Source organism: Nelumbo lutea, chromosome 4, assembly GCF_056320005.1.
Source record: "Nelumbo lutea isolate HS-2025 chromosome 4, American lotus-T2T, whole genome shotgun sequence".
Lineage (NCBI taxonomy): Eukaryota > Viridiplantae > Streptophyta > Magnoliopsida > Proteales > Nelumbonaceae > Nelumbo > Nelumbo lutea.
The window spans coordinates 92227986-92349881 of record NC_142687.1 but is presented as its reverse complement, the minus strand read 5'-3'; the positions used below and the strand labels follow the sequence as shown (position 1 = coordinate 92349881).

Genomic DNA, 121896 nt, shown 5'->3' with positions numbered 1-121896 from the left:
GTTTGATGAAGGAAGATTTGGCCCGACCTCACAGTTACGCAACACGTGGCAAAGGCAACAGTTCGGCACAAAAGCACGCCTAAGGTGCGAGCACCAAGGGGAGAAACCAGCGGACCGAACTCCCCTACCAGCGGTTCGAACTCCCTACTAGGAGCCCGAACTCTCCCTTCGGCCCTAAGCTAGACAATAACCCGAATTGGCCTATGTAACAGTTCGGGACACACCTCGCCGAACTGGCCTGCCTTATAGCAGTTCGGGATACACCTCGCCGAACTGGCCTGCCCTATAGCAATAAAGGACATACCTCCGAACTCAAGACTTCGCCTCACTCACCACTCCACCACATCGCCCCCAAGACGCCAAAACCAAACAAACCGTACTATGCCTGACACCGAGGAAGTCCGTACCCAAGGGCGGTGCACCTGACTGACTTGGGATTTGACGCTTGACGGCCGCCCTCCAAACGGTCACTTGCCACCGCCTCCTGACATCGCCATCTCCAGTTACAGAGACGGTTCTGACAAAGAGCAGTGGCGGTTCTGTCCCAGTAGAAAGGACAACACCCGAACTGACAAAAGCAATGGTAATCATACCCGAGCTGACAAGGGCTTCGGAGTGAGTGCACGAAGTGGTTATAAAAGACCCCCCCACCCCCAGCAACAAGGCATGTGAACTTTGCGCCATTTGGTCTTTACTTTGCCTTTGAGAGAATACTAACTTGAGCTTCGGAGTTATCTCACCAGGTTTTCCCCGAAGTTCCCTCATCTTCTCCGTTTCAGGCTCCCCATCGCTCTAGTCAGAGGCGAAATCGTTGACAGCTAAGACCGGCCGGATTGCGCTCCATCATATGGCGCCGTCTGTGGGAATGCTTCTAAAAGCCTCCCTCTAAATCTCTTTAAACCCCTTGATACCTGAATCACAAGTTAAGAACATGAAAGTTTCTTGGGACACTATCAAACTAAATACCCTTTTCCAATAACCAGTGATCTCTCAAATTTTATCAATTATCTCTGATACAAGCCAACAAGCAGAAAAAGTGATTTAGAAGAAGAACAGGTCGGGTACATATTCGGTTAAGTCTGCCTATCAATACATCTCCGCACTATAACTGGAAGCTCAAAATCCCATATAGATTCCAGGTTTTCTTATGGAAACTTGTTTGGGATGGTGTGCCCACCAAATGAAAGTGATCATCATGGCTGGAAGGAGAAGACTGAATATGTTGCTTCTGCAAAGTCAGAGAGGAGACAACCTTCCACCTCTTCTTCCAATGTGTCTTCACAAGAGCAGTCTGGTGTGAAGCTCAAATCGGGCTGAACCTAGACACAATATCAGAGAATCAGCCCCATACCATTATCACTGAATGGTTCACAAGAATAAAATCATCAATACGTGAACAACAAGCACTATTGTATCTTAGCAGATTTAGTATCATATGTTATTTCATCTGGAAAGCAAGGAACGATAATGTTTTCAAAAATAGGCGACCAGATCCACGTCAGGTCATCCAGATGGCATCCCAATATCCCATAACACACATCATTGAGCATAGGCTAAGTCCCCACACCCTCTCACCATCACAGGTCATCCCAACCTTACATGTTGATGGTTCATTTGATCCTACTAAAGGTCATGCAGGACAAGAGTTCGTCATCCAACACGCGCAACGTCAACTCTACATTGCAGAAGGGAAGCCTTGCTGGGCCATCAACAGGTATGATGCCAAAACAAGAGCTCTCTTAGAAGGATTGCAAGCAGCACAGTTTCGTGGCATTACTGGTCTTTTGGTCTTTTCTGATAGTACAGCCTTAATAGAGTTCGCAACTGCAGATAAGCCGAACCAATGGTCTCACCATTTCCATCGAAGCTATCTGCAAAGACTGATCTCCTCTTTTGAATATATTAAGTTTGTACATATAAGTAGGAACAACAACCAAGTGTAACTAACTCTCTAGTCTCTACATGTATCACTCAATTAATTAATACAAAGCTGCTTTTTTTTTTGCAAAAAATAAAAAACACAATAAATCAAACCCCAAATCTTAGGTCCTGTTTGTTTTATTTTTTTTTTGAGATATTTGAGAGGGGGAAAATTGGTCAATAGGATTTTGGTTTCTATTGACCAAGATATACATGTTCTTTTGTCAGATTTATGATTCATGAAAAATTTATAGTCTCTAAGTATCACTTACTTAATGGATAAATAACTTTTTTAAATGAAGAAAAGTTGTCAATACTTGAATGGAAGAAAATTATCCCTTTCAATAATGGGTTTTTATGGCTACGACACTCATTGTCATATTTACTTAAAAAATAAAAGAAAACATATAGAAGGTTTGTAAAGATATCCCTACATTTCTCTTCCTTTCCCTTCCTTTTCCATCAAACTAAACATAGCGTTTATACTTAAAACAGAGAGGGATTCGAAGATTAATGGTTGCGGTTGTGTGCATCACATTATTTACTATTGTAAATTTTCTTTTCATTTTGTTTTATTTTTGCAATTCTTCAATACATTCATGACTAAAGATAGTGGATAGGAGCGGAATCCTTTGGTGGTATCCTCTTTTGCTTCACTTATGATTTAAACAGGTCAGCCGAACTCTGACCTCTTAGCTAATGGTTTTAAGTTCGCCTAATATTTGATTTTTTCTTTCTTTTCTTCATTTTTTTTTTTGTTTTTGGCTTTATGGGCGACACTTATCTTCATTGCAGTATAGATTCAACGATTCAACTGCCGTATCGTGAGAAAGAGAGAGGTAAAAATTTGTACAAATCAACTCAAATAAGGGTAATTTAGGGTTTTCCAAAAGATTAGGGGTGTTCATTAATGGGCCTAAAAAAGCGTTGTACTTTCCAGGCCACTGGGCATATCATGGTCACTTTGAAATATGTGGCGGTTTGGAATTCACCACGTCACACAAAACATTCTGTGTTGTGGTTATCTCGAATGTATTTCAAAGTTTTTTTTTTTTTTTTTTTATATTTATTTGGAGTATATCTGTATATATTTTGTATTGTGGTTATTTGATGTGCTCCAAAAACTTTGAGATTGATTTGGAGTACACACTTTATTATTAAAATATTTTAAATTATTGTTTGATGAATGTTTAAGGTGTGGTGGGTTATGTTATGTAATATAAGATTTTTATGTGATTTAAAATGTTGGGATATATTCAGTTTCTGAACCCACCATCTTAATTCAGTTTAGAACATGCCACGACATAAAAGAATGTCTTTCTCCGTGGAATCAAACGAAATGAGTCACAGTCATAAAGGTTATATAATATCTCATAATTAGTGAAAATTTTTACAACTTGACACAAGTTTTATACTTATATAAAAGTTTACATTAAACCATTTTTGTCTCTTTGTCCGGGTCAAGCAAGTTATATATATGTATTATATCAATAAAATAATATAAAATTATATTCTATATGTAATAAATGTGTGCATATATAAATATTATTTCATGTGTAATTTATATTTTTATTTATACAAAATGTTAAAAAAATGAGGTTTGAAGCCAAAAAGGATTTTTTTTTTTTTTTTGCAAAAGAATGGAAGAGAAAGGTATTAAGATGCATATATAGATCTCATAAAGTTACTAAATTGATATTAAAATGATCCCAATTAAATTAATTGTTCGTAGAAAATGCTATGACAGAAAAATAGCTAAATAGTGTTATTGAATCTTTGAATGAGTATTTTATCAAAGCAAAGATGAACCATTTTCAGTTTGATTTCCAGCAATAGGGTCTGGAATTGGATTATTTCAATTTCTATTAGCGAAATCAGAATCCTAGACTCAATTTGGAAGCAGTTCTACAAATGCAAATATGTAGAGTGCAAAACTATGTATTTTACATTAATATTTATATTTTATATATTTGTATTTATATTCCTTCCAAACGGAGCCTTACGAATGGCATTCCCCATTTGGGGAAATTCTAATTCCAGCTTATTTCAATTACCGTTGATATAAAAATATACCATTTTGATTATGATGGATTTTGATTCCGATATTCCGATTATAAAACAAACGGACCCTAATTTTTTAAAAACTAATTAACTAATTAATATACGAAAAAATCGGGAACTAATTCATAGGCAAAGCTACAACAGTCGACAATGGCTAAATCTTACTAAAATACACAAAAACAACTTGAAACTAATCTGGGGTTACTGTGACCAGATTAAACGGTGCTGTCCAAGAGGCTCCCTTGATTCGATCGGCCATTGATTTTTAAGCCACCTCTGGTGCAGGGTCTCTGGTCTTGAGGCCTACAACATTCCGTTTTCTCGTTCAATGACGCATCCATCGCATGCGACTCAAATGACACGTAGGTCCATGCGCCATGCATTCGACATGTGGATCGAGATGTGTCATGCACACTGTTAATTATATAAGAAATCAAACTGTCAGCCCTGCCTGAGAACTGTAATCTAATCTTTTGTTTCTGTGACTTTTCTTCTTCATCCATCCAGAGTGTCTTTAGCCAGTTTGGTTGGTCGGAAATCGAAAAACCGATTTTCCGGCGTTGGGTATATCATTTCCGGTATCTCAACGAGCCACCAAAGCCTTCGGTAAAATGGCGTCCGGCGGCCAGCAATTCCCACCCCAGAGGCAAGAGATACAGCCAGGGAAAGAGCACATCATGAACCCTACCCCCCATGCCGCAAGCTGTGAATACAAGCCCGCCAACAAGCTCCATGTATTAATATTCTCTCTCTCTCTCTCTAGATCTCTAGATCTCTAGATCTCTTACTGATAATGTGGAATTTGACAGGGGAAGGTGGCGCTGGTGACGGGTGGAGACTCGGGCATAGGGAGGGCGGTCTGCTACTGCTTCGCGAGGGAGGGTGCGACGGTGGCCTTCACCTACGTGAAGGGGCAAGAGGACAAGGACGCTCAGGACACCCTACAGATGATAACAAAGGCCAAGACCGGAGAGGCGAAGGACCCCATCGCCATAGCCGCAGACCTCGGCTTCGACGAGAACTGCAAGCGAGTCGTAGACAGGGTGGTGAACGCCTTCGGGAGGATCGACATACTGGTCAACAATGCCGCCGAGCAGTACGAGGCGGGATCCGTCGAGGAGATCGATGAGCAGCGCCTCGAGAGGGTGTTTAGGACCAACCTCTTCTCTTACTTCTTTATGACCAGGTAATTAATTAAAGGTTAGAAAAAATATCCATTAACACTAACTACTACAGAACCTGAAACTCGCTCCATTAATTATTGCCTGCGTATCCGGCCGGCCATGTTCCGGTCTGGACCTTGAAATGACGATCAATGGATGATGGTAGGCATTGCCTGAAACACATGAAGGAAGGAAGCAGCATCATCAACACCACGTCGGTGAATGCGTACAAAGGTCACGCTAAGCTGCTGGACTACACAGCGACCAAGGGAGCAATCGTGGCTTTCACCAGGGGTCTGGCGTTGCAGCTGGTGCAGAAGGGGATCCGTGTGAATGGGGTTGCACCGGGCCCAGTTTGGACTCCGCTGATACCGGCGTCGTTCACGGAGGAGGAGTGCTCCAAGTTTGGGTCGGAGGTGCCCATGGGTAGGGCTGGTCAGCCTCATGAAATTGCACCGGCTTATGTGTTCCTCGCCTCTCCGACCTGTTCTTCTTACATCACCGGCCAGGTTCTCCACCCCAATGGTGAGTTCTTATAACTGTTAACTAATTAATTTGTTGGGGGTCTGAATTGATTTGTTGCAGAGATCGATCCAGATCACCCCTGATGCTTTCTGTTTAATTGTTTTGTAGGTGGAACGGTGGTGAATGGTTGATCGATGCATGGTAGCCAGCAGTTTGTATATGGACATGGTCTGGTTTTAGAGATGAATGCTCTCAAGCAAGTTGGTATAATATAATAAAGCTAAGAGAGCATGTATGTTGTGTAGTGATCAATGGAGGGTCGATCCCTGTGAATAAAATAATATCGTTTCATACTCTCTCAAATTGAGTTGATTAGCCTTAAAAAAAATTGAGTTGATTAAGCTAGAATTTGTTATTTTCTGCGTTTGAATCCGGTGATTAATTGAAGCAGTTTTCATGTCATACGTACGTAGAAATCCTCTTGATGTAAGGGAACAGATGTAAGATGTTGAAAGTTTTAAGTAGAACCAACATAAATTTGTTTTAGTCTCCAAGAGGTGAGACTACTTGAGAAAATAGAAAGTGTTCAGCGTGTAAGAATATAGGCTCGAATTGGGGTTTCAAACAAATAGTAAACATATATGATTGGATACCCCTGTTCTGAAGTTGTTGTTTTTCGTGAGATGTAAGACCATTAATATATAGTGTGATCAAGAGATGGAGATAGAAAGAGACCTAGACTCCAGGTTCTCATTGTGTGTTCATAGAATTTGATTGTCTAATAGAATCAAACAGGTTTATAGAATTCGGTTCTAATTCCTGAGGGTGGGGAAATGCAGAAATTTGGCCTCTGATAAATCAGAAAGAATAGATAAAAGGTTGTTCTTGAGATACACTTACTATCTGCAGATTAGTAAGACTGCATTGCGTTTGGTTGTGATGCAAATGCAAAAATGTATTATGTTTGTTACATGGGTGTTTTGAGACGGTAGGAGAGAATTTGATTATCAGAAGAGCTTGCTGAGTTGGTTTTACTTTACTAAATTCGACCATGGTTTCAGAAATCAGGTGTTATATTTCACAGTAGGAAAGAGTAGGTTCAAACTTACCTTGTGAGTTGTGACAAAGGATGTCACTCTGTCCAAATGTAGGAGAGAATGAAATCTCCATGTTTAGAGTTACCTTATGACGCCTCTGTAAACTGATGTCTTCTGTCCAAATGTATCTTCAGAGAATGAAATCTCAAATCTCCATGTTTAGACTTACCTTATGACTCCTCTAAACTCCTGACCTCTGTCCAAATGTATAAATCTCCAGACTTATCTCCAGACTTACCTTATGACTCCTCTGTAAACTCCTGTCCTCTGTCCAAATGTATCCTCATGGTAAGAGAATAAAATCTCAAATCTCCACGTTTAGACTTACCTTATGATTCGTCGGTAAATTGATTTTCTCTATTCAAATGTAACTAAATCTCATTTATTCAAGTGGAACCTGATGGAGTCAACGATTTCGCCTCTAAATGGAGCGACGGGGAGCCTGAAAATGGAGAAAATGAGGGAACAACCCGGTGAGGTATTCTCTCAAAGGCAAAGTAAAGACCAGATGGCGCAAAGTTCACATACCTTGTTGTTGGGGGTAGGGGGTCTTTTATAACCACTTCGCGCATTCACTCCGAAGCCCCGCGCATTCACTCCGAAGCCCCTGTTAGGTCGGATAAGATTACCCTTGCTTCTATCAGTTCGGGTGTCGTCCTTTTTGTTGGGGTAGAACCGCCACTGCTCTTTGTCGGAGCCGTCTCTATAACTGGAGATGGTGGTGTCAGGAGGTAGTGGCAGGTGGCCGTTTGGAGCATGGCCGTCAAGCGTCAGATCCCAAGTCAGTTAGGTGCACCGCCCTTCGGTACGGTCTGTTTGGTTTTGGCGTCCTGAGGGCGAAGCGGTGGTGGTGAGCGAGGCGAAGTCTTGAGTTCGGAGGTATGTCCTGTATTGCTGTAGGGCAGGCAGTTCGATGAGGTGTGTCCCGGACTGCTATAAGGCAGGCCAGTTCGGCGAGGTGCATCCCGAAATGCTATAAGGCAGGCCAGTTTGGCGAGGTGTGCCCCAAACTGCTATAAGGCATGCCAGTTCGGCAAGGTGTGCCTCAAACTGCTTCATGCAGGCCAGTTCGGGTTACTGTCTGGCTTGGGGCCAAAGGGAGAGTTCGGGCTCCTAGTAGGGAGTTCGGTCCGCTGGTTTCTCCCCTTGGCGCTTGCGCCTTAGGCATGCTTTTGTGCCGAGCTGTTGCCTTTGCCACGTGTTGCGTAACTGTGAGGTCGGGCCAAATCTTCCTTCATCAATTGCCCCCCACTCCTCGCGCCAAGGGTCTTGCCCTGACGCGGGGAGTTTGCGAGGTGGTAGGTGGATTTGTCCCATTCTTCGAATCTTGATAGTGCGAGGTGCTTTGCCAGTGTTCTTCGGTTTTTTGGAGCGTCCGTAAAGGCAGGAGACGTGCTTACTGCTTATAAATGTTGACGGACGTGGCAGCGTGCGTTTATTTTAAATTTCAAAAAATCACATCGCTGGGATGTGACAGCGGGTCTTTTAATTTTGAAAAAAGCGCGCCACTGCCGTTTTTGAGGAGACATGCGCTGGAAGTTTTGTCAGTTGTAGAGAGGTGTGCGGCATGTTGTCAATTTCTGAAAGACGTGCGCTGATGCATTGTCGGTTTCAAAAAGATGTGCGTTGATGTTTCGCTCTTTTCGGAAAGACGTGCGCCAATCACGTCTCGATCTCAGGGGACGTGCGGTCGACACGAATGCGGGTCGTCGGATTTGGCTTTGATTTGCACTGTTGGTTCTTGGTTACTATAGCTATAAATAGTAGGTGACCCCAGTTGATTTGTCTCTTCTGTAGTTTGCTTCTTGAGCTCGCGTCCAATTTTTTAGCTCGCGTCCAGGCCTTTCAGTTCGCGTCTAGGCTTGTTACTTCGCCTTCAAGGTTTTTGGCTTGTTCCAGTCTCTGCAGTCTTCAAAACTTTCTTCCGGTGAGTACCTTCATGAATCCACCTCTTCTCCTCGATGTCTAGCTTTGATAGCTCAGACGAATCTTCAAGTAGGACTGATGTAGGTTCTACGAACCGAGTCGTATCCCCCGACTGCTTTAGTGATTCTGAGGTGGAACTTGAGGATGACATCGAACCCATAGGCCGAGCCGCTTTGGGCAGTTTGGCGTCTACCTCTCGTCGAGGTTGGATGTTAGACAGGTTTGGTCCTTCGACCATGACGCCCGAGGGGCTCCAATCTCTACTTATTTCTTACAATCTGCCTGGGGGGTACACCTATTTCATTCCTTCGGGTAGCTTTCTTTGGGAACACGGTCCTGATGAGATCATAATTTTTCGAGAGTAGCTCGCTGCGGGGCTGCGTCTGCCTTTCCACCCCCTTCTCATCGAGGTCATAAACCACTTCGATGTTACCATTGGCCAGCTTCATTCGAACTCTATTCGGAACCCGGTGGAGACAATCTCCCTTTTTTGCGAACATAACTTCCCTTTAGACTTGGAGATATTCTCCTCTTCTTAATGCTCAAGAAACAAGCGGGTTCTCTTCCTGGGGGAAGACGGGCGTATTACCTGTCTCCTCGCCTGGGCTTTAAGCTTCTGCATGAACTTCCTAACAAGGTCCCGGCCTAGAAGCGAGACTACTTCGGGGTGCGAAGTGAACAAGGGTGGCCTTTTCAGACCGGGTGGGGTGATGCCGCTCTTGATTCTAGTGTCACTCTCGATAAAGAGACGGTGAAGGGTCTCCAAAATTGGGCACGACAAGGTTTAAAGTGCCATCAGTACTTAACGGAGGCCAAGCTTATTGTGGCTGGCCTGAGTTCGGGTAAGTTTCTAGCTCATAGGTTTCTTGTTTGCTTTGTTCCTTCATTTTTTCTGATGCCGAACTCTTTTCTGCAAGTGTGATGGACGCAGAGAGGACGCGTGGGGGGAGCCTGTTCCAAGGCATGAAGAGGAGGAAGCGGGTCGCCAAGCGAACTTGTACCGAGCTGCCCCAGGATGAGGAGCCTCAAGTTCCAGGCCACACGTCGGAGGATCTGACCAAGGAGCCCGAGGTGGCTCCTCCGATGCATGAAGCGGCCGAGGCGCCTTACGTTGAGACCACTCACACGGGTGCTCCCGCCTACTCCAGTGCTCCTGCTCACTCTGGGTCTGCTCATACGCAGGCTAGGCCCTCGGGTTTGGGAGCTCAAGGGGAGTTCAGGAGCATGTTGTCGCTGAACTACGCTCTTTAGAAGAGTAGGGAGGCTACTTTTCCTGAGGAGATCACGGCGTGGACCGTTCTTCCCTTGAATCAGGTCGCCTGCCGTGCCGTAACTCATTCCATGGTGGTAAGTCAGATTTCGTCTGCATTCTTCATTTTCTATCCTTTTTGCTGTTGTCACTCATTTGTTTCTTTTGGTAGGTGAACTCTTCTATTCACGCCTTAGCGGCTCAGGTGGAGAGGAGCTCGCGACAGGCGCGAGCTGCTGAGGCGGCCGCTCATGCTGCCGAAGAGGCTTTTCGTGCCGCAGAGGCGAATACCCGAGCTGCTGAGGTGGCCGCTTATGCTTCCGAAGAGGCTGCTCGCGTTGCTATGGTCAGGCAGGCGATGTCTCAGCGGGATGCCGAGGCCATGGGGGTAGTCGTGAAGCACATGGCGGACTTGAGGTTCGACCTGCAGCATCAGGTCGAATATCTTTAGGAGGACATTAGGGAGAAAATGCAGATATTTTCCCAAGGTATTGAAGATGCCAAGAAGAAGGTCATTGAAGACTACATTGCCTCACCGCGTTTTGACGACCTGATGGTGGATTCTTACAGAAGGGGATTCAAACTGAGCTGGTGGATGATCCAGAACACGTATCCCGACCTCGACGTTAGCGCCATATCCACTTCGCGTATAACTCAGGAGATGGCCAATGCTGCCGATGGCGAGCCGGATTCTGAGGGCGAGGCAGGGCCTTCGGGTGTCGTTGAAGTGCCTTCTGATGGGGAAGAAGTAGCTCCGGGCTTGTATTTTTTTTGTACTATTCCTTTTCTTACAATGAAAAAGACAATCTTTTTGGTTAAGTGTTCTTTTTACCGAACTGATAACTTGCCGAACTGATAATATGCCAATCTGTTTCTTGCCTGGGTTATTGTACTCGCGCGACCTATTTCGGTGTTTAATACTTGGTCTCTGCTCCACTTTATTCTTGACTGATATTTTGCCAAGCTGATAACATGCCTGACTTTTCTTTGCTTGCTTATGCTGAGGTTCCTCTTGTTGGTTCTGCATCTTGGCCCTAAGGCTCTTTGTAGCGACTTCGTCCACTTCGCTTGGCGGTTTATAGGTAGTATCGCCTTAAGTTAACAATGTTCCACGCTCGGGGTACTTGTTTGCCTTCTAAGGTTTCGAGCTCGTATGCCCCCCCCCGAGCGCTTTCTTTACTTTATAGGGCCCTTCCCAATTTGGTCCAAGTTTGCCCACACCAGGTTCGGGCACCATAATCTTACGAAGGACCAGGTCACCGACTTGGAAGCTTCGCTGCTTTACTCTGGCGTTGTAGTACCGAGCTACCTGCTGCTGGTAGGCCGTTGTCCGGATGTGTGCGAGGTCCCTTACCTCGTCCAGTAGGTCAAGGTTGGTACGTAACTCATTTCCATTCGTCTGATCGTCATATGTTTCTAGTCGCAATGTTGGTACTTCGATTTCCGCCGGAATTACTGTTTTAGTGCCGTAGGTGAAGTTGAAGGGGGTTTCTCCCGTGGCTGTTTTTTCTGTAGTTCGGTGAGCCCATAAAACACTTGGTAGCTCTTCCGCCCGCAACCCCTTAGCTCAATCTAGACGTGCTTTCAGTCCGCGCAGGATGGCTCTATTCATTACTTCTGTCTGTCCGTTTGCCTGCGGGTGCGCGACCGATGTGAAGTTCTACCGAATCCCCATATTCTGGCACCACTCTTGGAACTTGATATCCTCGAACTGCTTGCCGTTGTTGGAGATCAGTACTTGAGGTAACCCGAAGCGACATACTATGTTCTTCCAAAAGAAGTTCTTTCTGTTTCGGGCCGTAACTGTTGCCAGAGGTTTGGCTTCTATCCACTTTGTGAAGTAATCTACTACCACCACTAGGAATTTTCTCCCACCTGTTGCTGGGGGGAATGGCCCCAGGAGGTCGATGCCCCATTGTGCAAAGGGCCACGGGCTGGCGAGGTATTTGAAGTCGGAAGTAGGCTGACGGTGGATATTGGCGTGCTTCTGACACTTGTCACATTTTCTGACGAGCTCGACGGCTTCTGCCTTCATCGTTGGCCAGTAGTATCATTATCGAAGTGCTTTTTGGGCAAGTGCTCTGCCCCCCAGGTGTCCGCCGCACAGACCTTCATGAATGTCGTGGAGTACGAGCTCAGCTTCGGCAGGTCGCAGGCAACGCAAGTAGGGGAGCGTGTAGGACCGTCGGTACAACCGTTCGTCAATTATGACGTATTTGGCTGCCTGGCGCTGCACCCTCTTGGCCGCATTGCGGTCTGCAGAGAGGGTTCCATATAGCAAGAAGCTCGCGAGTGGGTCGATCCATCTCAGATCTGCTTCGAGGACGGGAGCGACCTCCTCTGCCCCACTGAGAATACTAGGCCGAGGAAAGTCCTCTATGTACACGGTCCTCATGTTGTTGTGACTTGTGCAGGCTAACCAGGACAGAGCGTCGGCCTCAGTGTTCTCTTACCTCGGGATTTTCCTGATGAAGTGTGACTGGAAGTTGAGCAGAGTCTCTTTTACTTTCGCCAAGTATGCGATCATGGAGAGCTCGCGTGTTTCATACTCGCCCGTAACCTGGTTGACCACGAGCTGGGAATTGCTGTAGATGACTACGTGCTTTGCTCTTACCTTTTGCGCTAGGTTCAGCCCGGTTATCAGTGCTTCGTATTCTGCCTCGTTGTTAGATGCCGCGAACTCAAAGCATAGTGCGTATTCCAATTTTGTGCCACCCGGGCCGCATAAGACTATTCCAGCCCCGCTGCCTTGCTGGTTCGAGGAACCATCTACGTGAAGGATCCATGGCTCCTCATCCCAGTTCGCGCTTGGCCTGACCAGGAGAGATGCCACACTGGCTGCTACTTCATGGGGTTCAGACTCTATTGGCTTGGGAGCTCCGGGTTCGCCCGAACTAGGGACCTCGGGCTCAACCTGTTGAGGGGCTTCGAGGCTGAAAGTGCACTCGACGATAAAATCTGCTAAGGCTTGAGCCTTAATTGCGGTTCGTGGCTTGTTCTTGAGATCGTACTTGCTAAGTTCGATGGCCCACTTCGTCAGCCGACCGAAGACCTCGGGCTTCAGCAAGATTTGTCTTAGGGGTTTGTCGGTTAAGACGACGACGGTGTGAGCTTGGAAGTACGGGCGGAGTTTTCGAGCTGAAATCACCAGTGCGTACGCTATTTTTTCTATCTGCGGGTATCTCGTCTCTACTCCCTGCAAAATTTTACTAACGTAATAGACGGGCCGCTGGACCCGATCTACTTCCTTTATTAGTACCGAACTGACCACCTCTTCGTTCGCCGAGAGGTATAGTTCTAAGACCTCGCCCTCCTCGGGTTTGGCTAAGGTTGGCACAGTGGCGAGGTAGGTTTTAGCTCGTCGAACGCGAGCTGGCAATCTTGTGTCCATTCGAACCCTTTGCCTTTGATTGCCTTAAAGAAAGGCTGGCAGCGGTCTACCGATTTGGACATGAAGCGGCTCAGAGCGGCTATGCGGCCGTTTAGCCTTTGAACTTATTTTACTTTCCTGGGAGGTCTCATATCAAGGATGGCCTTTATTTTGTTTGGGTTGGCCTCAATGCCATGCCGGTTGACAATGTACCCTAGAAATTTACCCGAGGTGACACTGAAGACACACTTGTTTGGGTTTAGTCTCATTCTATATTGACGCAGAATTTGGAAGACAGAATCCAAGTCTTTTATTAATTCCTGCGAGAATTGTGTTTTGACGACCATGTCGTCTACATAACATTCTATTTTCGTGCCTATTAAGGGCTGAAAAAGCTTATTTACAAGTCTTTGGAAGGTCGCCCCAGCATTCTTTAGCCCGAAGGGCATGACCTTGTAACAGTATAGGCCAAACTCAGTTATGAAGCTGGTTTTTTCCTCGTCGGACTGGTCCATCTTGATCTGGTTGTAGACTGAATAGGCGTCTAGGAAGCTTAGTAGTTCATGTCCCGATGTCGCGTCCACTAGGCGGTCAATTCGGGGCAGGGGGAAGTAGTCTTTTGGGCAAGCTCGGTTCAGGTCGGTGTAGTCGATGCACATGCGCCACTTGCCGTTAGCTTTTTTCACCAGCATTGGGTTGGTTAATGAAGCCTGCTGTGAGGAGCTTTTCGACTTCTTCGTCGACCGCCCTCCAGTGCTCCGGGGCTAAGTTGCGTTTCTTTAGTCTAATGGGTCTAACTACAGGGTCAGTGTTAAGTTTGTGAGTTATAAGGCCAGGGTCAATACCAGGCATATCCGCCGCGGACCATGCAAAAATATCTAAATTTTGAAGTAAGAAACTCACTAGTTCAGCTCGCAGAGGCTCCTTGATGGAAGCACTGATCTGTAGTGTTTGCGCCGGATCTGTAGCCGAGGTCGGGACTACGACCGTTTCCTCAGTGGGCGAAGCTCATTCCTCGCCTTGCTCCGTAGGCCGCTCCAGTTCGTGGTTGTCGGCTGCCTTGGTTTTTCCCTTTAGGGCGACAACATAGCATTTGCGGGACGATAGATGAGTCCCTCTATCTCGTCACGGAGATTATTACATTGCTCGGTACTATGACCGTGATCTTTATGAAAACTACAGTATAGATTTTTGTTCCTTTCGTTTGGGTTGCTCTTTAGGCGAGGTGGCCACTTTATGTAGGGGGCGTCCTTGATCGTCATCAAGATCTCGGTCCGCCTTGTGTTCAACGGCGTGTAATCCGTCCAAACTGCTAAGGGAGCTCGGGACAGCTGGCTTGGCTTCGCCTCTCGGGTCTGGCTTCTTTTGTCGCCTGGGTTGAAGGGCTTGCCTTCTCTTTTTCTTTTTTCAACCCCGCCTTCGGTTCTTTGGTTGATTTCTTCCTCTATTCTCATGAATTTGTCTGCAAGCTTGAGGAAGTCGGCCACGGTCGCTGGCTGGCTGGCTACCATGTGCCATTTGAATTCTTTGTGCGTTATCCCTCTTTTGGCCGTTGCGAGCTATACCGCGGGGTCTAACCGTGGGATCTGCAAGCATGCTTCATTGAACCGTTTGGTGTAGCTCCGGATGGGTTCTCCTTCTCTTTGGATTACCTCGAAGATACTTTTCTCAGTTCTGGGGCACCGCTTGCTGGTAACAAAGTGTGCGGTGAAGATCTGCACGAACTGGGCCTAGATTTTTATTGACCCGTAAGCTAGGTTCCGGTACCAGGTGTGGACCACCCCCTGAAGGTGGTGGTGAAGGCCACACACATGCATGACTCGCTGGCCCTAGCGAGGTGCATTTGTGACTGGAATGCGTCAACGTGGTCGTTGGGGTCAAAGGACCCATCATACTTGTCCAGAGATGGAAGTTTGAAGTCTCTAGGCAAGGGGATTGCCAGAAGTTCCAATGAAAGGGGGGAAGGAACTGAGAGAATTGGGACAATTTTTACCTCGTCTGAGCTCGTCTCTTCCTTGCCTCTGAGCTCGGGTAGGACATGGGTAGCAGTTCGGCGACTTCGCCAGTGCCTTCTTTGAGTGGGCCTGGTGCTGGCGCTGCTGGCCTCCGTGTTGCCGAGCTCGATCGGCCCGGAATGCTGGCCTGCTGCTAGGGCGCTGAACCGGTTCTCCGTGAGTGGGAACTCGGGCTTGGAGCGCCGAGGTGACTTTGTGGGCGAGGTTCCTGACCCACCTGCGAGCTGCGAGGCGGGAATGATTTTTCTTTGCTTTCGGCCTGGGGATGAGGCCTGGCTATTAGGGGTTTTCTGGGGTTGGGAAGCTTCTCCTCGGTGAGGTTGTCCACCTTGAGGGGAGGCCTTAACCGGCTTCGAAACAGGGTGCCGGAGGGGGGGAGAAGTGATTGGTTTAGGTGTAGCTGAGGGAACTGCTGCTGGTAATGGTGTTGAGAGAGGTGGTGTAGTACCTGGTATTGCTGGAGTTGGTGTTGGTAGAATTGTTGCATTTGGGCTTGCATTGCCCACATGCATTGCATTAGATCGTCCAGCTGGTTCTGGCGGGTTGCTAGTGGGACAACATTTGGTTCAGCGAAGTTCGTTTCAATAGGGAGTGGAAGAGGGGTGTTCAACGAAGGAGGGTTCAGGGGTGCCACCGCTTGTGGCACATTCAAACTGGAGATCCCATCCACTGAAAGAGGGATGGTGAACTACCCAATGCACACCACGGGAACATGGAGTTGCTCTCCGATGGTGGCCATTTCTATTCCACATCCGGCACTGTTGGAGGAGGCCATGGGTGTTGGAGTTTTTGAAAGAAGGGTAGGTAAGGGAGATTTAGAGGGAGGCTTTTAGAAGCGTTCCCACAAACGGCGCCAATTGATGGAGCGCAATCCGGTCGGTCTTAGCTGTCAACGATTTCGCCTATGACTGGAGCGATAGGGAGCTTGAAAATGGAGAAGATGAGGGAACTCCGAGGGGAACCCGGTGAGATAGCTCCGAAGCTCAAGTTAGTATTCTCTCAAAGGCAAAGTAAAGACCAGATGGCGCAAAGTTCACATACCTTGTTGTTGGGGGTAGGGGGCCTTTTATTACCACTTCGCGCACTCACTCTGAAGCCCTTGTCAGGTCGGGTATGATTACCCTTGCTTCTGTCAGTTCGGGTGTCATCCCTTTTGCTGGGACAGAATTGCCACTGCTCTTTGTCGAAGCCGTCTCTGTAACTGGAGATGGCGGTGTCAGGAGGCGGTGGCAGGTGGCCGTTTGGAGCGCGACTGTCAAGCGTCAGATCCCAAGTCAGTCAGGTGCACCGCCCTTGGGTACAGTCTGTTTGGTTTTGGCATCCTGAGGGCGATGCGGTGGTGGTGAGCGAGGCAAAGTCTTGAGTTCGGAGGTATGTCCTGTATTGCTGTAGGGCAGGCAGTTCGGCAAGGTGTGTCCCGGACTGCCATAAGGCAGGCCAGTTCGGCGAGGTGTGTCCCAAACTGCTATAAGGCAGGCTAGTTCGGCGAGGTGCGTCCCGAACTGCTATAAGGCAGGCCAGTTTGGCGAGGTGTGTCCCGAACTGCTATAAGGCAGGCCAGTTCGGCGAGGTGTGTCCCGAACTACTTCATGCAGGCCATTTAGGGTTACTGTTTGGCTTGGGGTCGAAGGGAGAGTTTGGGCTCCTAGTAGGGAGTTCAGACCGCTAGTTTCTCCCCTTGGCGCTCGTGCCTTAGACGTGCTTTTGTGCCGAGCTGTTGCCTTTTCCACGTGTTGCGTAACTGTGAGGTCGGGCCAAATCTTCCTTCATTAGAACCCTTCATCTCTAAACCAGAATGAGCCGAAAAAAGAGTGTTGGAACCCTACTGTTGCAGTCATGGCTGTTCTAATAGATGCGGGATATCACTTGTTGGAATTAGGGGAATAGCAATTGGTGCCTGAAAAATGATCTATAGGCAAGACATTGCTCGGTTTAATCAGTATTTCTCCATATTTTCATCCATTTATAATACATATTTTCATCTCAAACAAACGGTTGCAAAGTTGAACCGGGATGCATTTTTACCCTGGTTCAGCGTTTATATTGCAAACAAGCACAACCTAAGGCTTAGTTACAAATATGTAAAACCTAAGGCTTAGTTACAAATATGTATAGTGCAAATGCATACAAAATAGGGTCTGCAGGTCAAATGCGAATTGTGAGGTGGAGTACAGTCCAAAAATCTTTATATAATAATATAAAATACAAGATTTTGCACTCTATATATTTGTATATGCAAATATATTCGGTTTAAGAATGCAAAGTAGGTATAGAGTTTAAGATAGTGTAACTCAGTTTTGTACTCTTCTTGTTTGTTTAAAATCAGTGTAAAGTTTAGGAGTAAACATTAAACGCTCTTCAAAATACAAATATGTAAAAAAAAAACATTTTTGAACTCTTAATCATTGCATTTTTGTATAGCAAATAAATGCTTACAAATCCAAACCAGAATACATATAGATACCCTGGTTCGATATTTGTATCACAAACAAATGCAACCTAAGGGGTAAACAGACTTTTTGAATAGAAAATCTTAGGGCCCCATTTGATGTGTCTTTCGTGTAGTCTTTTGACTGTTTACAAGCTGGTAAGATTGAAAATCAGTTTATTTTCATTTGGCACGTAAAAGATTTAGCCGCCAAAAGATGGAATGCTGAAAAAACGCGAGAAGCCTATTTTAGGCTGATTTTAGAAAGCTCCAAATAAAGCTTTTCGCGTCTTTCATGTTTTAATCTCATGCGGAAAGACTTAAAACGACACATGAAAAGATGTGCGCCTGCCAAATGGTCTTCGGGCTGTCTAGATCTTATGTCAAAAGCTCAATACGTCCTTTGACTATCAGAGCTACAAGAATATATTCTTAAAAAAACTTACCAAATAGGCCCTTAACGAGAAAAATTACGGGTAAGGGACTGATGGTCCAGAAGCTGAAAAACAACCGACTTTTTCCTATGCAGATCTCACATAAGTTGCGACAGAGCCTCACCTAAATCAAAATTAATGTTCTCTCCATCCATGGAAGACGTAGAAGCTTATGGTATACAAGATGGGGGTGGTCATTCTAAGCCTGTTCCAGCCCAGCTTACAGTTTTCCGGGCCTGGGCCCAAGTTTTGTAAACAAGCCCAACCAGGGCTAAGGGTACGCATTATATGAATTATATATTGTATATCAATATCATAGATAATATGATGTGATGTTTTAATTGAAGAAACTAAAGGAATTAAATGTAAAATTGGATTTATGGTGAAGATGTTTTAAAATAAGTAGGAGTGAACAGAATATGTGAAATGTATATTTAATAGTAGTAATAATAGGAGTGAAAACTAGGGGGAAATACTTCAATGTGACATCTTTTGTCCACGACAAGAAAGAGATTGAGGATGATGTTGCACGTAGAGTTAATTAGAATAGGATTGGTCAAAATGGAGGGGTACATCCTGAGTCCTATGTGAGGGGAGAATACAATTTGGATTGAAGGGAAAATTTTATATAACTGTTACAAGGACAGCAATGTTGTATAGAACTTTGATTGTTGGGTAGTCAAGAAAATACATTTTAGCAAACATGTGAAAAATGTGAATGTTGAGATGAATGAATGGAAAAATTAGAAAGATTTTTTGTAAGAAATGAACTTATTTTAAGCAATGCTTTCAATCTGTTGTTGATTTGGTCAGTTGAACTGTTCAAATTGTCACCTAGTCAGGATTTCAGGTTCGGTTCAGTCAAGACCCATCAGATGGCAAAAAACTGTTGACTTGGTCGAGAACTATTTGACCGGGCTAGTTTGACTGTTGACCTATTTAACTCAGTGATCGGGTCATGGGTTTCATATTGAATCAATGTTTTTGAATCGTTGTTAACCCGGACGGTCAGACTGTTCGACCTGGAAATTGTCCAAGCGATCGGTTCCGTTTCACCCCTAACCCATTCCTGGGCCAAAAACCGTTGACCAGGGCAGTTGAACTGTTGACTCGTTTGACCTGGACAATGGTTCGCAATCTAAAGTTGCAGGAGAAAAACACACGAACTTAAATCTGAGTTTGTGTCTCAGATCTGAGGAAGAAGAAGAAGAAGATCACAAATGTTACAGAGAATCTCAGATATGAGATCTGAGAACCTAGATCTGTGTCTATTGTCGCCGCCTCGCCGTCGCCGGTGAGCATTGAACCATCCTCATCCTCTTCCTTCTTCTTCCCTCCTTCCCTGCTCCTTCTTCTCTCATTCATTTTCTCTCTTCTTTTTTTTTTTTCCTTTTTTTCTTCTTTTCTTTCTTTCTTTCTTTCTTTTTTTTTTCTTTCTCAACCGATAACATCTCTTCTCTAGTTCTCATTGATCAAATCTCATATAAAATATTTTCCCTAATATGCAAACCATCCAAACTGTTTGACCCAGACAGTTAAACCGCTGACCCGGAAATCGATAGCTGGAATAGTTCCGTTTCTAGGTCGGTTTTTAAAACTTTGTATTGAATACATGCAAACTTTTGGAAGCCATAACTTTGCACTCCAATGTCAGATAGGGGTGACTTTTTTTGGGTAACTTTTCAAGATCTATGCGTCCCAAGGGTCCATAGGCGCCTTGTCCTGCTATTTTCACAAAAAAAAAAACCCTTTTTTGACCTCAAATTACAAATTTTAATATTTTTCTAAAAACAAATATTAAAAGCTGAATTAAAAAAAACATAAAATAATATATAACATAAATAAAACATATTTATACACTATTTATTGCTAAAATATATATTTACACACATATATACATACACATACACACAGATATATATATATATATATATACACACACACACTTAATACATATATATGTTGACATGGTATGGTCTGAACTGTTTGACCCGGTCGATCAAACCAACGACCCACGGCCTGGAGGCACAAACTGTTCAGCCTCTGGATTGGTTTTTAAAACGTTGATTTCCAACAATTGCCTAAAACCTTCTTTAACGTTCTACCATAAATTATTTACATGTGACATCATGACTTATATTTTTCAAAAACCCCTAATTTACCTTTTTATGGTTCAAAATGCCCTACTTTTATCATTTTTTAGGTTTGGACCCAAGTACATGATAATAATAATATAATATTCAATTTGAGTGCTCAATTCTTTTAATAGTCGACTGTTGGACAATAGGGACGATGAATGTTACTTTTTATTGATTTCTTTTAATCGATTTGAATGTGAAAGAAAAGGAAGGAAAACAAAAGGAAAAGATTGTACTTGGAATTTTATCTAAAAAAAATTGAATTTTTTTGCTCTTTCCCTCAGTCCGTGTTCTGTGCACCCATGGATGCACTGCACGAATGAACCCACCAATGAGAGACGACCATATCATTTGGGTGAAAATAGGCTAACGTTAACGGGCCTTTGGCCGTTAAATGGAGTGTGTGGTTGAACCGGACACAAAACGACAAAAAGCTTATTAAAACTCCTCCCAGTTCGAACCCTCCCATTTTCTCTTTTTTCCTCCACTGAACCCCTACCCCACACACCGGTCATTTTCTTTTATTAAAACTCCTCGCAGTTGGCTCTGTACGATCGGGGCAAGGTAACCCCTATGGTAGCGGATCTCGTTCCCTCATCTGGCACTCTGGGGCTGGGCCTCCCAGCCTCAAATGGGCTGGGTTGGGTCACCCCACATCACTTGCCCCCACTCCTGAGGCCAAAGAGGAACATTCGGCTTCGGCTGATGGGAGTAATAATGGTGAGTGCCAGAGGGCCCAACAGCCGAGGTGTACCCTGTGGTGGCGTCCTCTTTCATGTCTCTGTCTGGTTTGTCCTTATGAGTTGGGCCGAGGTTGCGAGTGGTTTGCGGCATTGTTGCTTCAGACAGGTGACTCAGGAGGCGCGCTCAGTGCAGATGTTTTGGTGCTGTCAAAACATGGGGGGCTGAAGGCTATTTAGGCCGAAGACCAATGAAGCCCAATGACCTGTGCACGGGATGACTTTTCAGTTTGACCGGTGCGCGCATCCGTGTGGCCAGGTCACGTAAGTCGGTGGTCCACCGTGGGCGGACACATCGGTTCACTCGGAGCATCATTTCGCCTTCCGAGGGTGAGCGTCGTTTCGCCTTCAGAGGGTGTGCGTTTAGGGATGCAGCGCAGCTGGATCGCAAGTGCGGAGGCATTTCGTGTCCATTGGATCAGGGACAATTTGAGTCATCGCTAGCGCATCGTTTTTCCTTCTGAGGTTGAGCGTCACGTGGTGTGCCATGATTGGGTAGTGGAGGCGGTGGCTTCTTAGCCGTTGGATCTTAAAAAAATTGGGCCGTTCGTTCCTCTTTAAACAGGGCCTTTAGGGTTAGCATTCTCGTCATTTTCCTCTAAGTGCCTTTGCCTTCGAGTGAACTCAGTTTCCAGATTCTCCAACCTTCAACACTCTACTCTCACTTTTTCTTCATCCACATTTCTTAGGTAACTTTAAACAATGTCTTTCTCAGATTCTGGACCTTAGTCCTATGAACTTCCGCATGAGTCGAAAGGGAGCTCTTCCCGTACCCCTTCTCCCCTTTCCCCCTTGAGTCCTTTTACCCTTTCCCCCCCTCTGGCTGGAGGTCATGGTGCTTCAGGAAAGGGTAGCCCCTGAGGGTGTCGAAAGTAGCCATTGAGGCGAGGACCCTCCCTGTGAGAGTGCCTCTTCTGCGACACCGAGGGAGGCCGAAGGGGCTTGCCCAGCCGAGGAGGACGGAACCCTAGACCATGTTCTCGGGACGAGGGCTGCCTAGGTAGTAGCTGAGATTGGTGTCCTTTGCCTGGGTTTCGAGAACTCTCTAGATAGGGAACATGTCAAAGCTCTGGCAAGGCAGTGCTTCATTCCCTCGTCCTATGGTATGACGGTGCCTAAAGTAGGCAAGCGGTCATGGACTCCTAAGGAGGGGGAGATCTGCGTCTACTAACATTTCCTCTAGTTTGGTCTCCGATTTCCCCTTCATCCGCTGATTCCCGAACTATTGAGGGCATATGGGATTACTCTCAGCCAGCTGGTACCCTACGCCGTTAGTACCATAGTGGCCATGCTAGCGGTGGCTTGGTTCCAAGGGGTGGAGCTGACGCTAAGGCTCTTCTGAGCGTTGTTTGTGCCAATGAAGCATTCCTTCGAGGATGGCATGTACTACCTCCAACCTCGTAAGACCAAGCTGATAGACAACCCTTCCTCCGTGCATAATTGGAAGGGAAAATTCTTCTTTCTATCATGCTTTGAGAGTTGGTCCTTCAAGTCGGGGTGGGGAGAAGTTAGCCAAGCTGCGGAGAAGAGTGTCCCCGTGCTCACGAGTGAGGAGAATGATGACCTCGCACAGTTGCTCGACTTGGGGATAGTCCAAGCCTAGCCCTTGGTGGAGGAGGAGGTCCCACTAGTTTTTGCGGGGCTTACCCCTGCTCCCCTCGGTAGGAGAGATCCTACAATCTTTTAACATGCCCTTTGTCCTATTGGTGACCTCAACTAGGCCATTGGTTTGGGGATAGCTTACCGAGTGTACTATTGCTTGATGCCAAGGGAGGCACACCACCCTCGGAACTTAGTGTCATCAAATTGTTTCCTGTTGTCGGTGACCAGCATATAGGGTAGGCCGAAGCGGCAGATGATGTTTTTTCAAAAGAAGTTTTGGATGGCTCGCGCCGTAATGGTGGCCAAAGGCTCAGGTTCTTCCCACTTGGCGAAGTAGTCTACTGCGACAACAAAGTACTTCCTGCCCCCCGTGGTCAGAGGGAAGGGTCCAAGGAGGTCCATGCTCCATTTGGGCTAGGGCATAAGTTGGCGTGTCTTTGACATGGTTCAAATCTTTGCACCAATCTAATTGCGTCCTTGTGGATGGTAGGTCAGAAGTAGCCCTACCTTAGAGCTTTTTGGGCTAGGGCTCTCCCACCGAGGTGGTTACCGTAGATGCCTTCATGAATTTCTTGTAACACATAATTGCCCTCCTCCAGACGGAGGCATCGGAGGTAAGGCAAGGTGAAGGATCTTCGGTACAACTTTCCTTCTAGTAGGGTATAATGGGTTGCTTGTTGTATGAGTTGTTTTGCCTCATTTCTGTCTTCGGGCAGCCGTCCTGTTGACAGGAAGTTGACGATGGGTTCCATCCATGAAGGTTCGACCTCTATGGGGAGCACTTGGATTTCTTCGATGGAGGGCCGAAGTAGCTTCTTGACGTGCATGGTCCGACCGAGGGATTCACTCGAGGTACCCACCAACTTGGAGAGAGCATCAACTCGTGCATTCTTGGCTCGTGGGACCCGTTGTAGGGAGAAGCGTTGAAAGTGGTAGGCTAGATCATGGACTTTGGAGAGGTACTTGGGCATGCTTTGTTCTCTGGCCTCGAACTTGTCGTTCACTTGATTTACCACCAGCTGAGAGTCGCTGAAGACTTTGACATGTGAGGAGTTGAGGTCCCTAGCAAACTGGAGACCAGTGAGGAGGGCCTCGTACTCAACCTCATTGTTCGACGCTTGGAAGTCAAACCTTAGCGCATACTCCAGGGCAATATCATTAGTGTGAGGAGGATAAGGCCTGCTCCACTTCTTTTAGCATTGGAGGAACCATCGACAAAGAGCTTCCACCGAGGTTGAGCCTCATCGTCTACATGATCCCCCTCAACATTTTCTGGGGGTTGGCGAAGGGCTCGACTGAAAGTGCACTCCACTATAAAGTCTGCCAAAGCTTGTGCTTTGATCGCGGGCCTCAACTAGGTGGATGTAAAATTCTAACAGCTTGATGGCCCACTTCATCAGGTGTCCCAAGGTCTCAGGTTTGGCAAGGACAACCTTGAGAGGCTGGTTCGTCAGGACCACTACAGTGTGGGCCTGGAAATATGGCCGGAGTTTCCACGCCGAAATCACGAGGGCAAAACCTAACTTTTCTATCTCAGGGTACCTGGTCTCGGCGTCGCAGAGGACCTTGCTGGCATAATAAATTGGCTTCTGCACGCAGTCTTCCTTGATGAGGACTGAATTGATTGCCTCATCCTCGGCCAAGAGGTATCGGTACAAGGTTTCCCCCTCGGCCAACCGGGCGAGAAGGGGAGGCAAAGTAAGGTACGCTTTGAGGTTTTCAAAGGCACTTTGGCACTCCTCCATCCACTGGAACTCTTTCAGCTTCTTGATGGCACGAAAGAAGGGTAGGCAGCGGTCGGCTGACTTTGACATGAAGCGATTGAGGGCTGCTATTCAGCCAGTTAGTTTTGGGGTCTCCTTCACTATCTGCGGGGGTGTCATATCTAGTATAGCATGTATCTTCTCAGAATTAGCCTTAGTGCATCTCTGAGTGACGACGAAACCTAGGAATTTGCCTGATGTAACACCGAAGGCAAACTTACTGGAGTTAAGCTTCATGTCATACTTCCAAAAGGTGTCAAAGGTCTTGAATAGGTCTGAGACGTGGGTCTCAGACCTCAGGTTCTTTACTACCATGTCATCCTCATAGGCTTCAACGTTCCTTCCCATCTACTCTTTGAACAATTTGTTGACAAGGCGCTAGTAGGTGGCCCCAACATCCTTGAGGCCGAAGGGTATCACATGGTAGCAATATATGTCGTGCTCGGTGGTAAATGAGGTTTTTTCATCATCTAGGTGCATCGTTATCTGATTGTATCCGGAGAAGGCATCCATGAAGCTTAGTAGCTCGTACCTTGCAGTGGCGTCAACAAGGTGGTCTATCCTCGACAAAGGAAAACTGTCATTGGGGCAAGCTCAGTTAAGGTCTATGAAATCATTATAGATTCACCATTTCCCGTTGGCTTTCTTTACCATAACCATGTTTGACAACCAGTTAAGATAGTGTACCTCTCGGATGAAGCCGACGTCGAGTAGCTTTTCAACTTCCTCCTCTATGGCCTTTCAACGTTCTGGTGCAAATTTCCTCTTCTTTTGCCGAACTGGCCTAGAGCTTGGGTCCACGCTTGGCCTGTATGTAATGATCGAAGGGTCATTTCCAGGATATGTTAGTGGCGGACCAAGCAAAGACGTCGACATTGAGTCTAAGGAAACTTACCGGTTCGGATAGGCTCTACGGGGGAAGGTTGGATTCGACGCGGACTGTTTTGTCGGGTTCATCCTTGTCTAAGGGGATTGAGACGAGGTCCTCGGCCGGTTGGGTTCGGCTTGCTGGCTCCTCCCTGAGGTTGAGACCCTCTAGTGGCAGATCTTCTTTATTCTTGCCCTTCAGTGTTGCCACATAGCATTGACGGGCGGCATGTTGGTCCCCATGAATGACCCCGACACCATGCTCGGTGGAGAACTTCAAGGCGAGGTGGTAGGAAGAAATGGCTGCCCAGAGTGAGTGAAGGGTTGGCCTCTCCATTATAGCATTATAGGGTGAGCCAATCTTCATGACTAGGAACTCTGTCATCCTTGTCACCTGCTGGGGCTTTGTCCCTATTGTGACCGGTAGGGAAATCTTGCCCTTCGGTTTGACGATGCTGTCGGAGAAGCCGACTAGTGGGGAATCTACTGGTTGGAGGCGCTCCGGAGCTATCTTCATCTTTTCAAAAGCCTCATAGAAAAGGATATCGGCTGAGGAGCCACTGTCTACAAGGATCCTTTTGACTATGAAGTTCGCAATGATGGTTGAAACCACCAATGCGTCATCATGGGGGACTGTTACCCCCTTCAGGCCCTCGTCCGTAAAGGAGAGGGGTTCTTCCTTCTACTTCTTGGGGGCCAACCCCTGGATGTTTAACTACCTGGCGTAGGCTTTGCGAGCCAAAGCGGAGGCTCCACTCGAGGCCGTGCCTCCCACTATGATGTCGATGATGCCTGCTGCTTGTTGGTGTTGCTACTGTTGTTGCTAAGAGGAAGAGGTGCCAGCCTCTCCTCCGACGTACTGCTTGAGGTGGCCTCGACGAATGAGAGACTATCTCATTTTTGAGATCGTAGCAGTTCTCAGTGTCGTGGCCCATACTTCGATGAAACTTGTAGTACTTTTTAGGATTCCCTTGATGGGGGTTTTTCTTCAACTTTTTGGTCCACTTCATAAATTTCTCCTACCCAATTTGCATCAAGATCTGCATGCGGGTGGAGTTGAGTGGCATGTATTGATTATAAGCCAAGGCTGGGCCCGGAGGCTTTCTGTTGTTGTTGTGGCTCTGGTCCCCATTTTTTCTCTTCTTCTCGGGGGCTCTCGTGCCCCTCTCATGGGCATCCGTGGCCGAGGCCTCTTCAATTGCAATATACTTTTGGGCCCTTTTTAGGAACTCCAGCTTTGTCTTCGGTTGGATTTGGGCCACAAAGCATTTGAGGGCAAAGCCGGGGAGGAGCCCGCTGATAGCGGCGTGCATGGAGATCAGGGGATCAAGGTTGCGGACCTCAAGTTCTTCTTTCTTGAAGTGGTCAATGTACGACCACAAGCTTTCCCCTCACTTCTGCTTGACAATCATTAGCGAGACCACACTCTTCTGGGGGTGCTAGCTGCTGATGAAGCGCACGAGGAACATGTCATCCAAAACTCGTCAGAGGCCCCGGGTGAGAACCCGAGGCAGAGTCTCTGACGGTCAAGTTAGTATAGGGTACAAAGGAAGAGTATCAGGGTAGGATCCTGGTAGGTAGTTCGAGAATAAAGTCCCAACAGTAGTTATTGCTATAGCCCTTATGGCGATAGTTGTTGGTCTAGAGTTTGTAACCCCCTTACCCGAAGGGAGGTACCCTTATTTATACTCGAGCCGCCTAGAGGTAGGTGGAGATAAACGCCTGAGATGGGAGCCGTACGAGGGCCTGCAACGACTTAGGCAGGGTCATGCAAACGCATTGTGGTTGACTCTGTACGATGGAGGCAGGTTAACCCCTGCTGGAGCGGATCTCATTCACTGACCTGACGCTCGTGGGTTGGGCCTCCCAGCCTCAAATGGGCTGGGTTGGGTAACCCCACATCATATACATACATTATATAATCTTGTAGCTTAGAAGCCCAACCTGGGCCTGGGTTAAGATTACCCCTAATGCAAGAAAGAGATGCACCAGCCAGAGAACTGAATCTCAATTATGTTATGACTGGGGATGTTGTATCGTTAATCCTATTAAGAAGCCAAGTTCTCGCTGCCCTTGACAGGGTCGGGCCCATTATCCTGGAACTTGGAAGTGCATAGCATCCTTGGCAATTGAAAATTCTAGAATTGAACACTAGAAAATGGATATACAAAACCATCAAGCTCTAATATAAGTGCCTTTTGGAAAAGAACAAGGAACTCGGACATGCTTTTCTTGATGAGATATATATGCTGCATGCTTTGAAGCTGCATCAGGATTGAAAATCAACATTCTCATAAGTGAATTGATTCAAATTGGAGAGGTGACTCAAGTACTTGTTCTTGCTGAAACCTTGGGCTGTAGAGTTGGGTTGCTTCCCTCTAAGGCCCTGTTTGTTTTCTGGTAAGTTATTTTCTTGGGTAAATGCACTTATCTGAGTAAGTGCTTCCCAGAAAAGACTTACCTGCCAAACTGCATTTACCCATGTTCTTTTATTTTCCATATAAATAGGACAATGACTATTTTAACCATAAAAATTCATTATTAAAAGGATATTTTTGTCCCATTCAAGTGTTGACAATTTTCCCTCAAGTGAGAAAGTTATTTACCCACTTAGGAGATGGGTATCACCTACCTGGATAAGTGATACCTAGAAAAATAAACTTTTCTACTCCCCACATAACTCTGAAAAAAAGAACATGATATTCTCGGTCAATGGGAATTAAAATCCCATCAACCAACTTTCCCTCTTAAAATCCAGAAAAAAAACACCCCCTAAATTCCTTGGTCTTCCTTTGGGTTCCAACTACAAATCCAATGGAGCTATGGAATTAGTGATTGAAAAGGTCCAGAGGAAGCTGATAGGGTGGAAAAGAAATTATTTATCTAGAGGTGGAAAGCTCACTCTTATTGAAAGTGCTCTTTTAAACCTTTCAATTTATTATCTTCCTTTGTTCATAACTCCAGTTATCACTATTTTGGAGAAATTGTCAAAGTACTTTCTGTTGGATGTTCTACGTGATGTAAAGAAATTTCTTTTGGTTGTTTAGAATCAGGCTTGCATTCCCAAAAAAGGGGACGTATTGGCATTTGGCATCTAAAGCTTATGAATAAAGATTTGTTAGGTTGCTTTGGAGTATAGCCTCAGAAAGGAGATGCTGTGGAGGAAGCTGATCCAAGCTAAATATGGACGTACTGGCACACGCTTACAACTCATCAAACCTACAGATCAAGCATTTAAAAAGGGGTAATGAAGATCTAGAGGATTCCTCATAATTCATAAAGTTCAATCTCGGAAAAGGGGACAGGGTTCTGTTCTGGAACGATACTGGTGTGGTACTAGTCCCTTGCAAGAGCTGTTGTCATTGCCGGTGTCAATTAACAAGGTTCAACCTCATATGGATTCAGAAGATCAACTAGTATGCTCTGCAGAAAAATTAGGCTAGACCCCAGTTTGCTCATTCGACAGCAGCTGTCGGAGCCTTCTGGAATTATGGTGGCATTGAGGTGGATATGAAGGTTCAAAGCCCCCCAAACTAGATAGAATTCTCAGTAGAAACCATCTGATCTAATGGAATGGAGGTCCCCAGATCATGTACCTTGTGCAACCTTGAAGAAGAACCAGTTCATCATCATTTAGTTCATTGCAAGATTTCCAACAGTATATGGATATAGTTTCCTCAATTATTCGGAGTAATGGGTGTTTTCAAAGGACCGGGAATCCCTTACTGCATCTTAGCCTACTAGTGGTTTCAGCAAAAAGGTTCTGTTATGGAAGTTCGCTCCTTTTGTGGTGTTTGGAGATATGGCAAGGAAAAGCAGCAGGATATTCAAAGGGAAAGCCAGCGAAATTGGCCATATGAAGAGGTTATTAGTTTTTTGCAAGGTTCAAAATATGGATACAGGCCAATACGCTTGGCCCACTTTTATTTATTTTTAGTTTTTTTTTTTTTTCAAACTGGTTCAGAAGGGTCGGTTTAATGCCCATCTACCCCCTGAACCAGGTCAAATCTCAAAACACCCACTGTATGGGCATATCAGGAGGCCAAGGAGCTCTCAAATCTCAATCTTTCTCATTTCTGTAATCGATCGTATTAAATTATTGTGGATAATGATTTTGTAATTTATGCTAGCTAGACGTACAGATCATCTGATTTTGGGTGGGGCTTTCCCCCTCCCTTTATACATCAATAAAATACTATTCACCTTTTTTAAAAAATTACAAATAGTAAAAACAAAAATAGATATAGAAAGCACAAACAATGTTTCATTATTTGATGTTCATCATAAATCTTACTTTGATCTAGTACCAGTCCTCAGAAAAAGTCAGGACGACTGTTGAAACAGACTTCAACACCATTTCCACCAATTCCAGCAATCAGGCATTGGAATCCGCATGATTCTAGCTCAGCAATGACTTTATCCACAACATTTCCTGCTAGCACTGATACATATGGTCAAGGATCTCATGACTGAATGCAGAATTTGAAAAGAACCTCAGCATTATATGGAGGGAATACACCATCTTTTGAGTTCTAATCTTAATTGGGAAATACTTTTAGACTGCTTTGTCCTAATAGCTGGTTGGTTCTACCAACATCTCAATGTCTTTTGTCTTTCTGATATTTAGTTTCTTACATGGAGGAGCTGGGTTAACTTAATTTACATTTTATCTTCCATTCCATCAGGTTTGCATGCATCTCCACTATTATTAAAAGAATCGAGTGCCTAATGCAGAAATGATTCTTAAATCTAAATTCTTTTTTTTTTTCAGGTTTCCCTTAAAAAACACTTGATTTAGGGAATGACACAGACAGTTGGGAACAAACTTCCCACTTGTGTCAACTACATGCATGTGTGGATTCTAGATTATTATTTCTTATAGGAATTTTGTTAATCAACTTTCTGGAGCACTTTAGATTTACACTGAGAAGGGGCCATTGCTTTGTATTATGGTAAAATCTTTGGATGACATGCATGGTTACATGGGTTCAAGTCCAAGAGCAGTCACTTCATATAGAAAAAATACCAGAGGTTGGGTACATATCCAGTCCACGAATAGTATTGTGATTCCACATATTCTATTTAATTGTCTGCATATTTTAGAACTGATATCAGTAATTGCTTCGATGACCAAAATTAGGATATATTTGTGGTGTATCTTATTTAGCAGTAGATGTGCTAAAACAATGATACATTTGATCATGGACAAGCTGATAGAAAACTGATAACCAAAAGTGAAATACCAAGAACTACATAAAAAGTTGATAGAAACTGCTGCACCAATTATGTAGCAGAGGAGTTAGTACAGGACAGAATTCTTACATGTGGCAGCTAGGGATGGTAAAAGACATCTCTGCATGTATTCGACAATTCACCCTAAACAAATATAGTACATTTTAACTTAATATCATGCTTGCCACAGACCAGAAAGAGAAACATCTTTTCTGGCCACATTTTTAAGAAACATAAAAGCAAAACTCAAAGGTCATTATTCACATGGGAACAATGAAATACAAATAATGGCTGATCATCTCAATGGAAGTGCACAGGTTGCCTGTGCAAAAGGTCCACCTGGATGGTCCACATCATCACTCCACATTGCAGTGAAATGGTGGTTACTTAAATAGGAAAGAGAGTATTACCAAAAAAAAAAAAGGAAAGAGAGACAGCCTGACACCATGGAGAAAAAATATCTATTTTGAAAATATGTAGGTGTTCCAATGCAAATAATATATTTCCCTTCAATTTCATGTTTTCACATTTGTTTACAAATTAGCATTGGTCTTTCTTCAAAAAATAATTTTCTTGAAATGTGTATTAGTAGTCTATATATATTTTATGTTTTTCTGTATATATTATAGATAAAACGATTAGCATACATTTGTGGATGGTAGATCAACTATAGACCAGATGCATAAAATTAAACAAGCTCTAATCATGTGCCTTTAAGTGAAATATTTAGGACGTACTCTAATCTATGTCTGAGCTTCTCTGTGCTGCTTGTATTTCCCACCATGCAGTCATGTTCTCCTGTTTCCAGTGTCATATCTGGTTAGCTTTTTGGCAACTAGCAAAGACCAAACTTTCATTTAACTTACAATTTCAATAGGTTCAACCATGTCTATCACCCCACTAATATTATCCTGTTCACCTCTTGATCAACTCTTCAGTCTTCTCAATATTAATTAGACTCAGGTCCTCAAGATCTCACCTACAATCTACTCATAAGGTTTCACATATGCAGTTCAATTAACATCTACTTAATGCTGATCAACATCATATTTTTGTGGCAAGTCCATTTCTTACTATCTATTTTTGCTCTCAAGAGAAAAATGATGCTCCATTCTTTTCCTTTTTATATAAATAAAGGATGTAAGATTTGTTAACTATTAAAAAAGAGAAAAAGCATAAGGACAGCCAAAACACAAGAGAGAGTACTGCATTTAAAGAAGGCAATTCATACTTGGACACCACACACACACACACACACACACACAATCTACAAACTTAAGAAAAACTCCACAAAGCAAACTGTCATTCATGCTCCATTCATTTTTGAATGATTAAAATTAAATAACCTCATTTTGTTGTTGTAACTGTATTTCATAGAGTAGAATGACAATCAACATAAAAGGAGAGTATGCTTTTCCAATAAACAGACCAAAATTACATGCAAATACATCAGAATAGGATGCAACCACATGTTATCATAGCAGACATTTAAGTCATCCTAGAATTTTGAATATATTGGATGTGGAAACACCTAGTTGAATGGCTATGGCCATAATTATAAAGATAACCATATTGATAGAAAGCAAATACTGGAAGAAGATCTGTATGAACTATGAAATATAGTAAGTTTGGAGAATCTAAAAATAATAGATTAGGCTCTATTATGACATTTATTATAAAAGATGGAAGTGAAAATTATAGAAAGAACCAAGTAGCCATAATAAATATAGAAAGATGCATAAGAAATTGGATACGTGATGGTAACAATGTCAGAACGCAACCTCCACCCCCAGCCCCTGTCAGCTTGGAAGTTAACTTGTACTTCAAAGTTGTTTGAAGCACAGCCTCTATGGATGTGTGGCTGACCCCTATGCATTGGAGCATTCCCTGATTCATTTCCATCAACTCTTCTAGCTTTGCTTCCTTCTCAGTCACAGCCACTTCACTGGGGGCAGGTAACTGGATAATTGAAGTTAATTCCTTGCTGATAGAATCAATAGCATTAAACACATAAGTCATGGCATCCGGGTGCCTGAGGGTCCTCTCTGACACACCAGCAACAAGTGCCTTGGTGTTCCTCCCAACCCTTGTGTTAGTAATGAGCATTCTCAAAGGCACATTGGGTTTGATGTGAGTCAAATTGCCCGACTTGAACATGATCATGTTGCCTGTTATTTATACTCCAATTACAGAAAAAAATCAAGACAGTAATCCTCTAAGAAATACTACAGTTTTCATAAAATGAAATCGGCAAGAAAAATCAACTTTTTCTTTGAAACAATTATGTCAGAGTGGACTTTCTTTATTGAATATTTGATTTGTAATGGGGAATTAAGCACGCATGTATATTTATCTCTTGGGAGAGGAGAGGGCAAGAAAGTTCTTAATTCAAACCGTTCCTAAGAAAATAAATTCACGTAATAAAACTGCTTAAGATCACATACCAAATGTGCTTACTGTGTTGTCAACTCCAGATGGCTTGCCATGAATTATCTTTTCACCTTCAAAAGCCCATCTGTTTATCAATTCAAGATCATTCTCACCAAATGATAACCATGCTGGGTGGTTGAGATCCACATTCCAACTGACAGCATCTGACAGTGCAAGAAAAGCACCAGAAAGTGCGACGCAGAAAGCAGCAGATGAACCCAAACCCGCACCGAGAGGAAGATCAGAAGTGACAACGACTGTTGCAGGCTTACAACTTACAAATAAAAGGAACCAACCAACCAAACAAGACTCAATAAGAGAAAATTGCAAGCAAGGAGACTATCAGACAAGTCCTACTTTTAATCCATACCCCTGGATTGAGGCATATAGCCAAAGGAAAGCTGAAACTCCAGCAGCTAGTCCTCCATTTGCCTCTGGAATATTCTGTTCCTCGACAAGAGCAGCAATTGATTTCATGAATTCTGGTGAGCACGTTGTTGGTGATGAGGCAGAAGGAGTACTCAACTCAGGAAGTGCTTCTCTGACTCTTCCAGTTGGCCAAGAAAATTCTAATCCAACATCCTTGAGCTGAAGTTTTAGTAATCTGTCACCACTCTCTGCAGAAAATATATAATACTTTCATAAAATATAGCAAACAGAGACCCCAAAGTAAATCAACAGATAAAAAATTGATCAACGTATCATCATTTTCCACAATACAAATTGGTACAAACAGATTCGCAAGGGATTTAGAGGAATGGCAGGAGATAAAAGAAAAAAGCTTTAAATAAGATGGGCACATTAGTTACCGTCATCTAAGGGATTTAGGGGAGAGGGAAGAAGGGGGAAAAAAGAAAAAAGAAACAAAACGGCTCGTAATAAGCTGGACTCTGGAGTGAAAATTGCTTTTTGATAATCTTTATTTTAAAAGCGATCGGCAAAATAACCAGTAGCTGTAATACTTGCACGAAAAAAATAAAATAAAAGAAAGAACAAGAACAGAACATTGTTGATGATAAAAGCCAAGAAGAAAATCGATGTTCTTGCACAGAGGAAAAGGACCAAAGTTCAGAATGAACATGAATTATGTAATTCTTGATGAAACCCCATAACCATCAATCCGATTTATAGTTTTGTTTCCATTGAACCATTCATTAAAACCAGAAAGGAACAACCAAACTAAATGTGCAATGAACTGATATCTGAATGCTATAGTTTTCTACTTAAGTAAATAGATACAAAGAGCGAGCACAAGCATGTGAACAGATTTTAAGGTGAAAACTAATACCAGAATCACCAGCAATCCGAAGAGAAACTTGAGTGTAAAGATTGATAGAAGCGGCCACGGCAGTTGATCCATGGACAACGGCGTGTTCGCCGGAAAGTATAATTTTTCCGGGAGCTCGAGCCCTGACCTCCATTATTTTCTCTTCTCTTTGTCCCGTTCTCTCTCAGAGTATATTATAAAATATAAATTCTGCAAAGTATCGGACTTTTTAACAGTCTAGACAAAAATTTCCATAGTGTCGAACCTTCAACATTCAAAGAGATCGGCGTCAATGCACATTGATGAGTGAGGTTTTCTGTTCTTTATTAACGTCGAAAAGAAAATTGGTGGGTGGGGATCTGGACATCTGATGGTGGCATCGATCAATCCATACCCACTTATATCTTTCTCCGCCACACCACATTCGACATTATAATAGCTACAGATGCAAACAGATCGGATCGGATTCAAAATCTAAAATTACAATAATTTTTTAATTATTATTTTTATTATATATATATATATATAAATTTACAAAAATATAATATAAATATACACATATTGGATAGGGGTGATGCGAATTCCATCTGATTTATAATTGAATCCTGTTATCTGCTCCGATCCAATCCAAAAAAAAGAAAAATTTGAATCCAACAAAATACGATTAGATTGGGTCCATTTGCACTCCTGTGGTCCTAATGGTAGGGACCAAAGCCTAAAATAAATTGGAAAAAATAATGCAAAGTAATAATAGATAAAATAAAACACCAATTTGTAATTATTAGATATGCTAAATAAGAGGATGAAATGTATGAAATATTAATTTATCTAATAATAGAAAATTAATTTTATTAAAAAATAATTGAAAAGTAATTACTTTTTATCTTCAAATATTATTATTAACAAAAAATAATGAAAATGGTTTGGTGTTAAAATCTAATCCCACTACATTCAAATCTAATCCAATTCGATCACCAAAGCTTTGGTTCTGAATCTGTTATGTTGAGTTGAGATCTGATTAAGATTTAATTAAAATCCACTTTATTATGTTTAAAATAAAAAAAAAAGTTTTAAAATATTAGATTTATTAGTTATAAATTATATATATAATTTTTAATCAAGTTCAGATTTTGATGGAATTTACTGGTTTGATCCAATTTTGATCATGTATAATAAAATTTAGGGTAAATTGCTGAAACCCCTCTTGAGGTTTGGTAATTTCAATCACCTCCCCTGAATTTTTAGACAGTTGCAATTAAACCCCTTATATAAGAATTCTCAATTAAGTGTCATGAAAATGTCCAAAACACCCATGCAATAACTTTTGACCAAAATGTTTAATTTTCCAAATTATTTCTTTGTATCAATTGTTACTTCAAGCCCTTCAAATCTATTTTCTGAAATTGATTTATTTTTCAAAATTTTCCTTTATATCAATTGTTTAAAGGTAAAGTTGCATTAAATTCTCTTTTCTTGTTGTTCGCACTGTTTGTGTTGTATTTTATGTCTCAACAGTAACTGCATGGGTATTTTGGACATTTTTCATACATCTTATTAAAGGGTTCTTATAGAAGGGCTCTATTTGCATGCAACTGAATAAAAAAGTTCAAGGAAGATGATTGCAATTACCAAACTTTAGGGAAGGTTTCAGCAACAATTAGAAACTTCAAGAGAATTTTCAACAATTTACTATAAGGGGGTGTTCTTTTTTCAGATTTTGAGAGGGGTGAAAGTTGGTCAATGGGATTTTGGTTTCCATTGACCAAGAATCCCATGTTCTTTTTTAAATTTATGTGATGACCAGGGAAAGCTTATTTTCCGAGGTATCACTTACCCTAGGTGGGTAAATTGCTTTCCCACATAGGAGAAAGTTGCCAATGGAACAAAAATGCACTTTTTAATAATGAATTTTTATGACTAAAATGGTCATTGCCTTATTTACATGAGAAATAAAAGAATATGAATAAATACACTTACGTGAATAAGTATTTTCCAAGAAAAACTTAATCAAATAACTGCATTTATTTAGGATAAATAACTTACCAAAAAATGAACGGGACCAAAATTTTATCTATATATAATATCTATATGTTACATCAACATGGATTTGGGAATTTCATTTATTTTCTCATCAGCAGCTCACAAGTCACAAGTCACAATTACATTGTACACTACAAGGAGAATATATCACTAGTTAGCAAGCAGATCGCCATGGTTGACCGTCGATTCTAGCTCTAAATAGAATTCTTCTACGGTAGAACAGATACGGGGTCAGAATTCATTTATAATTTGGTGTATTGCTCTTTTTACTTCCACAATACTTGGTTTCTTTCCATTTACATTCTCCTTCACCTTCACCTGAAAGAAAAAAAAAAAAAAATAGAGGAAAAATTAGAAGCTGTTTAAAGAGGATGGGGCTGTTTGGCAAGTCATTTTGGGAAAATCTTTTGACAGTTTTGATAGTCAAAAGACATATTGAGCTTTTGCATAAGGTTTGAACAACCCAAAATTAGTTTGGTAGATATACATATTTCCGTACATCTTCCCGTGTCTTTCTGCACGAGAGTAAAATGCGAAAGATACGAAAAACTTTATTTGGAACTTTCCAAAATCAACCTAAAATGGGTTTTTCGTGCTTTTTCAGCTTTTGACGGATAGATATTTCGTAAATCAAACAGGAATAGATTGAAAATCAGTCTATCCGACTTATAAACAGCCAAAAGATCACTCGGAAAAACATGACAAACGAGGTCAATGACTATGGTACGATGGCTGTTTATGTTTGAAACTCGCCCATCAGCACCTTCTAGCCATTTTAAGTTTAGAAACCAATTTTATATTTAATTGAGACTTCTGTTTGAGAACTTCAAGCTTACTTTAGTGCAGTTCGATTTTTGCAGATGGCTTAACCGAAATGTCAGTCTGGTTCCATTTTCCGAACCAAACCAAACTGAATCGATGCAGAACACCCTTAACTCGGCCCAACTTAATTGTTCCCCCACGCAACTTGCACGGTTGCACCCCTAATTTCAGACACCGTACTGTAATGAAATCATTGTATTAAATAAGCATAATGGTTAAATAAGCATAATGAGTGAGCAGATAATAGCTGTCTGACATATATTTTAATTAATGTATTAAACAAAAATTATCTATTATTTTTATCAAAATAATTAAAAATAAAAACAATAAAAAAGAAAACCTAAACCTGTTGAAAATTGGAAATTATTAATATTTTCCTTTTTCATTGCTTTTTATTTTTAATTATTTTAATAAAAATAATAAAATAATGAATAATTTTGTACGTTTGCATGAAAAGCACATAAGACTATTAGGTGCTCATTGATGGTGCTTACCTAACGTGCCTACTATTAAATATTAGCAACCTAAACTGAAAAGTTTGAGTGTGAAATGGACCCAAACGTACCTTAGCTCGTAGCTCTGCATTGAAGATGCCGTTGGTTGATGAAGAATGAACGGCGGTGATCTCGAATCGGAGCTCCCGCAGCATCTGCATTATGTCGATTAGTAGTCCGTCCCTGTAAGGACACTGCATTTCCAGCAATGCATCACTCTCGATAATCGACACCTCAACCGTGTTCCCCACCATCCTACTCGGTCTTCGTCCCCCCGGTCCTTCTACTATTCTCAACTTCCTCTTATCCGATCCTGCGAATCCTCGGCTCCGTTCCGGCAGCGTAACCCCACTGTTTCCGTGCACGTTCCATTGCTCCTTGGAGCTGCTTGTCTTCTGGGTGTCCTCATTTCTGGGTCGTTGATCATTCTCCATCTGCCGGTTACGTGACTCGAGGTCCTGGATTTTTTTCCGAAGCTGTTTGACGTATTCGATTGTGTCCCCGAGTATGGACGCCTTGTCCATCTTGGTCACAAACGGGACCAATGATCTCAGTATGATGAACCGTTCGTTGAGCTTCTCGCGTCGCCGGCGTTCCGCTAGGACATGGTTCGCGCTGAGCTCATCTTGGGGTGTGCCCTTGCGGAACCGTGCGGCGGAGTCTCCGTCTCGGGATTTTGGTGAGTTCTCGTCGCGGTACTTGTTGTGCAGGAAGGGAACGGTGAAGAGAATGTATTTGAGGAGCCACTGCGACGTGCCTTCCAGCCGCAGGTGGAGGAGGTGATCGTTCCGGCAGTTCCACTTGGAAAACGCCGAGTGTGCAGAGTATCCGACGGGACCGACCGACGAGGATTCCAACCACCGGCTGGAATTCCGCTGGATGATAGTGGAGACTGTTTGAGAGTAGCGGCTGTCTTCTTGTGCCGATTCGACCATTTGAGGAGCTGCTTCGCCAATAAAGAAACGAAAACAAGTCCAAACGTGAGAGTCGCGCGTTTTCTGATTTTCACTCCGACTATAGAGGTGAGCACCTATTCTTTCTTTACTTTTAAAATTTATATTATTTTTATTAATTAAATTGAATAATTTAATATATAAATTATCATTTAAATTTTATAAATATTATATTTTACATTATTTATATAAATATTAAAACGAAAATAAATAATCAAATCACTTAACTAATAATTTCAAACGAGATCATGACTTTTGTAATTTTTAATTAAAAATGTTTTGAGACTTATCGGGTTGGTTTAGATAAAATAAACCCCTACACCTTAAAACAGACCTGGCTGGTTTCTGTTGTTCCAAGAATTTTGGAACCACACCCTACCCTCTAACAGATCAAATAAGGTTAATCCATGGGCAATTCTATTTGTTTCCGGGTAGAAATTTATTTACCCCTAACAAGCACGAGAATATGGACCAATCCACCATAATCGCTGGATCTGATGGATTGAGTGGTTTTACATGCCCTATGACCCAATTCGCTTGTGCATTCGGATTGGATTATGTGCAGGATCCTAAAAGGAAATGAATAATATAGGATCCGTATCCAACCCGAATTGGAGGTTTGCATATGTAATACATTCTATGCACCTTGGGATGCATAGATTGCCAAAGTTATCCAAAATTGAAAAAAAAAAAAAGCCTTTTTAATTGGATATCCAAACACAAAGTTATGCCCCCTGGAAGTTTGTATATACATTTATTTTGCAGCTTGTGAATCCTATCACTGGATTGAATGGGTTAATGGTCCAACTGCTTGTGTTTAATGTTTTTTGACTATGTTAAAGGTTTTTAATCAAAGGTTGGATTTTAAGAGAATCAAACCTAAAATCATGACGAGATGATAGTTTGAACAGTTCAATTGACTGGATCAACAATGGATTGAAAACACTTATAATATGCTTAAATGTTAAATAAATATCTATATTTTGTGTGTGTGTATGATAACATATACTATTAAGAATTCAGTTTATGGTAAGTCTGGTTTGGTTTTTGAAATTCAAAAACTTGACCAAAACCATAAAATTTGCTAAACTAGATCAGACTTTTTTTAAAATAATCCCATACCAAACTGCGAATTTCAATTTGGTTTGGTCCGCTTTAACAATCTGGACCATGTTCAGGGCCGGGTCTACTCGGACCCAGTCCTGACCCGACTCGAAAGGACGTATCAAATCAGGATATTCTCATCGTCGGCAGATACAAGATATCGAATGAAAAGATAGCCGTACAGGTGTACAACGTCCATGTGGCAGTGGCCAGTGTGACGGAGCTCTAAGAAGACGACAAAGATGATGCCAAACGACGCAGATCAAAAGGTCGTCAGAAAGAGTTCCAGAAGTTTGATATTCGTATTTCATGGGGCCCACTAAAAGTCCCGGAAACTCAGAAAGTGAAATGTACCAAACCCCAACCCCTACGTGCGAGCGAGAGAGAGAACGTGTGACGCGAGGCGCAATAAATCCGTGACGGGATCTGCTCCTTACAAATGTGCGCCTCACATGTACATCCACTGTGGATTGAGATGTGCGTGTGAAGCGCCAGGCGTGAGAAACAAATCCGGTTTCCAAAAATCCAACTACTAGTCTACTACGTATCAACGTACCCAAAGGTGGTGGCTGAAGACCGTTGCCCAGCTGATCCTGCTTTGACTGCGGCCACCTACGGGCCGATTCCGCCCGGTACGAGTCCCCTCGGCGTTGATGATCCTCTTGCCCGCCGGACTGGCTCGCCCCCAGAATGTGTACGTCCGACTCCAAGTTGTTCGACCCGTCGTCCGGCGATCCCATCCGGATGTCTTCCGACATCTCCAGCTGCATCAGCTCGCTTAGCTCGGCTGCCGCTTGAGCTGGCGTTCCACCTTGGTTGATCGGTGGGCATATGCGCCGCGGGTGTTGCGCGGCGTTGGGGTGACTGCCACGCCCGGTTTGGGCCTCAGAGTCGGACTCGACTTCATCCTCCTCCTCCTCCTCATCTTCTTCTTCTTCCTCATCGTTTTCATTGACGTTGGCGGGTGGGTCTGCGATCGTGTACACGGCGGGAAGGGGTGGGGACGAGTCGAACTGGTGACGATCTACGGAAGTTGCTGGGTTCGAGGTCGAGTGCTCGGAGAGGGCTGGCTTTGGGGGGTTGTGGTGTTCGACGAAGAAGCTTTTGACCTGTTGTATCAGTCTGAGGTCCTCCTGAACCTGCATTAACAGTCGTAAACGAAACGATAGTGAATCTGGGGGACCAAAATGAAGGAGTAAGAGCTTATTATATTAGCTTACTCTTTCAGTAGTGCCGAATTCGACAACGCCATCCATGAGAGGAATGCATATAACTGTCTGCAACATTAATTAATGCCACCATTTCATTCAAAATGAACAAGAAATCAAGCACCAGTCCTGCTATCCATTCTCTCGAAGTTTGAAATGATAAATAGAAATAGAAATAGAAATTAATTACCTGAATGCGAGCGCTCTGGTGCAAGACCAATGAAGTTGAAGAAAACGAAAAAGAAATGAAGATAATTAGTTCACTGGGGGGTTGGAATTGAAATTACAAGAGAAATGAAAATTTTCTGATTCAGAGAGTAATTTTCTCAAACACGATTCTCAAGTGAAATATTAATGCAACTCATTGATGTGACTTGAAGTTACATCTTCTTGGCTTTGGTCAATGTAGAATCGTTTTTCTAAAAATGGTGGGAGTCGTTGATGATTTGGTATCTTCTTGGTTGGTTCTCTAGAAGGTTTAGAAAAGCTTCTTTATCACCATCATCACCATGTCATCTGCAATTGACAATGTAAAAGTGTAGAAGAAACAAAAGAATGAAATCCATGATGGTACCTTGGCAAGAATAGACCTTGAAAACACTTTACTATCGACCTCATTCGCACCACTGAGCCATACATGATGCCGTCTCGCAAATGCCTTTCCCGGTAACCTACATAACCATAATAACCCATTAAATATTCTCAGATCAGAGAGGAGAGAGAGAGATGATGATGTATACACCACCATATATATATATATATATATATATTGGCTGAACTTATTCCTTCATAGATACTTGCTTGGATCTTGAATACAAACAAGATCAGCAATCAGACCTTCATTTAGTCCTCACATACTCACAGTGATAGCCATATGATCAGTTCATTCAAAGGGAATAAGAAATCAGATATGGCACACTAGTTCAGATTTGTCATGGTATTTGATCCAGAAATATGACTTTTTGAAGAAATTGAATTGGTTGACTATCAACAGGTGTAATTGCACAGTATCCACCAAGCATTCCCTCTGCAAAACTCGGACCCATTTCACCTGTATACACGTGTCTGAGAGAGAGAGAGAGAGAGAGAGAGAGAGAGAGAGAACTGGCTGCTATCCTGTGAAGGCAATAAAATTCAAACACATCCAAGAATTCTTCTCCATGTGCAGGGATATTAAACTGAAATTCTAAAGACAGAAACCAATGAATAAGAAAACTATAATTAAATATCAGAGAGAGAGAGAGAGAGAGAGAGAGAGAGAGAGAGAGAGAAAGAGGTAAGGTTGATGATAACTTACTCCACACCAGGCGCGAAAGAGAAGGAAACACACATAAGATAGAACCACTCAGTCTCTGTCAAGTCTTCCGGTGACAATGCAGCAGAAGGCCGGCGAGCCGGCTGGTTAGTCTCACTGCCTGACAATGACTCGTAGAGCTCTCTAAGCTGTTGACTCCTTTGAAGCGATGCCTCCTCAGCGCTCACCTCCATTGGTTGCACTGTTTTCCTGGTCTTTATCTGCCCATTGTAGTACCCATCTCCCCATACTAAGATCCTGATCAGCAACAGCTACAGTAGAATTAGTGTATTACATCATCATGACACTCAACAGAAATGATAATTTGGTAAAACTTGGATGAGCGTGTGATTGAGTGCTATTTTCTCTGTACCCTTGTGGGCAGATACGCCAGAAGAGGCTGTAAGTCCATTGGACTGATTGCACTGCAGATTTCAGCATCTGTTGCAGGCGATTACTCACTGGTGCAGCCATTATCTCTGTGCTGTCTGTACCCTTAATTAGATCCCCTCCTCCTCAATTGTCTGCCTGAGCCTGATGAAGTAAACTAACAGAGAAGATCAACTAGCCAAGATAAGACCCTTGTCACAAAGAAAAAGAGGATCTAATGAGACCCATCATGAGCAAAAAGGAAATAGGAATTGCTGAGTGAGTTTCAGGGAGGCGATCGATCAAAAGCTGGAGAACTTTGATAAAAAGGAGTAATCCAAGGTCCACATGTATAATTGCATGGTTGTTATGTTGGGAATCGGGAAGATCGGGCAGAGAGAGAGAGAGAGGAGAGAGAAGTAGTTAGGAGAAAGGGTTCTGTGGGTTTTGACTGGCAGTTCTACCGGATGGTTCTTACCTATATTCTTCTGTCACGTGTACTAATGGCTGTTTGATGCATGTCTATTTGGAATAAAAAGGAAGGAAAAAAGAAAACAAAGTAGAGGTGTAGACACTTGTTAGGTGATGGTATAGTGGGTATGACTGTAAGTTGGATGCTTAGATATGGATGGTCATCAATCACTGATCAATCAGGGAGAAGGAAATATATTCATAAAATAAAGTTGAAAAATGCTAAGCTCTTGATTTGCAGACCACCCTCTCCACCTCTAACCTCCCTCCCAATTGGTATCCTCACCATTATATTATATTAATTCCTTCTTCATTTCATTCCTGAATTTGAATCATACTCTCTAGATCTTTTTCTCTCTCTCTCTCTCACTTTTTAATGCGTATGATTGGACAGTGAAGTGTGAAAAATAAAATAAAATAAAAACCATCTCACTTGCTTAGTGTAAGCTCTCGTAGATATAGTGCTGACCTATCTAATTCTTGTTGTCGATTTTAAAAATAAATCAAAACTGTTTTATTTGAAAACAGATGGTTTTTTTATTAAGAAACACAAGAAACATGTTCTTGTTTTGTATGTGTGCAAGTTTTTTGTTTTCAAAAATTGAAATTAAAAACATGTTCTCAAATTTGGTTTCAAAAATATGTTTTCATCCTATTATTCAACATCACGTTTCATAGATCATGTAACTTCTATAATAGAAAATTTGTTTTTGCATGTTTTAAAAATCAATATATTGTTGGTTCCCAAAACATGTATTAATATATTGTTTTTCTTTGTTTGAAAACAAAAATAGAATTCAAGAACATGTTTTTGTTTTTTGTTGATGTAGCGATTTGAAAAATAAATGAAAACAAAAACATTCATATTATAGAACACCCCCCTAAGAGTAATCAAACCGGAGCATGCAACCATCTGATTTCTAAGCCCCTCTCCTAATGAGCTCATGAGTCACTTTGCTTCCTTCTCTTCCCCAGAACCACACATTTCTAGGATATAATTAAACACAGATTATTATTCAAAAAGGGCCAAGAATCGGTGCTAGTAACAAGAGACTTGAACTTCACAGTCAGAATCAGAATTGAAATTGGAATCAGGATTGGAATCTATTGGAATCGGAATTGAAATGTTCTATTCCCATAGTCTGTTTGGTGTAGACAAAAATTGAAATTGGAATTAAAATCAATTGGAATGAGATTTTATTCACAAGGGAGGGGAGGGAATGGTCAATCCCTCAAATGGGGAAATGATATTCCATCAGGAATGGGAATAAAATTTCAACTCTGTTCAACCAAACAGTTGGAATTGGAATGACCCATTCCGATTCTACTTCCAGACCTCTATTCCCACAAACCAAACGGACCCTAAGAATAGAAAAATTACACAATGCCCATTTCTACCACCTATGTACATACCTGGATTCAAACATTCCCATCCACATTGACTTTTATATAACCCTCCTTAGAAGCCTTCCACAAAAAAAAAAAAAAAAAAAAAAAAAAAAAAAAAAAAAAAAACAAAAAAAATTCCACTCACCATCCTGTTAGCCGTTAGCCAACAGAATAGTAAGACTAGGATTAGGCAAGGAATGATTAAATGGAAATTCATTTCTGGCTTTCCATACAAATCACATCAAAACAGCAAAATAGTTAGTCTCATGTTTGGATCAGACACACATCCGATGGGTATTTGGTATGGTGCCCATCTAGTTCTATCGTGCAGTATATTCCATATTCAATCAGATACATCCTATGTGTCCTACCTGACCCCTTAGTAGAAATAAATGTAGGGCTTGGATGGTCTCCAAGGAGATTCAAACAATGCCCAAATCCAATGGTTGAAATTCACTTGGTTATACTGATTTCTTAGATCTTGAGGGGTAGGGGTGTTCATGAAAAACCGAAAAACTGAACTGAACCATAAAATGTGGTTAATTGAATTGATCAGTTCGATTTTTGTTTGGTATTTTTGAAAATTTGAAGAATCGGTTCGATTTTCGGTTAACCTATAAAAAACCGATGGTTAACCAAATCGATCGGTATATATATTTATATGCATATTTTATATATATTTTTAATATATGTCACATATTTTCTATGTTATATAAATATATATTCATTATATATACATATATTATATTTATAATAATCTATTTATAAATATATTATATATTTTTAGAACATTTATAATATATTATATATCATTTATTATTTATAATATATATTATAAATATAAAAAAACGAAGAACCAAAGAACTTAATCGGTCAAAAACCAAAACCGACGGACCAGTTAACTGGTGGTACCAATTCGATTTCGGTTTGGAGAAATAAAAAACCAGTGGTATCGGTTCAGTTTGCAAAAATTGCCCATGGTTCAATTAACTGAACCGTGGATACCCCTATTGAGGAGGTGTTATACAAGATGGATGAAAATTGATGGTGGGTATGGACTGATTCAACCCATACCATTTTAGGTGCAGTGAAACAATTCACACTTAGAGGGGTTTTGAGGGTGTATTAAAATAATCTATACCATACTTTTTAATTTCATGCATCTTACATACAACTTATATTAACTGATATCATAAAAATTACAACCAATCAAGTGTTTTTATCAAAATTCATGGGATTTTTAATTGGTCAATGTTCTTTTATTATCATACCTTTTCGGCATCACAAATTTTTGTAAAAAGACGATGAGAATAAAAGATTCCAATCGAACAATCCCGATTCCTTGTGGACTTGTGATTGATCGAGTAGATAGAATTGGTCCAACTGCATTTAACATGTCTCCTGCTGAGAGGATGGGACTATAATTTAATTGTTTTGGAGGTCTTGAATGGTTTACTTGAGTCGAAAGGAACATAGAAAATAAAGTAATAGAAGATAGAATAAATAATCAGTTGAAATTAATGCCATAAAGAGGTTACAAAACTTAATTTTCATTTTACTTTAATTGACCTTTCTTTCATTAAATTACTCCCTGCCACATAGTATAGTTTGGACCAGTCCACACCCACCAATTTTTCATCCACATTACAAAACACTCCCTAAATGAAGTCTTGATGCCTCGAGGTAATGATCTGGTCTCATATTATCTAATCACATAGTCAGATCTACAAAGACGTAACTTTAGTTAACATTTATCATTCCATTACTTCTCATTTATGAGGTTTGGTATTTAACCTACAAGGGTAACTTACTCTCAGCCATTTAGCTCTTTTGAAGGTTTTTATTTTATCAACCAATTCTGAACTATTCCCATGGCTTTCTTGCGTTGCTGTCAAGTTTGTCAGATTTACTCTTATCCCTTTCTCATTACTCCACTAAGTTTGCTTTAGTTGTCAACCAATTGGCTCTCTTTCGTATGGCTGAAGTTGATGAAATAAATTACTGATTGTTTTGTCTTTAAATGGATTAAATAATTAAATATTCAAGAGTGTGGCAATCAACCCAACTTCAGCTAAAGCCATTAAGTCGTTTAGTTCAGTCAATCACTTCTGGGCCTTCATTCACTTGAGGGAGGTTGTTCTTGTGATATTCTCATTAGCAATATCATTCACAATGACTTCATATTTCTTCATTCTAACTTGTACATATTTTCTTCAAAAAGCAAACCAGATATCAAGGCAAATCAAACGGTTTCCCAGATAATTTATTCAATATGATTTTCTTGTAACTTCTGTCATCATCTTGCCAAAAAAAAAAAAAAAAAAAAAACAAAAATAGTAATTTTAGAAGGTTGAATTCTGTATTCATCATAAATATAAATATGTTTTGCACGAGTTCGGCTTCAGTCAGGGCAAGGCTCGTTCAAGCAGCTTTTACTGCCTTCTATTGAAAATATCTGCTTGTATGCTTTATTTTCATGAGATATTCCCAATGCCAGGCTGCAAAAGGCAATTAGAATGGTGTAGGCACAGGTTTGCCCTGATAGAAGCCGATCTTGTTTTGTGCACATTGGAAACATATCCCGTATCAGCTTTTGAATCCACATTAGCTCCCCACAGAGTGCATCCCACATGTGCCCTACATCACATCTCAGTGTGCATTGAGAATATCTCCCATGATTTTCAAAAGAGAGATGTTTCCAATACAAGGTCGGGATGTGATGTGGGGCATGCTCCATGGGGAGCCTATGCGAATTCAATTGGAGGGGAGGGGGTCCCCGAGGTTAATCATTAACATCCTTCTTTTTTTTTTTTTATGGGGCTATATAGAGATCACATCAGCGGCCCATAGGCACATCTCAACATGCATTAAGAACATCTTCCCAACACATGGTTGGAATGTGCTGCAGGGCATTGTGGGGGCCTCCTGTGGGGCGCTAATGTGAACTTGGGCCTTGGAGCTATGGGTATTTTTTGGACAGAGAACACCTAATAAAGTTCTCACTTCTCACCATCAATAGACTTCTCCAAACTCTTCTTTTTTGCCATGGAAAATCTTAGTGAGCATATATTATTTTTATGGTAATTTTGCCTTGGATTTAGTGCATTGATGCAATAGTAGAGTTCATACAAATACTTTTAACCTTGGTTGATTTCAACTGTGAAAAAAATACAATGTTGCTGCCCATAACATAATTTTAGCCAAATGAGCTCCTTGGAATAACATTGACAAAATTTTGTTCCTTTCTGCAGAACAGAGCTGGAGCTCCAAAAAGAAAGGACAAAGAAGACAGGAAAATGCCCATCACCATTATTTTAGGGGAATCAGTTACATCCAATAGCCTGTTTGTTATTCCATTATCTAACCCAGTAGGGATGAAAAGCTTCACCAACCACTCCAACTTTTGACCACTTATTATATGAAGTTTTCTGCTTGATTAGATCAGTCTGGAAGGTCAAGAACAAAAAAAATGCACGAGGGAATAACATAAAGTCCAAGCAGAGTTCCCGAGGCTCAGGAGACCAACATCAGACTGGATTTGTTTTTGCCAAGCACATTCCATATAGGCCCATCCGAGGGTTGGTGAAGAACTGAAGAGGAAAGTGTGCCTCTTCTACCATTCAAACCAATCACTCTCAAATTTGGAAACTACAGACAACAATGTTGAAAATGTGGCTTCACCAGAAGAGAACCGTACAAGTGATTATTGTCTCCTAGAAACCACTGATGTGGTCCCCACCTCTTTCTATTGTACTCGTATACAACTACTATGTGCTCCCCACCTCTTTCTCTTGTACTCATATACAACTACTAGTTATTTACGTGTCAGTCCATAATTAGTTGTTAGTCTTTTATTAAGACTTTTTTTATCAATAGTCTTTTATTAAGACTTTAATTGTTGTCTTTTATTAGGATTTTAATTTTGCCATGTAAGCAGTCTTATCCTTACTTCAGAATTAATATAAATAGAAAAAGGGGACGGCAGATTAACCTCTTTTCTAAAATCCTTCCTTCGAAATCTTCTTTTCTTCTTTTCTCTTCCTCTCTTTCTCTCCTCTCATCCTCTTAATTTCCCATTGATTATACACCACAGAGCTTAGGCTGTCAGTAGTCTCATACGACTACATGGTATTAGAGCCAACCTAGGAAATCTTATGATAGTCTGACATGGCTGGTTGCATAAGAATTTCCTAGGGTTGGAAATTTTCCAACAAAAAAGGATCATCGGTTGAGTCTTGGAGATTGTTGGTGAAACATCAGAGGATGACCAGCAATCAGAAAATCAGAAGGAAGAACCCTCAAGATTAGGGTTCAGACTTATCTTTGAAGGTTGCAGCCAGAGTTTTGCTGAAGTTCAAGATTCTAGTTTCTTGACTGTCGCCAATTCTAGGGCTGCAGTTAGTTTCAGCCTTGCACTCTAAGTTATACTTCGAAGGTTATCTTTTTTGGGTGGATTGCTGACCTAGAAGGATAAAGTAGGTTCGGCTGATAGCAAATTCTGCGTGTAATTACCCAGTCTCAGTGATACAAAAGGCATTTGCTAATCTTTTCTTGACAAAGAATAGAGTTTAAGAACCAAGGGGAAAACTATTTAGGGGTTGGTGGTGCTAGTAGCATACCTAAGAACAGTTTTCAGATTACCACTGTAAAATTTGATGGGTCAAACTACCTAGAGTGGGCCCAATAAGCCATGATGGCTATTGGGGGTAGAGGAAAACTAAGTTATTTACTGGGAGATGTCAATCAACCAACCAAGGAGGACTAAACATATACCTAATGGGTTCAGGAGAATTATTTGGTTATGACATGGCTGTGTAACTCCATAAAACCACGTATTAGCCAAAATTATTTATGGGCAAAAGCAGCTAAAAAAATTTGGGATATCATGAAAGAAACCTACTACCAAATGGGTTCAGGATGTTGGAAGCTACACCCTCATCTAGTTCCTGCAAAACTCAGGAACAAAAAGGGGAGTGCTGATACAATTGTTACTAATGATTGTGCAATCTCATCAGGCACAAGAGAAGCACCAACCTCATCAGGTTGGTAATTCAACATCATCATCTCAGCCAGTCACAACATTAGCTCCTCCCACCTAAGCATTTGCTCATTTAGGTACACGGGCCGCAGCTTATCATGCTTCAGCTCCAGGTAACATTGAACATTGTTGGGTAATAGACTCAGGTGCATCTAATCATATGACTAGTTTGCCTTCACTATTTATTACCTATCACTTATCTTCTGGTAAAGACAATGTGTCTATTGTTGATGGGATCACTTGTTCCCATTTCTAGCAAGGGAGACATCAAGTTGTCTAGTGCCATTTCCCTGTCTTCTATTCTGCATGTTCCTAAACTTTGCACCAATTTACTTTCAATTAGCAGCATTACTAAAAACCAGAATTGCTCAGTAACATTTTTTCCTGATCGATGTGTTTTTCAGGACTTGGAGACAAGGAAGGTAATTGGGACTGGCCATGAGACAAATGGAATCTATCTGCTTAGAGGAAGTCCACAGTGGGACGATAGTGAAGTTAGAGGATCTTTTGTTTCTCAGTCTATTAGTCAAGTCATGCTTTGGCATAACTGATTGGGTCATTTATCCTTTAGGTTTTTGAAAAGCTTGTTTCTTAGTTTATTTGAATCTATCCAGATGTCCAATTTAAAGTGTAAAAGTTGTGAGCTTGCAAGGAGCATTGTAGAACAATATATTCATTAAGTAATAAGAGTAGTGTTCCTTTTGCATGTCCAATTTAAAGTGTAAAAGTTGTGAGCTTGCAAGGAGCATTGTAGAACAATATATTCATTAAGTAATAAGAGTAGTGTTCCTTTTGCCATTGTGTTCCGATGTTTGGAGACCATATCACATCACTGCTATGGAGGGTACAGATACCTCTTACTGTTTGTTGATGACTATACCCGGTTTTCTTGGGTCTACTTGATGCGTTTTCGAGATGAGGTCTCTACCCTAACCCAGACCTTTCATCAGATGATTTTAACCCAGTTTGGGATAAAAATCAAAATTTTCAGATCCGATAATGCGAGAGAATATTTTAAAACATCACTAGCCTCTTATTTTCTTGACCATGGGATTATCCATCAGACTATCTGCCCCCATACCCCTCAGTAGAATGGGGTGGCTGAGAGAAAGACTAGGCACATATTGGAAGTAGCTAGAAGTATCATATTCAACTCTAATGTGTCCATACATTTCTGGGGAGATGCCATTTTCACAGCTGTATATCACATCAACCGAATTCTTTCATGGGTTCTTGACATGGAACCCCCATTTACTCTTTTATATCCTGATAAAGAGTTGTTTTCTATCCCTCTTAAAACCTTTGGTTGTATCTACTTCGTGCAAACTCTTGGCCCCCACTGTTCCAAATTTGACCCTAAAGCCTCAAGATGTATTTTCCTTAGTTATGTACAAACTCAAAAGGGATACTACTGCTACGAACTTGCTTCAAGAAAGTGATTTGTATCCATGGATGTTACCCAAAGGGAAGAAACCAATTGGATATAGATGGGTGTTTACTTTGAAACATAATGCTGATGGTTCCATTGAAAGATATAAGGCCCGGTTAGTTGCAAAGGGTTTTATTCAGACTTATAGTATAGATTACTTAGATACTTTTGCACCAGTAGCAAAAATGACCACTATCAAAGTGTTATTATCTCTTGCAGCCAGTTATTCTTGGCCATTGTTCCAAATGGATGTTAACAATGTCTTCCTCAATGGAGACTTACAAGAAGAAGTGTACATGCAGTTACCTCTTAGTTTTTATAGTACAGAGACAGGTAAGAATGCTTGTCAGTTGAATAAAGCTTTATATGGACTAAAACAGCCACCCAGAGCTTGGTTTGATAGATTCAGACAAGCCCTTGAAAAGTTTGATTATGTGCAGGCTCAATTAGATCACACTTTGTTTATTAAGAAAGTTGTATTTCCTTGACTCTACTTGTTGTATATGTAGATGATATTGTAGTAACAGGGAGTGATAACAACAAAATTGAGTCTCTTAAGAAACTTCTCCATCAAGAATTTGAGGTAAAGGACCTGGAAGAGCTACGATATTTCTTGGGTATTGAAATAGCTCGATCCAAGCATGGAATATTTGTTTCTCAAAATATATCATTGATTTGTTAGAAGAAACAGGAAAAATTGGGTGTTAAGCTAGTTGATACACCTATTGAACATAATCACAAAATTAGTGCAGAAGGTGGAGGGACTTTTAAAGATAAAACTATGTTCAAAACTACCCACCTACTTGTTGTAAGAGGATATTGGCATATTTAAAGAGGTCCCCAGGCAGAGGTGTATCATTTAAGGATAATAATCACATGAAGATAAAAGTTTACACAGATGCAGATTGGGCCGGTTGTGTTAATGATAGAAGGTCTACATCTGGATATTGCACCTTTGTATGAGGTAACCTTATTTCTTGGAGGAGTAAGAAACAAAATGTTGTTTCTCGTTCTAGTGCTGAAACTAAATATCGGTCCACGGCAAATGGTGTGGCTGAAATACTTTGGTTGAAATCACTGTTTGATGAATTGAGTATTACCTATGAGAAACCTCTAACGTTGTACTGTGATAATCAGGCTGCTATTAATATAGCTCATAACCCGGTACAACATGACAGAACCAAGCACATTGAAGTCGATCGACATTTTATTAGGGAAAGAGTTGCATCTCAAGAAGTCTATCTTTCATATATCAGCTCCAACATGCAGTTTATTGATCTTCTCACCAAGGCAGTTTCAAAGAAGGTTAGAAGCAAATCTATGCAAGTTGGGAATGACAAACATCTATTCCCAACTTGAGGGGGAGTGTAGAAACCACTGATGTGGTCCCCACCTCTTTCTATTGTATTCGTATACAACTATTATGTGATCCCCACCTCTTTCTCTTGTACTCGTATACAACTAGTTATTTAAGTGTCAGTCCACAATTAGTTGTTAGTCTTTTATTAGGACTTTAATTGTTGTCTTTTATTAGGATTTTAATTTTGTCATGTAAGTAGTCTTATCGTTACTTCAGAATTAATATAAATAGAAAGAGGAGGGCAGCAAATTAAGCATCATCTTCTTTTCTGAAATCCTTCATTCGAAATGTTCTTCTCTTCTTTTCTCTTCCTCCTCTCATTCTCTCCTCTCATCCTCTTAATTTCCCATTGATTATACACGACAGCTTGGGCTGTCAATAGTCTCATACGACTACAGTTTGAATTTTCCCAACAGAATAGGATTATTGATAAAAAAGCAGATTCCACAAGACAAGCTAGGTTGTAGTTTTTTTTTCCCAGAATATTTGTTCTCACTTCATTAACAAGTGCTGAAATTTGCAGTTCAATAACATATATGTCTCTTATTTTGGTGGAATGTGATAATTTTGGTCTGAAAACAAGACTACACATGGATCACATGTAACTTTATATCTGATCCAAAATTACCTCTGCACCCGAAACCTGGAATTCAGATGGAACTTTTTCTACATTCAGAACCTTGACCTTCCCATCTACCACATAGGCAGACCATCTGAACAATATCAACACAGGTAAGACTATCAAAACCAAAGAAAGAGGATGATCAGGCTTCAAGAAAAAATCTAAATATTTACCTACTCATCTATGACAGTGCAGAAACATGTATTTGGACATTGAGGCTCTGTTTGTTTGCAGTGCAAATCTAAATTGAATATAAATTTTGCACCCAGTTCAGTTTTGCATCCATTTATTTGTAACTATGATTTGCACTCCTCTCTGATAAAAAAAGTTGTACTTTTTACTTATTTGCATTCATTGGCACTGCAAATTCTTTGCATCTCAAAAACTGATAAAAAATTTGCACCAAATTAGACAACATAAGGTGGGGACAACATAATTTTACTCTTCTCACAGACAAATTAGACAAAGTCAAATCTGAAACAAAAGCTAACCAGAATTTATACTGTGCCTATTTGCACTTCCGTGCATTTATACCAATGTAAATGAAATTTGCACTGCAAACAAACTGAGCCTGAGGGACAGAAATAGCAGAAATCAAGGGAAAATGTGTAAAGATAATCAAGGCAAACCTTTGTGAACGAGGTCCAAGCAAAGCAGCAGAGAGATCTAACCCCAACTCCAAACTTTTGTGGAAGTTCCCATCAAAGTCACCATAAAATTCAATCTAGAAATGCACAACAAGTAATATTTATATAAGCTGCTATATTTGGACTAGACCCAGTGACAGAAGATAAATAAATAATTAAACTGGAGTTGCAATGTGGTAAGGATGCTGAGCAAGACAAAAGCCCATTTAAGTCAGTCAGGCCCGTCAAGAAGGTGTACACCAGAGGTCCAAGTAAGCAAGTTGAATACCTGTTGGTTGTAGGCAGTTGTAACAAAATTAACCAAATGTTAAGGCTGTATAAAAAGAGGAGAAACAGGAATAAGAAATCAAAGTTTTCCCTTCAAAATTGCTCTCTCTCTCTGAAGGTAGAGTCTCCCTCGAAGTTAGACTCCTGCGGTGAGAAAGAACTCACCAATTCTGGTATCAGAGCTCACAAGAAAGATCAAGATGACTAACTCCCAATCTGCCTCCATAGAAGACCAAGTTGATCTGATTGAAGTGGATCTGCATAAGTTCACCAGCGAATTCAGGGACATCAAGGAATCCCTTGCAATCTTGATTGCATGAAGTGAAAAATCCAACACTACAACGAATTTTAAAGAAGTAGAGGCAGAGGACTCCAGCCAAGGTAGCGCAAGAAGAAACGGCGGAAGCTACTCTTGAGTCTCGAGTCAGCAGGATAGACTTTCCCATCTTCAGTGGCCTTGTCTTGGATTATCGAACAGAGAAATATTTTGAACTACAAGAAACCGCCAGACACTAGCCATGGCTTCAATCTAATTGGAAGGAGAAGCGAACAACTGGTTTTAGTGGTACAAAAGATCACATCCTCAACTGACGTGAAACGACTTCATAGAGGCTCTCGGCATCAGATTCGAACCATCCTACTTTGAAGATTTCAATGAAGCATTGGCCAAGATTCATCAAGTAGGGACAATATGAGAATATCAGGTGGAATTTGAACGGCTGGCGACAAGGGTACAGGGTTGGCCAAAGCAAGCCCTCATCAACTACTTTGTTAGAGGTCTCCAAGATGATCTTCGAATGGAAGTCAAGGCCATGCAGCCAAATACGGTAGCCACAGCAGTCGATTTAGCTAGACTCCATGAAGAACAAATCAACGGACTGAAGAAGAATTGACCATTGGGACCCATCCTGAAGACACCATCGTATCTGAAAGGGCATTCCATGCCACAACAAGCCCATGTTATTCCATCAAAAAGACTATCCTAGGTGAAGATGCAAGATCGACGAGAGAAAGGCCTCTATTTTAATTGCAAGGAAAAATTCTCCCCTGGCCATCAACTCATCGCTGCAAGAAACAAGAAGCATTCTTGCCACAAACTGACTATAACGAATGGGAAGAACTTGTTGAGAACATAGGCAAATCAAAACAAGAAAATCAAACCCAGTGAACCAGCTATCTCTCTGCAAGCCCTTACAAGTATGCATTCGACCAGAACAATGAGGGTGGTGGGTCAGATTCGAGGCCAACGTGTCTCGGTGCTCATCGATAGTGGAAGAACTCTAAATTTTGTAACACTGGTGCTCACCAAACAATTGGAGTTACCCGTGCAACCACTGCTCCATTCTCTGTACATAGCAAATGGGGGAGGTATACGGTGCGAGGGGGTTTGTTCCAAGGTGGCATTGCTCATTCAAGGATGTGGATTTAAGGTGGACCTTCATTCGTTGGACTTCTATGGATTGAACATCGTATTGAAAATCCATTGGTTAAGCGAATTGGGCCCAGTGACACATGATTTGGCCAAGCTCACCATGGATTTCATCCAAAATGGGAAGCCATGCCACATCAAAGGGATAGGGCCAAACACAATCCAATTGAGTTGTCTACAAACCTTACTTAAGGACTGTCAATCAACAGCAAGTACCACTCTTATGAGTCTAGGCCTTAGCTACTTAGTTCCGACTCTCTCAAATGGGGGGACTTCAAAAGCCTCAGAAGCCCAAGGGACTGAACTTCAATCGTTGTTGCAAGACTACTCAAACATCTTTCAAGAACTGACAGCGCTGTCGACATCTAGAGAACAAGATCATTGGATTTCGATACAACCGGGAGCATCACCAGCAAACGTATGGCCTTATAAGTATCCGCACTGGTCATAAGACAAAAATCGAGATGGTGAAGGAACTACGAGACAAAGGTATGATCCAACTCAGTACCAGTCCCTATTTGGCCCCCGTACTTTTAATTAAAAAGAAAGATGGAACTTGGCGTTTCTATATAGATTACCGTGCATTAAATAAAATCATTTTGAACACATGATGAGCTCGGGTTGGCCACTCATTTTTCCAAGCTGAAGTTAAGAGCAGGGTATCACTAGATTAGAGTGCACCCCCATGATGTCTATAAGACAGCATTTTGAACACATGAGGGCCATTATGAAATATGAATTTTTGGTGATGCCATTTGGCCTCACTAATGCACCCTCTACGTTCCAATCACTAATGGATGAAATTGTCCAGCCATTCTTACAGCAATTTATATTGGTGTTTGACAACACTCGCAAAGATTGGACTTCTCACATGCAGCATTTACATACTAGCTGTATGCCAAAATGCCCAAATGTGATTTTGGAAAGAAACAAAGTCCTTATCTTGGGCATATCGTCTCAGCTGGTATAGTAAAAGTAGACCCAAAAAAGGTTCGATACATTCTGGAATGGCCCCAACCCACTTAAGTTAAGAATCTCCAGAGTTTCTTGGCCTTGCAGGATATTATCGCCGCTTTATGCAGAATTATGGGACTCTGGCAGTCTGGCTGCTCCCTAACACATTAACTAAAGAAGAACGGTTTTGAGTGGTCTAAAGTAGCTGAGTCCGCCTTTACTACATTGAAGCAGGTTCTCACTATACCTCCGGTGTTAACATTACTGGACTTTTCTAAAGAATTTGTGGTGGAATCAGATGTGTCACGAGGATAGGAGCTGTTTTACTACAGGAAGGAAAACCAGTAGCTTACTTCCGCAAAGCCATCCCAAAACAAGCCCAAGGAAAATCAACATACGAGAAAGAATTGATGGTTGTGGCCCTTGTAGTCCAGAAGTGGAGGGTAATTACTGGGCCGCCATTTTACTATCCACATAGATCACAAATGTTTAAAACATTTGATGAAACAACCGGACCTATCAGATGTTCAAACAAACTTCTAGGTTTTGATTTCACAATTGAATACAAACCAAGTCCTACCAACGTGATTGCTGATGCACTCTCATGACAGCATGAATTGGGCCAATTATCAGTGTCTCAACCCATTTACCCCTTGGCGGGTCAGCTGAAAGAAGAAGCCTTTCAAGATGAACACCTTACCAAAATACAGAATGAGCTGGTGCAAGGCAAGGGCCATCTACCTGGATATTCAGTTTTCAATGGCATCCTAATGTTCAAGGGGAGAATGGTTATTCCAGTGTAGTCAGCTCACATCCCAGCCCTCCTGGAATTGTTCCATGCCTCTCCAGAAGATGGTCATTCAGGAGTCTTGTGCACTCAAAAAGGATGGCTTCACATTTCCACTGGGTAGGCATGAAAAAGCACATACATACTTTTGTATCCCACTGCTCCACGTGCCAAAGACACAAGTATGATACCCAAACACCAGCTGGATTACTTCAGCCTATCCCACTTCCTGATCAAGTCTGGGAGGAAATCACGATGGATTTCATCATAGGCCTTCCGGCTTCATCAAGCAAGACAGTCATTGTAGTCTTTGTGGACAGACTCTCTAAATAAGCCCACTTTGCACCATTGGCCCACCCATATACAGTGGCACAAGTGGCCAAGCTTTTATTCAGGAAGTCTCACAGCTTCATGGGACACCAAGAGATATCATTTCAAGTCATGATGCAGCCTTCATGAGCAAATTCTGGTCTGAATATTTCAAGGCCCAAGGAACCAAGCTACATTGCTCAACCAGCTACCATCCACAAACAGATGGCCAATCCGAGGTGGTTAATCGTACACTAGAAACTTATCTACGAGGTTTTACAAGTGATTACCGCCAGGCATGGCTCAAATGGTTACCATGGGCCGAGTATTGGTACAACACCTCGTACCACAATTCACTACAAGCAGCCCTATTCAAAGCTCTCTATGGATGAAACTGCCATCCTTAATACCCTATGAAAAAGGCTCAACTGCAGTGGCGGAAGTGGATGAGTATCTAACCCAGAGAGATGCTGTCATTGGGGACCTTAAAACCAATCTTTTACAGGCCCAACAACAATGAAAAAACACTATGACAAGAAGCAACGGAATGTCTCTTATGAACCAGGAGACTAGGTCTATCTAAAACTTCGGCCATATAGACAGAGTATCCTGGCAAAAAGAATCTCCCAGAAGCTGGCTCTGTGATTCTATGGATCATTTCAAATCCTTGAAAAGGTGGGTAAGGTTGCCTATAAGCTAGACCTGCCAACATCATCCAAGTTACACTCCATCATCCATGTTTCTCTGCTGAAGAAACACCTAGGGCCAAAGGCTCCTGTTTCACCAACACGACCAGAATTCTCAGAAGAGGGAACCTTGATGCCAGAACCAGCTGAAATCGTGGACTTCAGAATCACCAAGAAGGGTAAGGCCACAATTCAACAAGCCCTGGTTGTTTGGAAGCATCTCCCAACTGAAGATGCCACATGGGAGGACTACCACACTATCTTGCGCCAGTTCAGTCATCTCAACCTTGGGGACAAGGTTGCTCTCATGGGGGATGGAATTGGTAAGGATGCTGAGCAAGACAAAAGCCCATTTAAGTCAGTCAGGACCATCAAGAAGGTGTACAGATCACCTCTGTCTTCACTGTTCAGTTTCCTCCTTGGTGTGGGAACATTTCCTGAAATATATGGACATCAACTGGGTTATGCCAAGGTCGGTCAAGGAGTTGCTGTGCTGTTGGAACGTTAAAGGCCTAAGCTAGAAAGGAAAATTAGTGTGGAAGACCATTCCTGCAGCTGTCTTGTGGTCCATTTGGACTGAAAGGAACAATAATTTTTTTTGTAATAGAGCTAAAAGTCCTGAAGAGTTAGTGCAGAGAGCTGTGGGCAAGCTGTTCTCTTGGGTGTCTGTCACTGAGAGGTTTAGACACCTAAACTTGTCTCTCTTGTTTCGGTGTCACTCTTGGTGGACTGTAACATGTCTTGTTGTCAGGCTGTCATTTTGACCTGGGTATTGTTGTATTTTCTCCTTTCTGTTTGAATCAATTTACCTTACCTTTTCAAGGTGTACACCAGAGGTCCACATAAGCAAGTTCAATACCTGTTGGTTGTAGGCAGTTGTAACAAAATTAACCAAATGTAAAAGCTGTATATAAAAAGGAGAAACAGGAATAAGAAATCAGAGTTTTCCCTTCAAAATTGCTGCCCCTCTCTGAAGGTAGAATCTCCCTCAAAGTTAAGACTCCTAGGGTGAGCAGGAACTTTTTTTTTTATTGGAAGGGTGAGCAGGAACTCACCATAATGATATTGCCATCATCATCATCCAAGCCTTATCCCAACCATATGGGGTCAGCTACATGAATCATACTTCACCATTCCATTTTGTTTAATGTCATACACATTATTAAATTCTTAGTGCTTAAATCATTTCTTATTACTTCAACCCATGTCCTTTTTTGTCTACCCCTACCCCTTCTAGCCCCTTCAACTTGCAACAGATCACTTCTTACAGGTACTTCCAAAGGTCTTCTATGGACATAACCAAACCATCTTAGTCTACTTTCTCTCATTTTCGAATGACCTTATACTTTCTAATTTGTCCACTCATCCATCTCAGCATGCACATTTCTGCCGCACTCATTTCTTGGACATATTGTTTCTTTGCTGCCCAAGACTCTATTCCATATAACATATCTGGCCTTACAACTGTTTTATAGAATTTTCCTTTTGTTAAATCTGTTAATATCTATGTAATATGTGTCACAGGGACACTATAGTCTTTTGTATTCTTATTATTAAGTCATGTGACCCTAATATAAATAGAAGAGCTGGTCCCACCAACATGACTTTTGACTCTCTAACCTTCATTTCTCCCTTCCTCTCTTCTCCTCTCTCTTCTTTCTTCCTTCTTTCTCCTTTTCTCTTTATTTCTTACTTTCATCAAGACAACGCCTTTTTCATCTAAAAATTGCCATCATTATGCAGATAATAATTGAAGAAGTCAGAGGAGATATTGAGAGAAATTCCCACAACACAAATCACTAAACAGAAACCTCATTTATCAACTCAACGTCTCAACCCTAAAGATACCAACTACAAAGACTTTCTTTTTACTAAAACTCCTAAAACAATTCAAGAACCCATTAGGCTATTACTAATCCTACCACAAAGACTTTGTTTCCCATTCTTCCTCCTTACTTTTCTTATTATTTTTCAAATAGAATTTTAGAAAATTGACAATTGAAACAAAAATTGAATTAGAATTTATTCCTTACTTTTGTGGCTTGTGTAAAATCTCAGGCTAACAAGCATGAGAAGATGGATTTGAGTCTGAGAGCATCCACTTTGTGCAAAAAACTGCTGAAGGATAGGTCTATATCCAGTCCAGCCCTCCCAGGACACTAGATACCCAGGACCAAGATTGGGTAGTGGTCCTTAATTTGTTGCTTTACTTCAGTTAATCATAAGTTTGTATTATTACTAACTAGTAGAAAGAATATGCAGCTGCACATTGATGGATCCAAAGTTGTGGAAACTGGAAACATGTCTTCATTGAAAACAACAGTGTTGTATTTTCATAAAGAAATGGTGACAACATGAAGCCACTTGCCAAGGCAAGTTTTGGCACATAGAGTAAAAATGGTTGTGTTTAAGCACAAAAAAAGGGAAAAAAAAAGACATGCAGCTATGATATACTATTAGTTAATTACATATTTATTAATGTTTCTTATTGGTGGATGACATATGCTTTTATCAATAACTGTGAATTTTATTAAAATAGAACATGTAAATGGTGCATACAAGGTTATAATGCAGTACATGAGAGATAAACCCTCTTATCTCTTGCCAAAGAATCTTTCTTTTTCTTACAACTGAACCCAAAAGATTTGATCTCTCCCCACCCCTTCTTTAGCTAAGGTATCTGGCAATGCATTATCACTTCTTTTGACCCATTGTAGCCTCAATTTCATGTCTTTTTTCCAGCCATCTGAATTTCTCTCTCATTGCTGTAACTCCACATCTTTGCCTCCTCATTTTGTTACTAGTAGTCCACTACCAATTTAGAGTCTCCTTAGATGGCTATCTTTTTTATATTCAAATTCCTTGCCCTTTGTACTTCCTTCGGTGTAGCCATAACTTCAGCCCTTAGAAAATCATCCACTCCAGGTGGGCTTGAGCATAAAGCAATTATTTGGCTCTCAATATCCCTAAGCATTGTTCCTATTCCTGACATTCCCAGATTCCCCAAGCTGCTTCCTTCAAAATTGGGCTTAATGAATCCTCTTTCCAGTGGAGACCAATAAGGATTGCTGACAATCTTTTTTGAGGATAATCAGCCACTTCCTTCCACTTTTTAAGGATGTCATCTATTGAAACGTTTGAGAAGGTTTCCAAATATTTTAGCCAACACACTACTCTAACCATAATGATTTCAACTATGGCTTCTTTGCTCCTTTCCTCTTCCACAAAAATTCTTGAGTTCCTTTCTTCTCAAATTGTCCAACTTATTGCCACCGTTGCGCATCCCTATTTGATTCTTCCCCCTTTTCTTTGGCCAAGCAAATGTTGTTGGAGAAAACAAGCTTGGCACATTAGCCAAAGGATTCCACCTACACCCAAACAAAGAGAAGAACTACTCCCAAATGTTGATTACATGGTTTCATTTATCAGCTTGGCATAATGTTTTACTCTTTTTATTTATTATTTATTTAAAAGAATCCATGCTAATGAGGTGTAGGCATCATTCTTTAGGAGATTGAAACACTATAACTCATGCCTTAACTATTTAAATCACTACTTCAGACTAATTAAACACATCCTTACAACAAAAATGGAACCAAAAGTAACCTCAAAGGCATAATTCCACTAATCTGGGAATTTGCCAATGTTCTTCATTGGATATTGTACTAGTAGTTCTCCTTTCGGGAATGATCCAAATCCCTGTTATAGTTTACCTATGCTCAAATTTAGAATATGAGATCACATTGGCATCATTGTTATGTTTGTTGTTTCCAAGATTTTCCCAAGGATTCCACAACGGATCATATTCTTCTAGGTTGAACCTGGCATGTCAGGGTGAAGGTTGGATCACAGTTAGGAATGAGAAATATGAACCCAACTTAACTTCAGGTTAGGTTAGGGTTGAGGCCTTGAGCAACTGGACCCAACCTGAACCTAAGAATAAGCTATATTAGCATCGAGGAAAAGGAATTCCTTCGTTTTCACAGATAGGAAAAGGAAGGCTTGGAATGGACAAGGGTGTTTTGGGCCTCATGGTAGATTCAAATGGAAAAAAATATTAAAAGGAAGGCAATGTTTTAAAAGCAAGAAACACGATTAAAATGCAAAGGGTTCCTAGAGACTAGAGTACCAAAAGCAAGGCACATGGTGAGGTATGCATTTGAATGAAAATGAGATGCCACTTTTGGAAAATAATAAAAGAATTTTAATATACAAGAATATGCAAATGTACATTCTAAAAGAAATAAAATATTTCAAAAAATAAAAACTAGAAGCTCAATTCGTTAGTGTATCGTGTTATTAACACAAAGTTTGTAACCTCGTACATAGTCATATATAGGCTAAACTGTTTAAACCCTCAACATCATAGATTCGCCTACAAAATAGTAAATTAACTATTCAATATCACATTGAATGTTAACTAATAGAAATATGGTAAGGAGACAGGTACAATGCACCTGGGTTCAGGTGAGGTACCGTCTATGAGCCAAGGCGTGGCCGATGCACACCTTTAAAAGATTGCAGCACATTTGGATAAATGTGAGTAACAAAGCTCCACATAGGAAATGGAAAGGGCTCAAAATCAAGATTGATGAGGTGAGTTGGATGCATAAATCTCAACGAAGTGGATGAGAGAAGGTGTAAAGGGGAAAAAATATTCTCTTTTTCTCCTCGCAGAAGGTCTAGCAGAAGAAAGAAAGCCAAAAAAAAAATCATTACCAAGATGAGAATGAGGGGAAATTGAGGAGAATCTTGATGGGGAGGGAGGGAGGGTGGGAGAGAGAGTTGTTTCCACTCACGGGTGATAAGTTATGTAAAAACAAAAACATTGGACAGTTTAGAAAATAAACAGTTCAAAATTGAGACAGTGACATGATGAATTTATGAACAAAGAGGGTGAGGAGATACCAAGAGACATAAAGAGTGAAAGGATAATAGAATGACTTACAGAATCGTTGGCTTGAAGCTTCTCTGCCCATCCATTCAGAACATAAGGGTCATTGACAGCAACACAAATTACAGAGTCAATCCCCTTTGCTTTGAACTTATCGATGTTGTTCTTGTAACTGGGAACATGCTGTGCAGAACAAACTCCGGTGAAAGCGCCCTGAAAAAAAAAAAGAAAAGATAAAGAAAAAAAAAAACACCAACAGGAGTCGCAAGGCATAAGGATAAGCAACAAGTGCGAGAAACCATAGTAAAATTCATAAAGAAAAAGAAGGAGAATGAACTTACAGGAAGCCCAAAGATGACGACTTTCTTGTCCTAAACATAAGATCACAAACCCAACAAACGAATAAAAAAAATAGAAATTGAGAAATGAACAAAGAAAATGGGTTTCGTATTAGTCAATTCTCGCCCATTTTGCTTTGAGAAAGAGAGAAAAGAATGCAGAGGCGACCTTGAAGATATCTTTAAGAGGTGTTGTAGAGAACTTAGAGGAGACACCCTCGTCCCAGGATCGAGCCTTCTGAAGCGAAACACCAGGAGCTGCAGAGACGATATCAGTACCGACTGAAACCGACGCGAATGCCCTGGAAACAGCAATTCGAAGACCGCCCACAATCGATTTCATTGAGGAGCCGTTGGATCGCTTTAACATTGCAGACGCCATCGCTACTCTGACGACCGTGTTCTGAACTTCTTACCCCCCACCCCACTCACTCCCACCGTCTCCCCACTCTCGAATTATTTCTCCTACTAGTAGGGAGCAGTGAGTGTTGACATAAGATAAATACTTAATGGTTAAACAGAGAGAAAATGGGAGGCAAGAAGACAATTTCTTCCGAGGCTGAAACCGTTAGATTGGAGATTATCAAAACTCTGAGTGGGACCCACTTCCCTTCCCCTCATTTTGGAGTTTGGATTTGTGCCAGTTAAGATAATGGGCCTGGGCCTTTTTTAAATAGCCAAGATGGGCCTGGGCCTTGTGGCGACTGATTTGACCCCGATCACAGAAACTCCACATCCGGTCGTGGTCAGCAGTGGCTGATGATAGGGGATCTCCTCCCCACAAAAACTCTGCAAGCACCCTCAAAGCACCGGCATCCACCCGTACAGTGAGAAGCGAAAACTCTGTACAGACTCTCGCAAGCGTAAAAATCCAGTCGTGCATTGGATTCATTCAGAGTTTTTGCTTGCAGGAAATCAGGACTTCAGTTTTGGGTGTTAGAATGCATCAAGAATAGCAAAAGGTGACTTCAGTTTTGGGAAAGTTATTTTTTAAAACTTAGTCATTTTTCACTGTTATGCTGATGTAATGGCACCTAGTTGTCATAAACAGTTGCAATTTTTACTTTTCTCGATGTTGCAAGCAAATAAAATACAAAAGTTAAATGAAAAAACGCGTACAGTTCCAAACACATGCATAATTTAAATGAGTTTTTATCATTAATAACATCATTTTCTTAGATAAATCTATGATGTCCGAAAGATGATACTGGAAGAATTTTGACCAATCAAAAACCCCGTGCGAGTTGTTTTGAATTTAACAAGGCCATCAATTAGCACTATTGTTCCTACAAGCGGTGCTTTAAGACTTAAAACGGACATAAAACCTGAATGGTTTTACAAAGAAGCAGAAAACCTAATGGATGAATGAAAACCTAATGGTTTGGCACTTGTACATGTAAGTTTGAAGTCTTAGGTTTGAATCATCCCACTTACATTTTAAGGATCATGTGGGTTGGATCGTTAAAATCCGACCAGTTTTCAATGGTTCTGCCGGGTTTTAACTGGTTCTTCCGATTTTTTTAAAATATAAAAACTGAGATTTAAAAAACCGGAATGCCTTTCGGATCCCAGGTTGAATGATCCAACCATTTGGTCTGGTCTTAGTATTGGAACGTTGCTCGACAGTGTGGGAATTCCCACACGCTTTATGGCAGATTTGGGACAGCTCGACATATTGGAGATGCTGATCGATGGAAATAAGAGTATAAGACCATCGTTTGGGTGTATCCCCAGCTTGGCTGGCTAATCTAGTTTCTTTCACCACCCACAAAAATGGTTTGGCACATTTTTATGGGTAGGAAGAATCAATAAAACACGCCCACTTCATCAACAGATGCTTATCTATGCAGATAATAATCATAAGATCTCTGAGTAGGCACAATTTGATAAGTACAGAAAAAAAAATAAAAAAAGTAAAAGCCTAGGAACAGAAAAACTCAGCCTTAATACCCAACTCAGAGACCCTACAAAGACATTGAGATGACAAAGTTACAGAACTTAAGCAATTTCTGGAAGATGCATATTTAACATAAGGGGGATGGAGAGAAACATCGATAATGAAGAAACGATTTGGTGCCTCAGCATCTGGAACTGGTTTATGGTACAAACACTGCCTTCTATACCTTACATGGCCTTAGCAAGAGAAACAAAAGCCATCTACATGGACACCATCAATCATTCAAAGGAACAAGTATCAACATCCATCATCACCTTAAGCCCCTGAAATCACAGAATTGTTAGGATAATTATGAGGGATGCACGTAAAAAAGAAATTTTAGCATTCAAGCCCTGAATAAAAAAGGGTTTAGCTTTCAAGCACTGGCTTAAAAAACTAAGAAAAAAGGAAATTTAAAGATGAATGGAGAGAAGTCATCAAGAAAGAAATTCATTTGTTACATTTCAGCTACCTTATGAGGTCAGATGGTGCAAGGAAAGGAATAAGTTGAAAACTAATGTAGAAGGCTAGACTATTAAGAGTCCATTTGATTCGCAGTTGGAATCAGAATTGAAATCCCTCAGAACCGGAATCGGAATGGTCCATTCCCCCATTGGTTTGGTTCAGATGGGAATCGGAATCGGAATCAAATAGAATGGATTCTCATTCCCAAAGGAGGGGGAGAGAATAGCCATTCTCTCAAATAGGGGGGAATGCCATTCCACCAGGAATGGGAATGGAATTCTGATTCCACCTAACCAAATGGTTGGAATTGGAACCAGACCCCTATTCCCGCAAACCAAACAGACCACAAATAAGAAAATACCAACTTAACCTAAATAAAATACATGTTATGCTATTACAAAGATTGCCGCCCTAGCATACAAAAGAAAATTCTTTCAGCTTAACCAGTGAACATAGTTGTCAAGGCATGAAGTTGAGGCTGGTCACAGTGGAGTGCTCTGTAACCTAGGCGATTAGGAGAGTGCCACCTAAATTGTGAATGTTATTAAAAGAAAAAATGGGTAATATTAGTTTGCTTCCCTAGATATGTGGCAATTAGAAAAACAATAAAAGTGGTCCAACATCAAAGAATCAAACACTAAAAGTAGACTAAAACAACTTAATGGAAGAGAAAAGAAAGGACAGTCCCTTGAATTCTCATGTATTTTGTGCTTTTCATTTTACAAGGAATAGAGACTACCATAGTTTTCAAGGCGCCAAGGCGAGGCTAGGCAACAGGGGGGTGCCTTGTCGCCTAGGCGATGGATTTTTTAGGCAAAAACCACATATCCTAGGGTAGTTCTCTAGGTTCCATAACCAACTTTCCTTAATAACTATCCATAATTTTCATAAGAAAATTATAAACTTCATGTTTAAGTCTAGAAAATCAACATATTTATGAGAAGAAAAAGAAGAAAGAAAAGAAAATTCAAAAATTATAGGGGCTGAACCCCTATTTTTGTTATAGGAAAAGAAGAAAAGAAAATGTGGAAGAAGAACATGTGGAAGAAGAAATGTGTTGATTAGACAAAATTTTAAGTTCTTCCCCTACTTATTGGTTCAGATTCTGAAGTCTTTGAGGGTTCAATACAGCAGTTAGCAATGTTTGTGTTGATTAAACCCTAACAAATAAGAAAATAATAAAAAGAAATTAGTTTATAAACATGAAAAATGAATATTTTCTTTAATAATGTCTTTTATAATTATAATCTCAAAAAAAAATAGCAATATAAAAGTATTTTATAAGACAGTATACAGAACTGCTTGTCGCCTAGGCGGGCACCCATGCGTCGCCTTGACAACTGCGGAGACTAAACTAACCATTTTGAAGAAAATAAATCCTCCAATACTTTTATTGCTCCACACCGTCGTCTAGGGTCACTCCATAATACTTTTTGTTTTTAAACAAAGCCATAATTTCCCTCCTTTCCACCCTGGTAAGTACCTCAAAATATATCTAGATATTAGGACTTGGTTTATGATATACAAATTATAAGGGAACCTATATATGGACATCAAAAGACAGTGGAAGACAACATTTGTGGAGCATATTTATGATTGTTTTTAAAATTAACCTGCAAAATAAGCCACTTGTTTTGTTCATTTCATATTTATGATTGTTTTTAAAATTAATTTCATTTGTGTGATGAAATTCATTCATCACACACACACACAAATTCTGATGAAACACACCCAAGGAAGAACCAATAGAGAGAGAGAGAGGAAAGGGAAATCCAACTTTCATACTTGTGAACCTAAGAACTAAATACTTGCTCTTGATGAAGCAACCAAGAAGATTTTAAAGAATGGTCGATAATTGTGGTCATCTAATCAGTTGGCTTAGAACCATCAAGGTATGCTTCATAAACTGAAGGATTCCAATATGCTATTCATGCAGTTTATGCAGGTATTTTTTTGAAAAAGATGGTAACTTTATCAATGAAACAGTGGGTACATAAGAAGATGTACACAGAAATTACAACTCAAATGTAAGTAGGAAGAAAGCTATCACTAAACAAGAAATCCCTGTGAGCACCAGCTTTTGCTAGGCCATCCGCATCAGAGTTTAGCTCCCTAGGGATCCAACCCAGCTGTGCATTTAAGTTAGATAGGATATCTCTAGCTTCATCCAGGAAATGAGCTAAAGCCCATGGACCACTGCCAGGGTCAGCTAGCCACTTGATGGTATTTGCTGAATCTCTTTTTATGATAATGTTCTGATAGCTCAGATCTCTTGCAATCCTGATTCCGGTTAGTGCTGACATGATTTCAGCCTTTGTTGAAGAGGCAATCCCTATCAGTCCACTGAAGGACCAATTAATTGTACCATCTCTTCTAAAAATTCCACCAATTCCTGCTGCACCTGGGTTTCCAAACGCACTTCCATCAAATTACATGGTTATCTCCCCTTCTGCCACAGAAGAGTGGGGGAGGGGGTGATTAAGGACTGGTGTTTAGAAAACAAAAAAAATCTGCAGCATTTCTTTGAAGATCAGAAAAGGAAACTCCAAAAAAACTGAGTTGGAAGTCCAAAGGAAAATTCTATAAGATATAATAGACAAGAGCTCCTCAAAGTTTCTTTTTCTTTTGTTGAAAATTCAGTTATTTCTCTCTTCCCAGATGCTCCAAAGGATAGCATGCGCTACAGAAATCCATAAAGTCCTTCCTCTTCTGCTTAATCCTCTTGTTGTCCATTGTCTGAGACAGTCTATCACATTTTCGGGGAAAGTCCAACTAAAATTGAAAAGATTGAGAAAGAAAATCCAGAATTTTCTAGTTTCCTCACAGTGGATCAGAATATGATTGGCCCCAGCTTTTAAGAAAAAACAGCACACATGTGGGGATATATAGGACCTTCCTTGGTTCTTTTTCTGGAGGAGATCCAAAGTGTTGATCTTCTTCAAACTAACTTTCCACACAAAAAAAAAAAAACAAACTCTGGAGAGAATGTCAAATGTGTGTACACCAAATTGTCTTGAAAAGGAAATGTTCGGTTGTTTGTTCTTCCTTGATTAGAGCCCTGAAGCAGGACTAGTTGAAAACTTACCTGTTGGGTGTAGGGTCCAGACTTGAGTGTCAGGGGTATTTTGGGAGAGGTACACCTCTCTGAGAGTGTGTAGGAATCTAGATATTTCCTCAAGTTCATTTTCTCTCAAAGGTCTTCTAAAGTCTAGGTTCTAGTTGAACTGAGAGTGATATATGAATAAGACAAGGGAGATGGGAGCTTCTTTGTTTCGAGTAAGGCTGTAGAGGCGAGGAAAGGATACAGCCAAGGTAGAGTCACCCCACCAAACATTAGTCCAGAATTTTATTTTATCCCCATTTCCCACTTTGCACCTAATATAGGGAATGAAAATTTGGTAGGTTGAGAGTATACCTTTCCAAGGGTTTATGTCCTTGATCCGGTTCAAGTGCAAACTGCAGTCCCAACCGTTGGCGTGCTTCCCATACTTGCTGCTGATGGTCTCAGTCCATAGGGCATTCGGTTCCTGAGAAAATCTCCACAACCATTTACTTAGAAGAGCTGTATTTTTTTCTCTCAAATGACCTATTCCCAAGCCTCCATCCTCAGATTTGCACACCTGGGACCAATTCACGAGATGAGATCCCTTTTCCCTACTTCCTTCCCACTGAAAATTTCTTTGAAGCCTTTCAAGCTGATTGTCAATTTTGTTTGGCACTCAAAAGGTCGAGAGATAGTATGTGGGCAGGTTTGCCAAAGAAGCCTTAATGAGGGTGAGTCTCCCGCCTTTGGACAAGTAGTCTCTTTTCCACGTGGCCAATTTTTTTCACATTTTTCTATTACTGGGTCCCAAAAACTTTGAATCTTCAAATTCCCTCCAAGAGGCATTCCAAGATAGGAAAATGGAAGGCTTTCAACTTTTACAACCTAAAATTTCCTTAAATGTGTTTAGGAACTGAACATTTACTATGTTCAGCCCTGCAATACTGCTCTTAGAGAAGTTAACATGAAGCCCCGAAATCCATTCAAAAACAGATTATGACCCTTTCAAATTGACAACATTGTCTTCTTCAGCCTCTAAAATTAGCATAATGTCATCTGCAAATTGAAGGTGTGTCATCTGAATTGAATCTCTACCAACTTCGTAACCCCTCACCAACCCTATCAGATTTGCCTTCTTCACTAGTTGACCGAATATTTCCATTACGAGAGTGAAGAGTAAGGGGGAAAGGGGGCAACCTTGTTTTAATCCCCTACTAGCCTTAAAGTAACCTTTAGGTTGCCCATTGATCAGGATTGAGAACCACGTGGATTTAACACATCCCTCCACCCACTGAATCCATCTTCTTCCAAACCCCATTAGCCTCATGACTTCTAATAAGCACTCCCAATCCACTTTGTCATACGCTTTTTCCAAATCTAGCTTCACAATCACCCCTGGCTTGCCATTCATTTTCCTCTCTTCCACACATTTGTTTGCTATCAGAATGCTATCAACAATTTGCCGCCCTTTAACAAAAGCAAATTGATTAGGCGAAATGAAGTTGGAATTGTTCCCCTTATTTACTATGGTCGAGTGGTAAAAGTCTTTGAACACCTTTAGCAGATCTTGTTTGATAGTATTCTAGCAAGTCTGATAGAAAAAAAAAAGTGGAAATCCATCTAGCCATGGTGCCCTATCACCGTCCATATTGAAGACTGCTTCCATCACTTTTTGTTCTTGGAATTCCCTTTATAACCAGATTTTACTCACCTCTGAAATCTTTGAGCCTTCCCAAGAACTCAGAAAAGTGTCTACTTTCAGTCTTCGAATAGAGATCTTTGAAAAAGCTTACAAAGGCTTCAGAGATTTCTTCAGGGTCCTCCGTCTCTCTTTGTTCAATTTTTATTTTTGAGATGGGGTTCCTTTTCCTTCTCCCAAAACCATATATTTGAAAGAATCTAGAATTTTTATCTCCCTCTTTCAGCCATTTGATCCTTGATCTTTGTCTCCACTTCTTTTTTTGATAGATTTGTCTCCAATACACTTCTTCACGCCTTACCACCTTTTCTCATTCTTGTCTTAAGCTGATTCTCCTTCTTCTTCCACTCTCCTCTAACTGGCCGGTTTGCTCCTTTTGGACTTGGTAGAACTAGTCAACTACCCTCATGGTCTGTTTGGACTTGGTAGAAACTAAGGCCAATTGTGGGGTTGAAGGCCAATTGTCTGAACCTTAATAAGACAATGGTCATGTCATAAGCCCCTAATTTCTATAAAAAATAAAATGCAATAGGGGAAACCAGTATACAGAATGCATATGGGCAGTAAGCCCCAACAAAACAAAAGAATCAATGTAAGGTGATCAAATTCAAATTATGTATATTCTACTTAACCCCAACAGACTGGGTTGATGATGGTGAGAGCTGAATCAGAACTTCTTATGATTCATACATAATTCTAATACATAATCTATGGATTTCGGCTACAGTGATGATTAGATAAGAACACTCTCATGTATTACATCCTTACCATGTCTATTGCTCATTGGATTCAAAGAAGGAGAAGTTCATAATTTTTTATGTTGTTGAAGCTTCTAGATAGCGAACGATAGAAGCAACAGGGATAACATGAAAACTAACTCATTAAATCAACACTATTTTGGTTATGCGTACATTAAAATTCAAGCATATAAATATGCATCATAGTTGGGATTTAGTTGGATCAGTTTTCCAAAGGCCATGAAAATACCAACCCCACCTGACCTTTAGGTCCAATTTAGAGTTTAACCAAACCAGAATGCACCCTGATCTGGCTCTTACCTTGAATGTCCTCTTTAAAGTACTAGTCAGATATCTAGGACATATAACTGAATGTGTAATGATCAAGCCATGAAAAAACTATGTATGTACCTATTTTTCCTTTTTTGACCAGCAAGAGTAAAGAAAGTTTCATTAATTGAAAAAAGAAATCCCTCCACTCCAGGCAGATAAAGTGCAAGGTACAAAGAGAACGACACTTGGCTATTTCAACCCCAATAAACAACAAAAGAAACAATAAGGATTTTACAACTAATCTCCTGGCCCAGGATTCCCATACAAGATTATCCCTTGTAACCCCATATCTTGTTAATGAATCTGCTATATGTATAAAGTACTAATTTTCTTTCTTCTCTTCTCTTCTGAGCCAATTCCCACAAGAATACAAACAGTATGGATGCTAAAGGCATAATCTAGCTATGCATTTTAAATACTGTCGTTGTTTCCAGACCAAGGCCAATATGATGTGTAAAAGGCAAGCCCAACTCAACTTACATTTTGAATTGTGTCAGTTGGGTTTGGCTTAAGCCAGGCCCAAGTTGCTTCTCCATGATCATTATGCCAAGCCTTTAAAGTCTGAAATTCTTCGAGATCACAAATACAGCTCTGTGGATTGAGATGACTCTAAAAGGCTAACATAATAAATTTGTCATAATGATTCCCTACAACCAATTCACTTTAAGGCATGGAATGATGTGGGAAATTGTAATATATTTCCAAGAGGAAAACAAATTAATAAGATTACAGGCTGTTCTTTATGCACCTAAAATCAACAAGGAAAAACAAAGCTCATAGTACAGTAGAAAGAAAAACATTAACACTAATCCACAATAATTAATCCATCAAAATACTAATTGTGCGCAAATGTGCACCAAATGTAGGAAACTGGAAGCAATAAATTCAGCTCGAATAAGATTGCAAGTAGAAGCACATACACACTTCGAAAATATATCGATGGTGAAAGATCTATATGATCAACTTGCAATATCATGAACTTTTGTCTTGAACAAATGTCACGTGAATCTTTAATTAATATTTTACAACATATTAGACCTTACATGTTTAGTAATCCACCATTTAACAATGTCAAATGTACATAGAACTAGAGAACAAAATTATCATACTTAACACTACAAGAATTAATGGTCAGCAAAACTAGAGAAAGGGAAGGCATACTCTCCAAGGGAGACATTCTTCAGCAGACTACTTACTAGTCTTTTGGGCATGCCACCTTGCTATACTTCCATACCAATTCCATTGGAAAAACAGAGCTCCAATACGTAGAGCACCAGCAGAAACCACCTCAATAAATGCCATCAGGGGTGATCTCTGTGGTGATAAACCAGCAGTTGCAATAGACAGCAAGAATCCATCAAGGTTGCAAGGGACAATGAATCTCCCTGATTTTATGCCATCTAGAGCCTTTTTAGCAACTTCATCAGCCTTCATTGCACCAGACGAGGCTGCAATTATACTGGTTAGAAGTGGTCTTGTCTTGGTTTCTGCAATAAGTGAGCATATTTAGTAAAATCTTCACTGAATGTCACCACGATAATACATTGAAACAGCAAGAAAAAATCCTTGAGAGCTGTAGTAGCAAAGTAAAGTTTGTTAGGAATGGTAAAAGACAAGGGAAATCCCTGTGATTGATCCTCCTTGGGAGAAAATCTGAATCCGTGTTAAGGATAAATTTCATGGATTGGAACTTTTAAAGTAGGGGATTGATAGAAAATAATTAGGTTTTAATTTAATCATTGTTAGTCGACAGTGTCTGTGAGGTAAAGGCTATTGGTCTGGAGAATGGATTAGCTGAACTAGATATTTTACAGGTAGGGATGATAATTTCAGCCTGGCCTGCATATATTTAGATATATGTATTTTATACTTAAAAGTATATATTTATATATGTTATTACATGTTATATGTAACTAGATATTTTACAGGTAGGGGTGATAATCTCAGCCTGTCCTGCGTATATTTAAATATATGTATTTTATCTCAGTCTGTCCTGCGTATATTTAAATATATGTATTTTATACATAAAAGTATATATTTATATATGTTATTTTATGTTATATGTAATATTCTATTTTGTGTAATGTATAAAATAAATGTATATGCTATTCAATATAAAATATTATATATTTGTAATATTTTATATATAAAAGACATAGGTCCAGAACCCGGGCCAGGACCTAGGCTATAGTCCTTATTATAGGTGCAAAGCCTAACCCGGCCCATGATCGCCCCTATTTACAGGCTGTGGGACAATCATTTTGCTCCAAACCAGCCATAAATGCAAGTGAAAAATTGAGTTATTGTGGGCCTTATGCACTTTATGGCTGGCGAGGAGCAAAATAATTGGTCTCAAGCCTGTAAGACAACTATCAAGTTCAGCTAATCTACTCTCATTGGCTTGGTGTTTTAGGCTGTATAAATTTAATTGCTTGACTGTGGATTAGTAGAAGGCTTTGGGACGAGATAGGGGGCTTCTTAGGGTGAAATATAGGAGTTTCTATGGCCAGTCAATTTTGCATAAAAGGGTGTAAAGGTAATTAGATCTAGGATAGGAATATTAGGGTTGGTTACAATATGTCCAAATTGGAGACAGATATAAATGGCCACCCAAGCTAGAGGGCAGTTGCAGGGTTATGACAGAAAAAATTTTGGAAATCGAATTAAATAAGCAGAAAATATTATTCAACAATATAACAAGGATATAGTCATATAGAGAAGAAGTCAAATATATGATCCCTCTGCATAAAAGAAATAAGGTAGGTTGTGTAGGGATGAACCCAACATGACCCAAATATTAAATGCCACATACAGAAGGCCAGTTTTCAGAGCTTAGAGTATCTAAGGTATGACCCTGAAATGAAGGTCTTATTTCTTGAGTTTATTAGTTTTACTGGTTTTCGAATTAAGAGTTGATTCTTCATCTACTAGAAAAGTGTTGTAACTTCCAAACAATGTGCATCAAAATGGTTTTACCCAAAGATGAACTCTTGCATTCAAGATGTGCATGCAACCCAAAAAAATCTTTAAAAAGTATCTTATTAGAAGGATTTTTGGTTTCTTGAAGAACATTAGGACACCAGGTTCAAAGCAAGATTTCAGACCTTCCAAAAAGCCTGGAGTTTCAGTATCTGGAGGAAATATAAGTGATACATGAATGTTGTCTGCAATGACTTCTTGCTGCAATGCCTCTCCCAGCCCACGAAGACCAAATTTGCTAGCTGAATAAGCTGTGTAACCATAGATGCCCACCTACAATGAAACATATTGCAGAATAAAGACTTAGTTACATGGTGGAGAAAAAGTTAATAAGAAGCCCCAAGAACTAAAGCATTAAGTCCAACAAGCCATTGGAGTCCTGAAATGTGATCAATGATCAATCAAATAATACACATTTGCACACATATGGATAACTTTCCCCTGCTGCAATGGTGTCTTGAGAATCATAGTAATAGCTGGTGCAGATTATAAGGGCAAAAGTAATCAAATCTACTTATTAAGATGGACAGTTGAGATTAAAGTTAATAGTTTTCAACATGCACTAGCTAAAGAACATGTTTCTCATGGATCATATTCAGGAAGCTATCAAATCCATAACAAAATCAAGTTCACCCAGCTTGCACAAAAGGAAAAAGAATATTCGAAATGTAGCTCTCAACAAAGAAAAATGTTAATAACTTGAGAACTCCCAATGAAGTTCACTTGATAGATGTAAGACGGAAGTTAACACAAAGAAACGGATTGCTCAAAGAAGGAAAAAGATAAGGAAAACAAGTATCTCTGGCAGCAAACACTGCCAACAGCCCAACAAGAAAAGGGCGCACCAGCTAAGGATTCTTGACTTCAAAATACCACAAAAACAAAGGATATTCTAGGCAACGGAGCATCATTCTCCACTAACTAAATATTGCAATATACATTTGATATTAATGCAACCATAAAATGTTTATAAGCGCTAAGGTACATATTTAATCTGCCATTGAAAATACATGTCAACACACGATCATCTGAACCAAACAAACAATGAAAATTTCAGACGCTGTGCGCAGCTACATCCCTAAATTCATCAGAGAGGGAACAAGAAAAGCACATAAGCACATCATACCTGACCGGCTTGAGATGACATGATAGCAATCGAGGCAGGTCGACGATCCCCTCTGTTCTTCATATTAGGAAGAGCAGACTTAATGAGATGAAAAGTTCCCATCAAGTTCACATCGATCATGAATTTAACAGTCTCCAAGCTCTGCAATTCCAGCTCTTGGGGAATAAAGACCCCTTGATTGCATATAAGTATATCAATGGGGTCCGCTTCATCGATCGCTCGTTGGACGGCATCGGAGTCTCGGACATCAACGCTAAAGACTGCGACATCGATACCGGTGGAAAGGCGGATGGAGTTCCGAGCCTCTTCGAGCTTGTCTGCCTTGCGAGCAAGGATGGAGACTCGGGCACCCTCTGATGCGGCTTGGTGGGCTAGGGCGAGGCCAATACCACTTGATCCACCGGTGATGAAGACATGGCGGCCCTTGATCGGAATCTTGACGGGACGAGGGCGGACGAGTATGGTTAGAGTGAGAAGGAGAGCAAGAGGAGGCAGGAGGATGAGAACCAGAAAGAGAAGGCTTGTGTCCGCCATTCAGGGAGCTCGAGAGCTGGAAAGTGACAGTGGAGTGGAAAGCCTTTCACAAACAAAATGGAAGATATCCGTCGGTCCGTCCCTCTGTTCTGTACTCTGTTAGCCTCGAGTTGAACCGTTGAACTCTAGTCTTTCTATGAGCTGAGTGCTGAGCAAATACAAATCGCCCAGCGTGGCCGGCAATTCACATCTGCGCCCCACAATGCCCCATGGGGCACAGCACATCCCCAGTGTATTGGGAACATCTCCCAGTGATATACTTGTTAACGGGAGATGCACTCAATACAAGGTGGGAATGTGCTGCGCAGATGTGAACTCTGTGGCCAAATGGTCACCAAACCGGTTTAGTTCAGGATCTCCTATTCACAAAAATCCTACCTCATGACACTACAGATGCAGTCGTACATTAGGAACATCTCTCCAACGAGTTCACATTTCCCTATAATAGGATAGGAGATATTCTCAATGTACAGTGTAACGAGGCATGGATAGGTGTGGTAAGAGATCCAAACTCTATAGAATACTCAGGAGTTTGAATTTCCTACCCACAAACACACAACTGGTTTCCACAGCCACAATACACTACGGTGAATTAGGGGTGCTCACGGTTTAGTTAACTGAATCATAAGGTATTTTTTCAAATTGATCCAATCTGATCGGTTTTTTAAATACCCAAATCGAAATTGAATCGATTCAATCAGGTGGACCAGTTAACTGTAGTTCAGTTTTTTGGTTTTTTATGCACTTAAAAAAAAAATCTAAAACTGTCGGTGGATCAGTGGTTGTTGTCGATGCCGGCCATTTGTTGTTCTCCTGTTGATGTCGGCCATCAGTTCAAATCCTGCATCGAGCCATGATGCTTCTAACAAAGTTATTTTTAGAGGTGGTTATAGGCTGTCGCGGTGAGAGCTTGAGAGGTGGCGCCTGACTAAGCCGTAGAGAGGGGAGATGAGAGAGAGAGAGAGAGAGAAGAGAGATGCAGACTATAGAGATGATGGCGGAGCCACGACCGGCATTGCCGCTTGGTGTTGGTAGTTGCCACATGACAGAGAATACAGGCGAGAAGTTGAGAACTACTGGCAACCAGCATTGCCGCTTGGTGCTGGTGGTTGGTGCGGGCCACGCAGCAGAGATGAGAAGCAAGAAGCCGACAAGAGAACTGAGAACTGAGAACTGAGAGAGGATTACTAGTTTAGGTAGGAGAGATCGAGAGAGTAAGAATTAGAGAAGTGAGAACTAAGAGAAAAAGAGAAAGGTTGAAAGTTTTGGCTTTCGAAGAGACATACTGGCAATCACCAATCCAAGACTTTCAGCCTATTTCTTGGAACTTTTGAGTTTGATTTTCAATAAATATATATATATATCAGCTAGTTCGGTTAACCGATTTTTAATTCGATTTTAGTCGATTTTTTCGATCGATTTAGTTTTTCAATTTTTTCTCACCCTACAATAAATTCACATCTGCTGAACTGCACCCCACAAAGGGGCGCCCCAGAATATATCCCAACCTTGTATTGGGAACATCTCTCGATGTTGTCTTATCTTTTCCATACTATCATCGAGAGATGTTGAATACAAGATGGGGCTGTGCTGTGGGGCACTGTGGGGCGCAGATGTGAACTCCACTACGGTCGTGTATATTATTAATGCATGCGTATAGTTTGTGGTGGGTATGAATGTGAAAAGAGTTTGCAGGTAAGCAATCGGCTCTGTTTGAAATGGTGGTTTCTGTGTTTGAGGCGAGCTATGTTAATTGAGTCATTCTGGTTAAACATATGTGTTCGAAATAAATGCCTATTTGGGAGAGCTTTTGGGATGCGGTTGAGTTCCAACTTTCTGAGCCGAGTCTCATATGGAAACATCAAAAGTTGTGTTTGGTGAAAGCCCAAAAAGTCAATATGAGCTTTTTGAACGCCAAAACCATGATTGTATTATGGGCTTCTTTGGAAAAACTGGTGCTCAACTTAGAGTGGCTCAATTATTGCAACTCACCCAAATCCAAAAGCTGTCCCAAATGGGACGTAAGTAGATTGTTCGTGGGTTGGACATGGGTCTGGCTTCTGCCAAAAAAAATTTAATGGACCTAAGCCTGAAATAATGTAAAGTCAAGCCCAAAGCCCAACCCATTAATAAGTCTAGACCTAAGGTAATTAGAGTAGCTTCATGTTACAGTCACAATTTTCAATTCTGGTGGTCACAATGCCCATATTGCCTTCCAAATTTTCACCTAACATAGCTTTAGAGGTTTCCATGTGAGGCCAAATTTTCACTTTAACTGTTCGAACAGCCTTCATAGCCTTGCATCCGGAACATTTCTGTGCTTTGATGGCTGTTCAAATGGGCTTTGCACTGACTGAATCCAGTTTTTATGCTAGAAGCCATTCCCAAAGCCCTCCCAAACAGGCATTGGAAGGGATGCCCTGTTGATGTGACTGTGAGGCAATTAGGGATGCCACTCAAACCGGGTTTGGTTGGTGACCCAAGGTGCCTCATCCTTCACTTGACCTAACCCAACCATAGAAAATGTAATTTGTAACCAATTGTCCCTAGGTTAGGTCTGGTTCAAGAGAGGATGCATCAATTTCGAATTGATTATTGATCGGTTTTACAAATGTATATCCAAAACCTAACCAATTATTAATCAGGACTGATGGTGTGCGATCTAGTGCTTCTTGTTGTTGGACAGCTCAGACGCAGGGTTGGTGAAGTCACCTAATCAAGCTGTAAATTGAGAGAAATCAAAGTGTCCAAATTATTTTACTCGTGGTGGTCACTTTGATGCTTAAGTTAGTAATGAGTATTTAGAGAGCTAGAAAGTGAGAGAGCTAGTGTGATTGAAGGTTAAATCGCTCATACATTTTTCTAAGGAATCGAATGCCTTTATATAGGTAAAGCTTGCCATGGGCTTTACGTAGTGCATTCGAGATCACTGTCCCTTCTGGTTCAGAGGTGATTTCACCCCCAAAGGCGGACTCCGCATAAAGCAATAATGCTTATCTGATTGCCTCTGAAGCAAGCGGGAGGCAAGTCACTTGTGAGTCCAGAGGAGTCAAAGACAATAGCCCACTTGTGAAGTAGGTCGCCTGCCATGTCGTGCAAGCCGCTAACTCCGCCACCTCAGCAGGTCGGCGGAGGCAAGTCACCTCTTACGTCGATCTGACACTTTTCGGGGTGCAAGTCGACCTACTGAGGTGGAGTCAAGGTTGTCGAAATGGGTGCAACGTGTCCAAAGTGCTCCAAAATCACCCCTCATCAAGGGAGCATGTGGTGTTGTTTGACGATTCTATGGTGCCATGTGTCGCGATGTCATTGGAGGGCCAAATCACCTCTCATCAAAGACAATTGGGTATGGTCTAATTAGACTCGATAATGTAACATTGACAAAAATGGTAGTAAATACCATGGTTTTGAAAAACAGATCAGACCGGACTCGATAATGTAACATTGACAAAAATGGTAGTAAATACCATGGTTTTGAAAAACAGATCAGACCGGATGGTTGGATTGATTGACCAAGAACAATTATGAGTTTGAGTCTGATTTTAGACCTCAAAACCATTCAACCCAGGGTTGGACCGGGTGATCGGACCATTTGACTTGAGAATCAGTGACCAAAATGGTTCTATTTCTTGTCCGATTTTCCAAAACCATGATAAATACTAAATAGTAAACTATGTATACGCTGATAATTGTAACCAAAATCATCTTATATACTATCGATGAAATTTACTCTTAAAAGTATAATAAAAGTACAATAAAATCAGGAGACCTTTTCATATTATTGGATAGATAATTGATTCGGAATAGCAACAACCAGTCCAGTCCCAATTATTAATTGGGAAACAAACACAGAACCACAACTTACATAGTCGGTTTGATCGGTTCGGTTCTATTGGATAAATCAGACCATTGACAGCTCTATCAATTTATGACAAAAATTCAAGTTTCATTTTTTTATAATATGGTTTTCTTGGGTCTCATTAAAATTAAAATCACATAAAAGTAATAATATTTAAAGATATCAATATATTTTTACATATATCTATATTTATACTACTTAATTACTTATAAATCTGTACCATTTATAAAAGTATAAATGGCCTTATTTTCAAGATTTTTTATATAAAAATTTCCCTCTCTTATTTAACTATTCTAGGAGATGGGCTTCCGTCAAGGCAAACCCATGCTCACATCATACCAACAGCTTCTTGCATTGGAAATATCTTCTCATGAAATAAAGCACATAAATATAAAGATATTCTCAATACAATACTTCCAACGGACGTTGCCCTGACCGAAGCTGAACTCCTATTCTAAGGGCAAATTAGTATTTTGATAAAGAGACCTTAATTGAGATGGTTCAATAAACATCACTCATTGTCGTTAAAATCAAGTAAAAATACTACCTCAACAGGTTCAAAGTATCATTACGTATCGGCTCGTATCAATCGATACACATTGTTCCGGAACCCTTCAGATACGCCCCTACAGTGGATGTATCGGGGGTCTGATCGGTTCAGAGGATGGAGGGGTCCTAAAGCGACTCTCCTGAACCAGTTTTTAAAAAATAAAAAAAAAAAAAGTAAAAAAATAAATATTAAAACGCCCAATACGCCGGCTCCCACTATACAGATTTATGGGCTTTTCATTGATCCAAATTAATAGTCTTAAAAGGAAAGGTTAGAGACAGGAACCGACACTTGCGTGTGACAAATAAAATTTGTATAGTATATGTCTCCGTTTATGGTTATTGTGTATTGAAGAGAGTTGTCCAAAACGAGGGGCATATATACATATGTACATATAAATCTTATTTTTTAAATGAACAATATAATTTCACATCAACAGCCTCAAATAATCGCACAATTCTTTTCTTATAAAAATGATAATAGTCTATTTCAAAATCGTATCACCCTGAGACAATTTATTCGATGCACTAACAGGATACTTACACATAAAATATAAATTAGAATACTACTTATATAGCACAAAAGCCTCATTAGTTATTAGATGAACTATTTTTATATACAAGTCCCTTGTACCTCTTAATTATTTCAAATACGAATTAATTCCATACACTATTCACATGTAAATCCCAATATTGATTTATGTCAATAATTATGGGGTCGGGTTAATCCAGATATAACTTCACATTAATTGTAAGACCCATGTGAACCAGCCATGAGTGCTAAGTCTCAACTTTCACGCAAGGATTAAGGTGTCAATACGATACTCTTGATATGAGGTGTATTGAATTCGTATTCATGATCATGAATACATGATACAATGTAATTGGATATGTATTTTACGAGTTGTGTGTATCGGTATGATACGCTTCCGTATCGGTGGATACAGTTGATACACATTGATGTAGCGATGTATCGGTATATAGTTTGACAAAATTATATATTGAATACTTTTGGATTGTTTTTCATCTTTAATACAAGTTAAAAAATAGTATTATGAAAGCTAAAATAAATAATTTAAGATTTAATTTCCCAAAAAAATTAATAAGGTAAATTACAAAGACCCCCCTATACTATGGGGTCTGTGACAAAGACATCCCAATACTTTGTTTTGTGACAAAGACCCCCATGCGTTATGATCGTGAGACAAATACCTCCTTTCACTGTCCAAAAAGATGAGAAATCTGTCGTTGTAATATTTTTTAATCCTCATACTACCCTTGTAATAACTATTCAGACAATTTTAACCCTCTTTGTCACAAAACAAAATACAGGGGGGTCTTTGTCACACACCCCATATACGGGGGCCGGGTCTTTGTAATTTATCCAAATTTTGTTCTCAGAAATTACTGAAATATTAACAAACAAAAACTAAGTAGTGAACAATAATCGGGAAATCAAATTTAAAAAGTTGATAACCAAAAAGTAAAACCGGATAGCATGCGATAACCCAAACCGAATACCCAATGCAAGCCAACCCGAAAACCCATATTGGGTCTCCTTCTTGGGTGGCTTAAATGGGTTTGTTTTCTCCCCAAAATCAATATTTTTCCAGCGTCTCAGGTGGCTCAAATGGAGCAAATCCGATTGACCATAACATTAGTTACTGTGCTATTCAAAATGCCGAACCTACATTCCATTATACATGCTAATTAAACTCCAGTTCTCAGCACTCTATTTAGCCACAAAACTGGATCTATCAACCTTGATAACCTGAATTTATATATCAAATTAGATTCATTTCTATTGTAGTGATTATTCGGAGGTCATATAATCACTGTGTGTGTCCATCAAGTTTATGTTTCTCAAGCCTTCGGATTTCCAAATTAACTTCCCTCTACTCTCCTCTCTACTAACCCATTAAAATTATTCCAGCTGTCACTAAGTCCTATATAGTATAATCATTAACTAATGCCTTAATTAATCCCTTTCTTAGATATTGTTTTAAAGAAATACCTATTTTTTGTAATAATTAAATATTTTTAAAAATAAAAATATAATAATTTTGGGTGGTTTGTAATTAGGGATGTTCACAATTCGGAGGGCTTTTTTGGTGAATCAAATCGGTAGTATTGATTTATAGAAAACCGAATCGAAATCAAATCAAAACCAGTCGGTTAATTGCTTGAACGGTTCAATTTTTTGATTTTTTAGTTTTTTTGATTTTATAATATTCATTATAAAATATGTATAAATGTATAATAAAAATTATAAATGGGTTAGTAGAGAGGGGAATACAGAGAAGTTAGCAGGAAATCCGGACTCGTTTCGCCTCAACCGCTTTTGCAGGATGCCGTTGCTGAAAAACTCAGCTAGGGATTCCATCCAACCAGGTTGCCAGCCATCATCCAATAGTACGTATCCCGAATATCCCAACGATAACCCGACTTGAGAACCCACCTTAGGTCTCCTTGGCCCGATCTATGTTCAGTTGTTCGCTCGACAGAGCAACGACAGTAACGTATCAGGCCCTCTCAAGTGGCTCAGATCAGATGGGTTGGTTTTTTCCCCAAAATATCTAATGTTATATATTTATCATATTAAATATAGATAAATATGATAGATAAGAAGTATTTTTATTAACAAATAAAAATAAAATACAAAATTTAAATCCGCTAGCACACCATGTTTTGGTTAATTATCTTTTTAATGGGTTTTGATAATTTCTAGCAAAACAGATAATAATATTGAAATTATTAATGTTATTTAAAATTGTCACGTATGGGCACATACACATTTATTAATACTATAAAGATACATAAGAAATTGGGTTGCCCAGGGCCTTGACCCTAACCCAACCCATCCAAAATCGGATTGGGCTAGACCCAACTACTAAAAACCACAGCTCAGTAAAGCCCAATATCATACAAATTTATTTTGGATGAAAATTTGACATTTTGGGGGCGTGCTTTTTTCGGATTTTGAGAGGGGGGAAAGTTGGGTAATGGGATTTTGGTTCCCATTCACTAAGAATTACATGTTCTTTTTTCATATTTATATGGGGATTAGGGAAAGTTTATTTTCCTGGGTATCACTTACCTGGAAATAACTTTCCAAGGTGGGTAAATAACTTTCCCACCTAGGGGAAAAGTTGCCAACACTTGAATGGGACAAAAATGCCTATTTTAATTATGAATTTTTATGGCTAAAATAGTCATTGCCTTATTTACATGAGAAGTAAAAGAACATGGGTAAATGCACTTACCCAGGTAACTGTATTTACTCGGATAAATAACTTACCGAAAAGCGAACAGGGCCATTGTGTATTTCAGCCATTTATTTTGCCACAATTGGGAATGCCATTAAAATAAATATTTAATTATATAATAAGTATTACAATATATTCATAAAATAAGTGAGTTTAAAACCCAGCAATGGACGATATTACTTTGGGAACCCAACAATTGGGTGGGAGAAGCCAAAGTTCAAACTATAAGACAACTCCTTATTGATGGGCTGTTATATTGGTCACATTATCTTTCCAGGTGGCTAAAACTAGGAAGAGCATACACATTAACAAACTGTGTGTGCATGTGGCAGGCCAAAAACCAAACACAAATCTCAACTTCGCCCTCTTCCTATTGAACAAGTTTCTCTTTGAAATTTGCTAGCAGTTTGCCATGAGACAGGAATCAAAATTCTACCCATAAAAGCTTCATAATTGAGCCTAAAGGATCATTGCTAAGAACCTGTTGAGGGGAACTTCTGAACATTAGAACTTATTAATTACAATCTAACAAGTTCTCCTCAACTCTCTATTTCTTGCTGATTAATCAAACAGAATCTAAGAAATTTATTTTCTGATAAATCAAACAGGGCCTAAAGGATCATTGCTCCCAGCCTCTAATCACTGACTGCAATCTTACAGCAAATACACACCAATCATTAAGGGTTTGGATTCAAGTTTTGCAACGGGCTGTATCGGTTAATAAATATCATATGGGCGATCCCTTGATATGTTTCTACAGTAGGTGTTTGGGGTTTGACATGATTCAGGGGATAAGCGGGTCTTAAACCGACCCCTGAACCGATTTAAATAAATAAATAAATAAATAAAAGTATTTAATAATGCAGGCCGATACGCGCCAACCGACATATGCACTTGCATAGATATTTAAAAACCTTGGCCCGAAAATACAGGGGTATGTTGAAGTTACATCTGATAGGGTGTTGCTTCAGCGTTAGGTGCATCACCATTTGCCATTCAAGTGACCATTATTGGGTGTTGGTGCAACTTTAATAGCATTACAACAATTTGGGCACCCACTAATTTCATTGCTTGATGGCAGAGCAACCCTCCAGATGAAAAGGACAGCACCAAGCACTGGAGAAAAACTTGAGTCTTTTCACTGGATTGGGAGCACCCACTTGTCGAGATTAGGGTTTAAACATGTTGGCACCACACAAGGGGTGTGGGTGTGGTAAGTGGTGATTGCTCATTTCCTCTTGCTTGCTTGCTTGCCATACCCCATAAGCATGAATTCGGCTTTAGTCATTGTAATACTCTTCGAACAACCTTTACAACCTTGTATTAGAAATATCTATGTACTTATATATTTTATTTGATAGGAATATGTTTTCAATGCAAGGTTGCAAGAAACACGATGCACCTAGAGGCCGCATTTAGTGGAAGCAAACTGTTTGATTGATGTGTGACATTTTCCTTCTTGAACTATCTGAGAAGCTGCATCTGTTTTTTTCTTTTTCTCTGTTTAATTAAACTTAGCCAATGTAGTAATTAAACAAGTGCTGTGAGAGCTTGTACCATCCTTAAAATCTGTGGAAAAAGAATTAAGATGGAGTAGTGGAATCCCCACTCTCCACTTATTATTTGTCTTCTTCTCTTTACAGCACCGCCAATCTCCATTTTGTCGTAGTCTCAGATAATCCGTCAATCAAGAGATAAGTAGATGATAAGCCTAACCAGTCACCCCGTAATGTTTCTTCTTTGATTTTTTGATTTTGGTAGCAGATTAAAAGGAGGGGAGGGTCTAGATAGATATGATGATAGCTTACTGCAGCTGTTTGGGTTGTAAGGTTGATGTAGGCGTTTGGCCAACATTAGCTTGTGGAGAAGCTTTTCATGGACAAGAACTCTCCCTCCACTAAGTGGGCAGTGATGTGATTGTAGATTGGGGTACGAACCCCTCACACTTTACCATCTCTCCCACTTCGCTTGATTTTTGGAAATTTTTAAACCCTTCTGATAACAGATGGAAGAAAATGGACGCCTGATTTGAAGCAACTGATATCATATAAGTGCTTAAATTTTGGAAACAGTGCTTATTTTAGGTCGAGACTACACCAATACCCATTTATTTGCATTTGGGAAATAATTTCAAAAAGTGCTTTTTTAGGAAATAAGCTTAATTTTTTAACTTTTTTTTAAGTGGTTGTTGTGTTTGCGGCCCATCTTGGCCCTTCATGTAATTTTCAAAATATCTATATCACCCCAATTTAAAAGAAGTGCTTTTTCATCAAACACTTATAAGCACTTATTAGAATAAGTATTTATTTATCCAATAATAATCACTTCCAAATGGAAATTAATGGGTTATTCCTAATTCTTTTGACCAGACCTGGAGAGTGGAGCCTCTCTCATTGCTCTGATGGTTCTACTCTAGTATAGAGCTGTCAATGGGTCGGGCACATAGACCAACCCAAATGGCCCAACTATAAAAGGTCTGGGTTTGCATTTTGTGTCCCAATGATAATTGGGTTGGATTACTCTCGGTTGTCCTAAACCAATTATTACAAATAAACCCTCAATCTAATATCTATTTTTTCTCTTTCACTGTATCGGCAGAGGCATATTAGTAATTTAAATCATGTATGTTTATATTTTTTTAATAATTTTTTTTAAAATCTGATTTTTGGGACTATATTTTTAAGTATATTTTTCTATTAAAAAAAAGGAGTTCTCCAAACACCTGTACATAGATGTATTAGGACCCCAACGATATGATACGATACTCTCAAATATGAGATATATCGTATCAAAATTTTGATCTACCCTGACCCGGACGAGACCTGATCCATTTATAGCATTAATTTAGTAGGCCCAAATGTTCTTTCTTTTCTTACCCCCTCTATTAAAATGTTTTTACAAATGTGTCCTTGGTTGGCTCAGTAGATCTTCATTTTCTATTTTTCTATAACAAGCTTTCTGAGTTTGAAGCTCTTCTGAGATGAACCAAATTCTCTGGCCCTTCTAAAATTTCTCAGTGCATGTTTTATAATTAAATACCATGGTTTTCAAAATCGTATGGGAAAAACCAGGATGGCCGGTTCCGTTTTACCTTAGAATTGTTATTTCGTCAAAAATAATTGATTTGGTCAGCAAACTACTGACCCGGGTGGCCAAACCGTTTGAACCGTCCAATGGTTTTGATTATTTTTTACTTTTTTATTTTTTGTCAGAATGGGCCATCCGTTTGGTTTGAATGGTCAAACCATTTGACCCGAGAACTGAACCCTTGACCAATTCATTGTCCGATTCGATTTTAAAAACCTTATTAAATACAACGAGCTAATGACACCATTTGACCATTTCCATTTCCCCTGCACAGTTCATTCTAATTTGGTTATATTTTCAATATAGTGATAAAAACTATATAGTTTGATTTAAATGATAAAATTGGTGGACATGCAAGAGAAAATTTCATCAAAACCTCTGTGATTTGCAGTTCCAACATTGGTAAAGGTGATTTGCTCAGTTTCATCAAAACCTCTGTGAATTTGGCATGGATCTTGAATGAAGATATCTAGATTCTCAAATTTAATTATTTGAATGATAATATTTCTTTGTAAATGTCTCGCAAACATTACTATTTCTTGATGTTGTGGTATCATTTGCAGAGGTCTTGCAAGATGTTTACTCTTGGTGCTCAATTGACTTGTTTTTTTGGTGCAATAGCTTTATCTGTTTTTACTGTTTAGTCTCATATTACTTTTTTAGTTTTTAATCTATATCTATATCTATATTACCTATAAAAGAACAAATGCCCATTTTTTATGGAATTTTCATTAGACATTTTCTATCATTTATCTAAACAACATACAATGGGCATAAAGAGGGCATATATGTCATTTATTCTCATTAAAAAAACTGTCCACTTATAACAGTTAATAAACTGTTCAAAATCTGCCCATGAATTATAAATAGTTTTGTCTTGGAGATACTGTCACATGCAAATGCATGTACATGTTTACTAATAAGGTTTAAAGTATCGATACATCCTCATATGCTGAAAGGGGTGAATTAATACTTTGAAACATGTATTTGTTTGTTTTTTTTCCAAAAATAGATGAGGGACAGTCTTAGGCCTGCCTATCCCCTGAAAATAAATAGCCGAAAATTCAAAAAAAAAAAAAAGAGCTTTATTTAGAGTATCGACCTCCTGCCGATACAACATGATAGACCCCCTGTTGAAATTTTGAACCTTGATTTCTATTTATCTATTCTTATCGTTGGTCTCGATTATACCCTGAGCACTAATATAATGAAGTTTAACATTTTCCTTTGAAGAAAGGCAGCTACCTACAAGATCTTTCTTGGGAAGCTTATTATGGGAATGTGTATGTATGAATGCATCAATGGAGATCTTTCTCAATAAAGGATAGTCAATAAATTGAATCTGAACGCCTCCCCGTTGTGCAATTCTTCCAACACATACTTTCCTTTGTCTCTGTTTTGTTTTATTTTACTAGCAGGGACTCGTATGATGCATGAGATTTATTAAGGAAAAGTGAAACAGTGAAAATTGAAAATTGTATTAATAATTTTAGTAATTTAGATAAATTATATTAATAATTTTTAACAAAAATAATAAATTACTACTAATTACTTAATAAATAATTACTTTTTTATATTATCCATTAGTATTCTCTTTTATTTATTTTACTTCATTAATAATTAGATGCTATAATTAAATTAATCCATAGATTAACTTTTTTAGTAATAATTAAATTAACCTAAGCCCAATCTCAAGGTTTAAGACTTTAGGTTACGCTTTGGTTGATCCTCAACCTGACCCAACCCCTTAAGTTGTACCCCTAAGAGCAATGTGAAATTTGTAATTAGACTGAATTAAATCTAAGCACAATCCATGCATACATTATTTTTGGGTTTTTAACTATTTTTAAATAAAAACTATTAATATTGAACTTGAAGGAGCTATAGGGCCATGGGGGCTGAACTACCCCCTTTGTGTAGCATAATGAACCAAAAAACATAAAAGATCTCAAGCTAGGTTTTGATAGTGTATTAACAATTTTATAGGGTGTGTAGCCCAACCTTGCCCACACCCTAAGCATAATAATATTTGTTTGGGCTTGGGATAGGGACATGCTCACCCATGTTAATTATAAAACTATGGCAACCGGGTGAGGACCATACTCCCCGTCTTCAATCCCGACTTTGAAACAAGTTCCCATCCTTGACCCCGATCCCTGCTAGGGATAAATATGACCCTATCCCCGATTCCTAATGAAGACAAGTTCTTTGTTGGGAAATTGAATCCCCAGAATTCTTAAGTTAAAATTATTTTCATAAAATATATTTACTTAAAATAAAGGAAATTTTTAAAATATAAAAGTACTTTAAATATATTCTAATATGAAAAATAAAAAATAATATTATATATATAATCGGGGTTAGGGCGAGGAGAGGAATTCACTCCCCCATCTTCGTCCCTATCCTCAGTTGGATATCATTATCAATTGTTGTCCCTACCAAGGCAATCTCCATCCCCAACCGGTGTTGAGTACCCAATAGGACAGGGAACAATGCCATTCCTACTCATATTCAAACCTTATTAATTGGTTAATTGTCAGAAAACTATAATTTGAAACCTAATAACTAAAATTAATAAAAGCCCAACATGAAGTCTTAAACCTTGAGCTCGGGCTTAGATTAATTTAATTATAACTAAAAAAGCTAATCTATAGATTAATTTAATTATGGATATAGCTTAACTTTATATATTTGTTTATATTTAAGTAACATTTAAAAAAATAAACATATAATCATTAATAAAGTAAAATAAATAAAATAGAAAATTAAAACACTTAATCATTAGAAATCATTTATTTTTTATAATAATTATTAATATAATTAATTGAAATTACCAAAATACCAAATCATAGCATTAATAAAATAAAGATTAATTATTTTAAACAACATAGCAATCCTTCCTTATAATAGTTATCGATTTCCATTATTGTTGAAAAATTTTGTGCATCTCAAGGGTCCTTTCTATTAAAACATAAACTAACAAATTTCTTAATCATTGTTTAAATTTCTTATTTTTATTAGTGTTTATTAAGTTTGATTTTTAAGTGAAATTGAAACTTTTTATTCAGAGTTTTAAGGAAACCAAATAGATAAATGGTAGTGAGAAAGGATAGCCATGCTACACTACATGTCTTATTATATACAGGGCATATTCAGATCCGATCCAACAAAGAGATCCAATCAGATTTAACATATGGTGATTCGAATTTGAATCCATTAAGGAAAGTCGGATATCCGAATCAGATTCAATCTTTAATAGGTTGAGGTTAAACAATAAACATAAAACAACAAATTTCTTAATTAGTATTTATTAAGTTTGATTTTAAGTGAATTTGAAACATTTTTAATTAACATTTGATTAATAATTATTATAATATTTTAAAAACAGGATTGGAATTGGAATTGGATTTTGATTGTTGTTTAGTTCATTTGGAGTTGTTATTTTATTATTACTTCAATACTTTACTATTTTATTATGTTTTATTTTGTTATATTAATTATATAAGAATTATTACTTAATTATTATATTTAAAAATTCATATATTTTTCTTGTTATTAATTTATTAATACTTTTGTCATAAGTCTCTTTAAACTTTTGAATAGTAATTCCATTCTCTAGGGGAGCCTAAAATACCCAAACCTCTCTCTCTCTCTATAGACTCTAATGACATATTGCATTATTGCTCTATTGAATGAGAATTCCATTCCCTAGGGGTTTTAATAAATCATCCAATGTCTCTCTATCTCTCATTAACACACTCTGAGGGTCCATTTGGTTTACATCCAGAATCGGAATAGGAATGGTCTATTCCCATAATTTGTTTGGTTCAGGAATGAGAATGTGAATTGGAATAAGCATGAATGAGATTTCATTCCCAAAGGAGGGGCACGGAATGGCCATTCCCTCATATGGGGGAATGCCATTCCAATAGGAATGGGAATGGGATTCCGATTCCACTTAACCAAATAGTTAGAATTGGAATAACCCATTCGGATTCCAATTCCAGACCCCTATTGCCGCAAACCAAATGGGGTTTTAATTCTCTTTCTCTCTCTCTCTCTCTCTAATAAGATAATATTTCTCTTTCTCTCTCTCATTAATACACTCTTAATTCTCTCTCTAATAATATAATATTTCTTTCTCTCTCTTTCTTTAATAATATAATATATTGATAATAGTGTAAAGCTTTATTGATGACAATGATTATTTTTTTTTTAAAACAAAAGAAAATAGAAGAAAATGCAAAAAATGGAGAAAACAGATAAATAACTTCTCTCAAAGGAGAGACATGATGACATGGACCGTCCAATTATATATATATATATATATATAGGAAAATGTATGATGCTGGAAATACATATATCAAAAAGGTTTTGACCAATCACAACCCTCCTGAATTTTGTTGAAAATTCGCTAATTGGTTATTACTTTTAGGGTAAATTGCTAAAATCTCCCCTGAAGTTTTTGACCATTGCTAAAATCTCTCCTAAAATTGACAATTGCAATCATCTACCCTGAACTTTTGTGGCATAGTTCCAAGTAGACCCCCTTCTCTTAAAATCCTCTAAAAAGAGGCATGAAAATGTCCAAAGTACCCATTACACTTACTTTTCACCAAAATGTTATTTTTAAAATTTTCTCTTCGTATGAATAGTCAGCCCAAACAATTCCAATCTCTTTTCTATAATTGATTTATTTTCCAAATTTGACCTTCATATCAATAGCTCAAAGGTAAAGATGCAACTGTAAATTCTCTCTTCTTTTTTTTTTTATTGTTATTGTTTTTGTATAGAAACCAACCTTAATAGTAATTGCATAAGTGTTTTGGACATTTTAATCCCTCTTATTAGCAGATTCTAACAAAAGGGATCGGATCTACTTGCAACTGTGTTAAAAATTAATGAAAAGTAATTGCTATTACCAAAATTCAGAAAGGCTTTAGCAATTTACCCTTACTTTATCACAGATTGGCTTCAGTCAGAGCAAGCACATGCTTACACCGTTCCAACAGCCTCTTGTAACCTTGCAGTGGAATATCTACCCATGAAATAAAGCACATAAGTAGAGGGAGATATTCCTAATGCAGGGCTTTAAAAGTTGTTCGAACAGGCTTTACTCTGACCAAAGCCGGATTCACTTTATTATACCGGTTGATTGGATATAAGCTTTTTCCGTACAATGTCAGGTCAAGAGAGCCCTCTCACGGTTGAAGCTATCCAAATTGAACAGGCAAATTGACTGTCTTGATTCAGACAGCCTGGGCTGTCAACAATCAACAGTCGACTAGATTTCTCTCCACATGATACGTTAGTCCACCCAACATTAACAATGCTACATAGATGGGGCCCTACGTGTGAATGGGCTACTGACGTTATTTGGGGATAACAGAATTAAAGGTGGGAAAAAAGCTTTTGGAAGTGATGGGGGAAAACAAATTGATTTGAAATAGTTATCTGGGCGGTTGTATATGGGTAAGGGAAAGAGACTGAGAGAGACTTTAGGAATAAAGAAAAGGGAAGTTGATCAAGATTAAGATTGTGTTTGCAGTAGAGAGATTCTGTACTTAAAGAAAGCCTAGTGCTTAGTTAGATATTGTTGGGAGAGATTTTACAAAGATTTGAGCTTGTTGGACTTGAGTTAATTAGTTCTTTTGTTTGAACATCAAATTAGGACTTAGGAGTGGATTGAGTAATTTTAAGAAGGGTTCGAGTCGTTCGATTATGATGTGGAAAGATATGATACTGGAAAAACTCACAATCAACCGATCAGTAATATAAAAATAGTAACCAATCAGGTGAATGGATTTTCATTAAAATTTATAGGGATTGTGATTGATCAAAGCCTTTCCTGCATCATGGATTTTGATAGTATGGTAAAGCAAATTATTGGCCAGGTAATCTTATAGGTGGGGAACTAATCAATTGTGGGTCCTAATGTCTAAAAAACCGGACATCTGGACATCTGGCAAGTTTCAACTCTTGAGCCAATAAATTGAAAATGATGGGATGACTCATCACAAATAACGTTGTAGTTTGTTGATAATGATATCATGGCCATCATTTGAGCTTTATCCCAACTATATGGGATGGTTAACAAAATCCATGTTTTACAATTCAGGATCCATGATCATGAGAGTTTGGTAAAAGTTTTAATGCTCGCTGCCAATTTGATACAATCCTCTTCCTCCATGTGGACTTCATTCTATTTTCATGAAAAAAAATTGGATTAATGTCATAGAAGGCCATCTATATTTTAGGTCATTTTTCAAGTGGCTTAGGATAGGTTATAAAGAGAATCTATGTGGTAAAATAAAAAAGTAATCAATTTCATTTGTCTACTTCATGTTTTTAAGGCATACTGCAAATCATGTTAAAGGCTTTAACAACTTTGAAGATGCGTACTACACTTTTCACAAGCTACGCATTGAGAACATCTCCCCTTGAATTTAGGCCCTGTTTGTTTTTCGGTAAGTTATTTACCCAGGTAAATGTAGTTATCTGGGTAAGTTTTTCCTGGGAAACATTTACCCAATTAAGTACATTTACCCATGTTCTTTTATTTCTCATGTAAACAAGTCAATGACCATTTTAACCATAAAAATCTATTATTAAAAGGGGTATTTCTGTTTCATTCAAGTGTTGGCAACTTCCCCCTAGGTGGGAAAGTTATTTACCCACCTAGGAGATGGGTATCACTTACCCGTGTAAGTGATACCTAGAAAAATAAACTTTACATGATCCCCACATAAATCTGAAAAAAGAGCATGGGATTCTTGGTCAATGGGAACCAAAATCCCATTAACCAACTTCCCCCCTCTCAAAATCTGAAAAAAGAACACCCCCTTAATGTACATGTAAATGAGATATTCACAATGTGCGATTGAATGCTATGTGAACAAAGTTTTTGCTTATAGGAGATCGAGGCTTGCTACTATTATTATTATAACTAGTTTCCATTCTATTGTTTGTTTTAATTTTTTTCTCATCTTAATTGGCATGCACTTGTAAACTATTGGGGAAGGTGAATCTATACATCATTCTACCAAAAGCCTTACTTTTCCCTTGGATTACGGCAAAGTGGGGAAGTCCTAAGATGAGGTTGGAAGGAAATGACTAAAAGTGCCCATAATTCAATAATGGATATGGCATTAAATAGAATGAATGGCAGAACAGGATATTAATGTATAATTGGGACAAAACTTGGACGATGATGATGGTCCTTGATTCATGGAGATGCCCTAGAAATGCACCCAAATTAAGACTAGGGTCACACTAGATCTGCTAATTACCTACCTACTAGGTTCTTTGCTAGATCCCCAGTAAAGATAGGACACCTCATGGTTTTTGCTCGGATGATCCAATCATTTGGCCTGGAAACTGTCCATGCAATCGGTTCCATTTCACCCTTAACCCAATCCTTGGCCAAAAAACCGTTGACTTGGTTAAACAACTCATTGATTTGGATAGTTAAACCGCCGATTTAGACAACAGTTTTGATTTTTTTTTATTTTAATTGTTTAACTTTTTATTTTTTTTAAGTTAGAATGGACCATCCATTCAAACCAAATGGCCAAACTGCTAAACCAGAAACTAGTGGCCAAAGCGATTCCGATTCTGGGTTGATTTTTAAAACATTGGCCCACCTGTTTGTAATTTGTATATGCAAAATAGGTGAAATGATAATGGGCAAGTATTTCCTTTCTCCTCTCATGGAAGATGTTTCAAACAACTTCATATTTGTCATCTTCGTCCCCCATTCCCACCCCCGAAACATCCCAATTCCCCAATAGCAGGAACAAACTCAATTTGAGGATTGAAAGATTAATACTTTGCCATTGTGTAAAACTTTGGTTTGACCTATGGAGGAATGGTCGTTCTTATCTTGTTTTCCATCTTTCGCTTCTTTAAGTGAGACTACATATAATTAGTTTATTAACATAGTCATGGTAAAAAGCAGGATGCAGATCCATTAATTTCTTTATTAATGAATCTTCTAATAGTTTATGATGAGGGCAAATTTGGCCCTCTGATGACATTGTGACACATGGCATCTCGGAACAACTAGGTGACATCTAGAATCATTTAGGCAACAACTTGCCATAGCCAAGATGATGGTGTCCCAGCTGGCGATCTGGCACAGGCGCCGACCTGGCGACCTGGCACAGGCACCGAACTGGCAACCTGGCACAGGTGCCGACCTGGCAGCCTGGCACAGGCGCCAACCTGGCGACCTGGCACAGGCGCCGAACTGGCGACATGCGAGACGTGCTCACCGACAAATTTGACACGCATATCCCAACACTCCCACGATCCTTGGAAGTTGGCCCACGCATCGAATGTTCTGGAGGATAATCAACGTGCATGGCAGTTGCCTCCGGGAATCTCGAACCACTTAGGCGACCTCTCGAAAATCTCGGATACGGTGCGTGAAGCCCACGCCAGACAATGCCTATATAAAGGTACCAACCCCAATGGCATGGGGGGAGGGGCACGTAAGCATATTCTAGCTCTCATACTTTATGATTTTTAGCTCGTAGTCTACTATGAGAGTACTGACTTAAGCATCAGAGCGACCTCGCCAGGTTAGCCACCTCGGGTCCTCTAGCATTGATTACTTGTAGGTCTCTAAAGAATTACGAAGATCAATAATCAATCTAGCTCGGCCTGGTTAGCTTGCCACTTAATCTGCCCCTAGCTTGGCACCTTATAGGCAGCTCGACACTCTGGTCAACTCGGCCCTCTGGTCAGCTCAACACCTAATAGGAAGCTCTGCACCTAATAGGCAGCTCGGCCCTTAGGTCAGATTGTCACCTAATATGCAGCTTGGCCCAGTCAATTCGACACCTAACCTGGCAAGCTCAGCCTGGTCAACTCGACATCCAAGTCCTCACCCAGCAAAAGTTCTCCACTTCGGCCTCTGGGTCATCAACCACTTGGAAGCAGACCAAATGATGAGGTACTTAGCCAAAAAAAAAAAATTGATTCATCAATTGGTGTCATCTGTGGGAAACACTACAAAAATCTAAGTTCTCATCCTCTAAAAGGCTAAGTCCTCTTCTTCCAGAAAGCTAAGTTCTCACCTTTTAGAAAATAAAGCTCTCACTTTCTAGTTTCCAATTTTTATGAACTCAAAGACTATGCTGGAAGTTGATGGCCAATAGACTAAGCAGCTCTGCCGAGTTTATTTCAACTCGGATAAAGCCTCATCAGTCCTCTTCACGATGTACCCTCTACAAGATGAGCTCTTCATGGTTTCCGCAAGAGTTTGCGGCCAACGGACTGCACGGACGCCCCTGTCAGTCGAGCCTTCCAAGGCTCCCATGGGAGCTGGTGACCTAAAGTCAGTAGTGCTGCCCCCGTAGGTCAAGCTCTCAGTAGCTTCTTGTAGGAGTGGGTGACCGACGCCACTAATGAGGCTGATGCAACGCAGCCATAGCTCTAAAGTGCCGAACTGATAAAAGACCTCGGCACCACATAAGACCCAATCACCTCTTCGGCATGGGCAAAGTCAAGGAAAGTGGACTACGAGTCGCTCCTAGAGCCTAAGGGCTAAAGTGCTGAACTGATAAAAGACTTCAGCACCACATAAGACCTAGTCGCCTCTTCGGCATGGGCAAAATCAAGGGTAAGGAGAGTGGACTGCAAGTCGCTCCCAAATCCCAAGGGATAAAGTACCGAGCTGACAAAAGACTCCGGTGCCACATAAGACCCAGTCGCCTCTTTGGCATGGGCAAAACCAAGGGTAAGGAGAGTGGACTACGAGTCGCTCCCAGACCCCAAGGCTGCAAACACTTGGACTCTTCCGACTTGAGAAGCAAATTGGATTGACGCTTACGAGCTCATCGAATTAGTCATTCTAGGCCAAAAGGAGCAATCTACTCCCTTCACCGAGTTACTTTCAGCTCGGGAGTGGGGTCAAATGATGAGGGCGGATTTGGACCCCCAATGACATTGTGACACATGGCATCTCGGAACAACTAGGTGACATTCGGAACCACTTAGGCAACAACTTGCCTTAGCCAAGATGATGGTGTCCCAGCTGGCGACCTGGCACAGGCGCCAAACAGGCAGCCTGGCACAAGCGCCGAACTGGCAACCTGGCACAGGCGCCGACCTGGTGACCTGTGAGACGTGATCGTCGAAAAATTCGACACACATATCCCAACACTCCCACGATCATTGGAAGTTGGCCCACGTATTGAACGTTCCGGAGGATGGTCAACATGCATGGCGGTTGCCTCCGGGAATCTTGGACCACTTAGGCGACCTCTCAGAAATCTCAGATACGGTGCGTGAAGCCCACGCCAGACAATGCCTATATAAAGGCACCAACCCCAATGGCATGGGGGGCAAGTAAGCATATTCTAGCTCCCATAGTTTATGATTTTTAGCTCGTAGTCTACTATGAGAGTACTGACTTAAGCATCGGAGCGACCTCGTCGGGTTAGCCACCCCGGGTCCTCTGACATTGATTCCTTGCAAGTCTCTAAAGAATTACAAAGCTCAACAATCAATCCAGCTCTGCTTGGTCAGCTCACCACCTAATCTGCCCCCAGCTCGACACTCTAGTAAGCTCGGCACCTAATAGGCAGCTCAACACTCTAGTCAGCTCAACACCTAATAGGCAGCTCAACACTCTGGTCAGCTCAGCACCTAATAGGCGGCTCGGCACCTAATAGGAAGCTCGGCACCTAATAGGCAGCTCGGCCCTCAGGTCAGCTTATCACCTAATATGTAGCTTGGTCCAGTCAGTTCGACACCTAACCTACCCAACTCAACCCAGTCAGTTCGGCACCTAACCTGCACAGCTTGGCTCAGTCAGCTCGGCACCTAATCTGCCCCTAGCTCAGCCTGGTCAACTTGGCATCTAGGACCTCATCTAGCAAAAGTTCTCCACTTCAGCCTCTGGGTCATCGGCCACTTGGAAGCAGACCAAATGACGAGGTACTTAGACAAAAAAAAAATTGATTCATCAGTTTACATTCAGAACAAGAAGGAGAAGAGAAAGGAGATAATGGAATAAAGTGGGAAGAGGAAGTGGAAGGGAAAATATATATTAAAACAGGGAGGGTGTTTTTTTCTTTTCCAATTTCTTAAATGAAAATACGTCCATTTTCACATGTTTTGCACACAGATTCAACTATGATTCCAGAAAGACATGATACCGGAAATTTTGTAACCCACATAATAGCGGTAACCAATCTAGTGGTTATTTAACAAATTCATGTGGGTTTTGATTGGTGACATTGGTCAAAGTCCTTCCGGTATCATGAATTTTCCTTTGCAGATCTACTGATCTAGAGAAGTTTGCATTTCCATGATTTTTCCCAAACAAGAGTAATTGCACCACATAGTAAATAGGGGTGAGAAAATGAGTAGGCTCTACTTGAAACCGAATGGAACTGGCCTTGAACAAGCCTTACCTAATCTGTTATTAGGTAGGGTTTGGTTCCAAATTTTTAAAACTAACCCCCACCCTGTCAGTTCCAGGGTCTAAGGGTTTACTCTACCTAAACCGACTTTGATGGAACTAGCCTTGGTTGACCTTGGTGGAATTGGCCTTGGAACCAAACTTGTCTAAAATCACAAGATATTTTAAGGATGTAAAGATTTGAACCTAAGCACTCATGGTTACAAAGATCATGGTCGAGCACCCCCTAAGTTACTTAAGTGATTTGATCATTTTTCTTCAATTAAATACTTACATATAATATAAAAGACAATATTTACAAAATTTAAATTATAATAATAAAGTTTTCAACTATATCATCATCATCATCATTATCATTATTGTTGTTGTTTAAATAACAAGTTCCATTTTATTGGGTGGTAGGGGTTAAAAAAACAAGTTTCACAAATAGACCCTGGAACTGCCAAGGCCAGAACTAGGAGATCAAATCAGCCCCCACAAGACTACACCCCACAACATCCCACAGCACATTCGTGCTGTGTATTGGGAACATCTCCCAATGATAGTACCAGAAATGACGATTTCATCATACACCCCACAACGTTGTGAGGCGCAGTCTTGTGGGGGCTGATTTGAACTCCAGAACTAGCCCCAGAACCAATCTCGAAAAGGTAATTTTCGATTCCAAAAACCTTTGGAACCGAGCAAGCTGACCCGTGCTCACTCCTATAACAAAACCATATTCTTTGATTTTTTATGGATGTATAATGGATGATATGGTAATTTGATGGATGTGTGGTGATTTGATGGATGTATGATGAATGGATGATAGATAAGAAAGAACATGAATTAAAACATACCAGAACATGTCTAGGAAAACAAGGCGATATTTTTAAGAGCAGGATGATTTATTTAGGTAAATAGACAGGAGTTGGTGGCTCAAAACATAAGCGCACTTTGTTGTCTAAGTGGTGGTGCCATTTCTCTGCAACATCTTCTTGGTTGTAGCATGTACAAATAAACAAACGAATGATTAAACCTCTTATCCTACTCCACTATACATCCGTCCATGTCTGTGTTTTCTCCTCCCACTTTTGCTTAGCCTTATCACAAGTAGGATTCCGTAAATGGAATTGGAAGGTTAGAAGGTCGGTGGATAAATTACGCACATGCATGTATTGTATATTGTACACATGTCGATTATATACATACATATATAAGGGCAGTTTAATTATATGAGACTCCCATCAATGCCAGATTTGAAGAGGGATAGATGTATACAGTCTTACCCCTACCTATATATATATATATATATATATATATATATATATATATATTGATAGATAGATAGATAGATAGAAAGAGAGAGAGAAAGAGGCTGATTCCAAAATTTGAATCCTGGTCACTCAAGTAACCATGGAACAAACCAACCTTTCCACCAAGACCTACCCTCACATACATCAATCATAAATATATAACATATAATTCATATACCAGTACATACATGCATATGCATGTGTCTGAGAGAATCCTCAAGAGACTAAATGAACTTGGGGTATATCTTGGCTGGCTTTATAGTATAGTTTAAGTGACCGCTGATGCTAGATCTTCTTCTTTAGGCTATGTTTGGTTTGAAAAAAAACGTAGGAAAAGATATCAAAACCTATATAAGATTTGTAAAGATTTCCTTACATTTCCTTTCCTTTCTCTAATTTTTCCTTCAAACCAAACATGGCCTTAGGATACATCATTAGCAGATTCAATCCTCACAAACTTGTGCTCATACTGTTCTCACAGCCCTTTTTAGTCATGCATTGAGAATATCTCTATGCTAGTTTTTTTTAATTCATAGGGAAATATTCCCAATACACGGCTAAAAGTCTGTCATTTTGTGGCAAAGCCCAAGTGTTCAGAAAAGCATGTGTAGGGCACGTGTCTTCCACCTTAGTCACCATTCTCAGTAACACATCTCCTTTTTGTACTTCCCACCATGCATGTCTTCATTTTCAGCGAAAACTATGTCTAGGGAGGCAAAATGCTCATGCCCACTTCATGGGCTTGCTGTGTGTGTATATATACACTTAATTTAATTCCCATCCACTTCAACTTCTCTAACAATCAAGTGCAAGAAAGAAGAATGTCAGCCATGAACTCAGCTGTAATATCAATTCCAAATGAAGAGGGAGCTTCTCCTGCAAAGAAAATCAACAGGGTCCAATCCTTTTTCTCTTCTCCTCTTCCATATATTTCAGCAACTAAAAGCATTTATGACTACAAAAGATTGATTCACAGTATCAAGGTTGGAGCTGCTCTGGTTTTGGTTTCTCTCTTCTTTGCACTCAATCCACTTTACAAGCAAGTGGGAGAAAATGCCATGTGGGCTGTCATAACTGTAGTGGTCATTTTTGAGTTCTATGCAGGTGAGCTGAGGTTGTTGAATCTTCTGTAATTTTTGCTTATAGTGCATTTGATTGGTCAGTACAGAGTTGCAGACTAGTTGTTTTGGTAATGTGTGTCAGGTGCTATGCTCAGCAAAGGCTTGAATAGGGGAATTGGGACTATTTTAGGTGGTGGCTTCGGCAGTTTAGCAGCAATTTTAGCTCATGAAGTTGGAGGATCTGGCAAAGCTCTCACTGTTGGCGTTTCAGTATTTATTCTTGGTCTGTTGATCCATCAACATAACAAAGTCGACAATTAATCCAAGAAAAATCATTCTTGGGTACATTTGAACTAAAATGCTTAGTATTTTTTGAATGTTGTCTGTGACAAAATAATTGATATTTCAGGTGCTGCTGCAACATACACTCGACTAATTCCCAGCATCAAGCAGAGATATGACTATGGGGTCATGATCTTCATCCTAACTTTCAATCTGGTTGCAGTATCTGGTATGCGTGCAGAGGAGGTCATTGAGATAGCCCGTGAACGCCTTTCGACAATCGCCATGGGTTTCGCCATCTGTGTGTTTACAAGCTTATTCATATTTCCTATGTGGGCTGGTGATGAACTTCATTGCTTGACAGCCTCCAAATTTAATAGTCTGGCCTCTTCCATTGAAGGTGATCAGTTCCAACAAATTAATTACACTTGGCTCTATAAAATGAACCAAATATGAAGTTTCTGTTTCTGCTCCTGAGTTTCATTCTGACCACCTCTTACAAACAAAGGCTTCATCCATTATATCATTCCTTTTATTGTAGGATGCTTGGAGGAATACTTCAAAGAGGTGGATGAAAAGAAGGAAAATCAGAGCACAGGCAATTCCAATGGCTCCAAATCAGTGCTATACTCAAAGTCCAAGGACGAGTCACTGGTAACTGGATTCCCTCTGTTAGTGACTCAATTTTGAGATTTTTCAGACAAAGATGAAAGAGCACTGGTATTCATCAACTGCATGGTAGTGGGCCCTGAAGACCCCACCATGCAATGAACTAATAATAAGATTTTTTATCGATCCAGCACCATTATTTCTTTGCATTCTGCTTCAATTCTTGTGCACTGGCTAATTTTGGAGGGTTTCTGTCTCCCAGAACTAAATACTTTAGGCAAACTTGGACTGCTTTTGCTCTCATTTAGTTTCTCCTTTTTTTGTAAAATCTCCTCCACCCAATAAATAATGAAAGTTAAAGGAATAAGAAATAACCATTTTGTCTAATCTTTCAGGCAAATTTTGCAAGATGGGAACCATGGCATGGAAGATTTGGGTTCTCTTATCCTTGGAACAAGTACCTACAAATTGGAGATTCTCTTAGAGAGTTGGCTGCTTCCATCATCTCCCTAAAAGGCTGTCTTCAATCTCTCAGACAGGCATGAAAGTGAATCCCTTGGCTTCATCTGAACTAATAACCAAATTCTACTAGCACTAAGAGAGAGAGAGAGAGAGAGAGGTACAGAAACCAAGCATTCTGTGGTTCCCACAAAGGAGATTCTCAAACCAATATCAACTCAAGTGGATGATCATAAACAATGAACGTTCCACAGTTTCCATTGGGTAGCTTGAACACCCAAATCTAGAATATTGACCCGAGAAACTTCCTCAATATGTAATGGCCCTGTGGGCAGTGGGTCCCCTCAGATGTGCCTCAGGCTGCATATAAACCATGAAAATTGGGCTGTATAAGCTTGGAATTTGTTTTTTTTTTTTTTTTTAAAATTAAGCAATCAAAGGAACAACTTTGATAATTGTCAAATACACTTTGTACAGAGTAATAATCCCATGTCTTAACTTCACTCCTGTGTTTATGGTTTTCAGCCACAGTCGGTGCCCGCCAGACTGACTGCTAAGGAGACATGCCAAACAGTGGCTTTGTTGCTGGGCTGCACGCTGAAGGAGCTCGGATATAGCATCGAGAAAATGAAGAAGGGTCGCCCCAGAGTGTTAATAATGGCAGAATTGCAGTCTATGAGAGTGGAGCTGAGTATTGCTATGTCTCCCTCCAAGCTAGGAATGCTGGAGAACCGTGACGCATTTGCAATGGCAAGCTTTGTGTTTTTGCTCATGGAGATGGTGGACAAAGCACAAAAGGTGGCAGAACAGGTGGAAGAACTGGCCGTTCTTGCTGGTTTCCCTTCTCAATAGAGTGATATTATGAACCCTTGGTTTACAAATATCCACAATTGCCAGTTTTCCCTTGGGAATGATGAAAAAAATTAAAATAAGATTATTCATAGAAGAGATTATGGACATATTCTTGAGGAGATGGATTCCTATGGCAGTACAATCAAAATATATAGAGTGAGAAGTCTCCAGAGATCCCCATTATTGTTTGGTAAAATGGTAAAATCTCATACTGACAAGCATGAAAGTGTGGGTTTGAATCTGAGAGTTGCCACCTTTTGAAAAGACAAATGTTAAAGTCTAGGTCCATATTGAGTCCACCCCTCCCAAGAACTCAGATGGCTGGGAAAGCATTGGGTAATGACCCTTTACAGTGCAAAGCTACTACTTGGTGCAATGGTAAAATCTTTGGCAAGCATGAAAAAGTGGGTTTGATAATGAGCCCCTGTATGGGGGTATTAATTTGGATAAATAAGTGTTTAAGTGCTTATCCTAATAAATGCTTTCGAGTGTTTGGTGAAAAAGCACTTCTTTCAAATGGGGGTAGTATATAGGGTAGTATAGGTAATTTGAAAATTGTGGTGAGCCAAGATGGGCCAGAAACACAATACACTTTTTCATAGGGCTGTTCATAAGAAGACCCAAACCGACCAACCCGGTCCGATCCAACCCGAGTCGGCTGGGTTTTCTTTAGCGTTGGTCAGTTTTGGGTTACTAAAAAGCATAAACCGATGGGTCGGTTTGGTTTCGGTTCACACATGAAAACCGAAACTGAACCAACCCAAACCGACTTAGTTCCTAGTTAGTACTTAGTAGTTAGTACCTAACTCAGTTACTTATAGTTACTTTCTAGTTACTTATAGTTACTTATAGTTTCTACTTTCTAGTCTTCTCTTTAGGAATGCCATTAATGGCAAGCATTGCAAGTAATAGCTTCTTGCATTTTTTTTGGAAGGTTTAAAGAAATGATCCTATTCTCTAAGGTCCTTTATACCAAATAGGTAATTACAATTAGGTGTGTTTTTTACTTAGATTAGAAGCCTTCTTAAAAATTCCAAATTTCAGTCTTCTTTTTCTAACACAATTTGACTTTCTCTTTTCTTGGTAACTTCTAACTTGGTCCGCCCTTACTCCCTTAGCCCCTCAATTCAAGCACTCAAACCGACTCAAACTAACCAGGTTGGTTTTGCCTAACACAGGGTCGGTTTCGATTTCATTTTCAGGCAACCTGACCAGGTCGGGTTGGTTGGAAAAATAGCAGTAAACCGACCCAACCCAACCCGTGAACAGTCCTACTTTTTCAAAAAGCACTTGAAAAGAAAGCAAAATCTTGAACTTATTCAAAACTAGCATATTTCCTGAAAAAAAAATACTTATTCGGGTTTATTTCCCTACAGCATATAAGTGTTTGTCGGTGTGATCCCAGCCTAAAATGAGCGGTTTTTTATTTTTTTCGAAAACTGCTTAAAAATAAAAATAAGCACTCCCAAAGGTAAGGACCGTATCCCGCCTACCCTTCCCAAAACCCTAGATAGATGGACAACATTGGGCAATGGCCTTTTATTTGCTTCTAAGAGTAATTTAGTCTTTTATGATATAATGTGTCCAGTGGCACTCATACAAAACACAATCAACTGCATATGTAGTTTCACTTTCATTCAGAATAAAAATCATTTTTTCTAGGCATTTCTCTTTCTCCTTTGATCATGTGCCCCCATAATAAATAAAAAACAGAAAGAAAGAAAATAACCTTAATATGATGATGGCGTTATATATTTTCTATATGGTTTAGTTTTTGTTTTGAGCATATAATGGCTAAAACCTACCAAAGCAATATTTACCATTTTCTCTACATATGGAACCAACAAAGACTTCCACTAACTGGAACTGTGAATTTCAGCAAAGTTCATTAACTTAGCTCCCCATTTCAAGAATGTTCTCAAGGTTAAACTAAAAGGCTAACTACCCAGAGGAATTGCTTATGCTAAAATACCTACCTGGTGAATGATTGTGATTGTCAAAGCATAGAATTAAAGCGGGTCCTGGCCCCTAAATGCATATAGAAATTATCCTGTGGAAAAGACTGGTTGACTGCATCATGGTCGAATTCCTGTAAAGCATTATCGCTTTTACATTTATAGGACACAAACAATGAAAAGTATCTTCTCCTCTCTCTGATTTATTTCTTACAGAAGGAATTAGAATTAACCATGAGTGGTACCAAAAGACCAACTTCAATAATTCATGCTTTCAGCAATTTTGATCTGTTCTTTCAGAGGAACATAGAGGCTTTCAACAAGGTTAAGTAGAAATCCATCTGAACCATGCTTTGCTATAAGTGAAACTGCAACAGGAAGGTTATCGTACATTCCCAATGGTATTGTCACCTGATTGGAAACAGTATTAATATATCTTTAGATTAAAAAAAAAGGAGTAAGGTGATACATGGCAATTTGTCTTGATAAGCTGATAGTGCAACTTACCTGGCAAAACCCAGAAACTCCAGCAATAGAGAGCAAGCTAAAAGCTCTGACACGAAAAGTTTCAAGCTTAGTTGGCTCTGTTTGCAGTTTAGGTGGAGGACCAGGAACTGTTGGAATTGCAAGGATACCAAAATCCTGCAAAAAATTATTAAAAAATTAAATTTGAAAAGGGAGCACTGAAAGAAGTGACCTGAAGAGGATTATCTTATTAGAACTTGGTTATAAGAGTGAAAACCATAGATTTCAAATAGCACGAGTGAATTAAAATAAAACTGGACATTTCAGATAACTTGCAGGGGTAAACATTCTCGTTTCCACCTTGGTGCAGAGTTTCTACGAGTAAGAATACCTGAATTCATTGAAAACACGTTGAGGATCTAAAATAATAATATTAAATCTTTTGTGCAATGAAAAGAGAAGTATTAATCACTACTTGATAATTTCATTTCATTTGTGTCTTTATTTTCACTTTGTACCTTAGTGATATTATTTCAACCATATAGCAATCCAACCACTTAGATTTTTCAGGTTCAAAATTTGGGAAATGAAAGCTGAATGCTCCGTCAATGGTTCCATAACTAGTTATTTAAAGAAAGAGAGCATGAGCAAAATGTGACGTGTGTGTGTGTTTATAAACACAGATATGGATAGATGTATGTGTATTTCAGTTTGAAAGCATATTTAAAACAAGAATGGATTAGAAAAGATGCTGAGAAATCCAAAAAAGTTAGACCATGGAATTATTGTTAACTAAAAAAAAATTGTTCATTGAACCATTTCTGTGCATGTATGTGCGTGAGAGAGAGAAAGAAAAAGAAACCTCAAGCAGAGATGTAAGAGCAGCATGGAGTTCATTCCTCACAGTATGACAGATGTTGATTTTTTCATCTGTTGTTCTAATGGCTTCCCAGATCCTTTCTGATATCCCTGGACCTAAATCAGGTTTAATTGCAAGAACCCAATCTCCATGATTGTTCTTGAACTCGTACCTATACTTCAAGGACAAATCACATTTTGAGGAAATCAATTTTTAGGGAAATCAAAATATTGTAACACAAGAAAATTGAACTATGAAATCTGCATTTCAAATGCAGTAATTCAAGGCCTAGAAAGCCAGGCAGTTCTATTCAGGATCCAGACCTCTGAAGCAACCGCATAGAACTTGAAAGGGCTACTAGAGATGGTATGTTATACTCTTTCTGTTCATTGCTTTTGTCCATAAAGTGCTTTAAACTTGGAACTCTATCGTTAACATAATCGCCAAGGTTTATATGTTTTACAACTTCCCCTGGAAAAACCACTAAGCACATAACTAGATTATACAAAAATTGATACTTATACTAACAGAACTTCTCCAATAGCATCAAATTGAAGGATATATGCCACATTATCAAGACATTACCTCCAAACAATTTTTCCAGAGACTTAAAAAGAACCTGAGTCACTCGATCACTTGGAATACTCAGAAGTTGGAAACAGTCATCTGGAATAATGATGCGATTAGGATGCACAGGATCCATATCAGGTAATTGCAATAGCAAGTGTCCAATTCGATTCAAGATGATAGGATCCCTAGCAAACCATCCTGAATGATGAATTTTTGTTAACAAAGAGAGTTGGAAAATCAAAAATAATTCAGGGAAATATAAGTCATTTCTGCATAACTTAATACTAACTTATGATATTAGACTTGCAGGAAGAAAATATAGCAACAATTGAACTGCTAGAAAAAAATTGTCATTCAGTTAGGCATAAGTACAAAAGACCCTTCCCTCCAAATCTCTTTTGATACACTTGCATCAATGAGAATGAAGGTACATCCTTGACTGGCAAAGCATCAAAATTATCAAAGACAAGAAAAATAAATGGTTAGGTTTTCAACCATCATGCCAGAATATCCCAAGGTCTCCTGGCATTTCTTACATATTGCAGAAGACATGCTATTCATGTGGATAAAATTGGGTTTGTGAATTCTACAGCTTAGACAAACTTAAGTTAAAATATAAAAATAAGACTGTATTCCATGATGTAACAGAACAGGAATAACCACAACTGAATCAAATACAGCAATCCTATTTATTCACACAGATTAAAGAGTTGGTGTGAGACCTCATGACCCAAAAGCTGAGTTTGTAATGACAACCATGTAGAAGTATTGCTTAAACCAAACTTAACCATCAATCAAGGTTAAGGTTGGAAGATTTTGTCATCAAGCAGCTAGAGTTAAAGATTCATATTTGTTGCTCACCAACAGTGTCAAAACTCTGTGCCATGGGAGTAACACCAGTAGTAGAAACAATTCCATGTGAAGGTCGGAAACCATAAATTCCACAGAATGCTGCAGGCACCCTTATACTTCCTCCAGTGTCAGTTCCTGCAACAAATGTCAAAAGTCAGCCTTCATGTGTATAAGAAAATGTCAAGAAATCAAGATTACAAGCTTACTGGAAGGAGAAAGAATAGAAAAAGAAATATCACCTAAAGAGAAATCTACAAGATCAGCAGATACTGCTACAACAGATCCACTAGAAGATCCTCCAGGTACCCTATCTGGAGCGCATGGATTAGTAGGGGTTCCATAATGCTTGTTTTCTCCATTTATACTGCAATGAAATAATTAAGGTCAACATAGAGGGCTAATGTGTGACGTGGAAGTCAAAAACTGTGTAAATGAAGAATTGAAGCATATGGTGTTGGCATTACTGGGGGCTGTAAGTCATATGTAATAAGCCAGACACCTGTACAAGGGTGTCATATCATGTCGGATACTTCAATTTGTAGTGTAAATTTTTGTTTCCGATGCCATATGCTGTACTATCCTTTCCGATTCCAGGTAACATAGAATAAGGTCACTTTATTTTGTTATTCCTTGGCACTTGAAAACAATGTCATCACCTAAAATGGGTTAATTGTTGGAATGCTAGTTGATGATGCGCGATCCGGCCGGTCTTAGCTGTCAACGACCTTGCTTCTGAACTGAATAGCAGGGAACCTGAAACGGAGGAGATGAGGAAGCTCCGGGGGGAACCCGGTGTAACGGCTCCGAAGCTTAAGTTAGAATCCTTCAAAGGCAAGATAAAACCATATAGCACAAAGTTTGCATACCTTGTTTGTTGGGGGCAGGGGGCTCTTATACTCACTTCACGCACTCGCTCCGAGGCCCTTGTCAGGTCGGGTATGATTACCCTTGCGTTTGTCAATTCGGTCGTCGTCCTTTCTGCTGGGACAGAACCGTCACTGCCTAATCGTCTCTCTAACTGGAGATGACAGTGTCAGTGGCGGTGGGCCGTTTAGAGTGCGGCCGCCAAGCGTCAGATCCCAAGTCAGTCAGGTGCGGCACCCTTGGGTACGGACTTCCTCAGTGTCAGGCATGGTACAACTTGTTTGGTTTTGGTGCCCAAAAGGTGATGCGGAGTGGTGAGCGAGGCGAAGTCTTGAGTTCGGAGGTATTTATAGGGCAGGTCAGATCGGCAAGGTGTATCCTGAACTGTTACAAGGCAGGCCAGTTCGGCGAGGTATATCCCGAACTGTTACAAGGTTGGCCAGTTCGGCGAGGTATATCCCGAACTGTTACAAGGTTGGCCAGTTAGGTGAAGTATATCCTGAACTGAAGGTAGGCCAGTTCGGATTACTTTCTGGTTTTGGGCCAAGGGTGAGTTCGGGCCCCCAGTAGGGAGTTCGGTCCGCTGGTGTCTCCCCTTGGTGTTCACGCCTTAGGCTTGCTTTTTTGCCGAGTTGTTGTTTTTGCCACGTGTCGCATAACTGTGAGGTCGGGCCAAATCTTCCTTCATCAATTGCCCCCCACTCCTCGCACCAAGGGTCTTGCCCTGGTGCGGGGAGTTTCGCGAGGTGGTAGGTGGATTTGTCCCGTCCTTCGAATCTTGACTACGTGAGTTGCTTTTGCCAGGGTTCTTCGGTTTCCGAGAAGGCGGGAAACGTGCCTACTACTCATAAATGTTGATGGTTGTGACAGCGCACGTTTTAAATTTCAAAAATTCGCGCCGCTGGGACGTGATAGCGGGTCATTCAAACTTGAAAAAAACGTGCCACTGCTGTACGTGCGCTGGCGGCTGTCAGGGAGACGTGCGGCGCAGTCAGTTTCAGAAAGACGTGTGTCGGCGCGACGTCGGTTTCAAGAAGACGTGCGCTGACGTTTCGCTCTTTTCGGAAAGACGTGCGCCAATCACGTCTCGACCTCATGGGACGTGCGGTCAGCGCAAATGTGGGCCGTCGGATCATCCTTGATCTGCACGGTCGGTTCTTGGTTACTGTAGCTATAAATAGTGGGGGACCCCAGTCGATTTGTCACTTCTGCGGTTTGCCTACTGAGCTCGCGTCCAACTTTTCAGCTTGCGTCCAAGTTTTTTTAGCTCGCGTCTAGGCTGGTTACATAGCCTCCAAGGTTTTTTGGCTTGTTCCCATCTCCGGAGCCTTCAAAACTTTCTTCCAGTGAGTACCTTCCTGAATCCACCTCTTTTTCTCAATGTCTAGCTTTGATAGCCCAGGCGACTCTTCAAGTAGGACTGAAGTAGGTTCTACAAACCAAGCGGTATCCCTCGACTGCCTCAGTGATCCTGAGGTGAAACTCGAGGACTATGAACCAGTAGGCCGAGCCGCTTCGGGCAATTTGGCGTCTACCTCTCGCCGAGGTCGGATGCTAGACAGGTTTGGTCCCTCGACCATGACGCCTGAGGGGCTTCAATCTATAATTATGTCTTACAATCTTCCTAGGGGGTATACATATTTTATTCCTTCGGGTAGCTTTCCTTGGGAACATGGTCCTGATGAGATCATGATTTTTCGAGAGCAACTCGCTGCGGGGTTGCGACTTCCTTTCCACCCCCTTCTTGTCGAAGTCATAAACCACTTTAGTGTCACCATTGGCCAACTTCATCCGAACTCTATTCAGAACCTGGTGGGGACAGTTTCCCTTTTTTGCGAGCAAAATTTCCCTTTAGACTTAGAGATATTCTCCTCCATCTTGGTGCTCAAGAGACAGGCGGGTTCTCTTCCTGGGGGAAGACGGGCGTATTACCTTTCTCCTCGCCCGGGCTTTAAGCTTCTGTACGATCTTCCTAATAAGGTCCCGGCGTGGAAGCGGGACTACTTCGGTGTGCGAAGTGCACAAGGATGGCCCTTTCAGACCGGGTGGGGTGAGGCCGCTCCTGATTCAGGTGTTACTCTCGACAAAGAGACGGTGAAGGGCCTCCGGCAATGAGCACGGCAAGGTTTAAAGTGCCATCACTACTTAACGGAGGCCAAGCTTATTGCGGCCGGCCTGAGTTCGAGTAGGTTTCTAGTTATGCGGTTTCTTGCTTGCTTTGTTCATTTTTTCTGATGTCGAACTCGTTTCTGCAAGTGTGATGGACGCGGAGAGAACTCGTGGGGGGCGTCTGCTCCAAGGTATGAAGAGGAGGAAGCGGGTCGCCAAGCGAACTCGTACCGAGCTGCCCTCGGATGAGGAGCCTCAAGTTCCAGACCACACGCCGGAGGATCTGCCCAGGGAGCCCGAGGTGACTCCACCGATGCATGAAGCTGCCGGGGCGCCTTACGCTGAGACCACCTATACGAGCGCTCCTGCATACTCAAGTGCTCCTGCTCACTCTGGGTCCGCTCATACGCGGGCTGGGCCCTCGGGTTCGGGAGCTCAAGGGGAGTTCAGGAGTGTGTTGACGCTGAACTACGCTCTTCAGAAGAGTAGGGAGGCTACTTTCCCTGAGGAGATCGCGGCGTGGACCGATCTTCCTTTGAATCAGGTCGCCTGCCGCGCCGTAACACATGCTATGGTGGTAAGTCAGATTCCGTCTGCCTTCTTCATTTTCTGTCGCTTTCGTTGTTATTGCTCACTTGTTTCTTTTGGTAGGTGAATTCTTCAATTCATGCCTTAGCAGCCCAAGTGGAGAGGAGCTCGTGACAGGCGCGAGCTGCTGAGGCTGCCGCCCATGTTGCTGAAGAGGCTTTCCGTGCTGCAGAGGCGAATACCCGAGCTGCTGAGGCGGCCGCTTATGCTGCCGAAGAGGCTGCTCGCGTCGCAATGGCCAGGCAGGAAAGGTCTCAGCGTGATGCCAAGGCCATGGGGGTAGTTGTCAAGCACATGGCGGACTTGAAGTTGGATTTGCAGCATTAAGTCGAATATCTTCAGGAGGACATCAGGGAGAAAACACAGATTTTTTCCCAAGGCATTGAAGACGCCAAGAAGAAGGCCGTTGAAGACTACATTGCCTCTCCGCGTTTTGACGATCTGATGGTGGATTCTTACAGAAGGGGGTTCAAACTGAGCAGGTGGATGATCCAGAACACGAACCCCGACCTCGATGTTAGTGCCATATCCACTTCGCGTATAACTCAGGAGATGGCCAATGCTGCCGATGGCGAGCCGGACTCTGAAGGAGAGGCAGGGCCTTCGTGTGTTGTTGAAGTGCCTTCTGATGGCGAAGAAGTAGCTCGGAGTATGTAAAGATATATTTTTTTGCCCGTGTTCCTTTTCCCCGAACTGATTCTTTGTCGAACTGAATATGCCACTTTCTTGTCCGGGTTATTATACTTCCGCGACCTGTTTTGCCGCGAAGGCTTTTGCAGCAAACTGATTTTTTGCCGAGCTGATAATATGCCCGACTTTTCTTTGCTTGTCTACGCCGAGGTTCCTCTTGGCTCTGCATCGTGGCCCATAGGACCTGATTTCGTCCACTTCGCTTGGCAGTTTATAGGTAGTATTGCCTTAAGTTCACGATGTTCCACGCTCGAGGTACTTGTTTGCCTTCCAAGGTTTTGAGTTCGTATGCCCCCCCGAGCGCTCTCTTTACTTTATAGGGCCCTTCCCAGTTTGGTCCAAGTTTGCCCACGCCGGGTTCAGGCACCATAATCTTACGAAGGACCAGGTCGCCGACTCGAAAGCTTCGTTGCTTTACTCTAGCATTGTAGTAGCGAGCTACCTGCTGCTGGTATGCCGCTGTCCGGATGTGCGCGAGGTCCCTTACCTCGTCCAATAGGTCAAGGTTGGTACGTAACTCATCTCCGTTTGTCCGATCGTCGTATGTTTCTAGTCGCAATGTTGGTACTTCAATTTCTGTCGGGATCACTGCTTTAGTGTCGTAGGTGAGGTTGAAGGGGGTTTCTCCCGTGGCGGTTTTTTCTATAGTTCGGTGAGCCCATAAGACACTTGGTAGCTCTTTGGCCCACAATCCCTTAGCTCGATTCAGACGTGCTTTCAGTCCGCGCAGGATGGCTCTGTTCATTACTTCCGTCTGACCATTTGCCTGCGGGTGCGCGACTGATGTGAAGTTTTGCCGAATCCCCATGTTCTAGCACCACTCTTGGAACTTGATATCCTCGAACTGCTTGTCGTTGTCGGAAATTAGTACCCGAGGTAACCCGAAGCGACATACTATGTTCTTCCAAAAGAAGTTTTGTATGTTTCGGGCCGTAACAGTTGCCAGAGGTTCGGCTTCTATCCACTTCGTAAAGTAATCTACTGCAACAACTAGGAATTTTCTTCCACCTGTTGCTGGTGGGAATGGCCCCAGGAGGTCGATGCCTCATTGTGCAAAGGGCCACGGGCTGGCGAGGTATTTGAGGTCGGAGGCAGGTTGATAGTGGATATTGGCGTGCTTCTGACACTTGTCGCATTTTCTGACGAGCTCGACAGCTTCTGCCTTCATCGTTGGCCAGTAGTATCCTTGTCGAAGTGCTTTTTGGGCGAGTGCTCTGCCCCCCAAGTGTCCGCCGCACAGGCCTTCATGAGTGTCGCGGAGTACGAACTCGGCTTCGGCAGGTCGCAGGCAACGCAAGTAGGGGAGCGTGTAGGACCGTCGGTATAACCGTTCGTCTATTATGACATATTTGGTTGCCTGGCGCTTCACCCTCTTGGCCGCATTGCGTTTTGTAGGGAGGGTTCCGTCTATCTAGAAGCTCGCGAGTGGGTCAATCCAGCTCGGCTCTGCTTCCAGGACGGGAGCGACCTCCTCTGCCCCCCTGAGAATACTAGGCCGAGGTGAGTCCTCTATGTACATGGTTCTCATGTTGTTGTGAGTTGTGCTGGCTAACCGGGACAGAGCGTCGGCCTCAGTGTTCTCTGACCTCGGGATTTGCCTGATGAAGTGTGACTGGAAGTTGAGCAGGGCCTCTTTTACTTTCGCCAAATATGCGATCATGGAGAGCTCGCGTGCTTCATACTCGCCCGTAACTTGGTTGACCACGAGCTGGGAATCGCTGCAGATGACCAAGTGCTTTGCCTTTACCTTTCGCGCTAGGTCCAGCCCAGCTATCAGTGCTTCGTACTCTGCCTCGTTGTTGGATGCCGCAAACTCAAAGCGTAGTGCGTATTCTAATTTTGTGCCGCCCGGGCCGCATAAGACTATTCCAGCCCCGCTGCCTTGCTGGTTCGAGGAACCATCCACGTGAAGTATCCAGGGCTCCTCATCCCAGTTTGCGTTTCGCCTGACCAGGAGAGATGCCACACTGGCTGCTACTTCACGGGGTTCAGACTCTATTGGCTCGGGAGCTCCGGGTTCGCCCGAACTGGGGACCTCGGGCTCGACCTGTAGGGCTTCGTGGCTGAAAGTGCACTCGACGATAAAATCTGCCAAAGCTTGGGCCTTAATAGCAGTTCTTGGCTTGTACTGGAGGTCGTACTCGCTGAGTTCGATGGCCCATTTCGTCAGTCGACCGGAAACCTCGAGTTTGAGTAAAACTTGTCTCAGAGGTTTGTCAGTCAGGACGATGACGGTGTGAGCCTGGAAGTATGGGCGGAGTTTCCGAGCTGTTGTCACCAGTGCGTATGCTAGCTTTTCTATCTACGGGTACCTTGTCTCTGCTCCCTGCAAAATTTTACTAACATAATAGATGGGTCGCTGGACCCAGTCTGTTTCTTTTATTAGTACCGAACTGACCACCTCGTGGCTTGCCGAGAGGTACAGTTCTAAGACCTCACCCACCTCGAGCCTGGCTAAGGTCGGCACACTAGCGAGGTAACCTTTTAGCTCGTCAAACGCGAACTGGCAGTCCTGGGTCCACTCGAACCCTTTGCCTTTGATTGCTTTGAAGAAAGGTAGGCAGCGGTCTGCTGATTTGGACATGAAGCGGTTTAGAGCGGCTATGCGGCCGTTTAGCCTTTGAACTTCTTTTACTTTCCGAGGTGGTTTCATACCTAGAATGGCTTTTATCTTGTCCGGGTTGGCCTCAATACCGCGCCGATTGACAATGTACCCTAGGAATTTGCCCGAGGTGACGCCGAAGACACATTTGTTGGGGTTCAATTTCATGCTAAACTGACGCAGGATTTGGAAGACAGAATCTAAGTCTTGTATTAATTCTTGTGAAAACTGTGTCTTGACGACCATGTCGTCTACATAGCACTCTATCTTCGTGCCAATCAGGGGCCGAAACAGCCTATTTACAAGTCTTTGGAAGGTCGCCCCGGCATTTTTTAATCCGAAGGGCATGACCTTGTAGCAATATAGGCCGAATTCGGTTATGAAGCTGGTTTTTTCCTCATCGGTTTGGTCCATCCGGATTTGGTTGTAGCCCGAGTAGGCGTCCAGGAAGCTTAGCAACTCATGTCCCGAGGTCTCGCCCACTAGGCGGTCAATTCTGGGGAGGGGGAAGCAATCTTTCGGGCAAGCTCGGTTCGGGTCGGTGTAGTCGACGCACATGCGCCACTTGCCATTCGCCTTTTTTACCAGCACCGGGTTGGCCACCCAGCTCGGGTAATGGACTTCCCTTATGAAGTTTGCTGCGATGAGCTTCTCGACCTCCTCGTCGACCGCCCTCCAGCGTTCTGGGGCTAAGTTGCGTTTCTTCTGTCTAACGGGTCTGACTACAGGGTCAGTATTAAGTTTGTGAGTTATCAGGCCGAGGCTAATGCCAGGCATGTCAGTCGCGGACCAGGCAAAAATATCTAAATTTTGAAGTAAAAAACCTCACCAGTTCGGTTCGTAGGGGTTCCTCGACGGAAGCTCCGATCTGAAGTGTGCGAGCTGGGTCCGTAGCCGAAGTCGGGATTGCGACCGTTTCCTCTGTGGGCAAAGCTCGTTCCTCACCTTGCTCCGCAGGCCGCTCTAGTTCGAGGTCATCGGTCACCTTGGTTTTTCCCTTCAGGGCGGCAACATAACACTTGCAGGACTCGAGCTGGTCGCCCCGCGCTACCCCCACACCGAAGTCTTTAGGGAACTTCATGGCCAAATAGTAGGTGGAGACCACCGCCCGTAGGATATGCATGATCGGCCGCCCTATTATGGCATTGTATGGGGAGGGGGTTGCGACCACCAGGAAATCATGGTTGAGTCTGACCGCACAAGGCCATGTGCCGACTTCCACAGGTACTGTTATTTTTCTGAGGGGCCTGACTTCCTCTCCGATGAAACCCACCAGGGGAGTGTTCGCAGGCTTCAGCTCGCTCCTCTGTAACTGTAGCTGGTCAAATGTTGATTTAAAGAGAATGTCCGCTGAGCTGCCCGAATCTACGAGTACGCGTCTGACCTCGAAGTCGCCGATCCTTAGTTTAATGACAAGCACATCATCATGGGGGTAGCGGACCCCTCGCGCGTCGTCCTCCGTGAAGAAGATTGGTTCTTCGGTCTTTGGTCTCTTTGGGGGGTTCCGTTCCTTGAGGGCCGCTTCGCGAACTGAAGTCTGGGCCGTTGCCGAGGTACACCCTGCTACCACCGAACCTCCCACAATTACATAGATGGTTCCCCGAACTGGCCTCTCTTCCGGAGGCTGTCGCTGCAACGGTTCGGCAGGTCTGCTGCTAGACTCGGGGGCATCCTTTTCGTGCTCCCCTTGCCGACCTGCCTTACTGTTATTATTGTTGTGCTGTACAAAGTTTCTCAAGTATCCGCGACGGATGAGCCCCTTTATCTCGTCCCGGAGATTATTACACTGCTCGGTACTATGACCATGGTCTCTATGGAAACTACAATACAAATTCTTATTTCTCTCGTTCGGATTTCCTTTTAGGCGAGGTGGCCACTTCACGTATGGGGCGTCCTTGATCGTCATTAAGATCTCGGTTCGCCTTGTGTTTAATGGCGTGTAATCCGCTCGAACTGCTAGGGGAGCTCGGAACGACTGGTTCGGCTTCGGCTCCCGGGCCGGGTTTTTCCTGTCGACTGGGTTGGAGGGCTCGCCTTCCTTCTTTCTTTTCTCGTTCCCGCCTTCGGTTCGTTGGTTGATTTCTTCCTCTGTCCTCATGAACTTGTCCGCGAGCTTGAGGAATTCGGCCACGGTTGCGGGCTGGTTAGCTACCATGTGTCATTTGAATTCTTTGTGCGTTACCCCTCTTTTGGCCACCGCGAGCTGCACCGCGGGGTCCAACCGCGGTATCTGCAAGCATGCTTCATTGAATCGCTTGATGTAGCCCCGGATGGATTCTCCTTCCCTTTGGATTACTCCAAAGATGCTTTCCTCTGTTCTGGGGCACCGTTTGCTGGTGACAAAGTGTGCGGTGAAGACCTACACGAACTGGGCCCAACACTTTATCGACCCGGGGGTCAGGTTCCTGTACCAAGTGCGGGCTACCCCCCTGAGGGTGGTGGTGAAGGCCACGCACATGCACGATTTGCTGGCTCTGGCGAGGTGCATTTGGGACTGGAAAGCGTCAACGTGGTCGTTGGGGTCGAAGGACCCGTCGTATTTGTCCAGAAGTGGGAGCTTGAAATTTCTGGGTAAGGGGACCGCCTAGAGTTCTGATGCGAGGGGGGAAGGAACCGAGAGAATCGGGGCAGTTCCTACCTCTTCCGAGCTCGTCTCTTCTTTGCCTCTAAGCTCTGACAAGACACGAGTGGCGGTTCGGCGACTTCGCCGGTGCCTTCGTTGTTGAGTGGGCCTTGTATTGGCGCTGTTGGCCTCCGTGTTGCCGAGCTCGATGGGCCCGAAATGCTGGTAGTCTGTCGCCAGGGCGCCGAATCGGTTTTCCGTGAGCAGAACTCGGGCTTGGAGCGCCGAGGTGCCGATCTCGCGGGCGAGGTTCCCGACCCGCCTGCGAGCTACGAGGCAGGGATGATTTTTTTCTCTCTTCGGCCTGGGGGCGAGGCCTGGCTGTTAGGGGGGTTCTGGGGCCGGGAGGCCTTTCCTTGGTGGGGGCGTCCATCCTGCGGGGAGGCCTTGACCGGCCTCGGAGCAAGGTGGCGAGGTGGAAGTAGTGGTTGGTTCGGTGGCAGTTGGGGGAACTGCTGTTGATAGTGATACTGGGAGATGTTGTGCAACACTTGGTGCTGGTGAAGCTGGTGCTGCTGGAACTATTGCATTTGGGCTTGCATTGCCCGCATGCACTGCATCAGGTCATCCAACCGGTTTTGGCTGGCTGCCAGGGGGACGGCAGTCGGTTCAGTAAAGGTTGTCTCAATAGGGGGAGGAAAGGGGATGCTTGTGGCAGGAAGGTTTACGGGCGCCACTGCTTGTGGCGCATTCAAGCTGGGGATCCCATCCACCGAAAGGGGGATGGTGAACTGTCCAATGCACACCACGGGGACTTGAAGTTGTTCCCCAGTGGTGTTTGTCTCCGTGCCACGTCTGGCGTTGCTGGAGGAGGCCATGAGTGTTGGGTTTTTTGAAGAAAAGGGGGTATGGAAGTTTGGAGGGAGGCTTTTTGAAGCGTTCCCACAGATGGCGCCAATTGATGATGCGCGATCCGGCCGGTCTTAGCTGTCAACGACCTTGCTTCTGAACTGAATGGCAGGGAACCTGAAACGGAGGAGATGAGGAAGCTCCGGGGGGAACCCGGTGTAACGGCTCCGAAGCTTAAGTTAGAATCCTTCAAAGGCAAGATAAAACCAGATAGCGCAAAGTTTGCATACCTTGTTTGTTGGGGGCAGGGGGCTCTTATACTCACTTCGTGCACTCGCTCCGAGGCCCTTGTCAGGTCGGGTATGATTACCCTTGCGTTTGTCAATTCGGCCGTCGTCCTTTCTGCTGGGACAGAACCGTCACTGCCTAACCGTCTCTCTAACTGGAGATGGCGGTGTCAGTGGCGGTGGCAGGTGGCCATTTAGAGTGCGGCCAACAAGTGTCAGATCCCAAGTCAGTCAGGTGCGGCGCCCTCGGGTACGGACTTCCTCAGTGTCAGGCATGGTACGACTTGTTTGGTTTTGGTGCCCAGAAGGTGATGTGGAGTGGTGAGCGAGGCGAAGTCTTGAGTTCGGAGGTATCTATAGGGCAGGTCAGTTCGGCGAGGTGTATCCCGAACTGTTACAAGGCAGGCCAGTTCGGCGAGGTATATCCCGAACTGTTACAAGGTTGGCCAGTTCGGCGAGGTATATCCCAAACTGTTACAAGGCAGGCCAGTTCGGCGAGGTATATCCCGAACTGTTACAAGGTTGGCCAGTTCGGCGAGGTATATCCCGAACTGTTACAAGGTTGGCCAGTTCGGATTACTTTCTGGTTTGGGGCCAAGGGTGAGTTCGGGCCGCTGGTGTCTCCCCTTGGTGTTCATGCCTTAGGCTTGCTTTTTTGCCGAGCTGTTGTTTTTGCCACGTGTCACATAACTGTGAGGTTGGGCCAAATCTTCCTTCATCACTAGTGAATTGAAATCTTAAAGGGATGACATTTCATATTACATTACCATCTCCACAATGAACCAATTTAAGATAATGGATTAATGCTTTTCCAGTTTTAGCAAAAACTTAATAAAATGATTGCCTCCCAAGCAACCTTCAATTTTTATGCTTTTTGAAATATTAATAAAAAGTTAATGAAATAATTTCAATCAATGTTACTTCAAAAATCCCCATTAGCAAATTGTTTGCTCAGGTAGATAATTAATGATCCAGTGGAAAATGCAAATTCAGGTAATCAAAAACATTGGAGTCAAAACTCGAATTGGCAAAGACAAAACACAAGTCAAGTAGGTGAAGTCTAAACTCTAAACCAATAGCTTCAGAACATATACAAAATTCATCTCAAGATTGAGTATCGAACATAAATGAATGAGCAGATGAACATAAATGAAAAACTATGTAGCCTTAAATAATAATTCCTGTGAATGCGGGTTCTATACAAAATCTGATATAGAATCCATAGCCATGTCAATACAATATAAGTAGACACTTTGGGAGAATCCGAGTATCAGGGTGCCTTATCCATGATAAAGACACAACCAGTTTTGAGATGACAAATCATTTTATTTTCAGCTCTAACCTGTAGGCCATTTCATCCATGACAGTTTTGGTGGAAAACACAAATTCAGGTAATCAAAAACATTGGAGTCAAAACTCGAATTGGCAAAGACAAAACACAAGTCAAGTAGGTGAAGTCTAAACTCTAAACCAATAGCTTCAGAACATATACAAAATTCATCTCAAGATTGAGTATCAAACATAAATGAATGAGCAGATCAACATAAATGAAAAACTATGTAGCCTTAATAATAATTCCTGTGAATATGGGTTCTATACAAAATCTGATATAGAATCCATAGCCATATCAATACAATATAAGTAGACACTTTGGGAGAATCCGAGTATCAGGGTGCCTTATCCATGATAAAGACACAACCAGTTTTGAGATGATAAATCATTTTATTTTCAGCTCTAACCTGTAGGCCATTTCATCCATGACAGTTTTGCCAACACATGTGGCGCCTGCATTTAAGACGGCCAAAACCGCCGGAGCTGTTGATACGGCAGCCCCATGAGTCCTTGCCCAATCCGGATTACCAAACCCAGTGACATATCCTTCAACATCAAATCTGCTACCAAAAACTTCAGAATTCAGAACCAACTTACCAAATTACAATCAAAGAAAAGCTATAAACATGTAAACTTGAAATGACTAAGGCCCATTACCGTAAATAGAGAATGTGTGAAATTGAAGCGAGAAAACAGTCATTAAGGCAAAGTATGATATCGAAAAGAAAACAGCTTACAAGTTGCCAATTGAACCACAGAGACTTACATGTCTTTAACAGCAAAAGTAAGACCTTTTAAAGGGAGTTGTTGAGGAGGAGAAGTTGACGGAGGATGTAAGATGAATCTCTCCATGAAAGCACCGAAATCAGAGAGCGTCGCCATGTTTCTACTTGCTATTGGTACTACGAAGCACCACTCAGACAGAGGCCAACTGAAATAAAATCTAGTTTTTTCTAATTTTTGTGTGAATTACTTACTATATAGAAGGATTCTGGTAAAAGGACGAACTTTTGTCTTTTCTATTTCAAGATAAGAACGGGATCCATTAAGAAAGGATTGGTAAGGCTCATGTCTTATTGGGTGTAGTAAAATGTTCTCTCCCTGAATGTGGACATAGATTGCTGGTTATATGGAATCCGGATCTCCTGCTAATAAAATGCATTCCAATACTCCACCAACATGTTGTGGTGCACATCTCATACATGGCGGGTCCCAGTCTCATGGTAAAATGAATTTGCATCCGCCCCACAATGCCCCACATTACATACTTATCGTGTATTAGGAACATCTCCCAATGATGTTGATGATGACATCATCGATTCTAGTATTATCATCGGCAAATGCTCTCAATACACGACGGATGTAATGTGGGGCAAAGATGTAAAATCTGGTAAAATGTGCAGTCTCGGATTACATTGATATGCTGTTTGGTCATATTTTGTTGGCAGGAGATCTAACTCGGGTCTAAGTGTATGCCCTGTTTGACTTTACTCAGTAGGTGAGTTTCTTTGGTCAAAAGTTAATCGAGCAAGCAACCTATTCACCCTTCAGTAGGGTATCCATCATCTGATAATTAATACTTTTCAAAAAAATTTGATTGCTGTAAGACCCATTATAACAGGGTAAGAACATGAAAATCGAAATCAATTATCTGTGAGAGACTAGCAAATAAGAATGTACCCCAAGCTTTGAAATGTTTCAACTTTTGGAGAGAGAAAATCAAAAGTAATCACTTTTTCATTGCATCAAAAAGCTTGATCTCCGTTAAAACTTTGAAACTTGATCTGTATGCAGAACCCAGCTATCCTGGAAGCCGCAGAAAGTTACCATTGCCAATAAACCAAACCAAGGTAGATTGGGCTAGGCTTGTATTTACCTTCGGCCCTGCCTAACCCAACTATATACACATTCGAACAGCATGTTCACTTGTTCAGGGCCACGGCCACAGCACTTGGGTTGGGCTGGGCGAAGTTGAATACGAAGTGATGTTTGGAAGATGATGGAGCACAATCCGGCCGGTCTTAGCTGTCAACGAATTCGTCTCTGAGCTAGAGCGTCGGGGAGCCTGAAACGGGAAAGAAGAGAGCTCCAGGGGGAACCCGGTGTGATAACTCCGAAGCTCAAGTCAGTAATCTCTCAAAGGCAGAGTGTAGACCAAATAGCGCAAAGTTCACATACCTTGTTTGTTGGGGGCAGGGGGTTCTTATAATCACTTCGCGCACTCGCTCCGAGGCCCTTGTCAGGTCGGGTATGATTACTCTTGCGTCTGTCAATTCGGCCGTCGTCCTTTCTGCTAGGACAAAACCGCCACTGCCTAACCATCTCTCTAACTGGAGATGGCGGTGTCAGGTAGCAGTGGCAGGTGGTCGTTTTAGAGTGCGACCGTCAAGTGTCAGATCCCAAGTCAGTCAGGTGCGGCGCCCTCGGGTATAGACTTCCTCAGTGTCAAGCACGGTATCACTTGTTTGGTTTTGGTGCCCAGAAGGTGATGCGGAGTGGTGAACGAGGCGAAGTCTTGAGTTCGGAGGTATGTATAGGGCGGGCCAGTTCGGCGAGGTGTATCCCAAACTGCTACAAGGTCGGCCAGTTCGGAGAGGTATGTCCCGAACTGATAAGGTAGGCCAGCTCGGCGAGGTGT

General features: G+C 41.2%; 8 protein-coding genes and 1 long non-coding RNA gene across 19 annotated transcripts; 3 read left to right on the top strand and 6 right to left on the bottom strand.

The window, feature by feature from the left end:
• Positions 1–4434: 4434 nt before the first annotated feature.
• On the top strand, positions 4435–5972 carry LOC148861817 (NAD(P)-binding Rossmann-fold superfamily protein). Its single transcript, XM_088941733.1, has 4 exons — positions 4435–4715; positions 4791–5167; positions 5311–5669; positions 5778–5972. The coding sequence occupies exons 1-4, from the start codon at positions 4593–4595 to the stop codon at positions 5798–5800; spliced, it is 882 nt and encodes a 293-aa protein (XP_088797859.1). The 5' UTR covers positions 4435–4592; the 3' UTR covers positions 5801–5972.
• Positions 5973–7275: 1303 nt separating this feature from the next.
• On the top strand, positions 7276–10717 carry LOC148861816 (uncharacterized). 2 transcript variants are annotated; one of them, XR_016095033.1, is made up of 3 exons: positions 7276–9474; positions 9550–9979; positions 10054–10717. It is a non-coding gene; the product is annotated as an uncharacterized LOC148861816 (long non-coding RNA). The 2 variants fall into 2 exon arrangements; XR_016095032.1 differs by having other exon boundaries at positions 7276–9979.
• A 12394-nt stretch (positions 10718–23111) lies between these two features.
• LOC148861815 (uncharacterized) lies at positions 23112–24422 on the bottom strand. Its single transcript, XM_088985072.1, has 2 exons — positions 23986–24422; positions 23112–23787 (listed from the first exon to the last, which is right to left on the bottom strand). The coding sequence occupies exons 1-2, from the start codon at positions 24420–24422 to the stop codon at positions 23112–23114; spliced, it is 1113 nt and encodes a 370-aa protein (XP_088841198.1).
• A 4905-nt stretch (positions 24423–29327) lies between these two features.
• Positions 29328–34858, bottom strand: LOC148861814 (mevalonate kinase-like). Its single transcript, XM_088985554.1, has 5 exons — positions 34189–34858; positions 33271–33517; positions 32915–33174; positions 32225–32638; positions 29328–29679 (listed from the first exon to the last, which is right to left on the bottom strand). Exons 1-5 carry the CDS (start codon positions 34319–34321, stop codon positions 29552–29554), a joined length of 1182 nt encoding a protein of 393 aa, XP_088841680.1. The 5' UTR covers positions 34322–34858; the 3' UTR covers positions 29328–29551.
• A 1348-nt stretch (positions 34859–36206) lies between these two features.
• LOC148861813 (transcription factor BHLH42-like) lies at positions 36207–42904 on the bottom strand. 5 transcript variants are annotated; one of them, XR_016113243.1, is made up of 9 exons: positions 42456–42904; positions 42086–42340; positions 41363–41459; positions 40979–40993; positions 40801–40857; positions 40137–40719; positions 37595–38466; positions 37044–37208; positions 36207–36525 (listed from the first exon to the last, which is right to left on the bottom strand). XR_016113243.1 is itself a non-coding variant. In XM_088986139.1 (9 exons), the coding sequence occupies exons 1-9, from the start codon at positions 42554–42556 to the stop codon at positions 36439–36441; spliced, it is 2214 nt and encodes a 737-aa protein (XP_088842265.1). In that variant the 5' UTR covers positions 42557–42904; the 3' UTR covers positions 36207–36438. The 5 variants fall into 5 exon arrangements, 4 of the variants coding, with proteins under 4 accessions (XP_088842265.1, XP_088842266.1, XP_088842268.1 ...); XM_088986139.1 differs by having other exon boundaries at positions 37044–37190; XM_088986140.1 differs by having other exon boundaries at positions 37044–37190; positions 42086–42354; positions 42456–42898.
• A 9750-nt stretch (positions 42905–52654) lies between these two features.
• On the bottom strand, positions 52655–63626 carry PRXIIF (peroxiredoxin IIF). The gene is made up of 5 exons (XM_088941732.1): positions 63241–63626; positions 63075–63104; positions 62788–62946; positions 53390–53484; positions 52655–52851 (listed from the first exon to the last, which is right to left on the bottom strand). The coding sequence occupies exons 1-5, from the start codon at positions 63451–63453 to the stop codon at positions 52746–52748; spliced, it is 603 nt and encodes a 200-aa protein (XP_088797858.1). The 5' UTR covers positions 63454–63626; the 3' UTR covers positions 52655–52745.
• Positions 63627–64894: 1268 nt separating this feature from the next.
• Positions 64895–76290, bottom strand: TSC10A (NAD(P)-binding Rossmann-fold superfamily protein). 2 transcript variants are annotated; one of them, XM_088985837.1, is made up of 4 exons: positions 75390–76290; positions 74389–74536; positions 72481–72771; positions 64895–65291 (listed from the first exon to the last, which is right to left on the bottom strand). In XM_088985837.1, exons 1-4 carry the CDS (start codon positions 75921–75923, stop codon positions 65284–65286), a joined length of 981 nt encoding a protein of 326 aa, XP_088841963.1. In that variant the 5' UTR covers positions 75924–76290; the 3' UTR covers positions 64895–65283. The 2 variants fall into 2 exon arrangements, with proteins under 2 accessions (XP_088841963.1, XP_088841964.1); XM_088985838.1 differs by having other exon boundaries at positions 72446–72771; positions 75390–76203.
• Positions 76291–100046: 23756 nt separating this feature from the next.
• Positions 100047–103090, top strand: LOC148861810 (aluminum-activated malate transporter 8-like). The gene is made up of 6 exons (XM_088983649.1): positions 100047–100514; positions 100614–100754; positions 100881–101153; positions 101295–101407; positions 101758–101901; positions 102347–103090. Exons 1-6 carry the CDS (start codon positions 100130–100132, stop codon positions 102671–102673), a joined length of 1383 nt encoding a protein of 460 aa, XP_088839775.1. The 5' UTR covers positions 100047–100129; the 3' UTR covers positions 102674–103090.
• A 1587-nt stretch (positions 103091–104677) lies between these two features.
• On the bottom strand, positions 104678–120426 carry AMI1 (amidase 1). Of its 5 annotated transcripts, none has more exons than XM_088983653.1 (9): positions 120025–120426; positions 119666–119818; positions 107614–107738; positions 107384–107509; positions 106538–106720; positions 106276–106423; positions 105956–106124; positions 105136–105270; positions 104678–105039 (listed from the first exon to the last, which is right to left on the bottom strand). In XM_088983653.1, the coding sequence occupies exons 1-9, from the start codon at positions 120138–120140 to the stop codon at positions 104887–104889; spliced, it is 1308 nt and encodes a 435-aa protein (XP_088839779.1). In that variant the 5' UTR covers positions 120141–120426; the 3' UTR covers positions 104678–104886. The 5 variants fall into 5 exon arrangements, with proteins under 5 accessions (XP_088839779.1, XP_088839778.1, XP_088839780.1 ...); XM_088983652.1 differs by having other exon boundaries at positions 106276–106435; positions 120025–120387; XM_088983654.1 differs by lacking the exons at positions 119666–119818; positions 120025–120426 and adding an exon at positions 119269–119415 and having other exon boundaries at positions 106276–106435.
• Between the last annotated feature and the right edge of the window lie 1470 nt (positions 120427–121896).

Bases quoted from the DNA above. Each gene is read 5' to 3' on its own strand.
- LOC148861817 (XM_088941733.1), top strand. From the start codon at position 4,593: ATGGCGTCCGGCGGCCAGCAATTCCCACCCCAGAGGCAAGAGATACAG. The intron at 4,716-4,790 runs GTATTAATATTC...GGAATTTGACAG, and splicing joins AGCCCGCCAACAAGCTCCAT to GGGAAGGTGGCGCTGGTGAC. The intron at 5,670-5,777 runs GTGAGTTCTTAT...ATTGTTTTGTAG, and splicing joins CCAGGTTCTCCACCCCAATG to GTGGAACGGTGGTGAATGGT.
- LOC148861815 (XM_088985072.1), bottom strand. From the start codon at position 24,422: ATGTCAAAGTCAGCCGACCGCTGCCTACCCTTCTTTCGTGCCATCAAG. The intron at 23,788-23,985 runs GTTAGAATTTTA...GAAGTGGAGCAG, and splicing joins ATGAAGTGGGCCATCAAGCT to GCCTTATCCTCCTCACACTA.
- LOC148861814 (XM_088985554.1), bottom strand. From the start codon at position 34,321: ATGGAGGTCAGGGCTCGAGCTCCCGGAAAAATTATACTTTCCGGCGAA. The intron at 33,518-34,188 runs GTATTAGTTTTC...TATTTTCTGCAG, and splicing joins TCGGATTGCTGGTGATTCTG to AGAGTGGTGACAGATTACTA. The intron at 33,175-33,270 runs GTATGGATTAAA...TTTATTTGTAAG, and splicing joins CTATATGCCTCAATCCAGGG to TTGTAAGCCTGCAACAGTCG.
- LOC148861813 (XM_088986139.1), bottom strand. From the start codon at position 42,556: ATGGCTGCACCAGTGAGTAATCGCCTGCAACAGATGCTGAAATCTGCA. The intron at 42,341-42,455 runs GTACAGAGAAAA...GTTGCTGATCAG, and splicing joins TGGCGTATCTGCCCACAAGG to GATCTTAGTATGGGGAGATG. The intron at 36,526-37,043 runs GTAAGCTTGAAG...TTTTTCTTTCAG, and splicing joins AAAAATCGAACTGCACTAAA to GTGAAGGTGAAGGAGAATGT.
- PRXIIF (XM_088941732.1), bottom strand. From the start codon at position 63,453: ATGGCGTCTGCAATGTTAAAGCGATCCAACGGCTCCTCAATGAAATCG. The intron at 63,105-63,240 runs GTCGCCTCTGCA...TCTTATGTTTAG, and splicing joins CTCTTAAAGATATCTTCAAG to GACAAGAAAGTCGTCATCTT. The intron at 62,947-63,074 runs GTAAGTTCATTC...TTTTTTTTTCAG, and splicing joins TCGTCATCTTTGGGCTTCCT to GGCGCTTTCACCGGAGTTTG.
- TSC10A (XM_088985837.1), bottom strand. From the start codon at position 75,923: ATGGCGGACACAAGCCTTCTCTTTCTGGTTCTCATCCTCCTGCCTCCT. The intron at 74,537-75,389 runs GTATGATGTGCT...GTTTCATTGTAG, and splicing joins TGTCATCTCAAGCCGGTCAG to GTGGGCATCTATGGTTACAC. The intron at 72,772-74,388 runs GTCTGAAATCTT...CACTTATTGCAG, and splicing joins AACTCCAGGCTTTTTGGAAG to AAACCAAGACAAGACCACTT.
- LOC148861810 (XM_088983649.1), top strand. From the start codon at position 100,130: ATGCTCATGCCCACTTCATGGGCTTGCTGTGTGTGTATATATACACTT. The intron at 100,515-100,613 runs GTGAGCTGAGGT...AATGTGTGTCAG, and splicing joins CATTTTTGAGTTCTATGCAG to GTGCTATGCTCAGCAAAGGC. The intron at 101,902-102,346 runs GCATGAAAGTGA...TATGGTTTTCAG, and splicing joins GTCTTCAATCTCTCAGACAG to CCACAGTCGGTGCCCGCCAG.
- AMI1 (XM_088983652.1), bottom strand. From the start codon at position 120,140: ATGGCGACGCTCTCTGATTTCGGTGCTTTCATGGAGAGATTCATCTTA. The intron at 119,819-120,024 runs GTAAGTCTCTGT...TTTTGGTAGCAG, and splicing joins ACTTTTGCTGTTAAAGACAT to ATTTGATGTTGAAGGATATG. The intron at 105,040-105,135 runs GTAAGTTGCACT...GTTTCCAATCAG, and splicing joins GAGTTTCTGGGTTTTGCCAG to GTGACAATACCATTGGGAAT.